Raw genomic sequence first — 143,198 nt, 5'->3', positions numbered from 1 at the left:
GCAGGGCTCTGATAATCGCCCCTACCTTGGGCCAGGGCAGCCCGATGGTGGTCACTACCTGCTTTGCCGCCTCATGCGTGAAAGAAGTGCACTGTTCCAAGGTCCACATTCGGTTTACCCACATGGGCCATCCCTCCTCCTGCTTCTTCCAAACTTTCTCTTTGCTGGACGTATCCCCCACTCCCCGGCCTCTGCCTGCCTCCGCTGGCCTTACCTTCCTAGCACCCGCGGCACCCGCCCCCGGCAAAAACTCTTCCTGTGCCTCTAAACTCCAGCAGTCCCTGTCCCACACCTCCGCGTCCCAGTCTGCCTTACTGAGCGCCGCCACCTTCCTCTGATCCAGACCCTTCCCCAGGGACAGCAAGGTGCCCAAGCACTGCACCTTCCTCCTCAGCCGGGCGTTCTCGGCCGCCTCAGCCCTCAGCTCTTCTCTCAGCTTGCGCAGCTGCTCAGCCTGCTCGTTCAGCAGCGAACCGTCGCACCGCAGCGCCAGGACTTCATTGCGAGCCACCTGCAGATTGCTTTGCAGGCTCTGGATACACTGATCCTTCTCCTCCACCGCCGCCTGCAAGACCCGGGCCAGATCGAACAGCAGCCACTGCAGAGCCGAGCACTTCTTCTCTCCCTTGGGATGGTAGATGGACACGTAATTCAGCCAGTGTCTTTCCGCAGCTTGCAGCGTGGGGTCCTGTTCAACCACTTTAAAGTCCCACGGGTCCCCACCGTGCTCTAGCATGGCCTGCATAAGCAGACCCCTCTCCTCCGGGCTCGAGGAGCTTTCCAGCTCTTTCTCCTTTGATTTCCCTCCTCTCGTTAGCCAGGACATCTTCACGCCAGCTAGCCTGCGGTCAGGATAACCTCGGCCAATCCCACACGTCCCGACCCGCCGAGGGTCTCTCTCTTCAGACTCGATGCCCGAGAAGCAGCTGAGGCAAACGGACCTTTTCCCGGACAGTGGTCGCGACTCCGGAAAACCGGCAAAGTAGCACCGCAGACGTCGCGCCCCTTCCCGCGTTGCCCCACGACCGGATGGCAGCTCCAGCCGGCTACCCGCCTCGACACCTCCGGGAAGGCTGAGGGCAACCCCCGGCCGGAGCCAGTTTTTGCATCAATGCTGTCTACTCCTCCCCGTACTCCCGGTGTCGGGCCCTCGGCTTGTGCCACTCCAGGACGGCCCGAGCCAAAGCCCCCCCAGGAGACAGGTCAGCTGCCGCCCCGCCCCTCAACGAGCGGCGGGCCGGGAGCCCAGGGGCGGTGCTAGGCGGCTGCTGCCCCGCCTCTCAGGCCGGCGGATGGCCGCGGCCCTGCGTAGTAGGTGCCGGTTCCCTTCCCTGCTGCTGCCGCCGGCGGTGACGGTGGCGGGCCCGGGTCGTCTCGAGGGTCTGGGTGCGGCCATGCGGCAGCCCGCCGCTCTCCCGGCGCGGCCAGACGGTGCCGAGGGCGGCGCGCAGGCGGGCGGCGGGGGCTGGCTGGACTCGCTGCGCTTCGACAACCTGGCGCTGCGCTCGCTGCCGGTGGACACCTCAGAGGACAGTGGGCCGCGGGCCGTACCCGGTGCCTGCTTCTCCCGGGTGCAGCCTAGTCCTCTGCAGAACCCTCGGCTGGTGGCCATGTCGCTGCCGGCGCTGGCGCTGCTGGGGCTGAAAGCGCCGGCGGACGATCAGGAGTCGGCGGAGGCCGAAGCGGCGCTGTACTTCAGCGGGAACCGATTGCTGGCGGGCTCGGAGCCGGCAGCCCACTGCTACTGCGGCCACCAATTCGGCAGCTTCGCGGGACAGCTGGGCGACGGCGCTGCCATGTACCTGGGTGAGGTGCTGAGCCCTCAGGGCGAGCGCTGGGAGATCCAGCTGAAGGGCGCCGGCCTCACTCCCTTCTCCCGGTAAGGCCTCGCGGGACGGCCTGGCCCGGCCCAGCCCGGGGCAGGAGGACGGGGCAGTGGGTTGGCGGAATAGCCCGGTGAAGCTAGCACGAAGCACCCTGCACGGCGAGCTCACCGTATAGGGGGGAGCGGGAACGGGGCCGGGCTTCTCTGCCCGCTAATTGCAATAGCAAGGAGCTTCCCCAGCTGATCCTGTGCAGTGGGTTATTCCCTGAGGCAGACCTCATCACTTAAACACTTGCGGGTTTGGAATCTCATTTTTTTTACCTTCGCTGCTGCAAGTGTAGTGCTTAAACGCCAAATGAGAAAGTGGCAACATTTTTCTCTGGAAGATAAGACTACGATTGCGGCTCCTTCTCCTTCAAGTAGAACATTACTTCAGTCCCTGGTTATACTCCTCTGAGGTTTTTTCTCCCCCTGTTAGGAGGATGCAAACTGTGATGAAAGTCGACACTGCAGTGTGTAGTAGCCAGTGGACTTGTTTGTATTGCTAATCCTTCTACCTGCTGCCAGCAGTGCCTTTCCTCCATCCTTCCCGACTGTAGGAGGGGATGGTGGAAAAGCCACAAGAATGGCATACCAGTCCCTGCAAGGGACGACTGTAATTGCTGGTCGGTTTAGCCTGCACTGCTTTAAATCTTTCAGGCTCCATTTTGCTTACATATTCGGTCTTTTTTCTGTTCCAGCTGTGCACAAGCTCAGTAGCACCTTATTTTCATATATGTGGTGCAATGAAGGCCTTCTTCAGGTCTTTGAAGGTTAAAGGAATCATAATGAAATTCTAGATACAGTGGCAGCATTATAGGCCAGGCCTGCACAGCTGTCCTGCTTGCCAGTGGCTTCTGAAGTATTGGGAGTGCCTGCTCCTTTTACTTAATATCTATTAAATAAGCTACTTTGCAATTTGCTGTTTGTTTTGGGTGGGTTTTTTGTTTGTTTGCTTTTATTGTTTTTTAAGAGCTCTGCCATGTATGACCATATATATTTAACACCTTATTTCTAGATTGCTTATTCAGAACGATCCAAAGTAACATTATTCTTTCCAGAAGTATAACACTAGCCATTTTATTAAGAGGAAATGAGTGACTTACTATAAAATAGATATATCTGTCAAAAAATAGACATATCTGTTAAAAAAACATTTGCAGTTTTTGAAAGAGACTCTTGTGTCAATAATAACAGCAGAGTTAATGATTAGAAGGGATATGTGTAACTAGGAGGTTTGTTTTCTTCCATGATGTGATCCTTGAAAGTGTGTTTTGTCCACCTAATTAATCAAGCTTTAACAAGTTTGAAGGTCCTTCTTTTTTCTCAGATCTGCCACTACTTTGTTTTGTGACTGTGGACAGAGCATGTCACTTCTAGGCTTTTTTTTTCCCCTCCATGCAGGAGAGTTCCCACCTTTATAGCCTTAAAACTGTGTCTTCTTGTTACAGACAAGCTGATGGTCGGAAGGTCCTGCGCTCGAGCATTCGGGAGTTCCTGTGCAGTGAGGCTATGTTTCACCTAGGAATACCGACAACGAGGGCTGGAACATGTGTCACGTCTGACTCAAAAGTTGTCCGTGACATATTTTACGATGGGAATCCAAAAAATGAAAGGTGTACAGTTGTTCTGAGAATAGCATCTACGTTCATAAGGTAAAAGCCTACTTTAGTGGAGGTGGTGTTTGTTTGTTGGTTTTTTTTAAACCAAGCACAGCAGTCATTTAAAATACCATTTTAAGTGTATTTCTGTAAGAGTGCCATTTGTGTGTTTCTTGGTCTGGAGGCTTGCAGCTCTTTTGCTGGCCTGTAGGAAGCTGCTGTTCTTGTCCAGGAGATGGGAACGAGCCATCGCCTTTACACACAGATTAACACTGAACATGCTAGCCTGGTAGAAAATAAGATCTAAGCTCTGCAGAAGAGATTTGTCATGTTTATACCTGCACAGAATACATGGGTTTTTTTTGTGTTGGTAGTAGCGGTGAATTAGAGCTCTCCCCTTATTCCAAAGCTATTCTAGTGTAGTACATGGGTTGTACTTTCCCTGCCAGAGGGGAAGTGTATGAGGTTCCTGCTCCAACTCAATAATGGTTTCAGGAAGTTGCATTGCTTCTTGTAAGGTAACAGAATAATAGAGGAAGGTGAGGCATAAGGTGTGCTTGCATTTACACATGTACATGTACATATGTACATATATATGTGTGTGTGTAAAAATCCTTAGTGTACAATCTAGTATTTTAAATAAGTCCTATTCCTGTATATTTGGTCAGGATAACAATTATTCTGTAAATGTGGTTGTAAGAAATTTTAACAAGCTGATCTTAAATACTGGATAAGATCTTGATCTGTCAGTTTAGTTACAGAGTTCCTTGAACTGAGTCAGTGAGCCTTGCTAGGTTCTATGTAGGGATCTTTGTGGATCTTTTCTGTCAGTCAGTTGAAGAACTTGTGTTCGACTCGAGCTGATGTGTTGCTGCAACAAAAGTAAATGTGTTTGACTACATGTAATTTCAAATGAATGGTACCAGATAATACTAAATCATGTTTTCATTATTTTAAACCAGATTTGGCTCCTTTGAAATTTTTAAACCTCCTGATGAATACACAGGACGCAAGGGTCCCAGTGTTAACCGAAATGATATTCGAATCCAGATGCTTGACTACGTGATTAGCACTTTCTATCCAGAAATCCAGGAGGCACATTCAGACAACAATATTCAGAGGAATGCTGCTTTTTTTAGAGAGGTAAGAAAGATCACATTCTCTTCATAAATCCATAGCTATCATCTTTAGAAACTTCATGTACATGCGCAGATGACTGGAGTCAGTTAATGCCTTTTACCATCTGACTGCCTCAACTATTATTTTCTTTGAAGAAAACACTCTTAATAGAACTGCTTATTGATGAAAGCAGAGTTGATATTGATCAAACCAATACAGGTGATTTAACCTTTTTAATAGTTAATAGTGAGTTCTCTGCTCTCGGAAAGCTTCCCAAGGCTTGTCTCTTTTTGCTTAGTCTGCAAGGATGAATTCTGGTCATGACTGTGAGATGGTGAGTTGACAGTGTGGAGACATCATTTGCAAGACATCATCTTGCAAAATACTAAGAATGTTGAGTTGCTTCCTGTCTCTCATTTTTCACATTAAAAACAGGAATGTTGACTGCAAATCACTTTAACTGTAGGCTGTAGAATTGAAATGTTTAACAGCAGTCAAGCACTGCAAGGGCTTGCCAGAAGAAGCTGCAAACCCTCCAGCTCGGAAGTGGTAAGATAAGGTGAGATAAACATGCCTTAGATGTGGTGTAGTGTTAGGTCATTCTGCAGTGGTGTGGAGGAGAGGCTGTATGTCTTCTCAGAGACTGATTTTGAACCTGTCTTCAGTTACTGTGTAAATTTAAAAAATACTGGAGATGCATAATAAAAATTGGAACTCTAACATTAGTAAATGTAGAATTGCTGTATTTCTCTCTGAAGTAGAACATAACTAAATTAATTTGTATCTGCACTTTATCTACTGAATATACCTTTTGCCTCCTTGTTGATACTGTGTTGCTGTTCTTAACACTAAATTTCTATTACTGTATGCATTTGTTTTGGTGAGCAAAGAAAGAATTTGGGGGATAAGGTGCTTCTGTTCATGTTTTAGTGCTCAGTATATAGTAACACTACCCTTGCAGAAGGGATGCAGTTTGAAATTAATGGAGAACTGTAATAAAGGCTCCAATTCAGAGTATTTAAGTTCAATTAATGTTACAGTTTTAATAAGAATGTGATAACTACCCTGTTAAAATAATGATTAAAAAACACCACAGTTTAATACATTTGACTAGCCTATGTAAAAGAAGTCATGGTGTTTTGAAATCTGAAGTGACCTGGTAGGAACTGGCTGCAACATGATGCATGTTAGCAATAGACCAATAAGAAGTCAAAATGCAGGCTTGACTAAAATGTGACATTCTCTTAATTTTGTGGAGTTTGTTTTGGTTTGGGGTTTTGGGGTTTGTTTCTTTGGAGGGGTTTGAGGTTGGATTTCTGTGGTTTTTTTGGTGGTGGTTTGGGATTTTTGCTCTAACACAACCTGTGCTAACTTGCGTTGGTTCTTCAAAAGCAAGCTGTGGCTTGGTCCACCACTGGATGCCAAAGAGTTTATTGTTAGTAGACAGGCCTCTTGTATTTAAAAGTCTGGAGTCTATGAGGAGAACTATGCTTGTCACCCTCTGTGTCTAGCTCTGTAGCTGATGGAATACTTTCTGATGGGTTTCCTCACTCCCATCCTGGTATCCTTTCTTTCTTGCTCCTTGCTCCATTTGGTTTTTAGTGTTTTGTTGTGCTTCTCCTGCCTGTGGCTGTCTGTCCTAGCATTAATTTTCCATGTTTTCTCTTCTTAGTGGAGGCTGTGGTACATTTTTCCACCTGAAAAGCACTCTAGTCCCTTACTTAGACAAACACATCTGTCTGTTTCAATGTCAGCTCAGCTCAAACATGTTTTACCTTTTGGTTTGCACTGAAAGAAAAATTCAAGTGATTGCCTTTGGCAGCACTGTCTGGAAAGCAAGAACCATTGTCTTCACTACTCAGATAATGTGTAGGTGTTGTTTAAATGGGTCTGTCCTTGAGATAGTGCTCTTATATATGCGTCAGACTTGTTTTCTAGTATGACTTAGCAGTAGAAAAATGCGATCAAAAAGCATAAAGGTCAAAATGAATGCAAAGCCATCTCTTTCTAATCCATATACCCATCTTCATGTGGTTCCCAAGCTTTATCTGCTTTCAGATGCTCCCATCACTGGAATTTCTTCTTTACCAGAGCATTGCCAGTGTATCCACACAGAAACATACAGCAGTCATGAACTGCCTTACCCCCTGGATACTTTCATGCAAACCTGGCACACAGGATTTTTAAAGTTATTTTTAAGTTTTACCGTCTTCCTGGCACAAAGCCATTGTGTGCCAGGGTGTGCCTCCCTTACTTGTTTACCATGTGCCAGTAATCAGGTTTGGACATATGGAGCTGTTTGCTGACTGGCCCATGAAGCAGCAAAAATGCATAAAGTACCTAACACAAGAATGTTGTAAAATGTTAGAAGCATGGAGTCTCAAAGTGAAGTAAAAGCTTCTGTTCCAAGCGTCATTTGTGGTTTTTACTGTGTGTCGCACTATCTCAGGACAAGATTTTTCATCTTAACCCGACTGCATATTTTTAAGAAAAGGAAAATGGAAACATTCTGGGTTTGAAGACAGAGGCATAAAACTGTTTCCTCTATTAACTAGATAATTTATTAAACCTTAATAAAACATGCTTACACTACAGGCTGGAGATTTTTAACTTAAAACATTAATTTAATTGCTTTACATTCCTGTACTTTGATAGCAGTTTGAGAAGGTGAGTGATTTTGACTGTGAAAATAGTTGAGATTTAAAAGTTTCAGGTAATGGCTACTGATGTTTGTTTTTTTAATTCTGTTTTTTTTAACAGCAATTCAGTGAAGTACTTGGAAATAGCAGGGTTTTTTTTAAAAAGCCAGGTTATCTTCCTGAGTTTCAGGTTTCATAGGTCATATCTAGTTGTAGTTGACAGATGGTCTACTTTAAGTACCTAAAACTTTAAAAATATTACTCTACTTACTTGAACAGTGAGGCACGTACAGTGCTTGCAGTCAAGAGTTGCATAGCAATAACTTTCAGTTAAGCAACAGAAAAACTGGTGAAGCTTCCATTCAGTGAAGAACTGCATTTAAATGAAATTGTCATTCTTAGAATATTTTTGCTTAACCTCACAGCTTTTTCCTGCTCTCCAGAAATTGAGGGAAACTCTTATCAGTGCTGCAACTTGTCAGTAAGGAAACCTAACTTTCCTGTAAATCACTGTAAGAGACGAACTTTGCACTGAGATTTGTTGCATATGGTTAATTTTATTTCTTAGTCTTTTTGTATATTTTCTTCTGCCTGTAGTTAAAGAGTCTTTAAAATCTTAGTAGCAAGTAAAAGAGTATATTTGTATGATGTAGAATAGTATGCAAGTCTGGTGTCAAACAGTTTACCCTATTTCAGCATTCTGTCTCCAGGATGTTTCAAAGCTGTCCAGCTGACTTGCAGTCAAGCATGGAAGGAAAGAAGGAGAGGCAAACAGAAATGGGAGATTGAGAAACAGGGCCGTTAGTAACAGGAAAAGAGGAGAAAGTTGTCCTTAAGATTCATAAGATCTGTGGGTATGGCATACTGCCAGAATCTGCTTCTGCCTGAGCTGCAGAAATAGCAGTTCAGGCTGGGAAATGTTTGTGAGCACATTTGTGTATTGGCAATGCATTGTGTTGAAAAATGGAAAAACCCTTCTCTTTCAGATAACAAAACGGACAGCGAGGTTGGTTGCTGAGTGGCAGTGTGTTGGGTTTTGCCATGGCGTGCTGAATACAGATAACATGAGCATAGTTGGGCTGACCATCGACTATGGCCCTTTTGGATTTATGGACAGGTCAGTGTGGCATAGATTTGAAATGTGCATATGTGTTTGCTTTGCAGGAGCGTCCAGATGTTTGTAGTTGCTTTAATATTTTAACTCTAAACTACATTTATGAATCTTTTTTCTGGCAAAGTGGATTCAGTTCTGGTTGTCCTGTAATTCTTCTTTCCAACTTCTCTATATAACTATTCACAACACCTCTAACTGTTACACTCTTCTTGTAGCCTGTGGGGTTTCTCAGTATTGGAGGGGACAGGAAAATATCTAATGAGATAACTTTGGGAAGGACATCAAGGAGTGTTCTTTTGATATTTTGGTCTGCTTGGTTTTGGTTTCCTAGAGGAGACTAAGATAATAAACATAATACTTCTCACAATATTGGTGTCTAGATAACTAGAAGCATGATGTTTCTTCCTTTGTAGATATGACCCTGAGCACATCTGCAATGGGTCTGATAACACAGGACGCTATGCTTACAACAAGCAGCCAGAGATTTGCAAGTGGAACCTGGGGAAGCTTGCTGAAGCTCTAGTTCCAGAGCTGCCCTTGGAAATAAGTGAACTCATTCTGGAAGAGGAGTATGATGCAGAATTTGAGAAACATTATTTGCAGAAGATGAGGAAAAAATTAGGCCTAATCCAGCTGGAATTAGAAGAAGATAGTAAGCTGGTGTCTGAACTCCTCGAAACCATGCATCGCACAGGTTGGTGAAGAGCACAATCTATAATCAACCCAAAATTTAGTTTATGCCTTGACCTTACAAGCTGCCTTGTGCAACTACATTGTCATCTGAGAAAGGAACAAAAGACAGAAAAAAATTACTTGCTTGTGAACTGTGGGACAGTTGGTTTTTTTACAGGACTTCTTCAGTCTCACACTGAGGGTGCAGTTTATTTGCCTCTTCAGAGTGGTGACCTGTACTGCTGTGAGGGGATTTAGAAGGAAGGTGTGGGACTTGTTTTTCTGCTGATTTATTAGTTGCCTTACTCATATAATTCACTTTTTCAGGTGGAGATTTCACAAATATTTTCTGCTTGCTGAGTTCATTCTCAGTAGACCCTGATCCTTCAAACTTGGAAGATTTCTTAGAAAAGCTTACAAATCAATGTGCTTCTGTGGAAGAACTAAAAGTTGCTTTTAAGCCACAGATGGATCCAAGGTAATACTGTCTTTTATCTAAATGTTTTTGGATTGTACTTTTAGTTTCATTATAACCAACTCTGTATGCTATGTAGTATTTGATTAATGTTACATTTGGAAATGCCATTGTTAAGTAGATGTGTCACTGTCCACAGCAGTGCAAAATGTTGAGCTTTATGAATGTGCAGCAGTGACTTGCAGCATTTGGCTCTTGGAACAAAGTCTGACTTTTTGTTCAGTCTTTATTTTTCTTTCTCTCCCCACTGTCTGTGCAGACTAAGGCAGCATGTGCCAGATAATAATGTGATACAGAAAAATGTTCTAGAAGAAATGAATATGAACAATAGTGCTACTGTGTTCTGTCAATATACTGTTAGCAAACAGTCGCTTTCAGCGACCAACATTCTGGGCTAAGTATAACCTAAATGCACACTTCAGGCTCTGAAAACTGTGTGGTGCTGTCAGTGTCTCATTTGATGGGCCATATTCTGTAGTTATAGCTACTCTTAGCATGAAAAAGTAGTAGGTTTTGTTCAACTGCTGCTTATAACAGTGACTGCAGCCATTTTTCAGTTTTTGGAGCAGTGGAAGGCAGGGAATGAGTGTGACCTGTTTCTTTGTTGGGTGTTTTTTTTTTTTTTGGTGGGGGGGGGTGGGTAGATTTTTGTTTGTTTGTTTTCCTAGTGTATTCCCAATGGGCTGTTCTGGGTGTGTTTCTAACTCTCTGTAAATGTATTACATGAAGGTAACCAACTTACCAAATCTTTAGCTTTTTCTACAAGTGAATATCACAGTTAACTTGTGAAAGCAGGATGTTGAGAAAATGGACTGGTGGGAAAATTGTTCGTTCAAGTTCAATGTTAAACCAAGATGGTTGGCTATAGCCATTTGTTATTATGGAGTCATTACTGGTTATTTAAGTTTTTGTGGTGATATACTAAAATGAAAGGTGAATAAATTAAGTTGGTGGATACTGCTGTATTAATTATGTTTCAGTTATACTTTAATATTGTAAGCAGATATGCAATATGAAGGTAGCTCGTATGATAGACATGAGACAGCATTTTTTTAAACACTGCATTCAGGCTTAGAAGAACGTGAAAAGTAGATCTAAATCATCATGATAAGGATATAAAGCTTTGGAGAGGAGTGGTACAGTGTTAAAGTGAGTGCAAAACTGGCTTTCTTATCACAGCACTTGGGTATCCTGGAGCTAGGCATGTCAGATACATAAATCAGATTAGGACGAAAGTTAGAAATCAAAGCACCTAAGTTATCTGTGCTTAATAAAAGTAGGAAAATACAAGCTGATACCAGAGTTCTCGGTTTTGAGGCCAGGGAATAAAGTTTCTCTTCTCTTTCATAAATGTTTCTTCTGTTTATAAATGCATTCACAGAAGGAAATAAAATTATGTACTCATTTTTTATATACAGCACCTTACACTCTGGGGTTTTTTGTTTTACTTTGTGCTGTTGGGCAGTTACTGATCATGGAAACATAAAAGCTAGCTAACACGGAGTAAAAAAAAGGTGAAGTTATTGTACAGCACCAGCTAACACAGCCTAATGTAAAAAGATACAGTCCTAGTCAAACTTGCAGCAAACTAGCCTGAATATTGCTAGGAATTTATTTCCACAACACAGATCTCATTCTGGGATTTAGAATGGCTAACCAAAAAACGATAAACAGTTGTCTCATATGATCTAAATGAGGTATCTTTTCCCCTGTAATCGGGGAGGGTTTATTAGTACTGATAAAATTAGTAGGTATTAGATCCTTATTCTGCATGCTGATACAGAATTAATGTTAGGAAAAGAAACGGGGAAAAAACCCCAAACACCTATGGATTCTGTATTGTGATACCTAAGTTAGGTCCTTACTCTGAATTAATTTCCAAGTTCCCAGGGTATTGTGATGAGTTACACATCTAAACCCAACTGGTAATTCTGAAAACCTATTGTCTGTGCGTCATGTACCACAGGAATGTGAATTAAATACATCAAAGAGAGAACAAGGAAATTATCATAATTTATAATAAATAAAAAAAGTTCTGCTAATTATGAAGTACCTCTCTAGTTATTTAACCTTTCTAGTGAAATCCTAGGTTATTGTGAATGTTATCACATCTACTTTATAGTTGCAAAAAGATAGTGCTTGACAGGTGGCTCAACTTCAACATCAAATGTGTTTTGTTCCTAGGCAACTATCAATGATGCTAATGCTGGCTCAGTCTAATCCCCAGCTGTTTGCATTAATTGGAACAAAAGCCAATATAAATAAAGAATTAGAGCGGATTGAGCAATTCTCTAAACTGCAGCAGTTAACTGCAGCTGATTTGCTCAGCAGAAATAAAAGGCACTGGAAAGAATGGCTGGAAAAATACAGGTAAGGTTTCTCAGCCTTCATAGCAGTGTGTTTTATTTGAGGTCAGTATCTGTGTTGCTGTGAAAGTTCAAGAGCATCTTTGTATTTTGTTTCCTAGCTTTTGGGAAGGGGTAGGTGGTATAGAAATTACCTAGCATCAAATCTAGTCTTAAAAATGCTTTAAGAATATTGATGTTCATTATAGCAGAGACTCGCGTTGGTTGTGAGCCCAGTAACTACAACTGGCTGACTGCTAAGCATTTTATCCTTTAAAATAATTTTCTGAAAGAAAAATGGATGCCATGTCATAGAAAGTGAATTATAAGTATCCTTAATCATAGAGTAACTGTAAAAGGAAACGTGGCCAGGAAAAAATGTCCAGACTATTATAAAGACTATTATAATAGGCATAACTTAAAAGCTTTAAAATATAGGTGTTAACTGGAGATGTTTTCAAGAAACCCCCTTTACCAGAGCATTAGTTGCTTCTGCTGTGTGGATTGGGTCAGGACTCCTGCCCCGCACCTGGCTGCCTGTGATCTTGTTCTCCAGTGAGGCTGAGAGTTCTAGCAAATATTCCTAGTAAAAAGTAGGTCAAACTGCCTCGGCTGTACTGCATCCTTTTGTCAGAACATCAAAAGCTTTAAATAACAAACCAATGCACAAGTACTTAAAAGACAGGATCTGAAGGTGATGGCTTTTGCAGAGCAATGCAGAGCAGACTGTGGACCAGTGTCTGAAGCTGACTTTTCAGTGAATATGCAAGGTGTGCTGCTGATGGTCTGTAATGCTGCTTTTTAAATGAAAGGGCATTTTGTGTTTGCTTGTTTTGTTGTTGTACTGCATTTCAAAACTGGGAGGATTGTAGGTTATGTAATACTTGTTAAGAACTGCAGAATAAGGATCCCAAGGCAAGGAAATGTCAGCTTTTATCATGTGATTATTAATTCAAACCAGTTTCACTTGCTTAATTTTAGAGTCCGTTTGCAAAAAGAAATAGAAAGTGTTAATGATGCTGATGCCTGGAACACTGATCATGTGAAAGTCATGAATTCAAACAATCCAAAATACATCTTGAGAAATTACATTGCCCAGAACGCCATAGAAGCAGCTGAAAATGGGGATTTCTCAGAGGTATGCTATTACTACTTAACATGTCTCTAGGTTTGCCTGGGTGTCTAGTGGTGCTGTTGATGACTAACATTGGGCTAGGTGAGGTTCATTCTGGCATCTTGGATGGTAAGGGGACTAGGAATTTAATTTTCAGAAGATCTGTATTATTTTTGAGGGAGATGTAATTTTTAATGACTGCAGAACAAAGAAAGGAATTGAAAATCCGAATCTGAACATCACCACCTTTTGTAGGCTGATCCTAGGACAAGATACTTGTCTATGCTTTTCTTGTCTTCAGAATAGTGTTTGCTTTGAGAGGCAGTTGGGGATTGATTTATACTTGTTCCTTGCTGTGCTGAGTGTTATCTTCTAAAACTTAATGTCTTTCACCTGTGGAGTTCAGCATATCGATTATTCAGCATGTGTGTGACATGCAGAGTATGGGAAAATTAAATAATTTTGATAAATGACCTAAGAACTGTTATTTGAGACTTGTGTTTTGAGTTTCTTGAGCTTGAGTGCCATACAAATACAAGCTCAGCTAGTTACAATTTTACAGCTTTCATCTTATTTGATACACATAGTTAGTCCTCTTATTAATGTTTGGGTTCTCGGGAGTTTGTGTATTAAATACAGTATCCTCTATCGTTAGTTGGTGCAAAGTTCTTCTCTACATCTTTTTGTCTTTACTTTCTAAGTTCTCGTAACCATGCTGTTCTCTTTCTAGGTAAGAAATGTCCTGAAACTCTTGGAGAATCCATTCCAAGAAGCAGAAGATTTTGAGGAGATAAAAGAAGGTGCAGAAGAGGAAGGAGCAAGTGCTGCAGCAGCTGCTTGTGCTCAAGAGACCAGAAGCAGACTACCATACTGCAGTAAACCTCCTCTCTGGGCTTCAGAGCTCTGTGTTACATGATCTTCATAACTGCCTTGTTTTGTTTTTCGCTGTAAACTGAAGATTCTGATCCTTCTTCAGCAGTGAAGAATTCAGCAAGGCAAACTAAGTGCTATTAAGTTATTGAAACAACCCTACATTTGGATGCATCTGCCACAGTCTTAAAATCTGCTTAATTTGAAGCAGTCATGGGTCATTGGAACAAACCAATGACAACCAACAGTCCATATGTGTCACTAATTTACACGTTCTGAGACTGAAAGTATTTCCTTTAATTGTTCCACACTGCAAGCAGAAAGCAATATTTATGTTGAGGCAGGCTGAATTTCAAACATCCAAATGGAGTTGTTGTGTGAAGACAAAACCAGCAAGTCAGGAATCTGATCTGGTTTTGTCTGATGTCTTAACTAATAGTACTTCTAACATTTATTTACTGCTTTTTCTATGCAGGGACTTTTTGTCCTCTTTAATGGAGGAATAGATTCAGTATTGCTTGTTTAAAGCTATGTTTCATTTAATTAAGTAGTACGTTTCTTGTGAACCTTCAGATTGATATTTAATCATTAACTATTTTCAGAGAACTAGTACAGGCCAGGGTTTGGGGGGGAGCAATTGAATTATTTTCTTTTTTTAATATATTAAAAGCAGAATGAAGGGAGACTATACATTTGTGCTTGAAAATCTTGGTGACTTTTATTCAGGTTCAGTATGGTTGCATACCACATGTGTAAATATATACTAAAATCATGACTGCAGTTTGTAAGCCAATTGACAGGCAAGGCTAGTTTGCCAGACTAGTGTGAACCTTAAACCTACCCCCAGTACACAAATTCCAGTTCATTGTCTGTTTATTTCTGTGCTTCTCACAGAGACTCCTTGTATGAGAAGCCTGCAGGTGTGGGGTACCTGTTCGTTGTCAGTGGAATTTTTTCATTCCCATGGTCTTGCACCACTGACTTTGCTTTCATGGTCTTCCAGAACCTGTGTGCTACAAGCTGCTGTTCAGGAATGCCCTCTTTGAGCTTACAAGAGGCAGTCCAGGCAAGGCAGAAGCAAAAGAGAGCAAATGGCTGCAGTGTCTTCCTGTTTACAGGCTTGCTGGGCAGCCCCCTGCAGGGAGGACAAAGCCCTCCCTCCCCGTCACCCCGGCTTCCAGGATGGGCATTAACCCATCACAGGTGTGTAGCAACTGGACAGGTTAAATTAATGGTCAGGAACAATCCATTACACACTGATGCGATAGGTCTTTCCACTGGCATCCAGTGCTTCCCATGTGTGTAACTCTCAGTGTTTGGCCAATGTCATGGGCACTGTACCAATTGATGGCAACCTCACTATTGCAGGTTGGCCCACTTATCGTTGTAGAAATGACTGCGTTGCTTTCCCCTCTGGCCCACCTATTTCAGAACCCCGATAGTCTGGACCTCTGTGGCACTACTGGTGGCTGTGGCCATGGTTAAGCCAGATACTGCTTTTATACCAACCAGTATGTATTTCTTCACATGTGGTGGTTTGAGGGGACCGACATAATCAGTCTGTCAGGTACTCCATAGAGTTTTATCCTGACTAATATGTTGGGCTAGTGCTAGGTTTGTGTGATTGGCCTTGCCTGAGTGACCCCTTTTGATGCGAAGCCACTCAGCCAACCTTCCCCACTCTTTCCCCTCGCTACTCACTGCATGGGTGTGTGCCAGGTCATCCACCTGTTGGTTCCACTTCACAGCAAGGGTGTCTTGCTTGGAGTATCCTTTGATGCGACAGCGAACTGGACCTTGTCCTCTTCTCACAGTTGGACCATGAAATACATGTCCTTGATGTCCACTGTGGCCATCCAGGTGTGGGATGCAGCTTGAATTGCTGTTACCATGGAAGTCGGGCTTGGGACTGCTGCAGTGAGAGAGGCTGTATTCTTGTTCCATTGTCAGTAGTCAGTTGGTAGCTGCCACTGTCCCTCAGGCTTCCACGCTGGCCAAATTGGAGAATTGTAGGAAGAATGTGTCCTGCAGATGATCTGCCTCTGCTCCAGCTCTGCAATTATTTCTGAGATGCCTTGTCTGACTGCCACTGGTAATGGATACTGGCTAATGAAGGTGATGGCAGACTGGGGTAAAGCAGGAGCAATTTGCAAAGTGTTAATACTTTGCTGCACCAATGACAGGTTGCCTCAGGCCAGCCATCAAAACTAATCCAGAAAAGAAACCTTGTAGGGTCATCGTTATAGGAGACACCCTACTGAAGGGAGCAGAGGGCCCAATATATAGACCAGACCCATTTCATAGAGAGGTCTGCTTCCTCCCTGGTGCCCAAGTAAAGGACATTGTAGGTAAAATTCCCAAACTCATGTGTCCTTCAGACTACTACCCACTTCTGGTCTTTCAGGTGGGTAGTGACAGTGCAACAATGAGGCTCACAATCAATTAAAAGATATTTCAGAACCTTAGGGCAACTGCTGAAGGGATCAGGAGCTCAGGTTGTGTTCTCTGCTATCCCTCTAATGTCAGTGATGGATGAGGGAACACTGAGGAAGGGCCGACAGGTCAATTCATGGCACCGGGGCTGGTGCCATCGACAGGGCTTTGGGCTCTACAATCATGGCTCGGTTTTCAAGGCACCAGAGCTGAGAACAACTTATGGGACACACTTGTCCCAGAGGGGGAAAAGGATCCTGGGGCAGGAATTGGCAGGGCTCATTGATAGGGCTTTAAACTAGATTTGAAGGGGGAAGGGGTTAATAGTCTCCTGCTGGCCTGTGACAAACAGAGGGGCAGCTCACCAGAGACAGAGGGGTGGAGAGCTAGTAAGGGCTCTCAACTTACTGCCCTGAGGCAAGCCACGAATGGTGCACCAGGGGAACTGGCACAAGAGGAGGACAGGGCCAGCCCAGCTGAAGTGCTTCTAGGCGAATGCACGCAGCTTGGGCAACAAACAGGATGAGTTAAGGATCACTGTGCTGATGAGATGCCACAACATAGTGGCTGTTACTGAAACTTGGTGGGATGATTCCCATGACTGGAATGTAGGGATAGATGGGTATAAGCTCTTTAGGAAGGCTAGGCAGGGAAGGAGAGGAGGTGTTGCCCTCTATGTCAATAACTGGCTGGAATCAGTGGAGCTTCACCTGGGGAGGGATGATGAGCTGGTTGAGAGTGTATGGGTTAAAATTAAAGGCAAGGCGGGGAAGGAGATGCTACTGTGGGGGTCTCCTACAGGCCACCTGACCAGCAGAACCAAGCAGATGAGGCCCTCCACAGGCAAATAGAAGCGGCTTCCAGGTCACAAGCCCTGGTCCTCATGGGTGATTTCAACCACCCTGACGTCTGCTGGATGGACAACACAGCAAGGCACCAGCAATCCAGGATGTTCCTGGACTGCATAGAAGACAGCTTCCTCCTCCAAATGGTAGAGGAACCAACAAGAAAAGGTGCTATGCTGGACCTTGTTCTCACCAACAGGGAAGGGCTCAGAGACAGCCTTGGCTGCAGTGACCATGAAGCAGTTGAATTTAATATCCTCAGGGCAATCAGGAGGAAGTATTCCAAGCTCACAACCCTAGACTTTAGGTGTGCAGACTTTGATCGCTTCAGGGATCTGCTAGCCAAAGTGTTGTGGGACAAAGCCCTGGAGGGAAGAGGGACCCAGGACAGCTGGTCAGTATTCAAGGACCACCTCCTCTGTGTCCAGGAGCTCTGTATACCAACAAAGAGGAAAAATAGGAAAGAATGCTAGGAGGCCTGCCTGGATGAGCAAGGAGCTGCTGGACACACTATTACTTAAAAAGAAACTCTGCAGGCAGTGGAGAGAAGGACAGGTAGAACAGGGGGAATATAAGGAAGCTGCCCGAGCAGCAAGAGTCCTGGTTAGGAAAGCCAAAGCAGAGTTTGAATTGAATCTAGCCAGGGAGGTTAAAGGGAACACTAAGAACTTCTACAGGTATATTAATGGGAAGAAGACGACTAGGGAAGGTGTGGGCCCCCTCAGAAAGGAAACTGGTGAAATGGTCACAAGTGATGAGGAAAAGGCTGAGGTACTTAATAACTTCTTTACCTCAGTCTTCACTGCAAGGGCCTCTAGCCACACTCCTGATGTTATGGAAGACAATGCCAGGGACGGGGAGGAAGAACTGCCCATTGTAAGTGCAGATCAGTTCATGATCACCTGAAGAACCTGAAAATGTTCAAGTCCATGGGACCCGACAGGATACACCCATGGGTACTGAGAGAACTGGCAGCCAGTCTCACCTCTGTGCCTGGAAAGATCATGGAGCAGATCCTTCTGGAGGCTCTACTGACTCAGAAGAATAGTGAAGAGGTGATTGGGAACAGTCAGCATGGCTTTGCCAAGGGCAAATCCTGCCTGACCAACCTGGTTGCCTTCTATGAACAAGTGATGAAATTAATAGATGAGGGGCGAGCAACTGATGTCATTTACCTGGACCTGAGCAAAGCCTTCGACACTGTCCCGCACCACATCCTGGTCTCCAAACTGGTGACACATGGGTTTGATGGGTGGACCACTAGATGGATAAGGAACTGGCTTGATGGCCGCACCCAAAGAGTGGCTGTCAATGGCTCCATGTCCCAGTGGAGGCCAGTGACAAGCGGAGTCCCTCAGGGATCAGTCCTGGGACCTGTCTTGTTCAACATCTTTGTGGGTGCCATGGACAGTGGCATTGAGTGCACCCTCAGCAAGTTTGCTGATGACACCAAGCTGTGTGGTGCAGCGGACACACTGGAGGGAAGGGATGCCATCCAGAGGGACCTTGACCTTGGCACAAGCCAACCTCATGAGGTTCAACAAGACCAAGTGCAGGCTTCTGCATCTGGGTTGAGGCTGGGCAGTGACTGGCTGGAAAGCAGCCCTGAGGAGAGAGACTTGGGGGTGCTGGTGGACAAAAAGCTCAACATGAGCTCTCAGTGTGCACTTGCAGCCCGCAAAGCCAATCAGATCCTGGGCTGCATCAGAAGAAGTGTGGCTAGCAGGTCGAGGGAGGTGATTCTCCCCCTCTACTCAGCCCTGGTGAGACCCCACCTGGAGTACTGCATCCAGTTCTGGAGCCCCTATTACAAGAGGGATATGGACGTGCTGGAACATGTCCAGAGAAGGGCCACAAGGATGGTCAGAGGGCTGGAGCACTTCTCCTATGAGGACAGACTGAAGGAGTTGGGGCTGTTCAGTCTGCAGAAGAGAAGGCTCCAAGGTGACCTAATTGTGGCCTTCCAGTATCTGAAGGGGGCCTACAAGAAGGCTGGGGAGGGACTTCTCAGGATCTCAGGTAGTGATAGGACTAGGGGGAATGGCATGAAGCTGGAGGTGGGGAGATTCAGGCTAGATGTGAGGAGGAGGTTCTTCACCATGAGAGTGGTGAAGCCCTGGAATGGGTTGTCCAGGGAGGTGGTCAGGGCCCCGTCCCTGGAGGTGTTTTAAGAGCAGGCTGGATGAAGCTCTGGCCAGGCTGATCTAGTGTGGGGTGTCCCTGCCCATGGCAGGAGGGTTGGAACTAGATGATCCTTGTGGTCCCTTCCAACCCTGACTGATACTATGATACTATAATACGAGCAGTCTTTGCCCCCTTTGCCCCCGTGCCATAGAAACCAAAAGACCACAGGGAACCATCAGGGAGATACCATCTTTTGCCAGCTAGAACATCAAATCCTAAGATGTTCCCAGGGTAAGGGCTTAAGGCAACCTCTACCAAGGTGCTACACTTGTCACCTGGGAGCCATATCCTTGCCTTAGCCAAATGGCAAATAGTGGGTGTGCCTGTGACACCACTAATTTTAATTCTTCTATGGGATGGCTGCATTCCCAGTCTCTTTGCCTGCTGCACATGGGTGATTTGTGCACCAGTAACAATGAGGAATTTAATGGCAGTTTGGGTTGGTCCTGTTGAAATTAAAACAAAAGGTTCCAAACTACCAGACTATTGCAAGGCATACACCATGAGAGAGGCCTGTGACAATCATCACAGCTTTTTGGCACCTCCTTGGAGCCTTGGTAATGAGGCATGAATGGGTTATTCCCAATAGCAGGAGAATCTGCAGTGGAGGAACTGCTACTATTACTCTGGCTACCACTGCTGCCACTATGGCTTTGCTTCCATTTACCAGTTCTGTTCAAAGTCTTAAGGACGATTGACTTAATTGTGCCCCATGGTCAGGCTCTCAGGTATCCCTAAGGAAACAGCTTGCTGAAACCAGTCTCTGGTCAATGAAGCTTGTTTCTGGCTGAAGTGGCATCCTTGGGTTTTCCTGGGGTGATATCTGGGCTGTTTTGGGCTGCTGTTTGTACTTGGGTGGGGAACTGCCTGTGTTTGGCGCACTTCTCGTATTTTACTATGAGGTGACACTCTGTGGCTGACTTTGTGGGTGCCAGCACAGTATCTCTTCCCAGAGGGTGCATGAACTGGATAACCAACAAGATCCCCATAATCTGCCAAGTCCCTTAACAGTTCTTTCCAGGTTGGGATGTGCTCGCAGGAATCATCAGAGCACTTATTCCTTTTAACTGCCTGTTTAATCTGCTCCATTTGGTCAATTACATGTCCCTTAAAGGCGTCGGGCGCTCCCCAAATGAGAGGTTTAAGCCTCTCGGGGTTAATGGGTGACCCCGGCGATCCCACGGCACTCGTCGAGGACCAGCATAGCCATTTTCTCATGTGCCTGCTGCTCGTGATCGTTACATCACCAGCAGCAAATTTAAAAAGCCATCAGGGGCATGCAGGGGCCTGCATTTCAGCAGGCAGCTCTCTCGTGCCCTCACACGGCTGCAGCCAGCCGCATGCACCGCCGCACTTTTTCTGATTTATTGTCCAGTAGGTCACGTGGCCAGGGAGAGGGATGGTTGTGACTTGTAGCAATAGTTCCTTCAAAAAATCAGTGTCGACACAGACTGGGGTGGAACATAAGCAGCTAAGTGTCCAGGTAGCTGGCTGCAGAGAGTGCTGGAGCCTGGCACTTGAGATGCAGGGTAGTGGGGACAATTCCTGCATTAGGTGTGAGCAGATCTGCTTAACCTGGTGGCCGAACTGAAGGATGAGGTTGCTAAACTTAGAGCTGTCAGGTTGCTCTCACAGGACACAAAGTAAAACCTCCTTGCCTCCCCTCACCTTCCCCACTGCCCATGGAAAACATGTATGAGGCACTGGAGGTCGAGGGTGAGGTGATTCTGATGCCGGAGGACACACAATCTGAGGATTTCCCTAAGGCAAAACATCCTAAGGTTAAACAGCCTTCCCCTGGCATCAGGACTTGTTCCCTCAAAAAAAGGAGGAGGGTAATTTTTACTGGTGATTCCCTCCTGAGGGGAACAGAGGGCCACATAGGCTGGCCAGACCCTTCTCAAAGGGAAGTTTCCTGCCTCCCAGGAGTTCAAGTTAGAGATGTTACCAGAAGGCTGCCTAGTCTGGTGCAGCCTTCTGATTACTATCCCTTAATAGTTATGCAGTTAGGGAATGATGATGTTGCAACCAGAACTCCCAGGGCTATCAAAAATGACTTCAAGGCCCTGGGAGACCTGGTTGAGGGGGCTGGAGGTTAGGAAGAAATTCTACACAGAGAGAGTGATTGCCCAGTGGAATGAGCTGCCCAGGGAGGTGGTGGAGTCACTATCATTGGAGGTGTTTAGGAGGAGACTTGATAGGGTGCTTGGTTGCATGGTTTAGTTGATTAGGTGGGTTGGATAATAGGTTGGATGCGATGATCTTGAAGGTCTCTTCCAACCTGGTCTGTTCTAGTCTAGTCTAGTCTATTTTCTACAGGCAACTACAGGCTGTCTCAAGATCATGAGATCTTGTCCCTATGGGTGACTTTAATCTGTCAGACATACACTGGGAACTTAATTCAACAGAGAGGAGGCAGTCCAGAAAATTCCTAGAGCATATGGAGGACAGCTACCTGATGCATCTGTTAAGTGAGCCTACCGGGGTCAGTCTCTGCTTCACCTGCTGTTCTCCAATAGAGAAGGGCTGGTGGGAGAGGTGATCATGGGAGGCTGCCTAGCGTGCAGTGACCACAAGTTAGTGAAGTTTTCAATATGCTGGGAAATAAGGAGGAGCAGTAACAGAACCCTAACTTTGGACCATTTTGGTTTGAGAGCCGATCGGGACCGCCACTTCGGGACCGCTCCGCTTGAATCGTGAGCTTTCTGTTTGGATTTTCACCTTCCTTTTGGGGTTTTGCGGGTCAAGAGGACTCCTGGTAGGCAAGGGGGTCCGGCAGGAACATGCTCTTGTGAGCCTGCGTGGGAATGGGGAAGGAGAGAACACCTGTGTCAGGTGTGACCAGGAGAACTTTCTCCTCAGCCTGGTGGCAGAGCTAAAGGACGAAGTGGCTGAGGTGAAGGAGGAGGTAGCTAGGCTAAGGACAATAAGGGAAAGTGAAAGGGAGTTAAATTTGTGGGAGAAGGCTCTGCAGATCTCCCCTGCTGAGGGAAGAGTCCCTGGAAACGAAGAGGTATGGATACAGGTCCCTGCCAGGGGTGGCAAGAGAAATCCACCCCGACCCTCTCCTCCTCCTCCTCCGCTGCCCTTGCATAATAAGTATGAGGCCCTGCAGGCTGAGGGCAGTGGGGGGTGAGCGGGCTGAGGCTGAGAAGCAGGCATCCAGAGGGGAGCCTAAGGCCAAGCAGTCCCCACCAGCTATAACGACCAGCTCCGGAGACGAGCCTAAGCCCAAGCGGTCCCCACCAACTATAATGACCAGCTCCACAAAGAAAAGGAGAAGGGTTATAGTTGTTGGGGACTCTCTCCTGGGGGATACTGAGGGACCCATATGTCGTCCCGACCCATCCTACAGGGAGGTCTGCTCCCTACCAGGGGCACGGGTTAGGGACATTGCAAGGAGACTCCCTAAATTAATCCAGCCCACTGACTATTACCCTCTGCTGGTAATACAGGCTGGGAGTGATGAGATTGACAAGAAGGGCACCAGGGCGATTAAAAAGGAGTTCAAGGTCCTTGGACAATTGATTGATGAGGCAGGAGCTCAAGTAGTGTTCTGCTCAGTTCCCTCAGTGGCAGGGCTGTACACTGAGAGGAATGGGAGAACCCACACCATCAACAATTGGCTCAAGGGATGCATGTACACCAATGCACGCAGCATGGACAATAAGCAAGAGGAGCTGGAAGTCCTGGTCCACCGTGGTGCCTATGATGTAGTCGCCATCTCAGAAACATGGTGGGACAACATGCACGATTTGAGCGCTGCACTGGGGGTTTACAGGCTCTTTAGGAGAGACAGGCGAGGGAGAAGAGGAGGAGGGGTGGCTCTGTATATTAGGGAGTCACTCTCTGCCACGAAACTTGAGGTGGAGAAAGAAGGGATTGAGAGCCTGTGGGTTAAAATCAGAGGGCAGCCAAACAAATCTGACATCCTGGTTGGAGTCTGTTATAGACCACCCAACCAGGATGAGGAGGCTGACAAATTATTCTATAAGCAACTGGAGGCTGTCTCAAGATCATCAGATCTTGGGTTTGCTGGGCTCGCGGGGCTCTGTTCGTCAGGCAGCCCGTATTCTCTTGTACTCTCTTGTGATCTCACGCGCTGCCGCACTTTTTCTAAATTTTGGTTTGGTTTGTTTTGGTTTTTTTTGTGCAGTAGGTGCTGTGGCCAGGGACAGGCATGGTTGTAACTCGCAGCAAAATCTGCCTAAAAAAAATCAGTGTCGACCCAGACTGAGGTAGAACACAAGCAGGTAGCTGTCCAGGTATCTGGCTGTAGAGAGTGCTGGAGCCTGGCTCTTGAGAAGCAGGGTAGTGGGGGCAACTCTTGCATAAGGTGTGAGCAGATTGACTATCTGCTTAATCTGGTGGCCAGACTGAAGGATGTGGTTGCTAGCCTTAGAAATGTAAGGGAATGTAGGAAAGAGATGAACCAGAGGAGGAATGAGCTGAATCAGAGTAAGCAGGCTCTGCAGGCTCCCCCATCAGAGCCTGGTTATCCAAAAATCAGAGGGGAATGGACGCAGGTTCCTCTCAAAAGACACAAACTAAAACCTCCTTGCCTCCCCTCACCTTCCCCGCTGCTCTTGGGAAACAGGTATGGGGCACTGGAGATGGAGGGTGAAGTGATCCTGAGGCCGGAGGACACACCATCTGGGGTTCTCCCTGAGGTTAAACAGCCTAAGGTTAATCAGCCTTCCCCTGGCATCAAGACCTGTTCCCTCAAAAAAAAGAGGAGGGTAATTGTTATTGGTGATTCCCTTCTGAGGGGAACAGAGGGCCTCATATGTCGGCCTGACCATCTCATAGGGAACTCTGTTGTCTGCAAGGAGCCCAAGTTAATGATGTTACCCAAAGGCTGCCTAGCCTGGTGCAGCCCTCTGACTACTATCCTTTACTAGTTATGCAGTTAGGGAATGATGATGTTGCAACCAGAACTCCCAGGGCTATCAAAGATGACTTCAGGGCCCTGGGAGACCTGGTTGAGGGGTCAGGTGCACAAATAATTTTTTCATCAATACCCTTAGTTTGGTTCGCTAGCCGATCGGGACCGCTCGTTCGGAACCTCTCCGCTTGAACTGTGAGTTTCTCTCGGGGTTCTTTTGCCTTCCTTTCGGGGTTTCGCGGGTCGGGAGGACTCCTGGTAGGGGGAGGAGCCGGCAGGATCGTGCTTACACGAGCCTGCACGGGTACGGGAGCCTGATGTCAGCCGCAGCACTTTTAAATCCCGCCCGGGCTGTGTGCACGGCACCATTTTGGTTCGCTAGCTAGCCTAGCGGCTGGTTGACAAAAACAACAACAAAAAAAAAAACAACAAACACCAAAAAAACCCAAAAACCTCAAATGTTGCACCATGGTTGTCACTCGGATGAAGCGTAGAAAAGCAGCATCTGCCCAGACAGAGCTGTTTTACCAGCATGCTGGAGTCCAGGCTGCCAGCTGCAGAGAGCACTTCAGCCTGGCACTTGGAATAGAGGGGGAGGGAGAGGACACCTGTGTCAGGTGTGACCAGGTGAATTTTCTCCTCAGCCTGGTGGCAGAGCTAAAGGACGAAGTGGCTGAGGTGAAGGAGGAGGTAGCTAGGCTAAGGACAATAAGGGAAAGTGAAAGGGAGTTAAATTTGTGGGGGAAGGCTCTGCAGATCTCTCCTGCTGAGGGAAGAGTCCCTGGAAACGAAGAGGTATGGATACAGGTCCCTGCCAGGGGTGGCAAGAGAAATCCACCCCGACCCTCTCCTCCTCCTCCGCTGCCCTTGCATAATAAGTATGAGGCCCTGCAGGCTGAGGGCAGTGGGGGGTGAGCGGGCTGAGGCTGAGAAGCAGACATCCAGAGGGGAGCCTAAGGCCAAGCAGTCCCCACCAGCTATAACGACCAGCTCCGGAGACGAGCCTAAGCCCAAGCGGTCCCCACCAACTATAATGACCAGCTCCACAAAGAAAAGGAGAAGGGTTATAGTTGTTGGGGACTCTTTCCTGGGGGATACTGAGGGACCCATATGTCGTCCCGACCCATCCCACAGGGAGGTCTGCTCCCTACCAGGGGCACGGGTTAGGGACATTGCAAGGAGACTCCCTAAATTAATCCAGCCCACTGACTATTACCCTCTGCTGGTAATACAGGCTGGGAGTGATGAGATTGACAAGAAGGGCACCAGGGCGATTAAAAAGGAGTTCAAGGTCCTTGGACAATTGATTGATGAGGCAGGAGCTCAAGTGGTGTTCTGCTCAGTTCCCTCAGTGGCAGGGCTGTACACTGAGAGGAATGGGAGAACCCACACCATCAACAATTGGCTCAGGGGATGGTGCCAGCGGCAGAACTTTGGGTTCTTTGACCATGGGACAACTTTCACCGCACCTGACCTGCTGGGTCCCGATGGGGTGCATCTATCTAGAAGGGGTAAGAGAGTCCTGGCACTGGAGTTGGCAGGGCTCATTAGGAGGGCTTTAAACTAGGTCTGAAGGGCGTGGGTGAGGCAATCAGTCCCTCTGCAGAGGAAAGAATAGGGCACAAGGTAGAGTCAGTTGAGAAGTCAGGAACCCAGCTGCGATGCATGTACACCAATGCACGCAGCATGGGCAATAAGCAAGAGGAGTTGGAGGTTCTGATCCACCAGGGCGACTATGATATAGTCACCATGTCAGAAACTTGGTGGGACAACACGCATGACTGGAGTGCTACACTGGGGGGCTACAGGCTCTTTAGGAGAGACAGGCGAGGGAGAAGAGGAGGAGGGGTGGCTTTGTATATTAGGGAGTCACTCTCTGCCACGCAACTTGAGGTGGAAGATGAGGGAGTTGAGAGCCTGTGGGTTAAAATCAGAGGGCAGCCAAACAAATCTGACATCCTGGTTGGAGTCTGTTACAGACCACCCAACCAGGATGAGGAGGCTGATGAATTGTTCTACAAGCAATTGGAGGCTGTCTCAAGATCATCAGATCTTGTCCTTGTTGGCGACTTCAACCTGCCAGATATTTGCTGGGAACTTAATTCAGTAGAGGAGGCAGTCCAGAAGATTCCTGGAGTGCATGGAGGACTGCTTCCTGACACAGCTGTTAAGCGAGCCTACCAGGGGACAGGCTCTGCTTGACCTGCTGTTCTCCAATAGGGAAGGGCTGGTGGGAGATGTGATTGTGGGAGGCTGCCTAGCGTGCAGTGACCACGAGATTGTGAAGAGCAGAAAATTGACAATTCCCATAATGTAATCTCTTCTAAACCAGAACAAGGGGTAACACTTAGAGGAACAGGGAGTTTGATACCTTCCCAGAAGCAAGATTCTCAACCTCCCTGTAGTAACCCCCATGAGCGGGGCCAATGGGAACAGGTCTCTGCCCGACGGAAGAAATGCAAACGAAGGAAGTCTGCTCCTGTGAGCAGCACGCTGCCTCCAGTGCAGTTACAGAACAGGTATGAGGCTCTGCAGGAGGAACAGGTCATTGGTAAGGTTGAGGACCCAAGAAGGTCAGAAGCTGCACCAGTGACAGGTTGCCTCAGGCCAGCCATCAAAACTTACCCAGAAAAGAAACCTTGCAGGGTCATCGTCATAGGAGACTCCCTACTGAGGGGAACAGAGGGCCCAATATGCAGACCAGACCAATTTCATAGAGCGGTCAGCTGCCTCCCTGGTGCCCAAGTAAAAGACGTTGTAGAGAGAATTCCCAACCTCGTGAGTCCTTCGGACTACTACCCACTGCTGGTCTTTCAGGTGGGCAGTGACGATGTAACAATGAGAGGCTCACAATCTATTAAAAAAGACTTCAGAATCTTAGGGCAAATGCTAAAGGGATCAGGGGCTCAAGTCGTGTTCTCTGCCATCCCTCTAACGTCAGCAATGGATGAGGACACACTGAGGAAGGGCCGACAGATCAATTCATGGCTTAGGGGCTGGTGCCATCGACAGGGCTTTGGGTTCCACAATCATGGATTGGTTTTCAAGGCACCTGAGCTGAAAACAACTCATGGGACACACTTGTCCCAGAGTGGGATAAGAATCCTGGGGCAGGAATTGGCAGGGCTCATTGATAGGGCTTTAAACTAGATTTGAAGGGGGAAGGGGTTAATAGTCTCCTGCTGGCTGGTGACAAACAGAGGGGCAGCTCACCAGCAGTAGAGAGAAGGAGAGCTGGTAAGGGCTCTCAACTTGCTGCCCTGAGGCAAGCCACGAATGATCCACCAGGACATTCTGTGGAAACCGAGGGGATTTGGCACAAGAGGAGGGCAGGGCCAGCCCAGCTGAAGTGCTTCTATGCGAATGCGCGCAGCTTGGGCAACAAACAGGATGAGTTAAGTGCCACTGTGCTGCTGGGATGCCACGACATAGTGGCTGTTACTGAAACTTGGTGGGATGAATCCCATGACTGGGATGTAGGCATAGATGGGTATAAACTCTTTAGGAAGGATAGGCAGGGAAGGAGAGGAGGAGGTGTTGCCCTTTATGTCAATAGCCAGTTGGAATCAGTGGAGCTCCAACTGGGGAGGGATGATAAGCTAGTTGAGAGTGTATGGGTCAAAATTAAAGGCAGGACAGGGGAAGAAGATATTACTGTGGGGGTCTCCTACAGGCCACCTGACCAGCAGATCCAAGCAGATGAGGCCCTCCATAGGCAAATAGAAGCGGCTTCCAGGTCACAAGCCCTGGTCCTCATGGGTGATTTCAACCACCCGGATATCTGCTGGAGGGACAACACAGCAAGGCACCAGCAATCCAGGATGTTCCTGGACTGCATAGAAGACAACTTCCTCCTCCAAATGGTGGAGGAACCAACAAGAAATGGTGCTATGCTGGACCTTGTTCTCACCAACAGGGAAGGGCTGGTAAGCAATGTGAGGCTCATAGACGGCCTTGGCTGCAGTGACCATGAAGCAGTTGAATTTAACATCCTCAGGGCAATCAGGAGGAAGTATTCCAAGCTCACGACCCTAGACTTTAGGCATGCAGATTTTGATCGCTTCAGGGATCTGCTAGCCAAAGTGTCGTGGGACAAAGCCCTGGAGGGAAGAGGGACCCAGGACAGCTGGTCAGTATTCAAGGACCACCTCCTCTGTGTCCAGGAGCTCTGTGTACCAACAAAGAGAAAAGCAGGTAAGAATGCTAGGAGGCCTGCCTGGATGGGCAAGGAGCTACTGGACACACTATTACTTAAAAGGAAACTCTATAGGAAATGGAGGGAAGGACAGGTAGAACAGGGGGAATACAAGGAAGCTGCCCGAGCAGCAAGAGTCCTGGTTAGGAAAGCCAAAGCAGAGTTTGAGTTGAATCTAGCCAGGGAGATTAAAGGGAATACTAAGAACTTTTACAGATATATTAATGGGAAGAAGAAGACTAGGGAAGGTGTGGGCCCCCTCAGAAAGGAAAATGGTGACATGGTCACATGTGATGAGGAAAAGGCCGAGGTACTTAATAACTTCTTTACCTCAGTCTTCACTGCAAGGGCCTCTAGCCACACTCCTGATGTTATGGAAGTCAAAGCCAGGGACGGGGAGGAAGAACTGCCCATTGTAAGTGCAGATCAGGTTCGTGATCATCTGAAGAACCTGAAAGTGTTCAAGTCCATGGGACCCGACGGGTTACACCCACGGGTACTGAGAGAACTGGCAGATGAGGTTGCTAAACCCCTCTCTATTATATTTCAAAAGTCCTGGCAGTCTGGTGAAGTCCCCACAGACTGGAAAAGGGGAAACATTGCCCCCATCTTCAAAAAGGGCAAGAAGGAGGAACCAGGGAACTACAGGCCAGTCAGTCTCACCTCTGTGCCTGGAAAGATCATGGAACAGATCCTCCTGGAGTCACTACTCGCTCAAAAGAATAGTGAAGAGGTGATTGGGAACAGTCAGCATGGCTTTGCCAAGGGCAAATCCTGCCTGACCAACCTGGTGGCCTTCTATGAGCAGGTGACAAAATTAATAGATGAGGGGAGAGCAACTGATGTCGTTTACCTGGACCTGAGCAAAGCCTTCAACACTGTCCCACACCACATCCTGGTCTCCAAACTGGTGACACATGGGTTTGATGGGTGGACCACTAGATGGATAAGGAACTGGCTTGATGGCCGCACCCAAAGAGTGGCTGTCAATGGGTCCATGTCCCAGTGGAGGCCAGTGACAAGTGGAGTCCCTCAGGGATCAGTCCTGGGACCTGTCTTATTCAACATCTTTGTGGGTGCCATGGACAGTGGCATTGAGTGCACCCTCAGCAAGTTTGCTGATGACACCAAGCTGTGTGGTGCAGCAGACACGCTGGACGGAAGGGAGGCCATTCAGAGGGACCTTGACAGGCTGGAGAGGTGGGCACAGGCCAACCTCATGAAGTTCAATAAGAGCAAGTGCAGGGTCCTGCATCTGGGTCGAGGCAATCCCAGGCACAAATACAGGCTGGGCAGTGACTGGCTGGAGGGTAGCCCTGAGGAGAGAGACGAGGGGGTGCTGGTGGACAAAAAGCTCAACATGAGCTCTCAGTGTGCACTTGCAGCCCGCAAAGCCAATCAGATCCTGGGCTGCATCAGGAGAAGTGTGGCTAGCAGGTCGAGGGAGGTGATCCTCCCCCTCTACTCAGCCCTGGTGAGACCCCACCTGGAGTACTGTGTCCAGTTCTGGAGCCCCTATTACAAGAGGGATGTGGAGGTGCTGGAACGTGTCCAGAGAAGGGCCACGAGGATGATCAGAGGGCTGGAGCACCTCTCCTGTGAGGACAGACTGAAGGAGTTGGGGCTGTACAGTCTGCAGAAGAGAAGGCTCCGAGGAGACCTAATTGTCGCCTTCCAGTATCTGAAGGGGGCCTACAGGAAGGCTGGGGAAGGACTTCTCAGGATCTCAGGTAGTGATAGGACTTGGGGGAATGGAATGAAGCTGGAGGTGGGGAGATTCAGGCTGGATGTGAGGAGGAGGTTCTTCACCATGAGAGTGGTGAAACCCTGGAATGGGTTGTCCAGGGAGGTGGTCGAGGCCCCATCCCTGGGGGTGTTTAAGAGCAGGCTGGATGAGGCTCTGTCCAGGCTGATCTAGTGTGGGGTGTCCCTGCCCATGGCAGGGGGGTTGGAACTAGATGATCCTTGTGGTCCCTTCCAACCCTGAATGAAACTATGAAACTATGAAACTATGAAACTAAGTTTTCAATATGCAGGGAGATAGGGAGGAGCACCAACAGAACCTTCACTTTGGACCTCCGAAGGGCGAACTTCAGCCTATTTAAGAAACTTATTTGTAAAATCCCCTGAGTACCAATCCTCATGAACCAAGGGGTTCAGGAGGGTTGGACCTTCTTCAAAGAGGAGCTCTTGAAGGCACAGGAACTGGCAGTTCCCACGAGCCGAAAGGCAAGCCGTCGGGGAAGGTGACCAGCCTGGATGAGCAAGCAGCTCCTGGAGGATTTAAGGGGGAAGAAGAGGCTGTATCACCTTTGGAAGGAGGGGAAGGCTTCTCGAGGTATGTTCAAGGAAGCTGTTAGATTATGCAGGAATAAAATTAGGGAGGCAAAGGCCCAGTTGGAACTGAAGCTGGCCACCTCTGTGGAAGATAATAAAAAGCATTTTTATAAATATATTAACAATAAGAAGAAGGGCAGGAAGAACCTGCACTCCTTATTGGACCTGGAGGGGAACACTGTGACTGAAGACTAGGAAAAGGCTGAGGTCCTGAACGCCTTCTTTGCCTCAATGTTTAACAGCAAGGCAGGAGGAGTTCAGGACGAGTGGCCTCCGGAGCTGGTCGATGGGGTCAGGGAGCAGTGTAATGCCCTGGAAATCCATGAGGAATTAGTTTGGGATCTGCTGAGCCACTTGGATACCCACAAGTCCATGGGGCCGGATGGGATCCATCCTAGGGTGCTGAGAGAGCTGGCAGATGAGCTGGCCAAGCTGCTCTCCATCATTTTCCTCCAGTCCTGGCTCACAGGTGAGGTCCCAGATGACTGGAAACTGGCCAACGTGGTCCCCATCCATAAGAAATGTCGGATGGAGGAACCTGGAAACTACAGGCCAGTCAGCCTGACCTCAGTGCCAGGGAAAGCGATGGAGCAGATTATCCTGGCAGCAATAACTGTGCACCTGAAGGATGGCCAAGGGCTCAGGTCCAGCCAGCATGGATTTAGGAGGGGCAGGTCCTGCCTCTCCAACCTGATCTCTTTCTATGATCAGGTGACCCGTCTGGTGGACGTGGGGAGGCCTGTGGATGTGGTCTACCTGGACTTCAGCAAGGCCTTTGACACCGTCCCCCACAGCAAACTGCTGGCTAAGCTGTCAGCTCGTGGCTTGGATCTCTACACTCTGTGCTGGGTTAGGAACTGGCTGGAGGGCCGAGCCCAGAGAGTGGTGGTGAATGGTGCCACATCCAGCTGACAGCCAGTCACCAGTGGCATCCCCCAGGGATCAGTGCTGGGCCCCGTCCTCTTCAACATCTTCATTGATGATCTGGATGAGGGGGTAGAGTCAGTCATCAGCAAGTTTGCAGATGACACCAAGTTAGGAGCAGATGTTAGTCAGTTAGAGGGTAGAAAGGCTCTGCAGAGGGACCTCGACCGACTGGACAGATGGGCAGAGTCCAATGGGATGGCATTTAACAAGTCCAAGTGCCGAGTGCTGCACTTTGGCCATGGCAATCCCATGCAGAGTTACAGGCTGGGGTTGGAGTGGCTGGAGAGCTCCCAGACAGAGAGGGACCTGGGGGTGCTGATTGACAGCCACCTGAATATGAGCCAGCAGTGTGCCCAGGTGGCCAAGAGGGCCAATGGCATCCTGGCCTGCATTAGGAATAGTGTGGCCAGCAGGAGCAGAGAAGTCATTGTGCCCCTGTACTCTGCTTTGGTTTGGCTGCACCTTGAGTACTGTGTCCAGTTCTGGGCCCCTCAGTTTAAGAAGGACATCGAAACACTTGAACGTGTCCAGAGAAGGGCAACAAGGCTGGTGAGAGGCCTTGAACACAAGCCCTATGAGGAGAGGCTGAGGGAACTGGGGTTGTTTAGCCTGGAGGAGAGGAGGCTCAGGGGTGACCTCATTGCCCTCTACAACTACCTGAGGGGTGGTTGTGGCTGGGAAGGGGTTGGTCTCTTCTCCCAGGCAACCAGCACCAGAACAAGGGGACACAGTCTCAAGCTGCACCAGGGGAGGTTTAGACTTGAGGTGAGGAGGAAGTTCTTCACTGAGCGAGTCATTCGTCATTGGAACGGGTTGCCCAGGGAGGTGGTTGAGTCACCATCCCTGGAGGCATTCAAGAGGAGATTGGACGTGGCACTTGGTGCCATGGTCTAGTCATGGGGTCTGTGTTGATAGGTTGGACTCAATGATCCTCGAGGTCCTTTCCAACCTAAGTTATACTGTGATACTGTGATAGTTGCAGGAGGGAAAATCATAAGAAACAGGTCAGCAGCTATAGTTAACAAGTGGCTTAGAGGCTGGTGCAGTCAAAAGAATTTTGGGTTTTTTGATCTTGGGAAACTTTCTACTGCACCAGGCCAGCTGGCAACAGATGGAGTACATTTGTCCCAGAGGAGGGGAAAGGTCGCAGTATATGAGAACGGCCTGTCCCCCAAAGGTAAAAAGATCCTGGGAAGGGAATTGGCAGGTCTCATCGACAGGGCTTTAAACTAGTTTCGAAGGGGGAAGGGGCTAAAACTAGTCCCCTCAGGTAGGAGTCTGGGGGTGATAAGATAGAGTCAGAGGTGAAACCAGCAGCCCAGCTGAAGTGCATGTACACTAGTGCACGAAGCACGGGTAACAAACAAGAGGAGACGGAAGCCTTGTTGCAGCAGGAAAGTTATGATGTAGTTGCCATCACAGAGATGTGGTGGGATGACTCACATGACTGGAGCGCTGCAATTGATGGTTACAAGCTCTTCAGGAGAGACAGGCAAGGAAGAAGGGGTGGAGGGGTGGCCCTGTACATCAGGGAGGCACTAGATGCCATTGAGATGGAGATTAGGGATGATCAGGTTGAATGCTTGTGGGTAAGAATTAGAGGGAAGACTGGCAGGGCAGACATCCTGGTTGGAGTCTGTTATAGACCACCCAACCAGGAAGAAGATGTTGATGAATTATTCTATAGGCAGCTTAAGGCTGTCTCAAGATCTCCGGACCTTGTTCTCATGGGTGACTTCAACCTGCCTGACATCTGCTGGGATCTCAACACAGCAGAGAGGAGGCAGTCTAGGAGGTTCTTAGAATGCATGGAGGACAGCTTCTTATCCCAGGTTCTGCAAGAGCCTACCAGGGGTAAGGCTATGCTTGACCTCCTCTTCACCAATAGGGAAGGGCTGGTGGGTGATGTAGTGGCTGGAGGGTGTTTAGGGGCCAGTGACCATGAGATAATTAGATTTTCAGTGTTTGGTCAAGCTAAGAGGGGCAGCAAGAAGACCTCCACTCTGGACTTCCGGAGGGCAGACTTCAGGTTATTCAAGGAACTAATTCAGAGGGTTCCTTGGGATAAAGCCCTTAATAATAAAGGGGTCCAGGAGAGCTGGACCTACTTCAAAGAAGAACTCTTGAAGGCACAGGAACAGGCTGTGCCAATGTGCCGGAAGATGAGCTGCTGGGGCAGACAGCCAGCCTGGATGGGTAATGAACTTTAATAGAGCTAAGGGAAAAAAAGAGGGTGTATCATCTTTGGAAGAAAGGTGAGGCAACCCACGGAATGTTTAAGGATGTTGCCAAATCATGTAGGAAGAAAACGGAGGCAAAAGCACATTTGGAATTTAAACTGGTCTCTACTGTGAAGGATAACAAAAAGTCCTTCTATAAATATATTAATAGCAAGAGGAAGGGCAAGGACAACCTCCACTCCTTGGTTGACATGGAGGGAAATGTTGTATCAAAGGATGAGGAAAAGGCAGAGGTACTTAACACCTTCTTTGCCTCAAATTTTGCTAGAAAGACAGAATGTCTTCCTGACAGCTGGCCTGTAGAGCTGGCAGAAGGAGCCAGGGAGCTGCACAGTTTCCCTATGTTCCATGAGGAGGTGATTGGAACTCTCCTCAGGAGCTTGGATCCCCACAAGTCCATGGGACCAGATAGGATCCATCCTAGGGTGCTGAGAGAGCTGGCAGATGAGTTAGCCAAGCCACTATCCATCATTTTCCAGCAGTCCTGGCTCACTGGAGAGGTCCCAGAAGACTGGAAGCTGGCCAACATTGTGCCCATCCACAAGAAGGGCCGGTTGGATGAGCCAGGGAATTATAGGCCTGTCAGCCTGACCTCAGTGCCAGGCAAGATTATGGAACAGGTCATCCTGAGTGCAGTCACACAGCACTTAGAGGATGGCCAAGGGATCAGGCCTAGCCAGCATGGATTTAGGAAGGGCAGGTCCTGCCTGAGCAATCTGATCTCCTTCTATGATTAGGTGACCCACCTGGTGGATGTGGGGAGGTCTGTGGATGTGGTCTACCTGGACCTCAGCAAGGCCTTTGACACCGTCTCCCATAGTAAACTCCTGGCCAAGCTGTCAGCCCATGGCTTGGACGGGAGCACACTGCACTGGGTTAGGAACTGGCTGGAGGGCCGAGCCCAGAGAGTGGTGGTGAATGGTGCCACATCCAGGTGGCAGCCAGTCACTAGTGATGTGCCCCAGGGATCAGTGCTGGGCCCCATCCTCTTTAATATCTTTATTGATGATCTGGATGAGGGCATTGAGTCCATCATCAGTAGATTTGCTGACGACACCAAGCTGGGGGCAGGAGTTGATCTGCTGGAGGGTAGAGAGGCTTTGCAGAGAGACCTCGACAGGCTGGACAGATGGGCAGAGTCCAGCAGCATGAGATTGAACACATCCAAGTGCCGGGTTCTGCACATTGGCCACAACAACCCCATGCAGAGCTACAGGCTGGGTTCAGAGTGGCTGGAGAGCAGCCAGGTAGAGAGGGACCTGGGGGTGCTGGTCAATGTTAGGGTGAACATGAGCCTGCAGTGTGCCCAGGCAGCCAAGAGGGCCAATGGCATCCTGGCCTGCATCAGGAACAGTGTGGCCAGCAGGAGCAGGGAGGTCATTCTGCCCCTGTACACTGCACTGGTTAGGCCGCACCTCGAGTCCTGTGTCCAGTTCTGGGCCCCTCAGTTTAGGAAGGATGTTGACTTGCTGGAGCATGTCCAGAGAGGGCAATAAAATTGGTGTGGGGTTTGGAACACAAGCCCTATGAGGAGAGACTGAGGGAGCTGGGGTTGCTTAGCCTGGAGAGGAGAAGACTCAGGGGTGACCTTATTGCTCTCTACAACTACCTGAATGGAGGTTGTAGACAGTCGGATGTTGGTCTCTTCTCCCAGGCAGCCACTACCAGAACAAGAGGACACAGTCTCAGGTTGCGCCAGGGGAGGTTTAGGTTGGATGTTAGGAAGAAGTTCTGTACAGAGATACAGTGATTGCCCATTGGAATGGGCTGCCCAAGGAGGTGGTGGAGTCGCCGTCATTGGAGGTGTTCAGGAGGAGACTTGATAGGGTGCTTGGTGCCATGGTTTAGTTGTTGAGGTGGGTTGGATTGGTTGATGGGTTGGACATGATGATCTTGAAGGTCTCTTCCAGACTAGCTTGGTTTATTCTAAATAATAGTTTATTCTAAATCTTGTCCTTGTGGGTGACTTCAACCTGCCAGATATCTGCTGGAAACTTAATTCAGCAGAGAGGAGGCTGTCCAGAAGATTCCTGGAGCGAATGGAGGACAGCTTCCTGATGTAGCTGTTAAGTGAGCCTACCAGGGGACAGGCTCTGCTTGACCTGCTGTTCTCCAATAGAGAAGGGCTGGTGGGAGATGTGATTGTGGGAGGCTGCCTAGGGTGCAGTGACCACGAGATAGTGACGTTTTCAATATGCAGGGAGATAGGGAGGAGTACCAACGACAGAACCTTCACCTTGGACTTCCATTTTGGTTCGGGAGGCGATCGGACCCAGTGCTCGGGACCGCTACGCTTGAATTGTGAGTTTTCTGCTCGGCTTTTCGCCTTCGTTTTGGGGTTTCGTGGGTTGAGAGGACTCCTGGTAGAGGGGGTCCAGCAGGATCGTGCTCTCGCGTGTCTGTGCAGGAACGGGAGCTTGATGTCAGCCACGGGAGGTTTAAATCCCACCTGGGCTGTACGCGCGGCGCCATTTTGGTTTGGGAGCCTTTCTGCTGGTTGTGTAAAAAACAAAACAACCAAAAAAAACCAAAACCAAAAAACACAACCAAACTTTGAGCTATGGTGGTCACTCGGACAAAGGGTAGAAAAACAGCATCTACCCAGACAGAGCTGCTTCATCAGCATGCTGGAGTCCAGGCTACCAGCTGCAGAGAGTGCTTCAGCCTAGCACTTGGAATAGAAGAAGGAGAGAACACCTGTGTCCGGTGTGACCAGGTGAACTTTCTCCTCAGCCTGGTGGCAGAGCTGAATGATGAAGTGGCCAACCTGAAAGAGGAGGTGACTAGGATGAGGTCAATAAGGGAAAGTGAAAGGGAGTTAGATTTGTGAGAGAAGGCTCTGCAGATCTCCCCTGCTGAGGGAAGGGTCCCTGGAAATGAAGAGGGATGGATACAGGTCCCTGCCAGGGGTGGCAAGAGAAATCCACCCCAACCCTCTCCTTCTCCTCTGCTGCCCTTGCATAATAAGTATGAGGCCCTACAGGCTGAGGGCAGTGGGAATGAGAGGGCTGAGGCTGAGAAGCAGGCATCCAGAGGGAGCCTAAGCCCAAGCGGTCCCCACCAACTATAATGACCAGCTCCACAAAGAAAAGGAGAAGGGTTATAGTTGTTGGGGACTCTCGCCTGGGGGATACTGAGGGACCCATATGTCGTCCCGACCCATCCCACAGGGAGGTCTGCTCCCTACCCGGGGCACGGGTTAGGGACATTGCAAGGAGACTCCCTAAATTAATCCAACCCACTGACTATTACCCTCTGCTGGTAATACAGGCTGGGAGTGATGAGATTGACAGGAAGGGCACCAGGGCGATTAAGAAGGAATTCAGGGCCCTTGGACAATTGACTGATGGGGCAGGAGCTCAAGTGGTGTTCTGCTCAGTTCCCTCAGTGGCAGGGCTGTACACTGAGAGGAATGGGAGAACCCACACCATCAACAATTGGCTCAGGGGATGATGCCAGCAGCGGAATTTTGGTTTCTTCAATCATGGGGCAACTTTTACTGCACCTGACCTGCTGGGTCCTGATGGGGTGCATTTATCTAGAAAGGGTAAGAGAGTCCTAGCACTGGAGTTGGCAGGGCTCATTAGGAGGGCTTTAAACTAGGTCTGAAGGGGGTGGGTAAGGAAATCGGTCCCTCTGCAGAGGAAAGAGTAGGGCACAAATTAGAGGCAACTGAGAAGTCGGGAGCCCAGCTGAAGTGCATGTACACCAATGCACGCAGCCTGGGCAATAAGCAAGAGGAGCTGGAAGTCCTGGTCCACCGTGGTGCCTATGATGTAGTCGCCATCTCAGAAACATGGTGGGACAACATGCACGATTGGAGTGCTACACTGGGGGGATACAGGCTCTTTAGGAGAGACAGGTGAGGGAGAAGAGGAGGAGGGGTGGCTCTGTATATTAGGGAGTCACTCTCTGCCACAGAACTTGAGGTGGAGAAAGAAGGGATTGAGAGCCTGTGGGTTAAAATCAGAGGGCAGCCAAACAAATCTGACATCCTGGTTGGAGTCTGTTACAGACCACCCAACCAGGATGAGGAGGCTGATGAATTATTCTACAAGCAATTGGAGGCTGTCTCAAGATCATCAGGTCTTGTCCTTGTGGGTGACTTCAACCTGCCAGATATCTGCTGGAAACTTAATTCAGCAGAGAGGAGGCAGTCCAGAAGATTCCTGGAGCGAATGGAGGACTGCTTCCTGACACAGCTGTTAAGCGAGCCTACCAGGGGACAGGCTCTGCTTGACCTGCTGTTCTCCAATAGGGAAGGGCTGGTGGGAGATGTGATTGTGGGAGGCTGCCTAGGGTGCAGTGACCACGAGATAGGGAAGTTTTCAATATGCAGGGAGATAGGGAGGAGCACCAACAGAACCTTCACCTTGGACTTCTGGAGGGCAAACTTCAGCCTGTTTAAGAAACTTATTTGTAAAATTCCCTGGGTAGCAGCCCTCAAGAACTGAGGGGTCCAGGATGGTTGAACCTACTTCAAAGAGGAGCTCTTGAAGGCACAGGAACTGGCAGTTCCCACGTGCCGAAAGATGAGCTGGTGGGGAAGGCGACTGGCCTGGATGAGCAAGCAGCTCCTGGAGGATTTAAGAGGAAAAAAGAGGCTGTATCACCTTTGGAAGGAGGGGAAGGCTTCTCGAGGTATGTTTAAGGAAGCTCTTAGATTATGTAGGAAAAAAATTAGGGAGGCAAAGGCCCAGTTGGAACTGAAGCTGGCCACGTCTGTGAAAGATAATAAAAAGCATTTTTACAAATACATTAACACTAAAAAGAAGGGCAAGAAGAACCTGCACTCCTTATTGGACCTGGAGGGGAACATTGTAAGTAAAGAGGAGGAAAAGGCTGAGGTTCTAAATACCTTCTTTACCTCAATTTTTGACAATAAGGCAGGAGGACTCCAGGATAACTGGCCTCCTGAACTGGTTGACAGGGTCAGGGAGCAGTGTAGTACCCATGAAATCCATGAGGAAGCAGTTCAAGACTTGCTGAGCCACTTGGATACTCACAAGTCTATGGGACCTGATGCGATCCATCCTAGGGTGCTGAGAGAGCTGGCAGATGAGCTGGCCAAGCCTCTCTCCATCATTTTCCACCTGTCCTGGCTCACCGGTGAGGTCCCAGATGACTGGAAACTGGCCAGTGTGGTCCCCATCCACAAGAAGGGCTGGATGGATGAACCTGCAAACTACAGGCCTGTCAGCCTGACTTTAGTGCCAGGGAAAATGATGGAGCAGATCATCTTGGGGGCAATCACTGCGTACTGGAAGAATGGCCAAGGGCTCAGGTCCAGCCAACATGGATTTAGGAAGGGCAGATGCTGCCTCTCCAACCTGATCTTCTATGATCAGGTGACCCACCTGGTGGATATGGGGAAGGCTGTGGATGTAGTCTACCTGAAGGGGGGTTGTAGACAGGCGGGTGTTGGTGTCTTCACCCAGGCAACCAGTACCAGAACAAGAGGACACAGTCTCAGGCTGCACCAGGGGAGGTTTAGGTTGGATGTTAGGAAGAAATCCTTCACAGAGAGAGTGATTGCCCATTGGAATGGGCTGCCTGGGGAGGTGGTGGAGTCACCATCATTGGAGGTGTTCAGGAGACTTGATGGGGTCCTTGGTTGCATGGTTTAGTTGATTAGGTGGTGTTGGATGATAGGTTGGACACGATGATCTTGAAGGTCTCTTCCAACCTGGTTTATTCTATTCTATTCTGGTAAAGTAGTTTGAGATCTGACATGCATTACAAAATAAGGGTGTTTCCTTCAATCTAGGAAAAAGACCAGCTTCTGTAGCAGGTTAAACAATTGAGAATTATTCACTTCCTTCAATACTGCAGCTTCAGCTTCATTAGACAATGATTAAGGAAGTGCAACCTCTTCCTTACATGGAGAGACTGAGGGAGCTGAGCCTATTTAGCTTGGAGAAGAGGAGAATAAGGGGTGACCTTATTCATGTTTGTAAGTATGTGAAGGGTGAGTGCCAAGTGTATGGAGTCAGGTTCTTCTCAGTGATGCCCAGTGACAGGACAAGGGGCAATGAGTGGAAGTTGAGGCATAGGAGGTTCCATGTTAACATGAAGAAGAAATATTTCACTGTGAGGGCAATAGAACACTGGAATAAGCTGCCCAGGGGGGTTGTGGAGTCTCCCTCTCTGGAGATACTGAAAACGCACCTGGATGCATTCCTGTGTCATCTGGTATAGGTGATCCTGCTCTGGCAGGGGGGGTTCGACTAGATGATCTCTAGGTCCCTTCCAGCCCCTAGTATTCTGTGATTCTGTGGAAGTCATCTGTGTAATACATGCCTTGTGCTCACTGAAGGGATACGAAGGCGGCATTCACACAAGTCTAACTGTGCTGACACTCAGCTGCTTGGTTTCTCAGTGCATGCAGTAACATTGGTGCTTTGTATTTGAGGCAGGGTGATGATAAGAGGCCAAGTGGAATGCTTGTGCCCTTCCAGCACTCCCATTTCAAAAGGAGAGTAGTAGTTTCATCTCTGATGTGTTTCTTCTGTTCTTGTTCCTGAAGCACTGTGGACAATTAGGAGAAAAAAATAATTGGACAATTAGGCCAAATTTTCTCTGGTTAAGAACTTTATCTCTTAGCTTAGCTCTTCAGAGAGAAGGGAGTACACCTTATAACATCTGAGAATCTGAATACTTGAATCATAAATTCCTTCTTGATTTTTTACAGCTTGTATTTGCAATAGGTAAGCCTGAAAATAATATTTCTTATTGGTCAAATATTCTGCTTGTTTAAAAGCCATGGACTTGTGCTCAAAATGGATTGGTGACTTTTCACATCAACAGCTTTCTGTGAAAAAACTTTGATTAGACTTAGTGTGGCTGTACAGCCTGAACTGCCCTTGCATAAACGCAATTGGTATCGAGATTACAAAACATAAATGAGAAGCTCTTGGAGACGTGTCACGTGGTGGGGGAACTCCTCATGACTTCCTGAGAGTTCACCACACCTCTGCTTCGTGAGCTTGTAAATGTGCAGTTGCCGAATGTTTCACTGACAGCTCTCACTCCGAAATGGTTTGTGGGTGGTGGGGTTTTTTGTTTGTTTTGCTTTGTTGTTTTTTACCCCCAAAACAAGTGCTATGGCTTTCCTTGACTGTCTTGATGAAAACAAGCAAACAAAAAAATAAAATGCAGTTTTAATGTTGTTGTTCACATCTGTTTCCTGAAAGAGTTTTGTCATTAACCGTTCTGTTTGCAGACTTCACTTCCTTCTAAGTATTTGCTCTGTTAACATCAGATGTTCAGGTGGGATCACAGAAACCTCACTTTGTATTTTTGCAGTGTTTTTGGAGAAGTGAATTACCACAGGTACCTGTCTCCTGCCTTGCCAGCAGTTTTGGTTATATACTTGGAGTAAGGCAACAGCCTTACCATTCCCAAAGAGGAACCTCTCTCAGTTACTTGGCCGTAAGACCTATGACATCTCTTTCATTCCAGTGATGGAACAAAGACTAAAACCCACTATCTGATGTCAATTAATTGGTGAGGATCATTTTCAACTTACTCCACAACTAGTTATTGGTAGAACCATTGGGTACTTCCATGCTTAGCTTTAAGCTGAAATCTCATTAATGCTGCATCAGCTGTTCTAACAAATTATTTGGCTTGTTCATGGCTTCCTTGAGCAAAGCTTGTGCCATTTTCTTGGTGGTGTTGATGGGGAGGTGTAGTGGGTTGAAAATTCCCAATATAAAATTGCCAGACCAGCTCACTTGGAAGCAAATGAAGCTGTATTTACAAGCAAAACTATAATCTAAAATGAAATGCAATTAATATTTACAAAATATACAATATTTACAGGTATTTACAATTTACAAACAGCACAAGAACCCCCCCAGACAAACCAGGGGAGCTATTAATAGCTTCCCCTTCCCTGCTCCCTACCCCCCTGTACACCATGGAGGAGAGAAAAGAGCAGAGAGTTGTTTGTTACTCAGCCATAATGAAGCAATGCTGCCAAGGTCAGCTAAAACCAATAGAAGCACCAGCCAGAGTGGAGGAAGTAAAAAGAGTAAAAGTTAGTTTGCATTACTAGCTTATGTTTATTATGTGGTCCAACAGGATAATTTAGACTTTATCATTATTTTCCTTTTCACAGCAGTAGTGATTTATTTACATTCTACTACTTTCTATTCAAGATCTGTGGAAAATTTTCCAGGCACAGCCTGAAGCTACCACAGGAGGGAACACAGGAGAGTTGTGGGTTTAAAAGGGAGAAGTAGTTGAATGATAGTGTGTACTTATTCTGAGTCTTAGTGGTTGTAGGCAGGGTGGCACAGACAGCCTATGGTGTGCATAGGAGAGGTGAGAAGTGGGTTCCTTAGCTTTAATGTGGAGAATATAGAGGCAGTCTCATGAGAAGAAAGCACAGTAATAGGAAGAGAGGCACTGAACAGAATTGCAATGTGGGAAACTGAGTAGATACAAGGATACTTTTCCCCTACCATAAGGGCAGCCAATCTTTGAAGCAAATTGCTCAGAGGTGGTAGCATTCCAATCCTTTGCCTTCCTCAAAATGTCACTAGACAGGCTGCTCCTGGTCTTATCCAGCTGAACCTATATTAAGCAGGGATTGGACTAGATGACTTCAGAATGTCCTAACCAACCTGCTACTCTGAATGTTCTGGGGCTGACTGGTGTAGTGCAGTCAGTGCAGGGGTTCTTGCCTTTTGGAAGATCTCACCTGGGGACGCTAGCAGCAGCTAAATGTCCTCTGGGGCTTTTAATGCTGCATCAGGTTCAAAGGACTTAGTAAGCTGGAAATTTGCATGGCTTATCATCTGTATTGTGTTTGGCCACCCAGATCCTCATGCAGTGGGATTTGCTTGCAAGCTTGGTAATTCAGAGAGGGGAGACTTTATAGTGGTCTGCAAGTAAATTGGAGAAGAGAATGGAAAAGCTTTTTTTAGATGACACTGAAAGTAATGAGCAATTTGTTCAGATGATCAACTGGGAGTGTTGAGAAATATGTTGAGGTAGTGCTGGAGTGTTGCCCAACTCTGATGTAGCTTGCTTTCACACCTGAATACTCACGTGGCTCCTCAGAGTGCACCAGATGGGGTAAACTGCTGCACTCCCAAGTATCTGTAGAACAGGTTTGTTTCTGGTATTTGATATACAATTTATTTGCCTGTGATGGAAGTGGGTTTTAGGACAAACTTGCTGCTTGTCCCTTTGGCTGGAGTACATCCAAGTTAAAGGGCTGAGACAACCCTCAGCGTCCAATGAAAGAGCAAATTCAGGCTTTGACTATCCGGCATTTACTCACACATTTGAGTATCTCCTTCATTAGATCTCACACACCACCACATGCTCAGTCTGCACAACTATGCTAGGCCATGTTCAAGCAGCCACACCTTTTCTTAGCAGAGACCCTTCAGCTCTTGTTACATGGGTGGATGGGACTCAGTTTTACCTCTGACCAGAATCAGTATGAGGCAGTAACCTGCACTTACTCCTCCCGGACCAGGTGATGCTTAAGGGTAGTGGATGTAAAGCCAATAGGAAGGTCTCACCATGATGCCACAAAGAATATCAGATCAGTCCACTGAAGCTATGTTCTAACTAACTAGTGGAACCAATAACAGTGTTAGAGCTTCATTTGGCTTTATGCCTCAAACGGTCACACTTACACATTTACAGTGGGAGGTTTTGTGTGCAGTGGCCGTTCTCACTTGCTCTGAAATGTATGAAAATGTTGCACCTGTTTATCCCCCCTTCTACCCCACCCCCCCTCCAGACATACAACTGATGGATGCAACTGCCCTGTGATACGGGACAGGGACTGTGGCATAGAAATCAAAGGATATGAGGGGACATGATAAACTTCTAGACCTGAGTGTAGGCTGCTGTCTCTTCTGTGCATAATAATCTTGAAGTTTTTACACCAAATGATCAGGGAAGCAGAATCCCAAGGGAAGAAGTCATACTTACCTGTCTCTGTAGCCTGAAGCTCTGTACTGTTCCTTCCCCCCTTGCTGCCAGTTTGGCTGAGCAAGGACACTGCTGCAGCACTGCAGAGTTCTTGTGCATCCCCCAGGTAAACCCAGAGGTGACACTCAGTCATGCTTTGTGCAAGTATAAGCAGAAACATCTTTAGCAGGCTAAGTTGCCTAGAAAGCTGATTTCATGTGTTTTCTATTCTGTAGTTGATTAAAAAGGAAAAAACCCAACAAGCTGGATTTTTCATGCAGTAGAACAATAGATAGTTACATTGGTATTTAAATAACATTTGCTTCCTTAAAAAAGGGAAAAAAATGAAAGGTTGCACAAATAAAGATGCCATTTTTCAAGTGGAGACTCTAAAGCAGTAAGAGATTACATGATATTACTGATGATGGCAAAGCTCTGGCTGGTGACTCAGCAGGTTTCCCATCCCCTAGGCAGCAAACTGTTGTGCTCATTGAGCTCTGCAATGGATATGAAAAGGATCCTGGTCTGATGTGGCAGTGGTGGAGGTCAATCATATGCAGCTTCTAGCTTCTCAGCCATGGTGACCAAGCAGCTGCCCAGGGATACTGGCTGGCTGTGTGGGTGCTTTCTCCAGTCTTTTGCCTTCCCTGGCTGGCTGTCAGACAGTAAAGCTTTGTTGGAAGTGCTCTTGTGACTTAACCACTGGCACTACAGCACTCCTGTTTTGTACACTGCCTTCTCCACTCTTCTATCTCCAGCCACAGCCAAAAATCCAAAGGTGATCCATCCACCTGTAATTCTTCTCCGGAAGTGGAGGTAGGAGATCCCTTTCAATAGATAGGAAACCTGGGCAAAAGTGACCTCTCAGAAGCCCCATACACTGGAGCTGAGCTGAGCTGGCCGTGGGTCCTTTACCCTCTAATCAGAAGTTACCAGTGCCAGGGTATGGATCAAAATCTTGGACTTGTGTATGTTTCTGGATGGCTTAATCCACTGCACTCTTAAGTTTCACTGTGCAGAAAAGCACATCTACTGCAACCATTTCATCTGAAGTGCTTATGTAACACCACAAAACTGAAAATGCACATTAATTTTTCTAGTTTGAGGTCATTCCTGGTATCTCCTAACTGTCCTTACTAAACATGCAGTGTTTTCCAAGTCAAAATTAATTTTACTTTGTGCAGTGTCTGGACAGGATGGAGTTAACCTTCTTCACAGCAGTCTGTGTGGGGCTGCATTTTGGATGGGCAGCTCAAGCAACACTGGTATCACAGCAGTGTTTGTGGCTGTTGCTGAACAGTGCTTTGCCATGTCAAGGCTGTCTTGTCCTCTTACTCTGCCTTGGAGATATGAGAGAAGTTAGAAGGGGATGCAGCTAATCTGAACTAGCCAAAGGGCTATCCTATGCCATAATAGCATCATGTTCAGCAGTAAAAGGGGGACGTGAGAGGTGGATAGTTTCATCATTTCCGTACTTTCATTTTTTCCTTAAGACTTTTGTCTAATAAAGCAGGTCATCATTGCAAGACTGCACTAAAGTCCTAATTTTGTTGCTAGATTTTTCACTAAGTGCATCTAAAAGGATGATTTAGTAACCAGCATTAGAGAGGTCAGTGTGAGTATAGGGAGTGTGGTGCAAATTCAAACAGCAGCACTTAAGCTGAAGCAACAAGATCACAGGACAGTTGTGCTTGGAACAGATCTCTGAAGATGGCCTAACCCCATCCCACCCAAAAAAAATCACTATCTTTTATAAATGTTTGAAAATTAGAAGTGTAAGAATGGCAACAGGAGATTAAGAAAAAAAAATAATGTCTAAAGATAAATGTAAGTATTTGTTCCATGTCAGTTTAGCGTGTCCATCACAGGGATGTGGGGAGGGGTATGCCACAGATGTAGCAAAACTACTACAGCCCCAGAGAAGGGAATCTTGCATTAGCAAACGGTGGAAGGATTAGTACAGTGGAAGGATGACATGCAGTACTCATCTTACATGTGATAAGTCCCTCATTTTTAGTTATTGCAAATTCATCTTGCTTTTCTTTCCCTTCATCATAGAAGACTCCTTTAGGGAGTCCTCAAGGGAGAGCAGGCTGCCTCTCTTGCATAATGGTACCCAAAGTTTAATTGTGTTTTGCTTTAGCTTTCTCTTTTCCCTCTTTTCATGGCAAAGCTAAAACTTTGTACAGTTACACTGTAGTGCCAAGCTCCAAGGTCCCAAACATCAGCCACTTGCTCCCAGCAGAAGCTGTGCGGCTGCTCTCTAGTAGGGAGTCAGGCATCAGGACAATGCATCCAGCAAGCCTGCATGTGCACACCTGGTCTTTATAAGTTCCTGAAAAGCAAGTCAGGTAGACAAACAGCTTTCCACCTGCCCAAGCAACAAAATAGCTCAATCTGCAAGCCACTTGACCTTTCAGCCTCCTGTTCTGTAGAGCAGAAGCAAAGTAGTCCATTAAACGCAGCAGAGATAAAGAGACAAAAGAGAAGATGCATGTTACAATTGTGCATTACCACATTTTTATATGTACTTTGGTACTACAGCAGGAGCAGAAACACTCAGGTCAGCTTTACAGTTGGTAGAGGCAGTCTGGTTCTAAGGCTTAATTGCTATTTCTGGAAAAGAAAAATCATAGAACTATCTACACATCATTAGAAAATAACCATATTGAGTATTCCATAGTACTGGTAACATGCCAGCTATGTCTGTACTTTTAAATAAGTGGTGATTTCTTAGCAAGACAAAGAGCTGCTGATTAACATATCCACATTTTAAAGAACTGTGACTCCAGGATCTCAAAATCAACACTTTTCAAAGCAGACTGCCTCTCTGCAGCAGTCTCATAGCATGACAACTTAAGTTCAATTGTCTCTTTTCACAATATAAAACAAAAAACCAAAAACCCAGCAACTAGGGAAAAGGAAAATTATTAGGAAACTGAAACTGGGATTCTGCAGTTGAAAGCAGTTGGAATGTACTGGGAAGTGGAGCTTTGTTTCACTTTAGTGATTCTGAATTTCTGCTGCAGATGTTTTACATAATCACCACAAAGCTGTATAGCTTAAATCAGGGAAAAGAAAACTAACTTTGGCACAAGTGAAACAACAGTTACCATGTGCTTGAACAGTCCAATCCTGTATCCCCTAGCAGGCCTGCTTACCACCAGGTGTTTTTGTCATGCCTTCTTCCACTGCAGCAAACAGATAATTTTTAAAGAAATCAGATTGAGAATTAGTATCAGTTTGAAAATAAAACATATCAAGTAGGTACTTAGATCTCTCTGAACACTTGTATGTGATACTCTCAGCAGTTTTAGAAAGCATCTGTTGATTTATTTCACATACGTGTATTTACATTGGAGGAAATTCCCAACACTAAAATACAACATTTACACATTCACAGATATACAGTTTTGCACTCTCACCCCCGCTAAGGGCAGGCACTCAGCTCTTCTTTCTGCAGTAATGACAGCATCACTTCTCAGGCAGGTGTGGTGGATTTTAAGAAGCATCACTCTGCACGTGGTGGTTATATTCTTCAAGCTATTAGATGGTGGGTGATTTCACTGAAGAAAAATGCTTCTTCTATGGCATTTACCTAAGCTTCTATAATCGCAAGCATATACATGTATCTGTTTCTGCTTTACCATGCTATCAGTGACCCTTACTCTACAAAGTTCAGTTATCCTTGTAGTAGTTATTGAAGTTGATGCGCAGTAGAAAGTCCTCCAGGTGTGGCTGGTATCCTCTATTTACAAGCTTTGTTACCACTGGAACAAAAAGTAAAATAAACTTCAACTAAGATTAATATTCTGAAGTCAGCCTTGGCACAGCATCTCTGCATTTTAATTTAACAACAACAACAACAAGCCTAATGCAGCAATCTGAAGACAGCAGAAACAAACATGTATTTTTTGCATAAGAAAGGTGCAGTATCTCTTTCCAGAATTAGAAAGTACTTCAAGTAAGATGCAAAAATAAGATTACACAACAGGTCTAAGTGAAAATGCGTTCTTCTAATAAGGAAATCCTTCCCCAAGGTATTTTCACTATAAGCTTATGTGTTCATTCTTATCATTAGTTCAACTGACCAGAGAGCATGTTTAGGTCCTCTTGTGACCTCTGTGAAAGAAGTTCTGCTGAAGTTTTCTTGAGCAAAGTCCATTGTGAGAATGAAGATCAAAGAGAAGTTCCTGGGACAAACCCTTCAACCTGAAGGGTGGTTGTAGCCAGGAGGGAGTTGGCCTCTTCTCCCAGGCAACCAGCACCAGAACAAGGGGACACAGTCTCAAGCTGCGCCAGGGGAGGTTTAGACTCGAGGTGAGGAGGAAGTTCTTCACCGAGCGAGTCATTCGGCATTGGAATGGGTTGCCCAGGGAGGTGGTTGAGTCATCGACCCTGGAGGCGTTCAAGGGGAGATTGGACGTGGCACTTGGTGCCATGGTCTAGTCATGGGGTCTGTGGTGTCAGGTTGGACTCGATGATCCTCGAGGTCCTTTCCAACCTAAGTGATACTGTGATACTGTGATACCTCTATGAATGAACAACTGACTGCTCTAAACATCCTTAAATGACACAGGAAAAAAGGCAGTAAAAACTCCCTAAGCTCATAAGCATCCCATGCACTCGTACAAAGGGAAGCAGCAAGCAGCAGTAACATGCAAGGAAGAAGGGCAAGTGTATAGTTAGAAATGAGGGCCTCAGCCAAAGCCATTGAAAGTCCAGACTACTTTGCATTGGCTTTCAATGGATTCTGGATCACCCCTCGTGAAAGAGAGCGTTTTACAATGCACAGTGACTGAAGGTACAAGTGTAGAGGAACAAGCACAGGTTTGTTTTGTAGTGCTTTATAAAGAGGGTGTAAAGAACTAGGTCACTCAGCAAATTTCCTTACGGAATGGTCTATTAATCTCTGTCCGTGAAGCAACCATAGATCTCGTAGTATGAACTTAGGTGGCTCCCAGAGGTGTTCTGCCTTCCTGTAGGATCTGGAAGCAGCCATTCTAACTCATCCTGAAATACCTGTCTTTGGTCCTTTGACACCACTTTTGGACACCCTTAAAGAATAAAAAGGGCAGCTCATTTCCTGAAGACTACAGTCTGACTAGAAAATATTCTAGAAAAACAGGTCTGAGGAAAACAGTTGCACTTCCTTTAGGAATTAAAGAGTTTTCTCAACAACAAAAAACCCCAAACCCATGAACCACCTTTGTACTCATGGGAAGGATAAATAACTTGTACTAAAAACCACAAGCAAGAACTGAAAGAGAAATGGAGAGGAAAGACAGATAACTATTTCTTCACATTATAGACTAAGCTGAAAGCAAGAAGAAATCACATTAAAGGAAAGAACATTTAGCAAATAATCTATATGGCTGAGAAACACGTGCCTGGAGCACTGGATATAAACTCCAAAGAGTGCTAGGAGGCTCTCTGAGCTTTAGACCAGCATGGGAATTGGTGCTATGAAATCTCTTAATGCTAGTGCTCATTTTGCAAAAGAGCAAAAAATTATGGTCAGTTTTGGGGTATCTGTTAAGATTCCTTGTGTGGGCATTTTAATTGATGGGTACACCTATCTGTGCAAGCAATAACAAGGCAGTTTTGGTTTGGGAACTCCCTTTTCTAACACAGGGTAAGTACACACATCTTCCTACTTTTACACTGTATTTCCAAAGCCTCTTCATCATTTTATCAGTTGTCAGTTGACTTTTTTTAATTTAGAATTTATGCAATTTCTTACCTTTGAATAAGAAGTGGGAGTAATACTTGAAGGTATTGTATGACTGCTGCATCAGTCCAAAGTTGGGATGAACAGCCATCTGCTTGCCTGCATCAAAGCTCCATGACTGAGAGATCAGCTGGCTGCGGAACTTCAAGATAAGGCTGAAGATGCTATGTATAATGTTCATCACAGGGGCTGCCTTCTCTGTCAACAGACCCCTAGGGGAGCAAAAACAAATTTAGAAAGATAGTTGACACAATTTATTGGTTGCAGGATGAAAAATACAAACGGGTGACAATCCTTCAGGGTGTACCTCCCTCTTGAGTTCCTTAAAAAAAATAAACTTCCACCTGACTGCAGCCAGCTGTAGTGCTGATTTTTAAAAAAGGGCCTAAAGCTACCACAGTGTGCTTGCTCTTCTGTGGACCTCCTGTTTGTACTGGTGTATCCAATTTCTAGAATGACACCTGAATTTGCCACAGAGATGATATTTAAAATATTGCTCTGAGTCTCATCCCATCACCTGGTATCCAAACAGCAGCTTTGGGCAAGTTGTATCTAATTAAAACTGAAAAAGACAGACACGAAATGGCAGGTTTCTTTTTCTTGTTTATAATCTCTCTTCTTTATCATATCTTCTCCCTCCACCTCCCCAGTTTATCACTCCCGTGTATACTCTTTAAGTAGAAATCAAATAAACCCCAGCTCTTCTTCTCTTATTCACACCCCTCTTCTGCCTCATACAGTAAGCAAAGGGTAAAAAGCTTGTGATTCCTAAAAGACACTGCTCATAAATCTGGCCAGAAGCATCAGGCCACATCTGTTCTTTCAAAGACCAGTCCTGGTAATTGCCATGTATACAAGGCATAAACAAGGTACAGAAGAAGCATTTCACAATCTTTCAGCCAGTTACTTGTGCACATTACTCAGGATGAATGAAACAGCATTCATTTACAAAGGCTAGGACAAGGATGGGATGAAAGGAAAATGCAACTGTGCCAAGTGTGCCCTTGGTCTTCAGGTTAGAGCTGTCCTGAGTAGACTTGAACCTTGCAGAGGCATGGAGAACAGCAGCTGGAGTCAACTCCAAGGAGTCTGGGGGAATGAGGAGGATGGGTAGCTGAAGAAAAGTATCAAAGTATGGGCCTCATAACATGCCATTAAGTTTGTTGCCCTCACAGAAGACTACTTTCATATATAAACACTACTTGGTGTACCAGAAGTCATTTTTGCACAAAGAGGTTAGGCTAGACTGGTCACTCCATTAACTTAAAGAGCTGAAGTAAAAATGAGTACGGTAGCTTGCCTGAAGATTGCTTTGTTGAGGTATTCAGCATGTGTTCTGTGAATTTCTTCCAGGTTGCCTACTGAAGACAGTTTGTTTCCAAATTCACACCATGTAACGTGAAGAATCTGATTAGCAATGTAACCTTGAATAACTTTGACGAAATGCTGCATTTCGTGTTTATACAGCTGGAGCTGTCGAAACTGAACGGAATTTGATGCATGACTCACTAAAGCTGAAAATAAAACCAGGAATATATTATTATCAGAACCCACAAAGACCATCTAAAATCAGAATTTTTAAAGGAATGACAGTTTCTTTTAGTAGAGCCTGTTTAAAATGCCAAGGAAGTTTCTTTTATAGTGGCTTTTGAAGCTTGACATGACTGTTTATAAGCAATTGTCCAGCACAGGGTGCTAAAAGCATTTTGAAGAGGACGCTCTAGTTCACTTGTTATACTTGCCAGTGCGTTTTAAGTGAAACCAAATATCCTTTAGAGTCCACACCATGTGCTTCAGCTGCAGCAAAAAGGAGAAGATCTTGTTATATTTATTCATGCAGCTCTCCGTAATGACAATGTTCAGAGGCCAGTCAACCTAAAAGAAATAACAGTGCTGATCAGACTACATTTTTGTGTTAGAAATTATGAGAATATTTAAGGTACTATTTCAGGGATGAACAAATTAAGATATATAAATACACACACACACACACACACACACACACATATATATATATATACATATATTTTAATGCTGTCATACAGAAGACTGAAGACAGAATTAACCAGGTTGGAGAAGACCTTTGAGATCATCCAGTCCAACCTATCACCCAACACCATCTAATCAACTAAACCATGGCACCAAGCACCCCATTCAGTCTCTTCCTAAACACCTCCAGTGATGGTGACTCCACCACCTCCCTGGGCAGCACATTCCAATGGCCAATCTCTCTTTCTGGGAAGAACTTCTTCCTAACATCCAGCCTCAACCTCCCCTGGTGCAGCTTGAGACTGTGTCCTCTTGTTCTGGTGCTGGTTGCTTGGCAGAAGAGACCAACCCCCACCTGGCTATAACCTCCCTTCAGGTAGTTGTAAATGATGGGGCAGGGCTCACTGCATGGACACAAAATGACCAAGTAAAGGTCTTTTGGCTAAATCTCCAGTGTGTGCACCCCACAGGAGCATTGGGTTGGCACTTCATAGCTGGATGGCTCTTGGTCATGACCTGTGCCCTGATTCACACAAACACCGGAAAGCATCCAGATGGGATGCTCTTGGGAAACGTGGTTTAGATGTGGTGCCTGGGGACATGGTTTAGGGCTGAGCTTTGCAGAGTAGGGTTAATGGTTGGACTTCATGATCCCAAGGGTCTTTTCCCACCTGAATGATTCTGTGAAACATCCTTTGCTCAGCTCTCTTTGGAAGTCAATAGCAGCATGCAGCAACTGGCCAGGCTAAGTAAATCCTGTCATTTCCATTACACAATTTTTTTACTCCATTCTTAAAGTTACTCCGGTGTTGAGAAGACATTTACTCCACCGCGGTATAATTGCAGTGTTCTACCTTTCTCCGTGATCTTTTACCTTGTACCTCAGCTCTAAGCAACTCAGAGCATCAGGTGCATTGGGCTGGAACACTTCTGGAAGAAACTTGAGGGCAAAAGAAAGATTGGAAGCAAGCTGGGTGTCACCATGAAGACTGTACTGCAATGCTTTATTTAGGATGGAATTAAGAACCAGTGGATTCAGCAGTTCACCAGGTGTCTGTCCTGATCCAAGCTAGGTATCAAAAAAAAGAAAAAAGGGAAAAAAAAAAAAAGTAATTACACAGTAGTAATAAAGTCTTGGCTCCTGAAGACAGCTGAATTAAAGCAGTATGGTAAAGAGGTGACTTTCCTGCCTTGCTTCACCATTCTGCTTGGACATATCTACTTATCAGCAGCATAGGAAACAGCTTCTGAACATTTTGCTGTTACCAGCATGAAGGTAGTCTCATACCTGTACTATTTGGACATGCGGGACTGCAGTTTGGTGCTGCTCAGGAGCTGCTACACATCCCTACTGCAGGGAATACAGCCATTAGGCCTTAGTGGGGCATAATGTCAGTAGCAGGACTGACACTAGCATCTGACTCCCATCTGCCTCTCATCAGCTCAGCACCCTCAGAGGTCTACAAATACAGCTAATGTATCTCCTAAATACATCTCCAAGTGCTTTCTCTAGTTGGTTTTAAAGCATTCAGACTTAGGGAAATGCAGTAACTATCCTACAGTCATGTATCTCCACTGGCAACCAGCTATATTAACTCAGGCTATCCCTCCAACCTTGTTCTCTTTCCCACAAACACTGGGGTCAATTATGAAAATACTGTCTCATCAGAGGGCTCAGCACTTTCTTCAGATGACCTCCCCTCCACAGGATATTTGAAGTAAGAGAAGGTGTCGTGCAACACAAGCCTTTCCATGGGATTTTATCAAATGTAAGAGGACAGAGCAGTAGAAAATATTTCTCTCTTCCTTGGGACTTCCTTAGGCACAAGACAGGACTCTAATTCACCCCATTCCCTCACTCACATGCAAATCAAGGCAGAGGTGTCAAGCTAAAGCAGACAACCCACAGCTAAGGTTTGAGACAACAGAGCAAATACCTTTTCAAATAGCAGGTCACTGAGCGACTGAGCGAACTCCCCATCTTCCATTAACAAAAAATGTCTCAGTGCTTCAAAATGCTTCTCTACATTCAGTTCCACGAAGTAGTAATCAACTATTGCTTTGTTCACAAGAGAAACACTAAGAATCAAAACACAGAAAAGGTATTATTCTTACAAGCATTTCATTCCTTACTGTTAACACTCAGCTGTGGTTACATCAGATTAATGCCCCAGTACTTAACTCAGATATCTAAACCAGGATGACATTCACATAAGAAAAAAAAAAGGGGGAGGGGACAAAAAAAAAAATCTCCATCCAGAATATAACCAGAATTAAAATCCTCCACTTTAGGTAACTGGGTTTTGAATAGCACTGGGGAAGTATTTTTTAAGACTGCCTGCATATAATGAATAGTCTTTAAAACATGCTGCTGGGCCTGAAGCAACATTTCATCAATACCCTTTGGTTTATCTCTGTCACCTAGACAAACAGATTAAGAAAGCCTATTAAATCCCTGAGAAGAGTATCCTAATTGATAAAGCTCTGACAGTACATATTGAGGGCAGGTCTATACTATAGTTTGCAGTAAGCTAGCTTTAAATAATTTAACTTGCCTATCAGGGATAGTCTAATTTTGCCAGCATATAACTTGGGCTCATTTACTTTGCTTTGCTGAATACCTGAATCTGTATACAGATCCTTCTGGTAGCCAGAATGGATGTTTAAAACTAAGGCTAATTACTTCTTTCTACATTGTGCCAAACTTTCCGTATAGCATACTCAGAGTTAGTAAATGGAAATCCAAGCTTACAAGAAAGTATAATCCATAACAGGAAGCATTTTGACACATCTGTTTTCATGACAGAAGTCAATCTTGTTCATAAGTAATGAAAACTTTTCTCTAAAATGCCATTAGATGTATTAATAAAATGTTCCAACATGGATGTGGTTCCCTTAAATATTTCAATAGTAACAAGAACAGCTTCTATTAAACTTATAGACAGCCTCGATGCTGGAGTTCCCATAGGAACATGAAGTATGTCCTGATTGATATGCACAAGCTGTTGCATAATCAAAATACTTTTCCTTCTCTTTTCTCCTTATCATTCACCTGCCAAATAAAAGCTAGAACAGACATTATAAATAACATTTCTTCTTTTTAAAAGAAAAAGGAAACCAATGGTATTAAAACCACTGCTGCATAATCCACAAGTCCAAGACCAATTTACAAAAGACCTTCAAAATGTTAATTTGCATATAAGAATATAAGCTCATGTTACTATTTTTAATGTAAATCTGAACTTTTTAGTTAGTAATGGACCATGCACTGAACCACTTCTAAACAGAAACAGAAAATATAAGAGAAGAGATCTCTGTACAACTCTTGTGTTAAAACAGAACTAAGAACACATTAATTGTTAAATTATCAAGTCCCTATTTCTAACAAACACTCACTGAGATACAAGTGGAGCAGTAATAGAACGTTTCATCAGCACTGGCAGAGACAAGAGCTCACTCAGCTGTACAGCTGTTTCATCTGTTGCTGATTGTACCACAGGATCCACGGGAAAAGTGTAAGATCTTGGTATCACATGATGCAAGAGATGAGAAACTGGTAGTTCTGCTAAATTAAGAAAAAAACCCCAACCACTGTAAGTTATTATGTTCAAGCAATTTGATAATCTCTTAATATTAAACTCTACAAAACCCCTCTAGTTAGAAAATCACAATGTGTCAAAATGTATGCCTCATCTTTACGCCTAGAAGTAACTTGTTTGGCTACTGCAGTTCCTAGTACTGGGAATTTACTGCTATTTTCAGGTATTGTTTTCTGCCACTCAGCCTTCTTGCTCAAGTTTACCACATCCTCTATTGATCAGTAGTTCCAATAGTTCTACTCACACATTAAATCATAACTATCTTGATATTTTTCAATACAGTACTGGTCCGACAAGGCTTTCAAATAAGCTTGTTCTTTCTTCCATGCATCCTCCTCTTCCCCTTCCTCCTCCTTAGCCTCGGGAGGCACAGGATCCACTGTAACTGTTTTTTCAGGTTCTTCCACCTAAAACAAAAAAGTGGACACATTTTAGGAGAGATGCTGCCTATGTACACTCACACTTTGTGTTCTTACAGGTAACTGGCTAGCTGCTCCAACTGAAAATGAGAGCTTACTCACCTGGCACATAAAAACAGTATTGATTCAGACAGAAACATTCCCTTAATTACCAGCATGTTTGATCCTTTGAAGGAAAAGGAAGCCTTTTCAACAAGTACTTTGTTTCTTACCTGTACGTTCTGTGAGGAATCTGGAGAAGGGTCCTTGTTGACCTCCTCTAAAATTACTGTAAAATTACAAATAAAGACAGCATTTACTTAGACCTGCTTGTAATACTTAGTTCATACTTCAGATCTGCTCCTGACGTTCTTCACAATTTCTCTACAAACTATCACAGAAACAGCCACTCCAGTAACAGCCCTTCCCCATAGGCCCACCCAGGCACTTCTATGTGTTTTTCAGTCGTGATCACACAAGATCCAGCTTCTTGAAGTTTAAGACTAGAATTCTTTTCATGCACTCCTTCATGTATACAGGAGAGAAGACTAAGCTCAAATTCTTTCCTCTGAACACTAACAGTGTCCAAAAAGTTATGCAAGGATTAAGTACTAAGTACCCATTTTGAGCACAAACATTTACAGTTACTGTCATGAGCCCTTAAATGCTGACTGAATACATTTATTTTACCTTCTTGCTTCTCTTCCATTGTATTTTCTTTTTTGTCATCTTTAATATTAGCATCAGTAAAGACTGGAACACTGTCAGATGATTCTGCCTGTGGTAAAGACTTTTCCTCAGCTTGTGAGGTTTTTGCTTCCTTTCTGCTCCCTTCAGCAGGAGATAACTCTTCACTGTATAGAAGTGTCTGAACTGTGGAGTCAGACGAAGGACCTGAAATGGTTCTACGATGAGGTATTGGATCATTCTCTGTTGATGGGGCCCACTCCCCTATTTGGATGCTTGACTGGGATGCATGACCAAATGGGCTCCAACGAGATTTCAAAGGCTCTGTCTCTGAAACTAGTTCTCCAATTTTGATGTGTGACTGTGAAGCATGTCCATGGATGTTCCAACGGGGTCTAGCTGACACCACCTCTGACACATTTTCACCAATCTTGATATTGGCATCAGATGCATGACCATGGATGTTCCATCGAGGCCTTGTAGGAGCTACATTTGACACATACTCTCCAATCTTAATGTTGGCTTCCGAAGCATGCCCATGAATGTTCCACCTAGGCCTTGAAGGCTCTACCTCTGAAGCATATTCCCCAATTTTAATATGACCTTCAGAAATATGCCCATGAATATTCCATCGGGGTCGGCTAGATTCAACTTCAGAAATATAGCTGCTGATTTCTATATGGGAGTCTGAAGAATGCCCATAAGGACTTGATCGTGGCTGGTAAGTGTCCACATGAGGTACATATTCTCCCACTCTAATGCTGGCATCAGATGCATGTCCATGAATATTCCACCGAGGCCTTCTGTATTCCACATCAAATATGTTTTCTCCAACTCTAACATGTCCCTGACAAGCTGCAGATGGTCTGAGAACTGTATTAAAATCATACTCATTTTGCTGATGCAATGGTGCACTGTCTTCTCCTTCCAGTGCTCTTCTCAAGACAGGCTGATTTTCACTTATTTGAGGAGTCTCAGAAAGATCTGAATTAATGCTTTGGAATGCTTCATCTAGTGATGATCCTTGTACACTGACAGCAACAGGCTGCTCATCTTGTGGCTTCAATAAGAAATCTTCTATATTAACACTGGACTCAGGCAAGGAATCAGCACTGCACAGAGGACTGCATGCTTTCTCAGAAATCTGGAGACTGCTTTCAGCTCCTGCTGCTTCAGGCTGAAAATGCTGATCAGCATTATTATTTGTTGGCCAGGGCATGGGCAGTGCTTTGTCAGCAGAAGCAGCATGTTGCAGTCCAGGCTCAGATTCTTTTCTGCCATCTGTCTCATAAGAATGCAGAGGTTTCACAGAAGACATCTAAAAAGGAAATAATGATTACACTGTATTCACATAATCAAGCCACTTACTAGGGTGCCACTTTATTACAAGTAAGATTTAAAATGTTCCAGATTTTCAGATGTACTACAAATAATGTGAGAACTACTCACCCTGCAGTTACAGTGAACCTTGTGTTTACTGAAATGAAACTAACCATGAAATTAACTCCCTTGAGGGAAACCTGGAAAGGCAGTTTTACAGAGAGAGAGTGACTGCCCATTGGAATGGGCTGCCTGGGGAGGCGGTGGAGTCACCATCATTGGAGGTGTTCAGGAGGAGACTTGATGGGGTCCTTGGTTGCATGGTTTAGTTGATTAGGTGGTGTTGGATGATAGGTTGGACACGATCTTGAAGGTCTCTTCTAGCCTGGCCTATTCTATTCTATTCTATTCTAAAATAAACTCACCTGTGAATGTGGCTCTTTCACAACTGGTTTTTCATCTAAAGCCAACTGGCACTCTTTATAAGGAATAATATCTAATTTTCTCCTGTAGTTTCCATCGGGAAGTTTTTCAAGCATTTCCTGTAAGTAAAAATGAGAAAAACCCAAAGCCTTTACATAGCAATTACCAAATTCCTAAATTACACTTCTCAACTCTCTTTCAGAAGATACCTCGATGCGTTTTTGATCTTCTAATAGAAACCTCAGACGAGCAGTTTCCAACTTGTGCCGCTGGATTTTCCATAACGCTCTTTGCTCCCTACGGGCTGCATCATCAGAAAGTTTGCTATAATGGTCAATTAATTCCTGCCTAAATGAAAGCAAAAAATAAAGGTAAGTTACAGATTTCTGCGTAATGATTTTCATCTTCCCTTCTAAAGAATAAGACCTTTTAGCACTTCAGAACTGAGAAGCAATTTTTAAGACGCAGAAGTCAAAGACTTAAATCATAGAGAACAGATGCAGAAAACAGGACTGAGTATTTCAGTAACTCTTTTTAGTAGGCCACTTGTTTATCTTAAGCATTTTTTGAATATAGCAAAGTGAAATCCAACTGCATGCACAACAGAGCAATTCAAATAACTATCAGTCTAACTTCTCTGCTTTTTACTTCTGCTTTGACATACAATTCACCATTTTTGCTGTGGGCTCAGATTTTAACTTCAAGACATAGGGATGTTTTTTTTACCACAATAAAAAACAGGTTAGATAGGGGTGGTGCAAATCAGAGGGTCCCCATTAACCATTCCTACATCAAAGAACTTCTCAGATTGCCAAAAATCCTTAGATCCATCTTTTATGTGCAAACATTACTTTTGTAAAGCAATGTTTAGGAACTGCTAGTACCATAAATTTTAAAACAAAATATTCTTTTCTTAGGTCTTTATGATGGTATTGGAGTATCTAAGCTTTGGGAGCCTATTCAGATACATTTACCTTGCCTTTTTTTCCAGTTCTTCTTCTAAAGCTTTCAGTCTTTTCTCTCTCTCTCTGAGCTCTCGAGCATAGCTGAAATCATCATCAATCTCCTCTTGCTTTATTGCAAGGCGACGCTGCATAAATATTTCACAGTTTAAAAAAAGCCACTCTCAGTATCGGCTGTAATGTTCTTAGTCATACCCCATGAGCTATTAATTCAACTCAGTACAATAAATCAAGACATCCATTCAACTACTTGCCTAAGAAATACAGTTTGCCTTTAGAAACACACTGAGAAATACCTCTTGGTCTTTTGCAAATTGCTCTTTCAGCTTCTGAAATTGTTCCCGTTTCTTTGCATCCAAAGCCATCCGTTCTGATACCTGTCGATCTGTGTTACAGTAAAGATACTGTCAGTTTACATTAACAAGACCCTAGAAAACACAGAGAACACCACTGCAACTCACCATTAATGGCTTTTAGTACTCTACTAGCGGTTTCTCGAGCATGAACAATTAATTCTTGTTTGGCTATTTCCATGCGCAAATCCTAAAAAAATAAAATCACAAGCAAACAAAAATACAGGTGGGAATTTTTCCCTCTGGTTTAGACTTGAAAATACTGTTGCAAAGACACTTTACAGTGCTTTTTTATGTATAATTGCAGGGCAGAAACATGAACAAAGCAATGAAATGTCTATAAACTAACACTGAAAGTTAATACTCCAAACCTTGCAACAAACAAAACCCATCTGATATATGCACTAAATTGAAGGCAACTGTAACAAAGAGTTCTGAAAAAAACCCAATTAGCTATACAAAGTATAAAAAGAATCTGTTTACTAATTAGCTTGCCACTTATAATCATAGAATGCTACTGGTTGGAAGAGACTTTCACGGATCATCAAGTGCAACCCCGCTGCAAAGCAGGACCACTTAGGGCAGGTCACACAGAAACACATCCAGGTGGGTTCTAAAGATCTCTAGAGAAGGACACTCCACAAACTCTCTGGGCAACAATCTTTTCAGTACTCTTCAATACAAAGGCAAATCTACTGCAGCAAACAGCTGAGATGGAAGTCCCAAACTCATGTAATGCATGAAAATGCCAACAAATGCCAACGCACCACCTACACTTTCAGAAGTTATATTAAGTAAACTTGTTTGCTGCGATAGCAATTCAAACAGCAATTGACCAATGAAAACAACCTGACCATGAATATAAATTCTTTCACAGTTACAACAAAAATTAAAAATGAGTATTTAAAAAAACAAGTCCCAAGAGCATGGTCTTCATTCTTCTATTCATTTACCTTTTCCTCCTTGCTTATGGAACTGTATCGGGCAATTCTCTCCATTCGACCTACATACACTGCACAATCTCTCTCTATTTCTTTGAGCTCCTCAATTGAAAAAATGACTGAAATCCGTGGAACAGGTATATCAGACCAACATATATAATGCTGAAAAAAGGAGACATTTCCTTTTAAATACATTTTTCAGGTTGCAAAATATTGCATTATGAACTCCCATTATATACTTTTTCAACTCTAGCAATGCTTCAAAATACTGAAACAAGCTGACAGACAGGATCAGCAGATGTAGTATTTATACCATTCAAAGGAGACAGAGGAATAATACTCTACAACTTGGATCACAGGCCAAATTATCAATATTCCCTCTTTCTCACTGCACTGGACAGTAATATAAAATCTGATACATACATTTATACTACTCATGTTCTAAATCCCTAGAATTTTGCTTTTGTGAGTATCCAAATTAACTGAGCCTGAGAAACTCAGCACTGAATGAATGTCTACTATCAAAAGTCAGATTCTGTTGACTTACAACTCCCATCCAGACCCCCAGTTACTAGGAACTGTCTGAAACGTAACTAACAGACCCACTGGCAAGAGCTTACACATGACGTAACTCTCAAAAATATGGCCAGTGCACATCACAGGGTACCTATTCTCTTAAGTATTTCTTCTCCACCGCAACCTGCCCAAATCTTAGAAGCTCTTCTACTAAGTTCAGAGGCGAAGTAAAGGAGTGAACTTGTTAAAAACCTATAAACTTGCTCTGAAGAGACATGATTTTCTCAATGTAATAGGAAGGAACCAAACCAAGACTTACCCTAGGACAGCACAATTTCAGTAAGTTTATGGTTTTCCCGCATATATAGACATCATTAGCAATATGTTTAAGGAATACGGGGACACAATCTTCTACTTCTTTTGAAATCAAAACATAACCATGGGTCCAGTAATGTTTATCTATGTATCAAATAAAAAGATGAAAGTATATATATTTTAGTTGTTTAATTAACAGTACAATTATATCCATTACAAATGCTCCCCATATATATATATACACACTGTACCTCTGAAACAAAGATAATCTTCATTCACTTGGATCATAAATTCTCCATAAACATCTCTGAACACACCACTGTATACCCAATCATAGATAAATCTGAAAAAAAAAAATAATAGTTGCATAATATTGAAGACCAATCCCCTTGGCTTCTCAATTTTATTACAACCAGACAGTAATTATATTCTTTAACAGATCAAAACGCACAAGGTATAGGCTGGACAAAACCCAACAATTAGGTACCATCACACCAACATTTAAAGATATACACACAGGATTGTGCCTCTTCATTTTTAAATCATGTTTATATAGAATATTTCATTGATAATTAGTTAAGATTAAAAGAATACTGCCTTAGTTAGCACAGTCTTTGTTTTTCTGTTAATTAATTTACTAAAAGTATATGAAAAATTACAGAAATCTTTGCAGCACGTGAAAACCACAGGGGGCAATCAGCAGGAAGGATTCATTTTGAAGAGAGGTAACTGTAGCAAGGAGAAACTGAAAGGTCATCGGAAAAGATGCAATACCAAGCACTTTTTTCCCAGACCTAGAGACATTTTTATGCACAATAACAAGAACTACTGTTTTGGAATATTTATTCATGCCTTTTCATATTTCCTATGTATGAAACCAAATTTTTGATGAAATTAAACAAAAAAAAAATATTAATCTAAAACTAGAGACAAAAAGGCTCAGAGAACCTTGAAGCTAATCTTTTCTTACTTGGGTCAACGCAACAAACACAAAGCATTCATCACAGGGACCACTGCTCAACGTTACTGCTCTCTACAACTACCTGAAGGGAGGTTGTAGACAGGCAGAGGTTGGTCTCTTCTCCCAGGCAAACAGCACCAGAACAAGAGGACACAGTCTCAGGCTGCACCAGGGGAGGTTTAGGCTGGAGGTTAGGAGGAAGTTTTACACATAGAGAGTGACTGCCCATTGGAATGGGCAGCCCAAGGAGGTGGTGGAGTCACCATCACTGGAGGTGTTCAGGAGGAGGCTTGATAGGGTGTTTGGTTGCATGGTTTAGTTGATTAGGTGGTGTCAGATGATAGGGTGGACATGATGATCTTGAAGGTCTCTTCCAACCTGGTTTATTCTATTCTATTGTTCTATTCTATGGTTCTGCGTAAAAAGTTAAGAACTTTCAAAGTCTTAAATCTGATGTTCCTATGACTTAAACTTGACCAACAACTCCTGTTATTTAGTTCCTTTCAGATTAATAGGAATAACACTTTCTGCAGACAATGGAGGCCTCCTTCAAAGGCAGCTCTCGTATATGATTGCTGTTTTGATAGAGATCTGCATACTTTCATATTTTTAGGATTCCTTGTGATGGCATGACATCCTGCCCATGGCATTTCAGAACTCTGACTGCCTTCTATAAATCACAAGGCAGGAGCTGTGAAGATATTTCAGTAAGTCTTCTGGTAAATCTGAAATTAATTTTTTCTGAAGAATATTCTATCTAGAAGAAAAAAAAATAGTAGTAGGAGGAATGGGTTTTAGGTTTTGCTTTATAGTCTCATTCCGTAAGTATCATAGTTTCATAGTTTCATTCAGGGTTGGAAGGGACCACAAGGATCATCTAGTTCCAACCCCCCTGCCATGGGCAGGGACACCCCACACTAGATCAGGCTGGACAGAGCCTCATCCAGCCTGCTCTTAAACACCCCCAGGGACGGGGCCTCGACCACCTCCCTGGACAACCCATTCCAGGGTTTCACCACTCTCATGGTGAAGAACCTCCTCCTCACATCCAGCCTGAATCTCCCCACCTCCAGCTTCATTCCATTCCCCCTAGTCCTATCACTACCTGAGATCCTGAGAAGTCCTTCCCCAGCCTTCCTGTAGGCCCCCTTCAGATACTGGAAGGCGACAATTAGGTCTCCTCGGAGCCTTCTCTTCTGCAGACTGAACAGCCCCAACTCCTTCAGTCTGTCCTCATAGGAGAGGTGCTCCAGCCCTCTGATCATCCTCGTGGCCCTTCTCTGGACACGTTCCAGCACCTCCACATCCCTCTTGTAATAGGGGCTCCAGAACTGGACACAGTACTCCAGGTGGGGTCTCACCAGGGCTGAGTAGAGGGGGAGGATCACCTCCCTCGACCTGCTAGCCACACTTCTCCTGATGCAGCCCAGGATCTGATTGGCTTTGCGGGCTGCAAGTGCACACTGAGAGCTCATGTTGAGCTTTTTGTCCACCAGCACCCCCAAGTCTCTCTCCTCAGGGCTACCCTCCAGCCAGTCACTGCCCAGCCTGTATTTGTGCCTGGGATTGCCTCGACCCAGATGCAGGACCCTGCACTGCAAACTGCACTGCAAACTGACGATGGACTACAACTATAATCCCTGTAAACCTTTCTAATATTCCTATAAAGAGCTATTTAAAAAAATTTAGTGCCTCTTCAGAAGTCTGTAAACTACCAGTTTCTAAATTGATGTGCTGTGCTTAACAAAACTGTTGCCATCCAAAACATCCTAATTCCTACTGTTAGTTACATCTACTAAAAAAACAACAGGGTTTTTTAATTATTTTTTTAACTTAATGAAAAAAACCACAAGAGAGGAGAAATAAACATGAGCACTGCCAGTTTCAGGATTTTACTGCAAGTATGAGAAATAAAAAAAAAAGAAGTTTAAAACAAGTCATATTCCAGTAAGAATTTCCAGGACCAGCAGCAAGAAAGAAGTCTTATTTACACAGATTGTTTACTAATCCAGTCACAAATAAAACCCTTCTGCTGTTACTGAGCTGGAAAAGAGGAGGACTCCACAAAATGAATTCATTTGAGTATGCAATTTGCAGATAGAGGTACATCTTACACTTTCTCTCAAAATGTCAAAAGCTAGGGTTAATTTAGCAGAGTTACTCACCAGATTAGCAATTCAGAACTGCTTTTAAATACAGCTATGCAGGGAACAGTATGGACGCACCTTGTGTATGGCTCACAGCTTGTCTTCAACAAAGACAGAAGAACTGGGTAATGCTCGTTGCTGCAGTTGTTGAGAGCCTCTTTGTACAGGTACGAAAGCAATTTAACACCCTAAGAAAAATTGAAATATATTCTAACATACAACTTCCATAAGCTTTAATTAAGAAAAGAATAATAAATACAAGCTTTACATATTTCACTAGACACAGAAGGCTCCCTTCCTCTAGGCATCTACAGTTAAAGTCACTTTATCTGAGCTACTTACCTCAAGCTCACTTTACAGTCAGTGGATAGAAACAGGTATGTTATGAATTCGTTTGACTTGCTACAAATATCTCCTTGATAATGAAATGAAATGCACTCTAGAAGTTTATTTTGAATCCTTTCTTTAATTCAGGAATTGCAAACACAGGACAAAATTCCAAAGAATCTGCAGAAAGGACCATTCCATTTTAACTGGAGGTCCAAGGTCATATCTTTCATAGCAGAAAGACCAAAACTAAATATTTTATGTAAAATTCTACCTAATTTTGAAGAATATCAGTATTGTGACCCAATCCAAACATAAAACCAGCAAATTAATTATTACTGTAGGAAATGCAGCACCAGCTCCACCGCTGATCCCCAGAGTTGTTGTTCCTATGCCACAAAGTTCAGCTAAATACCTAAAAAAGAGTATTAAAACATACGTAACTATTTCAACCAGAAGCTCTCAGATCATCGATGAACTTTGCTGACTATCATACAATGACCTTACTCTACTGAGTGAATACAAACACCTTACATGCTTGCCTCCAGAATCTTCTGGACTTAAAGAAAACTTTCTGTTAAATAGAGGAAAAATACTGACAGATTATATAAGTGCCTATGTAATATTGTCTCAGTGTATCTTAAGAAATAGACTGCACTTTTTTCTGATATGAAAAGCATAAATATTTAATATTATTCTCTTACCTCAACTGACGACCCAGTTTTCTGAAGAGAAAGCTGATTGTAAGAAGACTTAAAGTAGGAGGTGTTGACAAAACACAGGCTCGGTAATATTGAAGATACTTTCTCAGTCCACTTGTGAATGCCTGGTATCAACAGAAAATATTTAAAGTCTTGATGTTAAGAGTCTATCTATGTTTCACATCAACTGCACCAGCATGAAAACAAACCTTGTACTAAACAAGTTAGCATGTGCAGGTAAGAGGCACTTCTATACCAAAGTAAGGGGAAAGTCAAAGTCCATGAAATGGAGTCCATGCCATCTGATGACTTCTCTATACTCTTTGCATACCCAACACAAGGAGCCTATACTATACACTGTATAGTAAAGCATTTTAGTTGTTTAAATTTCCCTTTGAGGAGCTCCTCCTTCTATAACAGCTGTAGTATGAACCTAGGGCAACCTCTTGCCTTACATTCATGACTAAATAGGATACTGGAAAAAACTTGTCTAGGACTTTTTCTGTTAAGTCAAAGAGAGAGATCTTGTTATTCCTTTCCTACTAATACTGCTATAAATAAAATACTCAGAAGAAATACATTCTCATAACGAATCGTAACATAATTCTATGTATTACAGATTAATATCACCTGACATTACACAGTGTATGTACAGTGAAGCATAACATACAGAAGAGAGGGAAAATATGCTTTTGATTCAGAACAAAGTAGATTTTTAAAAAACTATGTCATATATGTATACTGCATTAAGAAAGTTCTTGTGTTTAAATTTCATACAACTTGATGTATTAAGACAAAATCCTTTAGAAACATCTAAGTATTATATTAGTCCTCAAGAGAACAACATGACAGAATAGATCACTCTTGGGGTAAGTAAAACCCTTTACCACGTGTTTCAGTGCAGGCAAGCCCCAAGCACACATTAAACACAGTGGCACTGTTCATTGCCAACCTGGCATGAGTATTAGCCTTAAAATGCTTTGCAGGTTTGCAGAATGAAACATTTCCAGTTTTACACAAAATCAAAGTTGCCTTCTCTAGCTAAGATAATTGGCTCACTAAATCTAGATGATTTAATACAATTGTTTTACCTGAAATACAAGTCCTTTGCTGTATGAAGAATCTATAACTGGCTGAAGGGAAAAACGACTTAGCCGTGTGTAATGGGTTCCATACTCTGCAACTTCTGAGAGCAGGTTGTGCATTGCCTCTGGTGAAGTCCCAGATACATATACCCCCTCCTTTATCACAAATGACTGAGCAGCCTAAAATGATATGGGGAGCAAAAAAAAGGGCAGACTCAAGTATTTCATAGCTGTATTCCAATGTAAAACAGCAGACATTTTATACAAAAACAATGAAAGACAAATTTTTCAGTTTAGATACTCTCGTGACTGTCTAGTTAGGATAGCATGATAAACATAATCAATTGAAGCAAAATATCAGAAGTTTGAATGGTATTTTCAAATATACAGAATAAGACTCCTCTACTCACTTAAAGAAAAGGAAATCTCCAAAGCTATTTACACATCTATTGTCATTATTCATAAACCTTTTTTAACTTAGGACACTACAAATACTCTCAGTTTATTGCAATAACATCATCATTGCACTATATAAATACTGCCTTTTAGCCATTAGGTCACACTCACCTTTTTGACAGTATCCACAACTGCAAGAAATAAATGTATTAGAGAGGAAACCTTTACAAAGGAAAAACCCAAAAGATGTGACTAAGCAGCACAGTTAAAAAATTCTCCATACCTGATTGAGTGAAAATGTAGTGGATACCACACCAATCAGGACATTCAAGACGTCCTTCACCAGTTCAGGTTCTTTCATCAGCACAAGCTGTGGAAGCTGAAGGACAGTGTCACTAACCAGCTGCAATTGCCCTTCTCGAAGACTGTAGAATTTGTCAAAAGCTTCTCTCCCAGCTTCAGTAAGGTATGGTTCCTCTTTCTTACCAGGTGGGCTGTGTCAGAGTAAACACATTACAACGTAATTATATGAAAAGAAGGAAATGAAAAAAAAAATAGCATTTCAGAATTTCACACAGCCAGTACGGATGAGAGAAGAAGCTACTAGCAATACAGAGCATTTGCAAGGGAATGCACAGTCAATGAAACTGACCCAAACTCCATACAATGAAGAAACAGGTAGATAATTTGAGCATCAGTTCAGGGACAGAAACCTTGACAGAGAATTACCAGCTTCTTTTGTTGCCTTTCCTGATGCAGCATTCACACTGGAAAAACTAGGAAATTTAGGAAAAAGATCACATTTCCAGAGTTCATGCAATGCTGACATTCAAATATGTTAAAGAGCAGTATGCTCAAAATGCTATAACGACTTGCATTAACACATTTGAGCTCTTCCTCGTGAGGATTACTATCCCCTCCAAAACAATTTCCCCTTCCAAGTCTTCCAAAAATTCTGAATTCTAGTAGCACATGAAAGCTGTCACCCATGTAGTCTGTATTCGACTTCTATGATCTTTACAGTTCAAATGGTAGCAAGAATGTCTGCACTAGGAACAAAGCTAGAGTGTGCTACAGAGTTATGAAAAAATCAGATCAGGGAACTTCTGAGTTTCTGAGTTTCTCAGGCTGAGCTGAAAAGAACACTGCGTAACACTGCCACAGACACAGCACTGGAATATTGATTAAAATTACAGAAAGCATATGAAGCAAGTTTCTCCAAGAATCAGGCATGTCATTGTCCAGGAAGAATGTAAAAAAAGATCTGTCATACCTGCCCCTTTTTTTTTGTCTTCTATTTTAGGGAACCTAGGAAGCTTTAATAGGACTATACAAAACTTCTCTTAGCAGATGCATCTTTGAATCAGCAGCTGAAAGAATGGCAAGTCTAACTACATCATCAAGAATACAATACTGTGCTGTACAACTGCTATGTTCTCTTTTGAAACTAAAAACATGGAATCATTTGAGACTAAAATAAATTGCACAGTGTGTGTCACATTAGTTAGAAAAATGTTACAAGTGCTCCCATAACCCCTTCAGTGCTTTTGACAAAGATAATTGTTTTATCTTTTCCTATGAAAAAGCTGCAATCTAGGAACCAAGTCTGTTGAAACTGTACGACCTTCATTCCTTTCTCAGTCGTTAAGAAGTCATCACTGACTTCTGTGAATGCATTCACTTCAGTGTTTATACCAAGGGAATTCAGAACTAAGAGGAAATGCACCTTCATACATTTGCATATGATGAATAGTAAGTTTGACAGTAATATCAGACACATACTATCCAATTCTTTCCCAACACCTCCGTTTGCTGGGTCCATATGTAAGCACTGCATCCCACAGGTCTATATCTGGAGTTATGCTTGGCTCTGACTGAGAATCAGGAGTCAGATTGGATGCTGACTGGAATCCCTCATCTTCTGACTGGTCTATACTTTGAGGAACCTGCCAAAGAGAATTCAAAGGTTATACATGAGGACATTTTACTGAATAAGCATGCTAATAAAGATGTGCCATTGTTCATGTACAAGTGACTCTATGTGACTCAGCCTGTAGATCCACTTTAAGTTTTTCCTGCAAGCGCTCTTCTCATTAAGTCTCTACAGGATGCCTGTTATAAAACAGCAATTGCCTTTGAAATAATTGCTAAGTTTGTTGGTGCTGCAGTTGAAACTTACTCCTTTGGTAAGCATATAGTTCTGTGATTTGAGAATCTGAGATCTAGATATTCAGTAGTATGTAATACTAAAAAATTCATACTGCTTAGTATTTGTTTTGAGCAAATGACCCAGGCCCTAGTTCTTCAAATTTGTAAACATTTTGTTAACTATGATTAACCTACTTTCTATTCATGTGCAAGAAATCTGCAAGTGTCTAAACTTAGTAGTGCTAAGACACGTGGTTAAGCACGAGACTTGGTAGTCAGATAATGGTTGGACTCGATGACCTTAAAGGTCTTTTCCAGCCAAAATGATTTTATGCTAGGTGTATGTGCAGAGGAGTACTAAGTGTTAGTAAAAAGACAATCACACCCACGTTAAAAGCAGCATGTTCTTCAAGAAACCGCAGATTTTCCAGTCTGATGGAAAGCATACAGCGCTTACTCAAAAAGGTTCTGCCTTCCCTCCGTTGCGACTTACATCCATACGTGCACACCAAAAGGCACAGGGGTTTTCTTTTTTAATGTATCTGCCTTCAAGTGTCAGTTAAGACTCTAGTTAAAGAAGCTGCCAGAGGTATCCATATGTTAAGTAGAGGGAACAACAAACACATGGGTTAGAAACACAGAAGTATAGACCCCCAAACCTCTACACTCTAAAAATTAGAAGAAATAAAAATACCCAAGTTTACCTAGTACCTCTATGAGAATAAAATACACCAAAAATAAACAGAATATAAACCAAAAGGAGAAAAAAAAAGATACAGCAGAAATTATACACTGAAACAGTGAAAGGACAGCAGGAAGCAGGAGGTTTGATGAAATATAATAACCAAATTAAAATGTTTTCAGATACAAGCAGCCAAGAAAATACAGGTAGTTAGGTAATGACATCTGAACAGCAAAATGCATACATTCAGACAAGAACACTTATGCAGTCAGGCTGAAGAGTAACAAGCAAGCAACAAAGGAGTTAGATATACAAAGCAAGCAAGAACACAAGAGATTACCAGGGGCAGCAATTACTAGAGGGGGGCATGAACAGATACAGCTGATGGCTTAACTTCATGATGGGGTTTTAGTTATAGGACAAGACCAAGGTTTTTGTTACCATATGACTTTGTATCCAAAAAGTTTATCTGATTGTCAGCAAAGAAACAGATCCCTGCTCCACCTTAAATTCCAACACTGAATGTTTCTATTACAAATGAAAATATTATCTACATTTCAAACTATAGTTTCAAAGTAGCATATTGAAAGCATGCATATACTCTTAAGTCCAAAACAAATTATACCATACTTTAATGGCAAGTCCAGACAAATCTGCATTGTCAGGCACCGGTGGTAAGTCCAACTTGATGTCCATATCATATGTACGGCTATGGACAAGAGCACCGAAGAGTGAGACCCGTGTTTCTCTCTCAAATTTGTCACCAGCAGGATAGCTCTGAGAGAACAACCCTATGGCAGGGAGTCCAGTGCCAGGTGCAGCCTCCATTATCTGCAGTGTCTTTTGAATTGTGTCATTGAACAGGCATTCTTCGTTTGTTATCAGAGATTGTATATCAGCTTCAAACACGCTTACATCGTAATAATCATAACCCTGATATTTGACGTTTCTTCCAACATATTTGTTGTTCAGAAAATAGTCCTTTTTCTGTGGTACAAGCTGAGGAGGACCTGTTCCAGCAAGCTGTACTAAGAGATCCAAGACAGAATTAACTTCAGTAAATGGTAAGCATTCAGCTGTTTCCAGTTCCTCCACGAGGTTCTCCAGTCTATCCGCTTGAGCACCTAGGCCACCCACTCTCAAATTGAAAGACAGCATCAAAATTTTGTTTTTCACTGGAAGCCTGGAAATGTTTGACTGCAGCTTACGAGCCTCATCTTGAAAAAGGTTTATAAATAAGGCATTATAAGCAACCTTTTTCAGATTTTGCTTAGCCATTCTCTTGCTGATCTTCTGCCTGCCTAGGTGAACCTTCCATGGCAAACCTGTTAAGTGAGCTTCACACAAATCATTGAACAACTGCGTGATACTCTCCATTTCAAATTAAATTGTCAGGTTACAGCAGTTACAGTCTGGGTCTCTGGTTTCATGAGAAGACCTGAAAAATACCAGGAAAAGGAAGTAACGTTCATTACATATGTATGAGAAATTGATGAGTATGCTTTAACTTAAACTGAGACAGTCCAAAATGAGAGAGAAGACAACTGACCTAGCATATATTTAGGACACGAGCTATAAAAATAACACCACAATTTTGATCACAAGCAAACCGATGGTGGTGCAAGCTTAATTCCAGACACCTGATTTTGCTGGCAGACTGAAATAGAAAAGACTGTCCTGATCTAACACAGGATTCATGCGGAAACACTTCCAAAAGCTTTACCACATTAGCTTTTCCCAGGAGACATCCGCCACCTCCCTTCTACCTGCGCAATGCCCGCAGCAGAAGCCACGCCGAGATGTGGATGCTCATGGTTGGTGCCAGGCAGCGCAGGGCTCGTCTCAACGACACCGATCATCCCCCTTGAGGCTCCTAAGTAGCCTCCGAAAAGGTGCAGGGGGTGCGAACACCTCTCCCGGCGGCGGGGGCTTAGTCTAAGGATCAATCTGGGCCCAGCCCTTCCACCGCCAAGCACGTCTGCCAGTCTGCCCCTCGCCCCCGCCAAGGTACGCGGGCAGCATAAGCACCAGTCCCCGCACCCTCCGGGGCTGCCCCGCCAACGCCAGCCTCTTCCACCCTTCTCCCGCCCAGGGAGAGGCCACAGTCCCTACCCTGACGCTCCCCACCGACCCTGCCGTACCTGACGTGGCTCCCCCGGGACCGGAGGGCACAGGGCGCCACAGACGCCGCCCGCCTTCAGCAGCGCCCGCCGCGCACCGCGCCGTTCACGTCACTCCAGCGCGACGGGGCCGCGGCGCTGGGAGAGGCAGTGGCGGGGACCGCCCCTCGTGTCACGGCAGCCCGGCCCTGCTGCCCGAGCCCGCCCTCACTGGAGAAGGCACCCACAGCAGGGCGGCCGTTGGCCCTAGCCTGTAGAACGCCGCGGGCCCACAGCGGGGCAGGAGGCGCTCAAGCAGGGGGGCCCGCGCAGCCCTACTTTGAGAACGCCTCGGCCACACCGCGTTGAAACACCGCTACAGCAGCTTCCGTTTAGGCAATTAACGATTGTTAAAGCATCCTTGGCGCTACTTAATTCTAACGCCGTCACTCAGTTGACAAGACGTAACACGCAAGTACCAGAAAGCAAAAGCCCATGCTTCTACTGTCAGTTTTCCGACACTGACTGCAAACAAGTTTTAATGAGTACACATTTTCTTAATTAATGCTTTAATAGTTTTGATTAAGATCTCAGAAAAATGTATTTCAAAATACAACTCTGGTACTACTTAAGCAGGCTGCAGAAATATATTTGAACAAAAGGAATGAGCAAAGAATTCTGAGGGGGGGAAAACCAACTTTCAAAGAAAATGGTGAATTGTCAAAAAAAATAATAAAAATAACATTGTGTTTTTCTTCAGAGGGAAGAGGGGAACAGAGATACCAATCCAGTATCTCCTGTTCCAGAAAGTTCTGATGCTGAATTGTGACCAGGGCACAGTTTCCAATTGAAAGTAAATTCAAACTCCAAAACAAGTATTTAAGTTTAAAGAAATTCAGTTTTCTTTGCCCTCTTCAACAACTTTTGTTTGTGAAAATGTTTGGCAGGGCCTTTCTTTTGAATATTTTGAAATTAAAATCTGTTTCAAGGACTAGGTATCACAGGTGTGATGTGGGAAATGCAGACACTGTTTGATGTTCAGCTGCTTTTATTTATTCTTGCAACTGACAGCTACTCATTAGAAAAATTAGAAGAACAGACCACAGAAGGTGAATTCTTTGAATCAGATTATGAAACAAAATGTCATTAATCTGAAGGACCTTTTAAGTTTAAAATCCAAAACAAGTGGTGGCAGTGGCAGCAGTGCAAGCACTTTTGTATTACACTGAGTATTAAAATGTTTTTGCTATTATGATTGCTCTGATGCCTGACTTTCAGGCTTCTTTAACATTGATGTAGTCAAGCCACTGCATATGTCTGACTATAATGCCACAGGCCCCAATGTGCAGCAATGAAGTACAGGAGTTGTTTTCAAGTTTCAGTCTTGCATAATTAATACAAGTAAAAAATGTGGAAGAACAATTCTCTAGCTGAAAATACAAATTTTAACTATTTTAAAAATGAGAAAAAAAATAGTAAATGGCTCTTATTTATAGGCTTGACCACCTCTTTTCCTGATGACTTAAGAGGCAACATGAACAGCAACACATTCTCTTTTTCTTCTGCTTTGTAAAATGATTCTGAAGTCAGTGTCTTGAAATCCCATCCTTCACTGAAAATTAGAGCAGTAAGAAAAAATAGTTAGCACAATTCCCCACTCCATAAGAACATTTTGATTGGAACCAGACCACTGCTCTTGGCTGATTCTTTCAGAGATGGATACCTTTATGATAGCTTTTTCTGTTGAAAATTAACTTAGTCAGTAAAGAAAGGCTTCTTTATGAGCATTCGCAAAACCACATAGGCCTACTTAACTTGATTCCTATACAAATGCAGTACCCAAGCCTCACCTATATGTGAATTATTTTAAGCATGAGAATCACTGTTAAGTGATTTCTGGACAAGCCAAATGCACCAAAAAAAATATCACCTCATTTTGTACTACATTCAGAAAACACGCTAGCATTCAGAGCCAGCGTACATCTCATCAACCATTCTTTAAGCACGTAATATTTAGAGTAGTATTTATTCAAAGCTCCCACAGGCACAGTTGTTATGCAGTGTAATTTGTGTTTTCTGGCTCCAGTGGCAAAATTAAAAGCATTCAGAATTTCATCCTTTTCACATTAGTTCAATGTGTACTCACTGAATTTAATATCCCACTAACTTACAGGGTCCAGTTACATTTTATCATCTTTTCAGAAAATGACATACATTAATAAGAACTAGAGACAGACCACTTACCTGAGCACTGAAGCATTTTCCACTCCTTCTGAAACTGGTCTCTCAATATTTTCATTTTATTTACTTTCTCTTGGGTAGGAGGTACGTAAACTCCAAAGTGAGGTGTAGAAGCACCAAGTAGTATTTTGGCTACACTTTGCATTAAATTTATATCTTTGTCCTATTTAAGAAGAAAAAAAAAGTACTACTAGAAACCAAATTTTATTTCTGTATTACATGAAGTAAATTTAAACAAGCTGTTGTAGTTCCTAGTATCAGTAGCAAGAAATAGCAACTTTGCATTTTCAAATGTGTCAAAATGAGGAAGGTTTTTTTCTGAAAAAGTTAAATTTTATCTCCTGTAAAACTTGTTTCTTGCAAACTGAGAAAGAATCTCAGTTTTCTGATTCTAGTTGAAATGAAATTATGCTGGGTTAGAGGTAGGAAATGTTAGGATGGATGGGGAGCTTGTTTATTTCATGGATCACGTACTTTCTATTGGCAGAAGAGAGTGATATATTTTGTGGTAGAAAACAGTGAAATATTTTGCTTCATCCAGAAGTGACCTTTTCTCAACTCCTGACAGCCTAAATCTATACCATTTGCTTGCAGAAATTATATTCTGTGTTGATAGTATATGAAGATGATTATCATTTGGAAGACTGTACCTCTGTTTTCAGAAACAGTTTTTTCAGTTATTCTAAAAAGCCACCCATGTATTAGAAAATCCCCACACATCACGTAATCCTGTTATGGAGCTACCTGCAGAGTACCAGTAAAGAAGTATCAGTAGTTTTTTGGTTTTGAAGCTGCATGACTAAATTCCTTTTTATTTCTCAGTTTAAGAATTTTATACTCCTAATTAGTAATGTGCAAATACACTATTCCTGTATACTGTATATCATGTACAAATTATTTTATCTTGGACAATTTATGTACCAGTAAAACAAAATACATTTGAGAAGATGACAGCATAAAGTATGTTAAAACTTACTTAATTGTCAGCCTAATTAATAGTATGGCTTTAACTGGATACTTGCAGAATAAAATTGGACTTGTGAACATTTGTTGTTTCTCATTAAAGAAGAGCTAAAAGCACAAAACCAATCAAGAGTTACTGGTTTTACAGCACACAGCAAAATTGTGATACTCACAGCCACAGGAAGCTGCAGAGGGCAAGAGTGTTGAGTTCTTTAAGAGATTAGACAAAGTAATGGAAGGTATGCTCGCTGTCACTTATCACACACTGGTCTGGATACAACCTCCAACTTCCTAAATGCAGAAATCCTTAATGTGGTAGTATATGGAAACACTGGACTAGGGGAAAGATCCACATATTCTTTATTTCCTTTCCCATGTTCTTTACCAGAAACACAAAGCTCAAGTAGATCAGTCTTCAGTTATGTATTATGGCAACTCAGATCCCTTAAAGGGTACATGCTATTTTGATTTATTTGCTGAAAGAAGGAAGTTGTGTGTGATAAAGTACAGCATGGGGAGGAGAAAATTTAGTGGTTTAAAAGAAATATAACAGTGGGCTGCTTTGAATCACCTTTGATGGAAAGAGGCCATATAATTAACAGAGAGTAAGCCTCCCTTTTGAGAGGACAGCTCTGAGCTGTGCCGAGTGCTGCACTTTGGCTACAGCAATCCCATGCAGAGCTATAGGCTGGGGTCGGAGTGGCTGGAGAGCTCCGACAGAGAGGGACCTGGGGGTGCTGATCGACAGCCACCTGAATATGAGCCAGCAGTGTGCTCAGGTGGCCAGGAGGGCCAATAGCATTCTGGCCTGCATTAGGAATAGTGTGGCCAGCAGGAGCAGGGAGGTCATAGTGCCCCTGTACTCTGCTCTGGTTAGGCCGCACCTTGAGTACTGTGTCCAGTTCTGGGCTCCTCAGTTTAAGAAGGACATTGAGACACTTGAGCGTGTCCAGAGAAGGGCAACAAGGCTGGGGAGAGGCCTTGAACACAAGCCCTATGAGGAGAGGCTGAGGGAGCTGGGATTGTTTAGCCTGGAGAAGAGGAGGCTCAGGGGTGACCTTATTGCCCTCTACAACTACCTGAAGGGTGGTTGTAGCCAGGAGGGAGTTGGCCTCTTCTCCCAGGCAACCAGCACCAGAACAAGGGGACACAGTCTCAAGCTGCGCCTGGGGAGGTTCAGACTCGAGGTGAGGAGGAAGTTCTTCACCGAGCGAGTCATTCGGCATTGGAATGGGTTGCCCAGGGAGGTGGTTGAGTCATCGACCCTGGAGGCGTTCAAGGGGAGATTGGACGTGGCACTTGGTGCCATGGTCTAGTCATGGGGTCTGTGGTGTCAGGTTGGACTCGATGATCCTCGAGGTCCTTTCCAACCTAAGTGATACTGTGATACTGTGATACTGAGCTGTGAATCCCAGGTGAAAAGGGGAAGTTAAATCCTCGAACTGTGACAAACTACCAGAACATCTACTATCTATACACATAACCATGGGCTTGTATTCATGCCTCATCTTCTGTCATGCAGGCTGCCTACAACTCAGTATGTATCTGTGTCTTGTCGTCTTCTCAGGAAAGAAACAAACTTGGGCTATTTACATCATGAACTCAGGGGTAGCAAAGAGTATAGATAACAGCCAGTATTTTCTACCAGACAGCCTGAAGCAATTCATACTAAGCATGCTGCTGTCTGGTTTGAGTCCTGCCTAGGCACTCTGAAGTACCAGAGCTTAGCACCATTTCTTACCTCAATCACTGCAAAAATCCGAGACTCAGCTAATCCTTGTAGTAAAGCAAAAAGTAGAGATATCCCATTTATTCCAAGGCTCCTGTTTGGTCCAACAGCTATTACTGTCAAGTTCGGTTGGTAACTATATGCTACAGGAAGAATGAATCCAAGTACAGCAAAAAAGAAGTCATTTCCTTCGGCATCCTTTAATAATAAGGACAAACTTTAGTAAGAACGTAAAGCCCCAGATATGAAACAAAACAGTAAGGCAATTCTCAAAAAGCTCTTGATTGATCTGGCCAACAGGATACTGAGCTATTTTCACCAAAATTTTATATTGAACATGCAGATTATTCATTTTTTCCTTAGTGTCTTCATACTGTAACTTCTTGTGTCTTGTTGAAGATGAACTACAATAGCTACTGAAGATTTCCTCAAACCTATGCATTGTAATACACTCTACAGACCTGTAAAGGAGTAGTACCCTGGGCAAAGGCAAGAAAAGGAAATATTTTCAAAGGTCAAAACTGCAGTGAGGGGTGTTCACTATTGGAATGTGCTACCCAGGGAGGTGGTGGAGTCACCGTCCCTGGAGGTGTTCAAGAGGGGATTGGACATGGCACTTGGTGCCATGGTTTAGCCATGTGGTCTGTGGTGACAGTTGGACTTGATCTTTGAGGTCTCTTCCAACCTTGGTGATTCTGTGATTCTCAATGACATTTTATGAATCTATAAATATATGGTTTCTGTTAAAAGTTTTTCCAGAAAATAAACCTTACCTCTTTCCAGTTCAGAGAAATATAGTGTTTGGAGCTGCTCTTTCCAGTCTGTTCTTTCTCACAAATATGTATAGTTAGTATTTTTCTGTAAAAAAAATCCACATCTGAGTATTTAACCCACAACTTCAAATGAGATGAAATGTCCTTCTCTTACATCATTCTCTAAGTAATAGTTCGTAACGCAGTAGCAAGTAACTATTTTCATTACTAAATGCCATAATGTAAACACCAATTAAAACTTGTAAGGAAAAAAGGGAAGTGGCAAAAAAACTTACAGAAAAGATGACTTTCAATAAGGAACTCAGGATCAGTAGTATGTAATCCCTTTAATTACAGGAGACTACCCTATAACTAGTAATTTCTTTATTACTTTATATTTTCAATAACAATGTAGCATTCAATTAATATAGAAGGATCACACTTTATATCTCTATATAGAGAGAGATATATTTATATATTTATATATATACACCACTAAACTCATGAAGTGGCACTAGAAGATAGTGATTTGTCTTTTGAAATGTATTTGGTGATGTTTTGTATTTTGTCTCAAGCTAAACAATGAACATCAGCTCAGGGCTGATTCCTTAATGTAGATTTCACCATACATACGGACACTTATGAACGTTTTTTAAGCCTCCAGGATTTGCCTCTCTGAAGCAAAGGGAAATCTCACCTGTCTTCTGTGTTTGGTATGATTTGCATGTCTCCAACAAATATACAAAGCACTCTGCAGAAAACAAAAATATACATACAAGTAGGGTTTTTTTTTTTATTAGTGCAACTTGCTTAAAGAGTTTGCATGTAGATTAGATAAATAAAAAGAATGTGTATTGTTTCTGAATCTGGTCCATTGGGAGCATAAAGAAAACACATTTATGATAGCTCAAGGGAGCTCCTTTTCTCCCATCAAATACTGGAGAGAAAAAACACACTCCACAAACCCCAAACCAACCAAAACCAAAGAAAACGTCCTCTGGCCAAAACCAATTGCAATCTAGCAAAGAAAATGTAGGCTAGCACAGCAGTCATCCTCACAAATGTTTTGTCTTTGGGAAGGCAAAAGGGTTTTGCTGGCATGTACAATATTGTCTGTACTACATATTGAAAATGCTATGTGCACGGAGATGCTTTCTGGTTTAAAATGAAGGTTTCAAAAGCAATTTGTCATATTTCACACAATTTAATATTTTGACAAAGGGCCCCAAATGTAAAGGTACAAATTCACCTTTGAAATCCAAAACGAACAGAATGTCTTAGGGCAACAGCAGCAGAAACAGCAGCTGTGGGTGATTCTGTAATCCCATTGCATACCTGCAGAATATATTTTTCAAGATCATGTAATTTCTTATTTGTAACAAATGTATTTTTACTTGTTTTCATGTATCATTCCAAGAAAACTACAGCTGTATGAAAGATCTTAATGATCTAGTATCATAGGGTTAAGAAACTGTTCTTTATTTTCTACAGAAAGGTCATATTTTATTATTATGCCAGGAGCTGTTCTATTACATCTAAAGTATGGTTCTGTGCTGAAAGGCAACTGTAAAGATAGATTTTGCAGGGGAAGGTCATCTTTACCGGTTCTCTTGATCATTGCAGATTGGATACATTCAGTGTGCCAGTAGGCAAACTGCACCAGAAAAATGTATCCTATGAAAAAGGAGGTTGCCCCTGAATTATGATTCTGACTCTTCTTTTAGCCTAGGTGAGCTATTCCTTTCTGGAAAATACGACAACAGTATTACTCAGTCAGTGCTTCCGTAGTCATTTGTGTTGTGCAGTGCTTTGAACTCAACATGAAAGCTAACCAAAAAGATAACATATGCTCCACTTCCTCACTCCTCTTTGTATTTGCCAATTAAAAAAAAAAAAGGCTCAAAGGCTCAGCTTAGCATCTGCAACTCATGAAAGGTTTTGAGTTTTATCCAGCTACCTATTTTTTCCCTAATCTATTTATAGGTTGTCCTAGAGGGATGTACAGCCTAAAACGTTAGAAAAGAGTATCTGAGATCTACATATGTGATTTCCAACAGCAAGAAAATGGCTTAGAAGAAAAAGGCCATTCTGGCAGTTACTCTTCCTTGCAGGCCTGGTACTCCAAGAGAGCTTTTCACTCAGAGGGAGAAAACTATTTATTATGAAGTAATATGCTTCATTTGTTTGCAGATTCTCCTCTTTGCTTCTCCAAGCTTTTATACATAAACACGTACATGCACCCTATAAGCCTGTTCCTGACCCTGCAAGAATCAAAATGCTGAACTGGAATCCCAGCATGCAGCTCCACTAAAGCGAGGAGGGGGACAGGGTGTGCAATGTGCTTGCGCGGTGTGTTTGTAAAAATCAAAATCTACTCTTGAGTAGACTGCTGTACAAATAACAGCAAGTGGATGCAGCTGCAGATAGCATACCATCTCATAATGCATAGCAATGCAGAAGTAAACTACCCTAAGGACAAAAGGTAATATTGTGCAGCAAGCAGGAAATTTTTTTGACGTTTCCTGTTCAGATATCTTATTGCTGCTCACTGATGCTTGACTGGAAGAGTGAACGCCTGGCTCACCTGTATGTCTGAGAGTGATGAGAAGGTTCCCACTTTCTCATAGACTGTAACTGCAGAAAATCAGGACAGTATCTTGCCCAAAGATCATTATAAAGATGCCTCAGGGTTAATGAAGATCCCTCACTGGTTGTTTTCTCACCCTGCATACTCACTTGTAGCTAATCACATTCTAGCTGAGATTAGTGGGGCCGTGAACTACACAGTAACTAATACCTGGATGACAATAAAGTAGAAGCAGAAGAAATCAGAAGAATCCGACTCTCTCCCCACTCCCCAAGATTATAGCAGTTTATTACCTCCTTCTTAAGTATTTTATCTAGGACTGCCAACATACTGCCAAGAGAGAGCAAAGTTTTGTCCTCTTTCACAAGGTCTGCATAAAAAGCACTGTAAAATAAATTATATGAAGAAAAACTAGGTCATAAGCAATAATGCTTTCACTGGGGACACTGATAATGCTACTTTGAAGTGATCATTGACAAATTACATTTTGTATAGCTGCTACAGATTGATTCTCAAAATCTTATTTCTAACATGAAGATTACAATGCTGCTGCCTGACAGTCTTGAGCTCTCTAAGCATGCCTCCATTCTGCACTGGAAAGAAAACAAAAATGTCTGACAATACCTTGGGAATAGAGTTCTGTCAAAATTAGACTCAGACAAAAAGCTGATTTTCTGAAATTGGACCAGTTTGGGTTGTGGCTTTTTTTTCCCCCCAGCTAAAAGTGAATGCTGAGTTTTAAGGCAGTTTCTAGCAAAATCTCTCTTTAAATGAATACGTTTGCACTATTTGATCTACCTCCACTGAAATTCTTTTCTCTGGAAGTATTCTTATTAGTTCTTTAAAGGACTTCAAGGCATGAAGGACAGCCAACACCAATGTCTTCATTTTTCAAAGGAAGAAACTCTGGCTATAATTGAGTAGACTAAAGCCAAAAAGATGACCATTGCAGAGACAAAGCTAGATAAGGGTCTGTATAGAGACCTCTTATCTTCATAATTATGTGGAAAATTAGATAGGACCAACCTGACAAGAGCTTTCAGTTCAGTTTTGTCCATTTCCTTCACCAAATGGACAGAGTGTAAATATGTTGAACCTTTAGAGTCAGTTGTTGCCGTTTTGATAGGAGGCACTGGAAACAGAACATTTGTCATGTGCCTTTCCAAAAACCTTTCTACTCGGGCAGTTTCACTGATGTTAGTTATCTGAGATTCATGTTCTGTGGAGGAACTTGGATTAGCCTTCTTCAGTAGGTGGGATTTGGTACTCAAGTTTTGCAAAAACGATGTATCTAGAAAAAAAAGAGGGGGTTCCTATGTATTAATTTGTGAGCAGTGTGTTAATATTTGGTTACCTTTATTAACAAACCAGACTACATTGTATTCATAGTATGCATATTTATTTCCATGCACTAGGTACATTTTTTCCTGCCGTGGGTGTTTTTTCAGTGTTGCCACATTTGTTCTGAACTAGAGAAAGGTCATTATGATAATAAATCTTAGGCCTGTATTTTTGACACAAAACCCTCAAAGTGCTATTTTTTGGCACGATGTTTACTAGCTGCAGAAGTTCTTTTCAGACCAGCCGAAGACATGGCCTTGAATGAAGCCTTACAATGCTTCATCAGTTACTTGATTAATAACTGGTAGTTGTTATTTTAATCCATTGGTGTTAATAATTTTGAATTGCCATATTAATCCATTTATCAATCACATTTGCTTGAAGAAAAAGAAGAGTAATTACCTTCATACATCAACCATTTCCAGTATGGTTTATGTGCTGCTCTCACATTCTGAATAGATTCAACAGCACTACAAAAGAAACAGGATTAACAGTATCAGCACTGCTGAAAAATACAGGAAACATAACTTACCTCAATGAAAAAGCAAAACCAAAACACCCAATTGAACATTAACAAGAATGCAGAAAGATGAGAGTCAATAAGCAAATTGCTTGGAAGGACTAGGTTCAAGAATAAGAAAAAAGAGAAGTGGTGAACACGTGGTATGCACATGTTTACATACATTGAGTGATATCTCAGTTCTGCTGTTGGAGGAAGCACATCTGCCCCTGACTTCAGGAAAAGCATGGTTTCACTGTCTTTCTGTGCTCCAACAGATTTTATTTACACAATATAAAGATGCATTCTTCCTGGTATTTGGTAAATGGTCCTATTAAATTAGCTATCATAAAAATGTAACTCAAATCATGTTAATACCGGACAAATCACCTTTGAGATTTCAAGAGTTGGGCTGATACAATGAACGAATATGCAATCAGCTCTCTATTGCCTAGGATGATAGCAAACAGATATTATCCTGAGTCTGTGGAAAAGAAAAAGTTGGGGGTGGAAGGGTATGGGATTTATAGAATCACAGAATGGGCTGGGTTGGAAGGGACCTCCAAAGGTTATCTAGTCCAACCCCCCTCCTCTGCAGAAAGCAGCAAAATGTTCAAAGTGCTTATATTTTTAGTCTGACAGATACCTGGGTTGTTCTAGAATTCTTCATATGCTTACCTTAGGCAAGGTGCCATTTCTCCAGTTATTTGAGGTATAGGATCTCCAAGCAAAGTTTTTACAGTCATGCATACTGATTCAGACAATGACTTTAAGTGGTATCCACCCTAGAAAAAAAAGTATTGTGTGTGACCTGAGGAAGGCTTTTTCCCCCAAAAATATATTTGGATTTACAGGGTATGCAAGTACACACAAGTCAAGGATCTTTTATCTGAAAACAGGCTACTTGCTGAACTTCACTGGCATCCTATGAGTCAACTCACTTCATCATCATTTGATTAATTTCAGAAATTACTCATGACCTTGCCATGAAAACCCTGGAAACAAATGCCTTCTCCATTCCTCTCCATAACATGCCATCTTTTGTGTGGAAGATTCTTTAGAAGGCACGTACTATCACTGTACTCTAAAATGTCTGTAGAAGGCAAAACTCCTATGGCCTGACCCTTCTGAAATACTGTTTTCCAAATGGTTTGGCAGAATTTGGAGAACAACTGAAAATATATTTAAGACTGCTAGACTGCAGATGACAGATTGCTTCCTGCATACCACCTGTGGAGCAGTCACAACATCTGTGTTATGAAAGCATGCTTATTTGCACTTCATCTAGTGGACAGAAATAACTGTAATAACCTGCTGGAAAGAAGGATGATGGAATAAAAGTCAGCAAAACAGAAGTCAAGTGAATCAATTAACAGTTCATTCTTGGAGATCTTGTTGGCAGTAATTATTTCCATGCACTTATTTATCTGAAAAGCCACCATCTTTCTAACATGCTGCAGAAACAGGGAGTTGGAACCTGGATTTAAAAAAAATGGGGGAAACAACTTTTTAATTTAAAAAAAAAAAAAAAGTAAAAATTAAAAGCAGCTCTTAAAAAGAAGAGCTTGCACAGAGGCTTAAATAAAAAAAAAAGAGGGAAGTCAGGAAGAGCTCCATTATTCAGAGCATGTTTAAATTAAAGGTCTTTTTTTATATTCTCCTGGAGTAAGATATACTTGTAAAAACAGTGGTAATGCAGCTTACTAGCCAAATATATTTTAATGAGGTTGGGACTGTCCAGAGCAGTGGACTAGTCACTGTGCATAAGAACTCAATGTATCTGTGGACAACATCTTGTTTTTAAGAATGAGCATATGACTTCTCTGTTTAAAAAGAAAAAAAAAATCATCAGTTTTTAGGACATGTTTCTTGCAGTGTACAAGAACACTGTCAAATCTTTCCCCATTTTTGCATTCCTGAATCTCGAAAGAAAATATTCTTTTATTAAGAAGTTTCACTTCCTCGCTCATAGCTTGCCCCGTATGGCTTCAAAACAAAGATCCTACCCTTGGAAGTAAATTTCTGTAGTCTTTACCTCTAGGATGACACACAGCTTTCCATTAGCTAACTGCTTCAGGAAATAGGTAAGATGGGCAAAAACCTCAGGAGTGGCATTCATTTGACCCTAAATGAAAGGGGGAAAAAAAAGTGTAAGAGATGAAATCCTGTATCAAAAACACTGGTAACAAAATCGCAAACATGTAAGTCTGAAATACAAGAGTCCCAGCTAGAATACTGTAATGCTTGCCTCTTGCTATATCTAACAAAATTCTGAAACAACTGGTTTAAAGGAAGATGCAAAAAACAACACCACAGGAATTACACCTATGGGATAATCTGTCTTTACATGTCATCTTGTAGTATTTAGTGAGTTGGAGTCAGCTTATGTTTTTAGCTTGGTCAAAGTGCATTTCACCTAGCAGTCACAAGACATTCAGGAGACAGGGATATTTTGTGAAAAGACTCATGACTAAGAACACAAAGGCACAAGCTACTTACTTCAGGGTCTCCAATTCCAGAATCATATCCAGAGGAGACAAGAACCAGTTGGGGATCAAACTGTTAGAAAACAGAGGGAGTTGTAGCGTATTCTTATGTCCCATTTTCAATGTTGTGCTAGATTTCAACTGTAATAACTAATTATTTCAACTAGCACAAATGAAGACTCTCCTTGAATAAAAACTAAGACTATCCTTTCACACTATTTTAAGTTCTGCTGGAGCAGTTGCAGACCATTGTATTCAATATTTAAAAGCTAATATTTCATAAATATTATTCACTTGATCAGAAGAAATAATGTGTTAACTATGCTACTGGCAAGTATTGCATCTCTACAAAAATATTCAATGGTATCCGCTTAAGAAGTACTTAAGAAAGAGTCTTTGGTTTTGCTATTCAAATAGCAGAGCAGTAGAAAAATTACCTCAAAAGCCATGGGAAGCAGTACATGAAAAAATGCAGCAAGATAATCTGAATTTTCCATCCCAATCTGCAGAATATGAGAAATATAGGTTGTACTTTCCTGTTGGAATAAATTTTCTAAGATTTTTCAAGACTTTAGGGAAATACAGTATAAAAAGTTAAAGACAAGGCAATCTTATGAGGTCAAGTAAAACAAATTCCATGTAAGTAAAATGAATAAATATCCACCATTTTCAATCTTAAGAATAAGGTTCACTTTTCTGTTGAACAAGGATGGATGTAATCATCTCCTGAAATACCTTCTAATTTGATAGGAAGGCAAGAGAAAAAACACATTTGGTTTTTTCTCCCTCTTTTCTCATTTTTATTTAGACATTGTCACATTCTGAATCACTTTTTTTTAGCAGACATTCCGCTGACACGAAGGAGGTACACTGTGCTAAGACACCTGCCAAATAGGTAAAGCAGTGCACTTCTCAAAGTGTTACATAAAGCATGAGATACTAAGCTGTTGCACTTGCTTTGTTGTGCTGTAAAAACATTTACCTTATTCCAAGGCAAATTTATGTTAAAACCTGTTCCTTTTCCCAGACCCACAGCATGATAATCAGATTCTTTGAGTGATGGCCAGAATTCCTGATGTTCATAGCGATGCCAGGAAAAATACAAAACACTAAAAGATACAAAAACCAAATTCAACTTGACAAAAAGACTCTGGAATTAATTTTGTATTTGCAAAAAAGAATGGTCCTTTCTCCTTAGTTCCCTTAATGGACATGGACTGTGAAACTTGGTACATTAGGCCTGATGTCAAAATTAACCTACATGCATGCACTCTCTTCAGATCAAAGACAGGGCATTTTCAGGAGAGCAGACTTGTTTCTAGAATCTGTTTCCATGACTCTTCCAAAACCAGTATGAAGCCCAGGAATTTTATGCAATTACTACCTGAATACTTCAACTGAGAGATTCCCAAAATCAGAGGATATAAGTATTGCCTGAATACTGGCATGAAGACATCTCACTACCAGTAAGCCAATACAATCATATTGTTCATCTTGTGGTTTTCTATTGTTGTTGCTTTTAAAATTTTCCCTCTATTTTATGACAAGTCAAAGACAGTGACTAAAAAAAGCAAGAAGAGTGTTTTGTAAGATTCTAGGATTAAACGCTTTAAAATATTATTCTCTACAGAGGCAAACAATCTTTAACCATCTAACATTTAAAAAAAAATAAAATAACATATCCTTCAAACCTTGGATCCTCTTCAAAGATATACTGAGTTCCTTGCCCATGGTGCACATCCCAGTCAACAACTAGGATTCTGCGTAGAACAGTAGAAGAAAACATTCAGTGGAAGAACTACAGTATCTTGAGCTAAAGGAGGTACAGAAGAATAATGTTTTTCTGACCCAAAAGGTACATGACACCCAGAATGTTCCAGATATTAAAATACGTTACAACATAAACTGTTATCAAAATGCACTTACCTCTGTAGACCATATTTCAGTTTGGCATATTCTGCTGCAATAGCAACATTGTTGAACAAACAGAACCCATTAGCTGCATTTCTCTGACTGTGGTGACCTGGAGGTCTAAACCAAAGTTTTATATGGTTACTCACAACAAAAGAAATATTGGGAAGAAGTGAAAACTCTCACATGTATTCTTACCTCACTAATGCCATTCCATTACACACTTTTCCTGACATCACAGCATCCACCAGCTGCAAAGTTGCTCCTACTGCTAGCCTGGCACAGTGGTAAGTGTTCTGGAAAAGAAATGCACAGCTGTCATCACTCACTCACTCAGCTTGTTTCAAACTAACCATGTATGATGTGTTTTTGCACCCCAACAGTAACCTGCCTCAACATAATTCTACTTGGCTGAGGATGTATGCATAGTTGAAGGCAGAATTTTACAATGCAGATTCCAGTGTGCTTTCTACTAGGTTTACCTGTGATCACCATATCCTTTATAAGGATGGTCTCTCTGGAGCAGTTAAGAAACAGGAGATGGACATATTGACCTGACTAGTAGAATAACATAGCACCTTTGAAAATAAGGAATGAAACCTTAGAGAAACAAAACAAGAAAGGCTTTAGCTGGCATAAAATGCAAGAGCAGTGGTTATCAAAATATGATTTGCAGGTCACTAATGGTCTACAGTGACAGTAAGTGACAAACACAGGGCTATACTGGCACAATATAATTGCAGAATAGATGACAGGACACTCAACCAATTTAAATTACGGCATTACACTAAACTTGAAACAGGCAACAATAATAGAATAAATAAGTCTACTTAAATAGCAAAAAAAAAAAAAGTATCAGCAATTTTCCCCTACTTAGAAACATGCCACTCAAATGTAATAACAGAAATACCAGTAACTCCCAACAGAGGAAGCAGTTTAACTTACACACCGGATGGAAGAAAAAGGCATCATAATTTCCAGAGACTCTTTTCAGTTCCTCTTCATTCATTGTCTGGGTGCTTTTAGCCACTTCCAAGTGTTCAGAACTGCAGAGGAGAGAGAGATTAACACAACACTCAACTAGAAAGTTTGCTTAAACGTGAAGTCTAAGGAAAAGTAACAGAATGTATGTTAAAAGGGACTTTCTGCAAGACTTCACAAGTCTAATATGTACTCTGGAACGTTAGTTGCAGGATACAGTGGTGGGGGTGTGCGCAGGGAAAGAGTGCTATGAAAGCAATGGTTCTTGGATGTCTTGGGAATTTTACATTCTTCTCACTCTTGCAGTGGTGACAGTAAGTTGTCTTGCTTTCCAAAAAGGTTCTTCACCATGCATCAATCTATTTTTCAATCCACATTACGTATAGATAGTACCCCAACAAGAACTGAACTAGGAGTCTGACAGTCATCAGTGTGAATTGTAACAGAGAATGTGCATCTAGTCCTCCCTTGTTCTATGGAAAACGAGTACTTGAAGTAATCCTTTATCAGATGTGTATTAACTCCATCTATGACTGGTTCAAGAGTGTAATAAGTACTAACACACTAGCATCAATGTCCCCCATTTCTGTGTAACTGCTCTCCTGCCCTTGTGTAGTGAGCTGGAAATGGAGGCTGCTCTCCCATCTATGTCCTAATTTAGGATACAGTGACCATATATGTGCACCTCTAGGTGGACAGTGCCAAAGTAACTAGAATTTCACAACAAAATAAGACACATTAGTGCTAATGAAAATAAATGATGGCTTCAAAATGAAGGTATTAGCAAGAATTTAAAGACCATACGAGCCTTGTGCCTAACTGTGCCCACAAACAGAACATTTACATCAAAGTGTTTTAGAAAGAAAAGACTTCTTTTATTTCTAGCTTCCCTATGGGAACCAAGACAAGACTTGGCAATTTGTCCCCAGTCATCTAGCAGGATCAACTCAAGTGGTAGTAGCAACCAAGGCTCTTCCATACCCAGTCAGCAACGTATTTAGTAAGTGTGGGATAAGGGCCTAGTTTACTGTGGCACAGGAATGCAAGTTAATTTAGTGTGCTTCGGGACCAAGGTCATTTACAGGCAAGAGATGCTTACTGTAAATGAAGATCCAAGAATGCAGCCTGCAAAAGTGACTGAAAGAGGGAGTCTTGTGAAGGCAACATGGCCCTATTTTGGCTAAAGTAAGAAACACCCAACTTCAAAACAGATTCTGAAGGCCAGAGTGCCTAAATGAAGACCTCTGCCAGATTAACTACAATTTTAATAATAAAGCTGACACCCCTCAGTATGATAACGAACCACACTAAATACATGATGAACATTCAACTATGTTAATCAACTCTCCACCCAAATCACACTAAATGACACCTAGAAGGCACAGACAACCAGGACTAGAGTATAAAACCCATGAGAAGAACATCTCTCTGGGGACAACAGAAGTGCAGTTGGGGCAGCAGCCAAGAGGTGCAGCAGTGGGTGAAGAAGCAGGAACAGTTGAGACGGAAAGACTGAGATGAAGACAGTCAGTGAGCTGTGCTCCTTTTCTTCCAGGGACATCCTTATTGGTAAGAAATGCAACTTCAATATATGGCTTAACTTTTACTGCATTTCTATTCTATAGAGCTACAGCAAAGGTTTGCTTATCTGATGGTGCTGAATGTTACCCAGGATTTATTGCCTTGAGATCATCTTACAGTCAGTAAATTTAGCACTGGCAATTCTGAGTCCGTTTTATCTGTCACCTTAATAAATTAAACCATTTGATTAGCTTTGTAAACTTATACAGAGCAAGTCCTTACCAGGACACTGGAAAAAAGACACAAATATTAATTTTGTCATATAGTTCCAGTCCTAGGCTCTGAGACAGGCAGACATCAGGATCTTACCTGCATCATGACATTATGAAAATAAACTATGCTGGTACACAGAAATAATTGCATTCTAAAAATCAAATATGTTCTTAGGAAAAAATAGGTTCAGCAATCTGAAAACTTAAGCATGCCCTGGGATCAAGCTATGTTCCTCATGTCAGGGCCCTGGATGCATCCCTTCCCTCCTAGGGTTGCTGGGTTCAGAAACGGCAGAGGTAGTAATACAGTGGTCACCTTGAAACAGAGAGCTAAGAGCCTCAGTGGAGGCTTATTCCAAACAGCTCTGCTAAGAGGTCTCCCTCTACTTCCCTTGGTACTTGCTTTGAAGACAAGTGTCTCACCCTTGACTACGCTGTTGTTGTGTTGTGCAGCCCTGTCTGCGTCTGGCCATGAACACTAGTAATCTGGACCTGTGGACTGACTCTCCACCTTGACCTCAGACCTGCCATGACACTACAGATTTGTTGAGCAATCTAAACTCATGGCTGACTCTGGTTACCTTCAGCAGACCTGTGCTGCTTATCTTGCTTGGTTATTGTGTGATTGTGCCCTTGTACGTGAAGCCTCTGCCTCCGGCTGCTCTGTCATCGTGCTATGCTCTTGACTCCCCTTGCCACTGGCTGACAAGGGCAAAAAAGCACACAAGCAACACACAGAATCAATCACCTGCAGCTGGTTGCAGAATCATCACATCGAGGTGACAAATGCCAGGCAGACTTCATTGCTGTGACTTCAGAGCAGGCATGTTGCTGCTCCTCTGAACTCTCCCCATTTAGAATTGGCTGCCAAGTTTTCTGTTTACTTTGCTCTATCTCTAAGATACTTGGGAGAAAGAGGAAGTTATCCTTCTAAATAAATACCCTTTTTTCTATACTTTTAGAAGTCTCGTCCCAATTTTTACTCTGTTTACTTTTAATCCTTTGTATTCATTGCTTAAGTGTATTCATTGCAAAAGTGAGAATGGGGATTCATACTTCAGCACCTACACCACACTCAACGTTATTTCTCTATCTTTAAGCAGGACATATTTTTCATTGAGATTACTAGAACTCACTGTGACTTCGAGCAGACTTTTTAAAACAAAATAATGTATGACCTGGAGGTATGAGATCGGTTATTTCATTGAATTAATCTGAATGGTGATGAAAGTAAATTTCAGACCTGTGAACCAACAGGATCTCTTCCTCACTTCCTTCTCTGGCAGGCACATGGACACATCTTTCCACGAGATGGTAACGTTTAAGCTGCTCATAGGAGGATGACAGTCTTTCTGGCACTTCAATATCACACACAGGACTAAAACCGAGCAATAATCACATTACTATAATACCATACCAGCACAGCTAACAAATGCACTTTCTAATGTCTTCTAATGTGAGAAGAGTCAGTACACTCACAGGGGACATATGAGAATAATAGAATACCAAAATCTTTAAATGTTTTGTTGGTTTGGAATTGAGCCAAAAATTGGTTCTAAAATATGAAAATAGAAAATTAAATATTTAACAAACAAACACAAAAAAAAGAGAAACACAATACCATGATCGTTTCATGTCTCACCACTGAAAGTAGCAATGCTTAACTACAAAACCACGGATGCTGAAGAGCTGTAGATTACAATGAAGGTGAAGGGAGGTGCAGGTTTGGGAGAGAGCACAACACAGGACTGTTACCATGAACACTGCAAAGGTACTGGTCTTATTTCTGTCAATTTAAGCAAGTGATACATACCAATTTCTAAATGAATTTAACTGACAGGTTTCAGCTGAGTAAGTATAGCTATGTATTTTTCACAAGATCAATGATTCTTTAGGGTTTATAAACAATTTAATTAGTTTAAAATAGGGGGCTAATACTTCTTGTTAAGGCCTGCCAGACTAGAGGCCTACAAGTTCTCAAACCCAGCTTCAGCTCAACATTATGGCATTTGGATACAAATTGAAGTAAAATTCTTAAAAATTCTCCAAAAGGAAAAACTTCCTGTGTACTAGGAAAGCAACAGGGTATCTATCACCAGGTATTTCCTATTATGCTTATAAAAACTGTATTCACTCAGTACTTCTCTCAGAAATCCAAATAAGAAGCTGTTCATAAAAAGGACAGCAGTGACTTACTCACTCCAAAGTAGTTTATGGGTGGTCATTTCCTCATCATAAACCAGTGCTGTTCCTGAAGCCATTGCTACAGACAGAACAAACCAAAAAATCCAGATGTATAAATCAGCCAGTAAATAAATATATCTTAAACCAAACTTGTATTAGCTAGTGAGAAAATACATACACAGGGTATCTGCTTGCATGACAATTTTGCACTTTGGACTTTGTACTTGTAGAGCAACATTCAAGAAAATCATTCAGGCTTCCTCCCAACGAGACCGCAATGAGAGGCAGCAGTGTGAAGGTAAGGGCAGAGAACTTGAAAATGGATGCACACTGGCAGGATCCACTGTCCTTACCTGAATTCTCAAAACCTCGACACAGGCATTTCTAGCACAGGTGGCTGGGCTAACCCAGCTCCCCATTCCTCTCTAGCCCATGCTCGGGGCCTTGGAAAGACTGTTAAGGATCTGTGCACTGGCTTCTTTCCTCTGCAATTACACACTCATAACTCAATTTTCACGACTGGTGAGAAAGGAAGCAGCTACTTGTGAGAGCTTGTTATAAAGCCACGAAGTATGAAAGACAGGATTACAATACACCACGGATAAAACAGTCAGACGGACCCCTCGTGTTTAAAACTTGATCGTTCTTGCAAAACCCAAGACAGACATTTGAGACACACGGATGCGAGTCAAGAGGATTACAGCGCGCAGCCGGCCGCCGCGCCGCCTCACCGAAGCCGCCGGAGGTCGCGTTACCGCCAGGCGGGGAAGCTGGACAGCCCCAGAGGCCCTCACACGGCGTGGCCGAGTCCCCGGAGAGAGCCGATGCCAGCGTCCCGACCTTCGGAGCAGGTCCGCGACCAGGCCCCGGCGGCGAGCGCGGGAGGCCTGCACACCACAGCTACACAGCCCTGCGCACCGCAGCTGCACAGCCCCACGCACAGCCCCACCTAAAGCCCCTCCCGCAGCTTCCGCGGCGGCGCCGGCACTGCCGAGCGCAGTCTCCGCCCTGCGGCCCGCGGGAGTTTAAACGCCTGCTTTTAATTTTCGCCGGCAGTGGTGTCACTGTGCCTTTCACTGGTGTATAACCGGCCTTAACGTGTATACCAAGACAAAGTTTTACCTTGCTAGAGCTCTCTGTAGTAGGCCTGACCGTTTGAATTATGTCTTCATGTCAAGGAAAGTTCAACCATGGGTATTGGTTCAGTATGTAACAAATCCCAGAGCAAACAAACCTCACAACCCTGGACTGTATGGTATCCTCTAATATAAAGAGAAGTAAATAATAATTTGAACGAATATGATTGCTCCCTCATTTTTGCAGAGTAACAAGGACCTCCTTCTCAGCAGATAACATCAGACACCTCCTCCCTCCACACCAAGCTCAGGTGTGGACACTTTTCCTGCAGCTCCTAAGTGGGTCACTGGCTGCAGGGCTGCCTATGGCCCTGGGAGAGCCTCCTTCAAAGCCTTCCTGGGGCAGCTAGCATGAATAAAATTATGACAGACTTATCCTGCAGGGACCTGCACAGACTCGGACAATTGATGGGGCAGGAGCTCAAGTGGTGTTCTGCTCAGTTCCCTCAGGGGTGTATACTGAAAGGAACAGGAGAACCCACGCCATCAACAAATGGCTCAAGGGATGGTGCCAGCAGTGGAATTTTGGGTTCTTTGATCAAGGGGCAACTTTTACCCCACCTGATCTGCTGGACCTAGATGGGGTGAATCTATCTAGGAAGGGCAAGAGAGCTCTAGCACTAGAGTTGGCAGGCCTCATCGGGAGGGCTTTAAACTAGGTCTGAAGGGGGTGGGTGATGAAACCAGTCTCGCCAGAGGGAAGAGAAAGGGACATAAACTAGAGTTAGTTGAGAAAGCAGCAGCCCAGCTGAAGTTCATGTACACCAATGCACACAGTATGGGTAACAAACAAGAAGAACTGGAAGTCCTGGTCCACCAGGAGGACTAAGTGCTAAGTCCAAGTGCCAGGTGCTGCGCTTTGGCCACAACAACCCCATGCAACCCCAACTACCTGAAGGGAGGTTGTAGACAGGCGGATGTTGGTCTCTTCTCCCAGGCAGGCAGTACCAGAACAAGAGGACACAGTCTCAGGCTGTGCCAGGGGAGGTTCAGGTTGGATGTTAGGAAGAAGTTCTATACAGAGAGAGTGATTGCCCATTGGAATGGACTGCCCAAGGAGGTGGTGGAGTCGCCGTCATTGGAGGTGTTCAGGAGGAGACTTGATGGGGTGCTTGGTGCCATGGGTTAGCTGTTTGGGTGGGTTGGATTGGTTGATGGGTTGGACGCGATGATCTTGAAGGTCTCTTCCAACCTGGTTTGGTTTATTCTAAATAAAGGTTTATTCTAAGTGCAGCACTATAGGCTGGGGTTGGAGTGGCTGGAGAGCAGCCAGGCTGAAAGGGACATGGGGGTACTAGTGGGCAGCCAGCTGAACATGAGCTAGAAGTGTGCCCAGGTGTCCAAGAAGGCCAAGGGCATCCTGGCCTGCAAGAGGAATAGTGTGGCCATCAGGAGCAGGGAAATCATTCTGCCCCTGTACTCAGCACTGTTTAGGCCACACCTTGAGTACTGTGTCCAGTTCTGGGCTCCTCAATTTAAGAAGGACATTGAGATACTTGAACATGTCCAGAGAAGGGCAACAATGTTGGTGAGAGGCCTCATAAGCCCTATGAGGAGAGGTTGAGGGAGCTGGGGTTGTTTAGCCTGAAGAAGAGGAGGCTCAGGGGAGACCTTATTGCTCTCCACAGGTACCTGAAAGGAGGCTGTAACTAGGTGGGGGTTGGTCTTTTCTCCCAGGCAACCAGTGCCAGAACAAGAGGACAGTCTCAGGCTTCACCAGGGGAAGTTTAGGCTCGAGGTGAGGAGAAAATTCTTCAGAGAGAGTAACTGGCCATTTGAATGGGCTGCCCAGGGAGGTGGTGGAGTCACCATCCCTGGAGGTGTTCAAAAAAGGATTGGATGGGGCTCTTGAAGCTGTGGTTTAGTTAATCATGAGGTGTTGGGTGATAGGTTGTACTTGATGATCTCTGATATCTTTTCCAACCTTGTTGATTCTGTGATTCTGTGACTCAGCAAGATCGAAAGAACTGACTTTCTGAACAGCCTATGTTTTCCTGAGCAGTGATTTTATTACACAATATACACTCAATACTCAATTCCACACCCCCCACTCCCCACCCCTCCCAGCTTCTGCTGGTCTTCCAGTTCAAGTTAGGAAGTGATGGAGCAGGTGTCATCAGGAGCATGCATACAAACCTGCACTTCAGGGGAACATAGTGAGAACCCAGACCATTACAGCAGCATTTTAGAATGCTGCTGACCATAAACTTTTCCTATTCTTGTTTCAAGAAAATATGACCATAATAGACATTGTATTACTGAAGTAGCTTCAAATTTATGTATTATAAATTAATTTTTGTTGTGTCTATTATACATGTTTATAAAACTAAAGTCAATTTCTGTCCATCTTCATGAGATCTTAAGTGTCAATATATCACACAGCGAGGATGATGATCATGTGGCCACAGTAATATTGCACATTTCTGTAATATTATCACTCCATTAGCTCCATGCAGACCACCTAGACAACTGGTAACATTTATACTTTGACTTTTGTAATGTCTCTGGAAATTAAAAAGAATCTTTCAGTAGTAGGAACCTGATTTAGATTCCAGTTGAATCATATTATGTATGGTCATGCAAGAATAAAAAGTTTTTTAAATTGCCTTTAGCCTATGCTCTCAGTTGTTACACTGAGATCTTGTAGCTGGTGCAAATCATATCATGCCTACAGTTACTTATTTATATTTATGACACTGTGATGCTGGCAAAAGTGACCAGCAGAGGGCTGCCTTCTTTCAAAGTACCCTAATAGGAGAAAATGAGACAGATTAATGAATCATTAAGCAAGGGAAATTTTAGGTAATGGCAGGGTGGATAGTATAGAGAAATAAATTAAAAGTAGTCAGCCAGCTTAACACTGTTTTATGCCAGCTTTTGCACACACTAGAAATGTCAGGGTTTTTTCAGTAACTCAAAGAAACATTTATACATGGTCGGCCAAGTTCAAACTTGATCTGAATAGCTGTAACACTGCAGAGGGGAGGCCTGTGGTTTAAGTTCAGCTTATAATACAATTTAAAAGGAAATTAAGACTTTACATTCCACTTATAATACATTGTTATTTACAACATAGATTGGGCCTAAGAAGTATAATAATCTTTTTACAAGTAATATGATAAATAGTTACAAACATTTATGATATCTCCACTTCTGAGTGGCCAAAGTCAGCTGAGAGTCCTTCCTCTGCCAACGGTAAACCTGGTTTACTAAAATGATGCCTTCTTCAATATTGCCCACAAGGAGGTACACCATGGGACGATGGGTTGGAGTCATCCTCTGTGTACAGTTTTCATTGACAAGCAGCCACTGTTGTATCATACTCTGAGTTTCATGAGGCAAGAGTGACCCCTGGGTAATGAATTCTACTTGACATTCAATGTTATACTCTTGCTCACCAAATGCTGTTCTTTTCTTGGACAGCTTTACTTTCACTGCTAAGGGGGAAAAAGGGGGAAAGATATAAGTTACTCCATCTACCTAAATGCAGAAAGAAACATTACCAATAAAAGCAGGATGATTCCTTTAAAATGCTGTCATAATTTATGTTAATAGAGTCCATGTTAGGAACTTCTCAGAAGAAATAGCCAGTAATACTTGAAGACCACCCTTTTAGATACTCCCTTTTCATTATAGGCATCTACCTACCCCACTTGACTCCACCAACATTCTTTTAGCAAGAAATTTTCTATACCATTTGATTTAAAGCCAGCCAAAATTACTGAGAGCTCTGCACTGACAGCAAAGGTTTTTACAGGACATTTCTAGGACAAATTTTAAAGTATTTCCTGTCACTCCAATAAGACAACAGAAGGTAAGAATTTATTTAACTGATAAAATTTTCTGAGTCTCCTTTTCAGTAAGTTGTATAGCACAAACCCTCATGCATGCAAGTAACAAGGATATGCTGTTCACTGGTAAAACACCAAAAACTTACTTTGGGTTTAACCACTAATAAAAGGCAAACCTGCTTATTTGGCTGCTTTTGCCAGAAGTATTTTCTTTAAAACATGTTGTACTACAATGTAGCAAACTATAAAAGAGCAATCCTTTCCTGCAAAATAAATCCTCCTTATATTTTGGTTAGAGAGAATATATTCTGCAAAACAACCAAAAGTTATCAGCAGCCAAACTCCTAATCCTCTGAAATCCCATCAGAAACTGTCACTCATTGTAATCCCAATTTTAAAGCATTTTAGAAGAAGAGCTGTTAGTCTCTTTAATGGCAGCTGTATTAGCAAGAACTTACCAAAGTTACTGTCACAGAAAACTTCTAGAATTCTTTTGTGCGGAGGGAATTCCTCCACTGCTGGGCAGGCCTGGCAAGCAGGTTTTGGCAGGACTGGTAAGAAATTACAAAACCTCATCATTATCATTTAGAATCTTTTGGGTTTGGGTTTCTGCTGTCAAAGCTGAGAACCCACTGTTTAACCACAGAGATGACAGAAAACACACAATTGGGCAGTGATAATGTAGAAAGCCTACACACACCTCTGAAAACATGGCTAGGTAGTTTTAATGTTGAGGGGCAGGGGGGCTGTAGGGAGGGAAATTTCAACCCACCACAGTACAGGAGTGTCATTTTCTCTGAGCATTCAGTTCTTGTTCAGACTGACAAATGCAATTATCTTCATCAAATACAGTATTATTTTTCACATAGATATGATGGGTGGGAAAGAGGTTAGGTGGCCAATTCTGTCAGTGACTCTGGCTGAAGCTGTGCTAGGACTGTGAACACATGAATTTGAGTATGCTAGAAGCAACTGATCCCTACTTTTTTTCTGCAGAAGTTAATAAACCTGAGTGCATTTGAGGATTTGAACATTAATGTCATGATAACTTGTGCTTCACTAAGGAAAATCAGGTAATAAGTTGTCCCAACTTTTCTAAGCTGATCTGAGAACCAATTCATTGTATACACATTTATCCATGATAAGGTCCATTGATATGCCCATAAAGAGACCTCAAAATAGACCAACCACAGTGTACTGTTGTGGGTATGATACTATCCATAGCTGTGCAGGGTGATAAAGGGTGATAATCACTTTTTTTTTTTTTAAGTGATACTGCTTTAAAGTAGTTAATACCTGCTGCATTTTACACTGCAAGTATTATCACTTTCCCCTGCCATCTGCACAAACAGGGTGAAGCAGTACAGACAGATATGACTCCATTTATGCAAACTGGCTGGAAACTTCCTTGTATCTCCTTGATTCCCAGGAACACAGAGTACGACCACCCTCCCTTCTGCCATTTTCCAGCTACCTTTGTGCAAGTATTTATATTCCTCTGTAAGAGATGCCAGGCACATGTCCTCATCTGCAGGGAATCGATTGCAGTCCAGACCATCAGGCCAGGAGTGTCCATGGCAGGCGAGCATGGGAGCGCAGCTGTCACGGACAGCAACACACATGCTCCTACAGGGATGGATAAACCTGTTGCCAGAGGAAATACCAGACTGAACCAGTTAAACTCAGTGATAACAGAAACTCTCGCAACTGTGATTTCTCTGCAAAGCATGCCATCTTCACTGATATTTAACATCCTTCAATAATAATATAATTCCAGAAGTGGCAGCTGTCCAAACGATGCAAGTGGTCCACATATGGACTGGGACTAGTTTACAAAATTAAGTGACAATTTTTTAAATGCTTTTTTTACAACCTGAGAAAAATTTCAGCATCAGCCTGATCCTACTCACAATAGGTGATCCCACCATAAATTAAAGAGCATTAAATTTCAATTGTAACAAAATAAAACCTGATATGTTTCGACAGCAGCATTCATTTTCCCAAAGTAAAATAAAGTTTACATTTTCAGTATCTCTCTTTCTCATAAGTACCAAAAAAGTTAACAATTATTTCAGAAAAAGTGGAGATCACCTTTAGATTGCAATAAACATGCCATTTATTTGATCCCTATTCTGCCAAATAAAGGCTGGAGGTCATGCCAACCTGTGGTACTTACGTATCTAAACAGATGGGTGCAAACAAGGAGCACAAGAATGTCCTCACATGGGGGTGACAGTCTGTGTGCACAAGGCGCTGCCAGGTGGTGGATTTTAGGATAACCTCTGCCATGCTTGTGTGTCCCATCAGGTTGGGAAGTCTCATTTCAGAGTATCCAATCTTGTGGCACATGTCCATCTCCTTGGGTATCACCACACATTTAGTGGATAATCCGATGTCAAAGCCTATTGCCACTCTCAGGAAACCACTCACAGCAAAACAAAGAATTTTTGCAGTCAAGAACATCTTCCAGTGACTCATGGGCTGCTGAGCTGGGATCTGTAAAATCCTCTGACTACAGAGGCATGCTCAAAACCTTGTGGCTTATATATCCCAAGAGCTTAATGAACTGTTGGTTATCAACTGCTTATCAAATCACTTGAGACAAGACCAGGTCTTATTGCCTATTCAAGGGATTGTTGTGATAACCAAGGGGGTGGATACAAAGCATAGAAGTATGTTCCCTAAAGACACCAATGTGGTATAGCCTTTCACATGACCCAGGGTGTCAGTTGCTGCAGCATGCTATGTGGCATATTAAATTTTGACACCTAGAAGGTTTGTTATGTGCTTTCTAAAACAAATTAAGAGATCGCCCAGAAAAACGGCTGGGCAGACAAGCTGTCTCCTGGGACTGCTGTGTCTCCTTTGTTTTCAGACACTGCTGACAGGGCAGAAAAAACAGCCCAGATTGACTTATCAAGTGAAAATGTTTTGCTTGTGCTAATTGCCTGTCTCTTCCACTGTTTTACAATGTAGAAGAGCTACTTTCTTTGTTCAAGAGCTATAAAACTGACAGCCTCCTACTATTAACCAAGTATTTTGTCTGGAAATTTAGAAGCCTATGCTGTGACATGCTAGAGGTCCTAACTGCTATTAGTTTTAATAGGTACCTGAAAATACAGAATAGTTTTCCTGATTGGATTATGTTCATCTCAGATGGCTACAGAACTTGCATCTTTCATTTATTCAAGTTCAGTGGTGGATTTAATATTGTAGGACTGGTTTTGGCTATCAGTATTTATTCAGAGCGAAAAGGCAGTTACACATCTGAAGAAACATTTTTATTATTTCAAATCAACTGGGCTACATTTAAGATTGCTCAAACAATGCAGTGTTTCACCTATTTATTAATAAATTGTAATTACATTAGTATAACATTTCTTAAGATAACAGCATTACTGAGTACATTATTAGTATAGTCCTGATGAACAGCTCTTCGCTATAGAGAAGTCAAGGAATCAGTTAAGGTCACAGAGGGTCTGTGTAGCTTACCTATTAAGAATAGGAAAAGTCAGATTATTACTTAATTTGTGGAAATTTCTGGTTTGATTAAAACATTTTTCCAAATAGTTATAGGTGTTGGGCTTTTTTCCTCCCCAGTTCATATTACATTTTGTACTAGCAGAAATGTTTAGATCTTAATAATAAGTAGGTGAAGTAGGTGTAAAATATCTGTCTCGATTCTAGGCTAAAATGACCATGTTCATAATAGTGCATCATCAAGCATTACTGATGCTCGATTGAACTATATTTTTCAGAAACAGAAGGTTTTCATGCTTTTACCTGGATGCAGCACACTTAGGCAAAGTGCTACATATGATTTATTTGTTTATTCCTAAATGTTAGATTATTACTCCTAGTGTCTTGAAACCAATGACAAACTCCCATTGATTCCTCACCTGTCTTCTTTACTTCAAGTGACTGGGAAAATTACAGTATCTGTTTAAGCAACTCAGAAAAGAATGACATCATGCGTGGTTCCAGGAACTAGAGACATTTTCCTGGGTTTTTGCCAGCTCTATGTTTTTTCCAATAAATATGGGTTCTCTGTATCTGTTACATCACATTAAAGCAGAAAAATGAATACCCAGCCAGGCTGATTAAGGCCTGATGGTAGTCTCCCTTTGCCAGGTGGTCCGTGTATTCCATAAGAAGTTGAAGAGCCTTATTAAAACTCAGTAAAAGTCCCATTCTTGGTAAATTTATGCAGGTATCCCTGGTGGGGCCACACTTCACATACCTGCTGTTGCTACTGTTTTGCAACAGCATAATAGCACAAAGTTACTCAGCACAGGGAGAGGACAAACCCTCACACCAAACCCAACTACACAGCCTCTCTGAATGGCTTCCAAGTATCACCAGGCTCTTGTGCACTCTCACAGATTGCATGGGCACAGTATTTCTAATTGTAGTGATATATATGTGTGTAGGGGTTGCTTGAAAAAAGACAGTCTAAAATGAAAAAAAAATTAATTTAGCAAACTATCATAGGAATGGCAGTGTCTACAAATATTTTGAGCAGGCAGGATAAATTGTAAGAACTGAGGTTTTAGAGACATTTCTGTCTTGAAATCTGAAGTCCAGCTCTTTGAGACTTCTGAAGAAAGCTGTGTGGTTGTTCCCTTAGCCATGGTCTGTATTTATGGTTCCTGGATATGAGTAACAGCCACCTGCTGATGGATCCTGATAACAGGAACAGCGGCTGGAGGCTCCCTGCCTGCCCACCTCTGTGTCGTCTCCTCTGTTAACCAGGGAGACAGACAGAGATTAACGAGGACCCACCCATCAGACCCAGTAAGAAATGGGAGTGAATTTTTCATCAAAGAAAGTAGGGGTTTGAGAACAAGCTAGCAGATGTAGGGATTTGGGAGTTTAATCTAAACATTTGTTGCAATATTTGTCTGGAGTCATTTTTATCTGGAGTCAAATTGCAGAGACGCAAGCCTCACAGACAAGGATCAAAGCTTGTAACTGTGTCTCCTGAGTTGCCAAAGAAGGCTGTGGTCCTCATTCTGATGACAGCTTTGCTGGACCAATGTCCTCACTCTGTGGGGCAGGGTTTATTTCATAACATTTCCTTTGCTTTATGAAAAACAAACAAAAAAATAGGCCACATATGCTATCTGTAATACAACTGAGGAAGAGTCATAGATGGTTTTGAAAAGGCTCATTAATTTGTCTGTCACAATGGCTTTAGCACTGCTTTAATTTTTTAGGAATAGAAATACTGTATTTCTTTTAAAAAATCTGTAATGCAAATTGTTAAAGGCTCACTGCCCTGGCATGCTTGAGCTCTGTCCTTATTACTGTCACTTGATTAAATGAGAGGAAAGTTGTTTTTTATTAGTAAAAGATGATCTTTTAATTGTCCCAAACTTAGTTTCTGACTGCTGAAGATTTAATCTCCCTGTGTGGTTCTCTTGCACGTTGACTGTCCTGTTTAACGGTACTGGGAGGCAGGGATGTTGGAAGTTAAAAAGGTTTGAATATGAAACATTCAGATACTACAACGGTGGGAGTAGGCATGTAAATACCTACACAGATGACAACAGTATCACCTAAGGGCACAATTACTGTATGAGAACATAGCATTTCCTAAGTAGAGCAGCTAAGTCAAGGATGGGAAAAACACATATGATTATGTAACCTACTAACCAGCTACTGGCTAATAACTCTGAGCTTTGCAGTTAGAATATTCATTGACCTATTTGGATTTGGGGTCTGCTGCGCAGCAGTATTTTGTTCACTGAGGAGCAGGACAAGCCACATGAAGAGATGTTAGGGGAAGACCTGAAATCTTGTGTTAACTTACTAGCAGCAGACTCTCAAAACTTCATTTAGGCCATACCCCATGGCAGGCCCTTTTAGTGAACACTATACTGATTAAATGCTGTGTGAAGTAGTTTGCTTTCAATGTAGCTGGAACGAGAAGAGCAGTACTGGAATGATTATCGCTAAGGAAGTGGAATTTTGCTTTTCAGTCCTAAGCAGCACAGCAGGCTTGGTTTTGCTCTGTGGGTAAGCAAATACTGAATGACAGCTTTCAAATCTGAGCTAAACACAGTCTGTCTGAATACAGCTTTTAACACTATTCATCATGTACCAGATAAGCACCTTCTACAGAAAGCCAGTAGTTGTAGCCTGGTTTTCCCTAGGTAAAAACAAAATTAAACTTCTTAGTTGGTTGTTTTGTTGTTTGGGGTTTTTTTAAGGTTTGTATTGGTTAGCTGGTTTGACTAATCCTGCTTATTTTGCTTTTTAGTTTTTAGTCAGTTTCACTGGGTTTCAATTTAGTTTTGCTCTGGTTTGATTTTGTGGAACAAGGGCCATTTGACAAATGGTTCTTTTAGACTTAAACAGTTTTTGCAGTCTTTTGGCAGCTGGGCAGATGCTGGTTTTCCTTCTATCAAACTTCTATTGTATCTGAGTCCACTCTTACGCATTTGTGCAAGCAATTGCAAGTAAAATAAAAGCAAGGAGAAGCAGAGAGTGCCACAAATTGTTTCCAAACCCCTTTGTGAACAAGCAAGAGTAAAAATCATCTCAAGACTGTTTCATAGGAAGGCAGAACAACAGCTGTTTGGGCTACAAGTAAACAGCAAGCACATACCAACTATTTTTAGTCCATTGAGAAAGTAAACAGGGTCATCTTGTCAATTCTTTGTCTGTGGCCTGTAGCCAGCTCCTGATCATCAAGATAAGAGAGAAACATTAAGTCTTCAAAATTATGTCTGGCTTCTGGCTGTCACTGGAGATAGCTCTATCAGTTAAGCAAGTAAAACTGTGGGTGAGCGCTCCACTGACTCCAGCATGCCTGGAGTCCATCCCTTTTAAGTCCCTTGATGGCATTTTGCATCTAATTCTATGTCCCCTAGCTAGTCAGAGGAAGGGCCCTCAGCATCTGATCCTGTAACAGCCAAGGCAGGCCAGGCACACTTTCCTTTAACACTGCAGGAGTCAGTGAACCTGAAGCATCTGTTTGAAAGTCAAACTTCAGCCTAAATGCCTTGCTGAATAAGCAAAATTAAATAGTGTCTGTAAGGCTTCACAAATAAATAAAATGTGATTCAAATATCTGAATCAGATGTTATGGGCAAATATTCTCTAAGCAAATACATCTCAAGCAAAATTCCCTGTGGCATTAGCATACTCCTTCCTTGAGTAATGATGGTAAAATGTGATCTCTTTCCAGGCATTGCAAATGTATTTAAACGTAGATAATGAAAAAAGTGTTCCTGTTGCAAATATGTTTGTAAACAAAGATTTGTCAAAAAATAGTCAGAGATACATCCTAGACAGGAAATTCAGTTTCTGGTCATGTTTGGGGTTTTTGTTTGCTTTGTTTCATTTGTTTGTTTTTGTTGTTGTCATAAATTTCTCTCCAAGCTGTGGCTCAGTGTTGGTTTTAAAATTTCAAAAAGAAAAATATTTTCTGGACAAATCCTAGTCTTTATTTTTGTATGTCAGAATATTTTTAGAAATACATTGATTTTTTTCCTAAAAACATTTACAAATGCTTTCATTCAAGGGCATATGTGCATACTAAAACTGGTGTGGTTTAACTAAAACAAAGAGCTGTGTCCTAAACTCAGGTGTGTGTGTATGGACAGAGTTAATATTCAAAATACTGCTTTGGAACTCACAGAAAAGAGCAAATGTTTTTAATTGTGGCAATTACAAATCACTTAAGAGAGTGACTGCTTCACAAATATATGTTCCCATTCATAGGTGCATGGTATATAAATGTTGAGTGCTGTGTAAGTAGTTGTCTCTTCTGTTACTTGCCCTCTGTGATCAAAGCAGGGGAGATACTTGCTGAAAGTCTGAACAGTCTCTACTTATTTTCTCTCTCCCCATTTTAGGTATTTCCTTACACATACCTGAAGAAGGTTTACCACAAAAGACAGCCCTTTAGAGCCTTTAATTCACCTTCCTACTCTACCAAAAGACACATTTGCTATGACAGCTGTCACTGACCTACTTTCTGCTTTTAGAATCAAACCTTGTTGTCCTATAGTGTGGTACCACTGTAAATAGTAAGTCTACTTGTCCATCCCAGAAGATATCTAGTAAAACAACTATGTAAAAGTAAGTAGTTTTGGCATCTTATGCATTGACTAAAGCCTTTTATATAAGTCCTAGTGGGGTTACATAGTGTCTTCTCACAACACTGTGATGCCAGGCCCTTCAAATCTGCAAAGGCTCAGCAACTGTTCCTATCAAGAGTACTCATACTGTCATAGCAATTCCCACAGCAGGCCCAAGTCAATTCAGCTGCTGCATCCTCACTCCTCTGTTTTGCAGGACAGCCCCACTGGTATTCACGACAGATTTTCAATCCCTTGCTAATGGAAGGAATTCATAGGTGCATAGAATCATTTGGGTGGAAAGAGACCTCAAAGAGCCTAGACCTCTAGTTCCAACCTCCATGGCCATGGGCAGGGACACCTTCCACTAGACTAGGTTGCTCAAGGCCCCATCCAATCTGGCCTTGAATACCCCAAGGGAGGGGGCATCCACAACCTCCCTGGCCAACCTGCTCCATTATCTCACCACCGTTATTGTAAAGCATTTCTAATGCCTAGTCTAAATCTACCCTCTTCAAGCTTCAATCCATTCCCTCTCATCCTATCACAACAAGCTCTTGCAAAAACTCCCTCTACAGCTTTCTTGTAGGCCACTTTCAGGAACTGTAAGGCCTCCCCATAGCTTTCTTTTGTCCAGGCTGAACAGCCACAGCTCTTCTATCCCTTACCATAGGGCAGGTCCTCCAGCCCTCTGATCATCTTCATGACCCCCCCACTGGACCCACTCCAGCAATTTGATGTCCTTCTTATGGTGGGGGCATCAGAACTGGACACAGTACTCCACGTGGGGTCTCATGAGAACAGAGTAGAGGGGGAGAATCACCTCCCTTGTCCTGCTGGTCACACTTCTTTTGAGGCAGCCCAGGACACCGTTAGCCTTCTGGGCTGCAAGCACACATTTCTGGCTCATGTTGAGTTTTTCATTAGCTGACACCCCCATGTCCTTCCCCTTGAGACTGCTCTCAATTCACTCCTCACCCAGCCTGTACTAGTGCTTCAATTGTAATTCATTTGCAATTCAATTGTAATTCAGTTAAACAAAACAAACCCAAAACAGTCTTTGAACAGATAGCATAGATGCAATATGCTTTAAAAGTGATGGAGAAGAAAGTACATTTTTTCTTTCTTTGGATCTTCATACTCTCAAAGTTCAGATAGCAGGTTCCTTCCTTTTCACTGTGGCTTGTGTCACACATTGCCTTTATTTAGATCAAAGACATTCGGTTTCTATTACCCTATCTTGAGGAAAAGTTCACTGATAAAGAAGTCTCCACCCTAATTATTAAACTCTATTTGGATTTAAATACCTGAGCAGAGGCCTTCAGCCTGCAGGCCATGATTAGAGGATCTCTGACTCCAGCACCAATTTGTTAATCTGGATGCAGACCATGCATGGCCTGCTTGTGAAATGTTACGTCGTTTGGCTTTCACAACCTTTACCTTCATCCCAGGGCAATCTTTTTCTTCCAGGGGTGCTAACAGGACATGAAATGGAGATAAATGCATCCTAAATAGCTATATGACAGCAGGAGCTGAATAAATAGCAAAAAAATTATAGGGCAATCCTTTAGAAATGTCTCCAAATAAATCAGTACCTAAATGATCTTGAAAACTGTGGTTTACTACTAATTTGTTTATGAAGCTCAGGCAGGCAGAACCACAGAGATAATTAAATTTAAGGTTAACCAGGTGAGGCTGATTTTTTTTGTGTCTTAGGAACCATTTTCATTCTCTAAATAGCATTGAAGTTTTCATGCTGGTTGCAGTGACCAAAGATTGATAACTGTATCCACAGGAGACTCTTTTCATTTTGGAAACCATAAAGGAGCAAATAGTTTAGAGGGGAAGGTATTTTGAAATAAGACTATGGAGCATCCAGAGACAAAAGGTTTGTGATTGCAGCTCTAGTTCCAGACCTTAAAAGGAGCATATTTCCTGACAGCTTAAAAAAAGCTTCTTAGCTTTTGTCTGCTGGTAAAGTCTGTCTGATAAAAGCTATCACCACTCCCTATAAACCTGGTTGTGTTAAATCTGCATCTCTACTACAGCATTACTGCTGTTAAATGTCCTAGGACAGGAGATATTTTTTATTTGCTGAGAAAGAAAAATATTTTTAGAAAATGCATCCAGAGAGTGTAACCTGAGTACCTGGCTGTGTAAGTAAATACTCTGTATTTATTCCTTTCTTCTTGCCTTTTTTATCTCTTTTTTAAATTGTAACAATTGGCTCCCATCCACACTTATGCTGAGTATCATAGTATCAGTCAGGGTTGGAAGGGACCACAAGGATCATCTAGTTCCTACCCCCCTGCCATGGGCAGGGACACCCCACACTAGATAAGGATGGCCAGAGCCTCATCTGCCTGTCTACAACCTCCCTTCAGGTAGTTGTAGAGAGCAATAAGGTCACCCCTGAGACTCCTCTTCTCCAGGCTAAGCAACCCCAGCTCCCTCAGTCTCTCCTCACAGGGCTTGTGTTCCAAACCCCTCACCAACTTTGTTGTCCTTCTCTGGACTCGTTCCAGCAAGTCAACATCCTTCCTAAACTAAGGGGCCCAGAACTGGACACAGGACTCAAGGTGCGACCTAACCAGTGCAGTGTACAGGGGCAGAATGACCTCCCTGCTCCTGCTGGCCACACTGTTCTTGATGCAGGCCAGGATGCCATTGGCCCTCTTGGCTGCCTGGGCACACTGCAGGCTCATGTTCAGCCTACCATCAACCAGCACCCCCAGGTCCCTCTATACCTGGCCACTCTCCAGCCACTCTGACCCCAGCCTGTAGCTCTGCATGGGGTTGTTGTGGCCAATGTGCAGAATCTGGCACCTGGATGTGTTCAATCTCATGCCGTTGGACTCTGCCCATCTGTCCAGCCTGTCAAGGTCCCTATTTTCTGAAAGCAAAGATTCTGCCTGTTTTGCTTATGCTGAGTGCTATAAAGCATCCTATTGATGTCAGTGCAGTTCTCATGGCATGTGTAAGAAAGACTGACAACAGTGGCCAGGAAAAACAGGCCATCCATTTCCACTCCTTTTGGTAAATTACTCTCAGTAGATTATATAAAAATGCTTGGTTTGAGATCATGATACTAAAAAAGGATTTGTTATGGAAGGTACTGTGCCCTGCCCAGCTGACTGGCCCCAGAAAGTGATGCTGCAGGTGCATATGCTTAGCTTTAAAGAGAACAACCTCTATCCCTGTGCTTACTCAAGTCCTTACACACACACACTCCATTGCCTGCACTCCAGTGAGAGAAGCTAGCTTGGATCTGTGCCCACAGGCATGAAAACATTCACTTAGTTACTTTTTTAATTTTAGGACTAGTGACATTTGATTTATTTGGTAAGAGCATTTCTTGAGTAGATAAAGCTAATACAGAAAAATGAGGGAATTACTGCTTTAGATTCTGCCTACTTCAAAATCTTCATTTTTCACCTTTCCAAGAGGAATGGACCGTTTCTGTTTCAGGCTCTTCATAACCAGCTTTACTGACATGCCCAGATCTTCTTTAACCTACTAACTGATCATTAAGGATGCATGGACCAGCTGGTGATGCCAAATCACCATATTAGAGAAGAATTCATTAATCCGAAGGGAGCCCTCAGGCATCCTCTGGTATATTCTTTGCCATGTTAAGGCAAGTCAATCTCTGCAGCATAGTAGCGCTCTCTGCTTGGCCCTTCAGCCTTTCCTGAGCATGTTCTCACAGGACGTCTTGCTTATCCACTGCTTAGATTTGAGGTTACAGAGCAAAGTGAGTTTTCTCTTTACATAAATTATTTGTATCCTAAAGTACTTTAATGGTGCCAAAGAGTAGCTGTAGAAAGCAATTCAAAAGTTGGAAGACATGCAGTAAGTTTATAACAATGATCTTATCCAGGTGATCAAATCCACTAATCCAGTCATAAAGCACAAAAGGCTTTAAAATCCATTGAGAAATCAAAGAAAGAGTATGTAGGGACTGTTTTAGGGACTTAAAATGTCAATACTGAGTAGCTATAGTAATTATAATTATAGTGAACTTGTTTTAGAGTCTCCAGACAGTAACTTGTTTACATCTGGTCATAATTTCACAGCCATTCTAATAATTTGGCAACCTGAATGTAAAGTGTTAATGGAGTGTTTAGAAGCTGTTAAGGGAAGTCATGTTTAAAGTCTGACATGAGACTGGGAGTATATTTGGATCCTTGATGTCTTAGTCCTCCTGCTCTGCCAGCAGGGAGGACTCAGCCTCAGCATCCACATTGTTCTTACTCTGTTGTTTTACCTTTCTTTAATATAATATTTAAGATATTAGTAACACCTTCAAAAATCCTTCTATGTTGTCTTTTATTTCTTAGAAGGAAATCTGTGGTGTTTTGCAGGTATTTTCCTTTGTATCACATCACTACCTTTTGCACAAACACATCACGTGTGAAAAACTTCAGTAGGTCAAATGATGTTGTCATGACATTTACTTGGTCAAAATTCTGTTAATAACAAATGGGAGACTCTCAGCAACTTATAGAATTGCCAAAGAGCAGGGAAAATACATATTGTTTCCATTTTATTTTGAGCACTGCCAATAAATCTTTTCAACTGGACCCTAATTTAATATAAACCATTTCTAGGTCATGGCAAAAGGAAAAGGCAACTGGGAACAGCCCCAGCCTTGCATGTGGGGCACCTTTCTGGGGATGGGTACAGGCCAAGCTGGGAGATGAGCCCATGGCTGGTGGTGGCTCCATGTGACCCATGACTGGGCACAAAGCTTGGGGGCGGTAGTGAGCTGCAGCTCAGGCAGTGACAAGGTGAGAGCCTCACCTGGAAGCAGTTCCCAGGCCAGGGGTTGGCCCTGCAGTGTCTGGGAGCATCTCCCCAGGGTCATCACAGGGAAAGGGCTGCCCTTGGCTGCACTGGCTGAGTTGGTGCCTAACCCTGTCAGCCAAACCTCTGGGATCCCCCAGGGATAGCATCATAGTATCAGTCAGGGTTGGAAGGGACCACAAGGATCATCTAGTTGCAACCCCCCTGCCATGGGCAGGGACACCCCACACTAGATCAGGCTGGCCAATGCCTCATCCAGCCTGGTCTTAAACACCTCCAGGGATGGCACCCCAACCACCTCCCTGGACAACCCATTCCAGGTCTTCACCACTCTCACTGTGAAGAACTTCTTCCTCACATCCAGCCTGAATCTCCCCACCTCCAGCTTCATTCCATTCCCCCTAGTCCTATCACTACCTGAGATCCTGAGAAGTCCCTATATTCTCACAACCTTCACAGCAAAGCTCACCATCATGCTCTCCTAAACTAATCCTTCACAAGGCTGATTTTTATTATTTTATGGCTGGAGGACAAGAGCACAAAGAGATTGTGGTTGTATGCACCCATCAGTTAGGGGGTGAGTACCATTTTCCAGGCACTCTTGGCTCTGTGGCCATGTCTGTGCTACTAAATTAACCATGCCTGGAGCAGTTTGCTGGGCATTAAGTTCAGTATTCCTAGAGAAGATTTAGTTTCTGCCCTCAATGAAGGTGATACTACATGAAGAAAAAGAACATAAATGTATGTGATAGGACATAATAGATAAAGAACTCTGAATCACCAAGGTAAACTGTATTGATGGTATTCATGATATGGGCAGATGGAGACTGTTTGGACTATGATGAATCTTCCCATTGCTACATTTTTGCCTGTAAATCCAGAAGTAAGAACACTAGCTAACATACTTACTGAAGATGCCTTATATTCAATGTAATCATTGAAATAACATCAAACATTTGCCTGATTTGGTCATCTTTTTCTAGCAAAATAGAGCAACATACTTTTTTCTACGTGAACCTGCATTTCTGAAGGATGCTCTTTCAGTGTTGTGCTTCCCTCATCAATATACAAATATATTCTTAAAAAGTTGCCCTGCTTCATGACTAGCTGACCTTTTCTGTGCATCAGTCATCCTTCCATTTGTGACTCTTAAAAGTTCAAATTCTAACAAAAAAATCCTTGCTTATTCCAATCAGGGTTCAAGAGTTTTCCTAAGTAGAAATTCTGATTCCTTGTAACTGACCTTTATTTTATAATGTAGTCTAGACCTTGAGAGATGTTTGCTTTAGAGAAAACTTCAGTTGTTTCTCTCATTACCCTTCTTAGCTGTCTATATCTCTCTCCTTACAGTAGCACACTATAGATTTTTAAGAAAAAGGAAATGAAAACTTAACTGAAACCCCGAAACACAGGGAGTTTCCTAGGAACAGCACAATGGCTGGACACATGCCAAGGTGGTACTACTTGGGGGCACAAGCATGGCATATACAAACAGGGCTTAAAAATCCCCCACTTCCTTGGCCCAGGCCCTCACTGAACAAAATGGTTTTCCAAGCAGTATAATTTTAGTTATAACCTGTGATAATATTACTGTTATAGCAATAATTAATTTCCCATTAAGATCAAACTGAATTGGATCACGTGTCAGTCTTTAGTTGCATTGGTATCACAAATGTCACTCAGGTGAGAGCCTCGCTGCTGCAGGCACCATGCAAACACAGCAAGACATTTCCTTCTACAGACTAGAACCTGCCCCCAGGATACTGCATGGCAAAACTGAAAGCATTCTCAAACGAGACCGGAGCAATTTTTCACTACACTGATGCTTCGCTGGTTGCCTTATTTTGTCTCTTTCGCCTCTCAAAAACAACAGCATGCTAAAAATACTTCAGTGAAAGCCCAAAGAGTTGCATGCCAGCACCACTCAGACTCGGGTGGAAAATGCACTCATGAAGCAGATCCTGGGGAGAACTGGAAAGCTTTAGCATGGAAATGTAATGAAATTATGCATAAAGAAGCAATGTTTGCAGAGCAGGGGAGCATCAGACATACATAATGAATCCCTGAGTTTCCGTCCTTTTCCAAACATACTTCTTTGCAGAGGGATGATGTTCCTGGTAGCTAGAAGGCATGCATCATTAGCATGCCTGAGTGCTGCACGTGGCTGCTAGGTGGCAGTGCAGTTTTTAGATCAATATGATGTAACACCAGAGGGATGCAAATAAGTTCATGTATGAGAGCTCCTCATTAACTGGTAGTCTGTGAAGTTTTAAAGAGTGTCTGTATGACAAAAGTCCTCCTCCACTGGTCTTTCTCCAGCCCATATTTCAGATTCTTAAAAATACTTTGGAGATTTTGAGTGCTTTAGTCCATGAAACTGCTTCTGGTTTTATTTGACTTACACAACCAGTTGCCCTACAGTGTGCAGGAGAATTAAGCAGCAGAGACAACAGGTGTTATGAACCCCTATTCTTTCTCTGGTACTTGCAGGGACCATCTAAACCCCTACATGAGTATTTCATACAAAGATCCAGTGAATGACATAAATGCTTCATTCCCTGACAACTTTAGCTAAAGCAGACCAGAAGCATCTGGTATTTGTATCTGAACAGCAGATCAGAATCCCACCCAACTCATACGCCTGGTAGTTTCAAATCAAGTAGACCTTCTGGTCACATATTATTACTCATCTCGGTGATATCCTGTAACAAAAAAAACCAAAGAAACAGGAAATACTAAGTGAAATTGTGAGCCACGTCTGGCCCACACCACCACATCATCACAGTTCAAAAGGAACAGCAAGTCTTCAATGCAATGAGGAATATTTAAGGAGAGAATCTTGCTCTAAACCAGTCAGGGGGACACATGGGTTTTTCAGTGCCAAGGTCCCATATATCTCATAACTTTCTTAACTCAAAATTCCCTAACTCAAAAATGTATGTGCTTGATGACTGCCAGCCTCATTTTGGCTTTTAAAACCAGGCTAAGGAATACAACTGCATTTAAGGACTGCAATTTTGTCCTTCAGAACAAAGCTGAGATGTCTCGTGAAACCCAAAGCTGTAGTAACCCAAAATGCTGAAATAATGAGGTGTCAGTGGAACAATCAGATCAGCCTAAGGCTGACTTGAAGTTTGGAAAAGAGGAAAAATGTTAGCATCTATCATCTGACAGACTTGCAAAGTAACTGCATTGGCAGCTTATATTACATGAAATCTACCTTCAATATTAAGTTTCATACAATTCCTTTATTCCAAAAATACTATTTTCAAGAGTGATTATGTATTTGGGAATACATATGGGGAAAATAAGACCATTATTGTCTAAAAAACAAGCCTAAAACTTTATTTGTCACAATACATTTCAAGTACATGCAGAATGTATTTACATTTTTCTGTAAGGCAAACAGAAATTGGGTTCTTAATCCTGAGTTGCTTAGCACCAGTAGAAAATAGCAATTAAAACTTCTCTCCCTTTGAAGCAGAAGCTGCCTCCCATGCAAAATATTCCTGACTTCTTTTATTTAACCATTTATACTAATTATTGCTGTTTGGAGCCATTGCTGCAGGTTTCAAACTCTTTGCAGCAACATCATGCCAAGATGTGACAAACTTTCCACATTATTTTACCTTATGAACTGTTTGCTGACTCAACAGCACAGCAGTGCCTCTGTCTTTGATGGCACCTGCACCAAGGTCTTCTCTTCTGTTTTAAGAGTTCTGTATTCTTACAGCTTCTAGAAACACTAAGATTTTGTTCATAAGTTATCCTCTTGTGAGCTAGTTGCTTCTCCTATACCAAGTTAAGAGAGGGAAAAGTTCACCTCAGATATTGTAGGGGTCTAGGTCTTGATTTCCTCATAGCTAAAAGAGGGGAAAGTGAAAACGCCCATTGGAGTATTGGCATGTATGAAAAAGATGCAAAGCAGTCTTTCAATGAAAAAAAAGTTCCCTCAAAGTGTGACTATACTTTTGAGCCACCTGCATGATCTCAATATAGATACTGGGCTGTCAACATTCCATTCAAAATATGGAAGGAGCATCTTCAAAGACACTTTTGACATTTTCCATTTCCCATTGACTGGTTTTATCAAGCCCACTAATTTCAACAGACACTTTTCTTCCATGACTTTTAAGAGGAACACAAAGCATGATCTCAAGGAAAAGCAAGTACTCTGTAAAACACTTAATTCCTTTTTAACATAAAAGTGTAGTCCAAGCAGAAAGTCAGTTGTGCAAAATGTAATATGACTCTTAAGTGTGCCTTCCTCAGTGATCTGTAGTGTGGAAAAATGTTTTGTTTCAAATTACAATCTTCACATTCCTAAAATTGTAGTTTTTAATGACTCATCACATAATTCAAGGTTTCTGTTACCATTTAGTCCCTCTAGATGCTTGTCTCAGCTAATCAATGCTCATCACAGACAATTTTAAAACCATTCCTAAGATCCACAGGTTCTTAACTTAAACAATAATTCAAAGAAACAGAACAACTGTGCCTTGACTTTACTTCTGGTTCAAATTGGTAATTAAAGTGAAAAAAAAAACCAGAATTAATTTCTTACTTCTTTTCCAGTTATTCCCTGCCATGACCAAATGTCTTCCTTCAAAACTGTTCCATTTGGTAGCAACATACAACAGCATATTGCATTGGGAATAATCTGCATTCAAATAGTCAATTGCAAATACATTACCTTTAACAAGGACAATCCATCTCACAAAGAAATACTGCATCAAAGGTTCTCCCAGTTCTTTTTACTACTTCTGAAAGATTATTGTCAACTAAGCACCTAGGAAAATACAGTAAGAATACAATAAGGAGAACTCATTAAGTGTCAAACCAATTTATCCCATCAGGAAGCTTCTGGTAAGGCATCTCTCAACAGAATGTCTGAGCATTTTTCCAAGTAAGACAAGTTGAAAAGGCTAAAAAAGGAAATGGTTGTTATTCTGCACCTGGCAACACCTCTGCACACTGTGAGCAAAACAGCTTGCTGCAGGTATTCCCAACAAGCAGCTGCAGCATAACATTTTAATCATTTTGTTTTCTATAATGTGACAGGCGTGCAGTTTTATTTCTAAAGTCAGCACTGCTGATTCTCTAACCAGTAGGTCTTCCACGAAGTAGTACTTTCTAAGCGATCATTGCAATGCTAAGATGCTAGAGAGCTTGCAAAACTTTAGAAAGGCTTAAGAATTTCTCCCTGTAAGTCCTTGATTCTTAGTTTATTATACAAAAAGACTTCACTGTATTTAGAGGAAAATATTGTATTCTCTGACAGTGATTGCTTATCCAGTGACTGTTCACCGAGTGCATTTGTGAAGTCTTGCCCTGCTACACTGGTTACCCTGAAAAAGAAACGTCTTAGGACACTGACACTCTGCTTCTTGCCTCTTGCCCAGATCTGTGAGAACTGGATGGAGCTCAGTTTCTCCTCCATTCACATGGGACAGGGGACACAGACATTCATTTGGGCTGTGTCTCTGCTATCTGCCACAAGCAGCAGCAGTTGATTGCCCTCCCCTGGCATCTTACTGAGATGAAATATTCCATGCAAGTCACATGAATACTTCTTGCATTCAACGTAGTTCAGTGGCCTTGAAGAGCAGAATCACACAGAATCAACCAGGTTGGAAGAGACCTCCAAGATCATCAAGTCCAACCAATCACCCAACCCTAACTAATCAACTACACCATGGTACTAAGTGCCTCACACAGTCTTTTCTTTAATACCTCCAGGGATGCTGACCCCACCACCTCACTGGGCAGCCCATTCCAATGGGCAATCACTCTTTCCATGAAGAACTTCCCCCCACACAGCTTGAGACTGTGTCCTCTTGTTCTGTTGCTGGTTGCCACAGTCACAGCACATTCTGATGTACTCTGCATCTCAGCTTGCATGGGGTGGTAACTTGCATGCTTCTGATCTCTGAGCGGAAGAATTAGTTCTACCTGCTCTTTTGAGGATGGCACCATGATAACAGTCTGAATCCTTCTGTAGAAGTTGTAGGCAGGAATAAGTTTCTGGATAGTTTGTAAATGGTACTCCCAAAGGCATCGACTTCCACATGCAGAGTAAAAGACATTGCTTTTTCTTACAGTGCAGGTGAAACGGATCACATCCAGTTTATTTACAAATGTTTTATACACCTGAAATGTCAGAAACGTTTACAACTTTCCTGCTTTCTTCCAAGTTCTGAAAAGACAGGGTCATACAATTACACCTCAGTCTCCTTCGACTCTGATGTCTGTGGGGGCTTGAAGTTCAGTATCTCTTTATATGTAATGCCTGGAAAGCAACAGAATAAACAGCGTTGCTGGTCTAATCAGAAAAGGCACTGCACAGACATGGCCAAGGCGCAACCCCCAGCACTGCTAGGCTCTGACCTAGGTCAGGAAGAGAGATGCAATCCCCAACACCATTAGGTTCTGCTCTGGGTCAGGAAGAGAGAGACCTCTTCAGGCAAAAAATAGAAAGAGCAAAAAAGTAAGGGAATCAAGGATCTTTTTCTCACCATTTGAGGCTTGAACAAGAAGCTCAATATTGAAATATAGGTGCTTTCAAAGGAATGCAAACATTAACTTCACAATATAGTAGGCAGTATCCTCAGAAAGAGCTACTGAGCAAATCATCTTTAAAAGCCAAGTCCTCACTTAAAAGCCAAAATACAAACCTCTGACATTAGATAAAAACTAGATTCCCACATAAATCTCTGATGAGATAGATGAGTTTTTTCTCCCTGTGAGAACCTATCTTAAGGCCAGTGACCACTGCAGTCCTATGGAGTCAACCATTAAGGAATTTGTTCACCTGTCCTCACCACTGGAATGAACATGTTACAGAAAGGGTTTCTTTCCTGTGCTGCAGGAGATGGGAGGACAGACACATGGAGGAGGAGGAGAAAGAGGAGGAGATCCTATGTTAGAAGTCAGAGAAGAAACCTTTGGAGATCATTCTCCAAAGTCCTTTGGAGGACTAAACATGAGGAACATTGGCTTATCAATAGTGTTTATCTCAATGCTGTTTGTTTATTCCATCAAAAGAGAGAAGGTAATTCTTAAAGGGGAATATTTCTATTTCTGATGGCCTTTCTGTCTGGTTAGTCTTGAGTACATCACAAAACTAAACTCACACTTCCACTCATCTAGAGGAAGAACCATGTTATCAAATGTGTCATCATATTTCTCTGCTTCAATTTCTTCCTCAGGATCGTGAATTGGTTCAAAGTAAGGATGCATCAAAGCCTCAGCGGCTGTGACTCGCTTCTCTGCATCCAGCACCAGCATCTTCTCCAAAAGGTTTACAGCTATTGAGCAGAAAACAAACAGTGTTTTCAAATCACAGCAGCAATTCAAGCTTCTACACAGTAATTTTGCCCGGGAGATATTTCAAATAAATACAGAGTCATAAAACAGAATCACTGGATCTTCACTCTATAGCCAGTGGGGCCCATCTGCATGAGAAAACAGCGTTGTGAGCAAGATGGGAGATGTACAAAGCCTGATGCTCACAGAGGTACTCCTGTGCTTCTCTATGCAGCATAGCCACATCTCCTCAGCTAAGGATCTCTCAGCCCCTGGCTCCAGGACATTGTGCTTGAGGATTTCCTACGTGTCTTACATCATTGCCACCATGTTATGGTTCTAAGGTACCCCACATACAACCTGAGAGAAGCAGAATGAAGAGGTGGCTGTAGAGCTAATAAGAATTGCTCTGTATGTCACCAAATCCAAACTGAGGCACACACTGAAGTTTGCTGACAAGGCAAGTTGTTCATGCTCTGAATCTCAGTGCTGAGATTATCTGCTCTGTGGTTTTAACCTCAACCAAAATATTCCATGAAAATCCTGTATGTTTGGATTAGATCTTGGATCAGATCCATTAAGTGACTGTCAAAATGCTTAGTGTAAACGCATATCTATCCTGAAAAAACGTTCCTGGGTTGGGTGGAGCAGCTGATAGGAAAAGAGACAGCAGTGTAGTACAGGATACTGCGACTCCTGCTTGCCAACCTTCTCTCCCAGACCATGAGCAATTGTTTTCTATATATGGAGCACTCAGATGGCCACAGAGGTGATAGGTAGAAATATCCTAAAAACCAAATGGAAATGTGTAGCTTGCTGTAGCTGAAAATGTCATAGAGCTAACTGTGCGGTCAAGGTAAGAGCTGATTGTTACTCATATTTATTTCTACTGCATATGAGGATATAATTTTAAATTGAGAAGATTCAATTATCCTAATTTATATTCCAACAAAACTGGCTTGGTGAGTGTTCAGGTCATTGGGGAATGGATAAGGTTTGAGCAGAGCCATTGCAGAGCTCTAGTTGCCTCAGGCTGTGTCACGGTTATGCACACTTGGTATGTTCTTCTGGCTGCTTATATCTACCAAATCCAAGCCAATGTTTCTCAGGAATGCACAGATGTTTCTCAGGAAATATTAATTCCACGACTAAAATGTCAGCTTTCTATTTGCTTGCATTTCTACTGTGTATTAGATTGAGCTTTCAAAATAATTTCCAATAAAACACAGAGAAAAATTTAGCACATATATTTGATCTCCCAGGGCTCTTAAGGAAGCTGCTCTAGTAACACCAGACGCTGGATTGAAGCCTAAACCACAAATTCCTTCTTTTTTTAACGCTTCTAAGAAACAACTGATCCTGGCAGTATCTAAACTGGGCAAAGTTCAGCCAATACAATCAAAGCAAGAGATAGAAAAGAATGAGAATGAGAACCATCACATAACTTATCACATGACTGACAGTACTGCTGCCTCCAACGCAAACACAAGACGATGACAAATTGCCACCACACACAACACAAACTGTCTTACCCAAAGGATTCGCATACTTCAAGATGGATGCAAAATCTTTTTTCTGGACTTTTGGGAGGCTTTTGATATAGTTTTTTGCCTTAAAAGAAACATGGATATTATAATAGATTTTTGCCACCTTTGTAATGTGACAACATTAACTATATGCCTAACAGGTAACTTGGCGCTTTGACAGCAAATTGAACAAATGAATTAGTTTTGGGGTCATAAAGCTGCATTATATTCTCCTTGCTGAAAGAAACTTTTTTCTTTTCTTTTCTTTTTTTAAATAAAGCCTTAAAACTGTAATTAAGATGTGGTAATGGAAAGCTTTAATTATTGTCACTTTATATTTAATATATTTATTAGAATAAATACCTACGCATTGGAAAAATTACAGAGTTTACAGAAATCTCTGCAAGTGAACTTTCTACAGTAATTCATTAGTATTTAAATTGTACAGTTAGTCCAACGAGCAATTTTAGGTTCTTTATAGTAAGGGTTAAGGAGTCTAGAGGGCCATCAATGTAAGAATAGGAAAGACAGACCTCTGCAGACAGCTGCGTTTTCTGAACAGGTTTACATTTGTTTCCAATAAAAGTATTAGTGCATTAGCTTAACTGTTTCTATGGTACACACTGGAAACACTGAAGTATTTAAATATAAAGATTTTTCAAGTGTTCTGATAATTTTCTGTCCCACTCTCCTTACTCTCCAGTAGTTATTCTGGGTGTGCAAAGCACTTCAAGGCAGAGACATACTATCAGACATCATTTCAGTAGTCAATAAATACGATCTCAGCCAGTCCAAGAACTGGAAGTGGCTTAAGTAAAATTAAGACATACAAAACCCACTGACAAAGCAGAATACTCACATCTTGACTGTGCAGTTTTTGAACAAAATCTTGAGTTGGTGTGCCTGTTATTTTCATTATTTCTGTGAGTTGGTCCAGATCTGAATACCAGAAATAAGGAACAAAGTCTTTCACCATAAAAAAAACCTAAGCACCCTGAAAAAAATGTGCTTTACATGGCTATTGTAGAATAAAGTAACAATTATAATGCAGTGACTGAAGATTTATAATACATGAGATGAAAGCTTTCCCCTTTTCTTGCACAAGTCTTGCAAAAGAGCTGAAATAAAATATCCTACAAATTTGGAACACAAAATTGAATCATCTGCAAAGTCCTCTAATATAACCAGGCCTCTTTGGTACTTTTGGTCAAAATCAGTTCAAACCTACCAGAGAACAAACAACACTTGTAATACATGCATTGCCCTGGTCTATCCAATATTTAGGTGATAACCAGCCTGTGTCAGGTCTTCTCCACACTAAAGAAATTCAAGAGGAAAGAAATTAAACCATCTCCCCCTCACCTCCTGCAAGCATAGCTTGATTCCAGATGCTGAGATGCTGGAGACATTGAGGCAAGGCATCAGAACACTCCTTTATCTTCTATGTCCTAAACCAGCACAGATTAATCAGCAACAATATTAGCTGTTTCTAAGAAGGAACACCTTATTTACTGGAGGCTAATGCTGCAGAGAACAGCCTTATGACTCTTACACTACTCTGGTAAGAGCAGCAGATGAGAAGCTAGATCAGAACTCAGGACACATGATAATTCCACCAGCCTCTTCTTGTGGCAAGAAGGCAAGAGTGCTGATGAAACACATACACAAAATCCCATATCAAGTTTGCAGGATAACGTGTTCCTAATACAAAATCAAAAATCCCTTAAGTTAGCTGTTTTGTTATTCACCTGTCACAGCTGAACCCATGGCTATATGTCTCTGATGACAGGTAATAGTGATTCATATACTCAAAGGCCAGCAAAGACTATTATGCAGGAGTAACTTCCTTCCTCACACAGGACATAGAACTTTGGCCAATAGTTCAAAATCTCAAAACACCAGTATGACAACACACTTACAGCGTACCTTGAAAATTATGACTCATTAGAATAAACCTTTATTTAGAATAAACCAAACCAGGTTGGAAGAGACCTTTAAGATCATCACGTCCAACCCATCCACCAATCCAACCCACCTAAACAACTAACCCATGGCACCAAGCACCCCACCAAGTCTCCTCCTGAACACCTCCAATGAAGGCGACTCCACCACCTCCTTGGGCAGTCCATTCCAATGGGCAATCACTCTCTCTGTATAGAACTTCTTCCTAACATCCAACCTAAACCTCCCCTGGCGCAGCCTGAGACTGTGTCCTCTTGTTCTGGTACTGGCTGCCTGGGAGAAGAGACCAACATCCGCCTGTCTACAACCTCCCTTCAGGTAGTTGTAGAAAGCAATAAGGTCACCCCTGAGTCTCCTCTTCTCCAGGCTAAGCAACCCCAGCTCCCTCAGTCTTTCCTCATAGGGCTTGTGTTCCAGACCCCTCACCAACTTCATTGCCCTTCTCTGGACTCGTTCCAGCAAGTCAACGTCTTTCCTAAACTGAGGGGCCCAGAACTGGACACAGTACTCGAGGTGTGGCCTAACCACTGCAGTGTACAGGGGCAGAATGACCTCCCTGCTCCTGCTGGCCACACTGTTCCTGATGCAGACCAGGATGCCATTGACCCTCTTGGCTGCCTGGGCACACTGCAGGCTCATGTTCAGCCTACCATCAACCAGTACCCCCAGGTCCCTCTCTGCCTGGCTGCTCTCCAGCCACTCTGACCCCAGCCTGTAGCACTGCATGGGGTTGTTGTGGCCAATGTGCAGAACCCGGCACTTGGATGTGTTCAATCTCATGCCGTTGGATTCTGCCCATCTGTCCAGCCTGTCGAGGTCCCTCTGCAGAGCCTCTCTACCCTCTAGCAGATCAACACCTGCCCCCAGCTTGGTGTCATCAGCAAATCTACTGATGATAGACTCAATGCCCTCATCCAGATCATCAATACAGATGTTAAAGAGCACGGGGCCCAGCACTGATCCTTGGGGCACACCACTAGTGACTGGCTGCCAGCTGGATGTGGCACCATTCACCACCACTCTCTGGGCTCGGCCCTCCAGCCAGTTCCTAACCCAGTGCAGTGTGCTCCCGTCCAAGCCATGAGCTGACAGCTTGGCCAGGAGTTTGCTATGGGGGACGGTGTCAAAGGCCTTAATTTTCTTATCTATGTACCAGGATGCATAAAGTAGCATTACTTGAGAAATGCTGTCTGCTAGTTAACAGCTGCTCTTTTGCAGGCATTTTAATATTTTCTGGTTAGGAGCTAATGTGTACTTAAATCTGTACAGCTGAAGTAATTTGATGTATTGTACTTTTTCATAGTGCCTGTCTTTTTTAGTTTTGTGTGTGTGAATGAAATATTCCTCTTTTCAGTTTTTCCTCACAAAATGAGAATAATATGATCCATGCAACCAAGTCCTAATCTTATATGTAAGGACTTAAATACAAATATCACAGAATCAATCAGGTTGGAAAAGACCTCAGAAATCATCAAGTCCAACCTATTACCTAACAACTCATGACAACTAAACCACGGCTTCAAGTGCCACATCCAGTCCTTTTTTTGAACACCTCCAGGGAGGGTGACTCCCACCACCTCCCTGGGCAGCACATTCCAATGGCCAATTACTCTTTCTGTGAAGAACTTTCTCCTCACCTCGAGCCTAAACTTCCCCTGGCACAGCTTGAGAGACTGTCCTTTTGTTCTGCCACTGGTTGCCTGGGAGAAAAGACCAACTCCCACCTGGCTACAACCTCCCTTCAGGTAGTTGTAAAGAGCAATAAGGCCTCCCCTGAGTCTCCTCTTCTCCAGGCTAAACAATCCCAGCTCCCTCAGCCTCTCTTCATAGGGCTTGTGCATGAGACCTCTCACCAGCCTCATTGCCCTTCTCCGGACACGTTCAAGTGTTTCGATGTCCTTCTTAAACTGAGGGGCCCAGAACTGGACACAGCACTCAAGATGTGGCCTAACCAGTGCTGAGTACAGGGGCAGAATGACCTCCCAGCTCCTGCTGGCCACACTATTCCTCTTGCAGGCCAGGATGCCCTTGGCCTTCTTGGCCACCTGGGCACACTACTGGCTCATGTTCAGCTGGCTGCCAACCCGTACCCCCATGTCCCTTTCTGCCTGGCTGCTCTCCAGCCACTTCGACCCCAGCCTGTAGCACTGCATGGGGTTGTTGTGGCCAAAGTGCAGCACCCAGCACTTGGACTTGTTAAATGACATCATGTTGGACTCTGCCCATCCCTCCAGCCTTTCCAGGTCCCTCTACAGAGTCTACCCTCCTACCCTCTAACAGATCAACACCTGCCCCCAGGAAAGAAACAAACAAGTAAAAAGGTCTATTAAATCATCCTGTATTAATTATCACTACTGCTACTGCCAATGAAGTACTACCTGAATATCAGCATTGAATTATGGCCCTGAATCTTCATCAGTGAAATGACAGGACTGGATGTCTTCTATAAATCTGAAGTATTTTACTAGACATTACTTAACAGGTTTTGATAAAAGTCTCAAAGACATGATGTGCACACAAGTCTGAATAACAGAGCAGAATCTTCTGTGCTTGTTCTGGAATTATGGAATCTGTTACTAACAAAACATAGCAAAAGATGCCTTTTCTATTGTCACACAACCTTCTACCTGATGATTTGAGATGTGAGTCAAAAATCCCCTATCTTTCTCTATTGAAAAAGTTCAGTAATACAAGTTTTAATTGGCAGATGTGCAAAAGTGCTGCAGATAATCAAATAGCCAATTTATGAGAAGGGTGCAAGCCATTTTACATTCAATTTATCCTTTACAGGTTTTGAATGGACCTACTGTATCACATAAGGACTTCTCGTCATTTTCTTACATTAGTATCGTGAATTCACTGAAGGATACGATCATTTCCTTTGAACAGAGGCCTCCCTGTTATCATCTCAGCCATTATGCAGCCCACAGACCAGATGTCAACTGAAAAAAATACCAATAGTCACATTAAATTGCTGAATAGTTGCCCATTTAAATGTACATAAAGTTTAATTTAAGACATATGTTTTAAAAGTGTAAAATTTACCTTAATAGCCTGTTACAAAATAAGTTAGTACCTTGCCAATTATGATGAACAGAACAGGTAAATCTACCAGGCCAATTAGCAAACTGGACATAGTCAGCAGAATCAGAAGCAAGCAGGTGCACATGGGAAGCAAATTATCACCCTTTCAAAAATTCCATGCCATAGTTATCCCTCCTTCTGTAACTTTGCCTTGTTTGCTCAAGTTAAAATCAGCCGATCTTTTCAGGAAGATGACGGTCAGTGCAGAACACGACAACACAGAATAGACTGTCACATCTGTATACATTTATATCACTTTTTTCCAACCACTTTGGCACTTTCTGTTACTCCCAGAAAAGACACAAAAAGACCCCCCCCAACTCACAACCACTAAATAATTACATGCTATTTACCTACAAGGAAGTTTTGCATAATTATATTATTTCCACCTCCAATTTCTCATTCACTTCAGAAACAAAGATTTGTTTATGTATTGCTTGATTCAATGAATGCTTTAGCTCTGTTAAGACTTTTCTGAAGAGATGATGACCTGTTTGTGTATAATGCATCCAGTTAAGTATGACCTCTGGCGCTCTGTACCACCTTGTAACCACGTAACCAGTCATCTCACTGTCTGTATGCCTCGCCAATCCAAAATCCAGAATCTGTAGTGGAAGCACAAAGAACATCCTGATCAGACAGCTCCTTATCTATTTCATACAGACCTCTTAAATGTGGAATATAAAAAAAAAATTGGAGCAATGTGCCGAAACTGGTTTATTTTAGCATCTTTCTCTAACCAAATTATCTTGTTCATGCTTCTAACAAGAAGCAGGGGGCTTGGGTAAGTAAAAATCTGTTCAAGATAAATCATTGTCATCCACAGATATTTGAATATGTAGCTCTGCATGAACAGCCACTAGTTTCCATGTGTATCTGGCTTCCTATATATATTGTCAGGGCAGAAGTTTTCACTACGAGCATCTGCACATTACTATACCAGAGTGATGTTTTTGTAATGCACTCCATAATTCCACATTTGAAAACACTGCAGGAGGGTTTCATCATTCAGTGGCAAACATTTTAAAGTATTTCAGGAAAGTTTCATCATTCCTTGGCACTAACAGAAACAAAAATTGTATTTTCATTCATAGATCAAGAGCATAAAATGTCATGGTTTATCTTTATTGCCATATTTGAAACATCATTTCCACATTTCCCCCATAACTGGTGATTACCTACCAATTTAAAACCAGAAATGGGATGCAAAGGGCGATACTTTTATTCTTACAGAAAAAATGCACTTGATTACAGCCAATTCTTTCCATACTAAAGATTTAATGGATTGAAAATACTTGCAATAGGAAAATACACTCTTACAGACAACTTCCAAATTTATTCTTTCCATAAAGCACACACTGTGTTTTCCCAGTAGACAGGAAGAGGGGTGGAATCTAAACGGAAATTTTACAGAATAGGTCAAAACCCACAGGGTTGTCACAATGTTTTAGGCATTTTGGATATTGAAACTTGTGACACTTGGAGATAGAAATGGCTAAGTTATAAATTGGAAGTTTATTTTTGTAAAAGCAAAAAAACAAGAGTGAGAACTTTTGTGTGCTGTATTAACTTCAGTATTTTTCATTCACATACTCATTAGACTCAGGACCAAGTGTATCATGTTAGTACTTAATACTAAAGTGCCACCACCTCAATAACAATCTTCACATGATACTATTATTTTCATACCCTAATCCTCAACTTTTCAGCTTGCAAACTAATTTTCAGATGAAGTTTGGAAATCTTTTTTACAATGTAGGAAGCATGAGAGAGAGAGCAGATTCCCCTTAAGAATAAGCTCCTCTGCTGCTCAGCAAACTTAACCTTCCTGTCTTGCTTCACTGCCACTTTTCTGATTACTATGTAGCAGCTGAGTGCATAAGAAAAGGGATTCAGAAAGCTTATGGAGAAAGATAAAATTGAATGCTTATTAATGAATTACCAGTTCAAGGAACTCTCAACTTCTCTACTGCCACATCACAACTGGAGCCGATGGTAAAGGGCACAGACATGGGGGGAAAAGAGTTGGACTACACCTGGCAGAACCATCCTGTGTCCACATAAAGCGTCTTTGAAAACATGCTCTCTCAGGGCAGAGTGATGTCCTGCCTATTACACTTGAACTCATGCACATTAAGGAAGTCAGTTTAACTCCTTCACTGTAAGCAGATCCCAGGAAAATCCTTGCCTTGATATTATTTATGCATTTGCATTCTGATTATAGTCTGGAGCTGCCTTTTGACAACCAGTATTTCCTCTTTGCTCTTTCCTTCTGCATGTGATACCAGAGCTTATTGCACAACCAAGGACATAATAATTTTACTCTGACAGTCAAAAGAAAGCTTAATGCTATCTTTTCTCCTTGTCATTTCACAAAATGGTGTTCTGATACACAATTATTTGCTTCAGTTTATCTAAAAGTTTTAAAATGCACAAGGTAACAGAACTGTAAGATGTGTTAAATGAGGAGACATAGCGATCTTATCATGGAATAATGTCTTAGACCTGGGCCACAACTCAAAATAGAATTGCACAGCTGGGGAGGTAGCAAAGAGAAATATGTACAATTACTTTTTCTATATTTCCGCCCTCCCATCACCCTGGAACCCACTCACCAGCTGGCCACCTACAAAACAGGAGAAGTGAATGACTTTTTGTCTCCAAACAATGATAAAAAAATTGTATTACAACAGCTATATGAAAGAACAGAGCCTGTATGTTGTATGCTAATACACGTGTTTTGCAACATCGCATCAACCTTTTATTTTATTTAATTAAGGGAGTGATTCACATCCGTTGATCTTCTTCTGTATTTCCCAGTTTGCAGAGTTAGATTTTTTATTTTTTATTTTTTTAATTCAAGGCTGGAATTCTGACATAACTGAACTACTCCCATAAAGTTGTATCTCTTTTAGGGAGGAAACCTTGGCCATAAGATCTAAAGGTACTTAGACAGCAAGATATAAAAGCTCCCACTTACATTTACTATTACTTTGTGAGGATGTATAGGCCAGTCATGATTCAAGCACAGGATTGAAGATGGAGCTTAATTTTGCAATTAACTGAAAAGCACGGACTAGCCTTTCAGATTGCTAGAGCTAGTATTATTGCTAGTATTAATATTATCCACTCTAAAAGGCTTTGGAAGATTTCAAAACATATAAGAAACTGCAATCAGAACTTGTCAGATTCAGTATTTCAGTTCAATTTAGGAGGAGGCTTGAGATGACAAATGTTGTGCAGAGGAACTTCTACTCAGATGGACTCCACTGAGAACATTCCTGAGGAAATAGCAACAGCTATACTTCGGAACAGGTAAGGAGCAATTTCTTGTAATATTGTTCAGGACTGATAATACTGCCCATCTGATCCCCTTCTCTTTAGTCTTCCAGTGTTCTATTTCTCTATGGTTCTTCAAAGCCCCTGGGCTGAAAGCTTGGCCCATAACTACAATCTGCACATCTACAGCTGTTGCACCTGCTGTCTTCTGTGGTGCATTTCTAATGCACCTGACTGATTTCAAATAAACACATCCTACCTTCAGTTCACAGTCTTCATTAACTGCCAAGTTTCCAGGCTTTAGATCCTGCAATCAAATTTGAAATGGATGCTATTTACTTACTTTACAACAAGCACAATAGAACACACTTTCTTTCTTGCATTTAGGTTTAGTGGGTTTCATGTAATTACTTAAGACAGCAACAGGTAAAACAACACCATAAATCTAAATCTGAAATTCAAATAGAATAAATAATAGACACAAAGGCAAAAACTTGCATATGTTTGGCTTTTATCCAGTACATTTTCCACCCAGTGAAATTTTTTTCAGTTAGAAGCCAGGAAAATACTGTGACTGAGGTTTGGGCATAAATTTGTTGCATTTAATACTAACACCAGAAAGTTAAGGTTACACACATATACTTCTGGATTGTACACATTGCATACCAAAATATACTTTAACAAAGGTTCTGTACCCTGACAGACTTAAAAGGATTGCTGAAGGAATCAAACAAGATTTTACTTAAAAGCCTACGCTCTCTTCTGTGGGAAAATCAATTTCCTAATGAAGTCACTTAAATGGAGACTGCAACGTGAAAAAAAATAAATTCCCTTAAGCCTCTTTAGCTACTGATCTAATGATCTCCAAAAGTATTTCTAAGTTAAGCAGCATAGGGAAATGTACTGGCAATGACTAAGAAAATTTGCCAAAGCCAGTGACTCTTAGGCATTCACAGTTATAAAGAGAAAGAAAGAAAAAAAAAAAACCAAAAAAAAACAGAAAGAAAATTTCCATCAGCTTTTTCAAACCTTTGTTTGACACACTTTAGCACAAGACATTACAAGAATCTTTTCTCTGAACATTTTAACAGACATCAGCCTGTTTTATATACAGATAATTTAAGATCAGAGGATTCTGGCTGAGAAAGAAGTTGGTGCAAAAGACCATAATAATCCCAAGAAGCTCAAAAGCCATCAAGAAGGAGCTTGGAAAAAGTCTAAGCAATTGTAAATTTGGACCATGATCACAGCAGTTTTAGAAATAAAAATATCAATTTACTATATTGTTTTGGTATTTGTATAGTTCATACATCCAGCTTAAAGCTACTATACAGTGTGCACTTTGTGTGGTGCTCCTGATATTTTCTAACAGCCAATTTCTTGTGTTCTGTTACAGTTTTAGCAGACGTTATGCTGCTTGGTACTGCAAGGGCATCATTCAGAACTCCACAGTGCAAAGGTATTTCAAGTGGACTTTAGATGCAGCAGGGATTCAGAAAGAACCAGATGCTTAATTTCTCTCAGAAGATTAAATAAAATAATTAAAAAATTAATAAATGTTTTCAAGGCTCTAAAATTTCAGACTTTCAGTTTTTTGTTTTCCCTCCCCCCAACTTTGAACACTAACTAATGATATTTAAACAACATTTAAACATTATTCTTAGAGGATTAATCTTTTTTAAAAAGTCAGAAATGTAGATGCCATTTGTTCTTGTGGGGACTTAACAACTCAGATTCGAAGTAATTTAAGAAATCCAAATCTAAGCCATATTTAGTGCAACCTGAATGCCTAGCTTACACTGAGGTAGCCATACCATGTTCTGTTCCTAGTGAAAAAGAAACCCAAGGCATCATCAAACTAAGACACCATAATCAGAATTCCATGCTATTTATGAGCATGTTTATACACAAACACCTTTCACTTATCAAAATATAAGCATCTTTTCTATTGTTTCCACTTACCCTGTGAATTATGCCAGATGAATGAATATACTGTAAAAAACGAGAAAGTAGCTTTTAGTTAATGAGCTCTTGACTTAGAAGTTGCTTGAGGCCAGTGTGAAAGTACTTTTTCATGGTATTAAAGTTATCTGAAATTAGAAAACATTTATTTGTTGCATAGAGTATTTTTCTAGCTAGGTTTTCAACATTCAGATAATTAAACTAGCATTCTTCCCTTCCCCAACGATGGGAAAAACTAAATCAGTTTGAGTACTGCACAAAGGTTTTTTTCTAATCCTTCCCATACATAAAACCCTCATTTCCAATTAATGTTTGCATTGGTAGGTATATACATATATCAAAACAGATCCTTCTATTTTATACATCAGAAATGCTCTCCTGCAATAGTCTTTTCTGGTATGACACACAGTTTAGATTCATATGCTCCAGCAGCACTGAGTTTTAAGAGATCATGTAAGAGCAGAATGAAGGCTAGTCAAGCTCTTAGCATCTATGACTGTCACCAAATGCTTTCCACTGAGGTACACAGTTCCTCTCACCAGCTGAATGGTGCCCTAGAAGAGACTGTTTCCATTGTCAATAATAAAGGGAGCCTCTTGTAACTACTTCATAAGTATATCTTTTACAAGGAAACGCAGACAGTTGTCCTGAACTGAGGACGTGCTTTCCAAGAGTTGACTGGGACGTGCTCGTATTATTTACTTCAGGTGTATGGAACTGAACTGAAAGCCCCAAAGACCATACTACTAATGGCAGCCCATATTACTGAAACTGAGAAACCCAAGAACAGTAAAGGCTTTTGAAAAAGGCCTCAGAAAAGATGGATGAGATGTGAATCCAACCAGAATCACTTGGAGAGTTTTCACAGTCTCACAGTATACTAGAAGTGGGAAGGGACCTTGAGACATCATCGGGTCCAACTCCCCTGCCAAAGCAGGATCACTTATGGTAGTCTGCACAGGAATGCATCCAGGATGAATTAATTTTATTCCACCTAGAAGAATGGGACAATAACTGGGAAAAGTTACAAGTTCTCAGAGCTAGGAAATACCAACAGGGGCCAGTTATGACAGCATCGCAGAGATGTAAAGAACTGCACTTTGAAGGGTAACTGCCAGCCCACCACATCCCCAGCAACCACTGTCTTCTTTCTCAGCAACCACAAAGCTGTACAATTAACTGTGAAATTACAATAGTCCCTCTGTAAAGGGATCATCATAGTCCACCTGGTGAAGGGAAAGGAAAAAGAAAGCAAAGCTTCAAACAGGTCCAATGTACATTTCAGACTTAGTTTTCTGAACTTGAACAAAAGCCGTACAAGCTAAGCACAAATCTGGATTTATGGCACCAAGTTTTTAAAGCAGTGATTAAACAGAAATAAAACCTCTGACATTTACTTTTACTCTCTTGCATCTGACATGATACTCCAAATAAACTCTTGTAGGTTCTGCAAAGGAGTGGGGGAATAAAAAATTCACTTTCCTTAACCTTGTGCCTGCAACTTTATACTAATCTAGTCCAGATTGTGGTAGGGTTCTGCTGTTGCGTGGGTTCATTGCTGACTGCCATAAGAGTAAATGTAGGTCTTGGCTTTTGCAGTAGACCAGTTCCTGATGCGTATGACTTGCAGATTAGGCAAGGCTTAACACCACTCATAGGAAATACCAAAGTGCTTCACAGGACTTCCTGTGAAGGCACAAGGGCCTATGGGTGCAGGACTGTACCCCAGAATGTCAGCTGTAAAACTGTTACAGCAATCTAAGAACTACAAAATGCTGTTTCTGTCATGGGTGTGCACGAATTGAATCAGGAGGGAAGGAACCAGACACAGAAAGAGGAAGTCATCATTTGTATGTGGAGTCCAGAGAGGATGTATATGCACATCTTTCTTTTTAATATATGCCCAAGTAGTTAGACTCCCAACAAATGAAGAAAAAGATATCTTCTGCCAATAGTCAAGGACTGATCAAGGATATCACAATGACTGTTTGAATTCTAAATAATGCCAGTATCTTCTCGAAGCTTTCTGGTATTTCCAGAGCGGATGGTTAAAAGATTCTGTAGCCTATTTTTGCTGTATACAGTAAAGAAATAACTGGCACCCCCCAGGAATTTCTGCACCTAAGAATGTGGCACATAGAAACAGGAATTAAAAGGACTGCAACCTTCAGAGTTTTAGTGAAAATAATTCTCACCTGTGTGGTAGGAAAAGATGCATTTGCTGATGTTCTCACCCCACTGAAGGTTTTATGAGTGTTCACAGCACAAAAAACATGTCAACACTTTGGGGAGAACTCTTGTATTTTCTAAACACTCCTCTTAGTACAAAACTACTGAAATTACATGAAACAGCACTTATTCCTGGTGCTAACGTACATATCAGCTTTCCTGTAAACTGAAATACTGGTGGTGTGTTGCAATGTTTCTTTAACAGTAGCGGTAAACTTCCCTTTATTATCTCCTGGCAGGTAGCAGCACTGGAACTACACCAGTTTTCCTTCAGAAAACTTTTCATTTCAGTTCAATAACCTTATGAAATAGGATCCTATTCTTACCTATTCTCCTCATTATATTATCATCATAATATTGACACATTTTTCACTCAACAGAGCAAAAACATCTGAAGCAGAGCAGATATATCCTTCACAAAGTTATCACCACTTTGCCTCAACAATATCTCATTCAAGACCCAGTCAACATGAGCAAAGTGCCTGGAAGAACAGGAGCTCTGTGCATAATCCTAAAGAGTTTTTGGTAGCATGCATAAATCAGATTGCTTGGAATTTAGACAACTTCCTAGCGCATTCTTGTCTGTACAGGCAAACTCTACCCAAAATAAAAAGCTAATCAAAAGGGAATCAGAAAAGACTCAGGAGAAAGTATTCTAGGCAGCATGCAAAATGAAAATGAAGAGTGACTTGGCGAGGAAGGAAAAACTGAAGAGGAAATGAGTGAGAGGGGGAAGGGAAAGCAGGGAAGCAGAAATAATGATGAACATGAACAAAAGGCAGTAAACAGAAACAACAGGAGAGAAGTAGAGCAGTTAAATACTACCTCGAGTATGGCAAAAAAAAGCTTAAACAGTTGTTTGGAACAGACAGAGAAAATACTTCCTAAATGTCTTTCATGAAATAAGAAATAACAAAACTAATATTAGACTTCATTAACTTAGTAATGTCTAATTTTCTGCTGATAACTTTGAGGTAAGCAGAGTTGTGCCCTTCAAAAATGTGGTGGAAGAGACAAAATATTCACGTGAACACTTATAGATCTGACACACTTAGACCAGAGAGACCAATTTACTACAAATATCTCATCCCTGCTGGTTGCCTTGTACCTGTAATGAAAACTGCCCTGATTTGTATAAGATCCTGGTAATAGCTTACATCAAGAACTTCCTGCTCTTTCCCCCTGTGGTGGGCTGACCGTGGCTGACCATGGCTGACCACTTGGTGCTCACTGAGCTGCTCTCATTCCCTTTCCTTAGCAGGGCACGCAAGAGAAAATACAATGGAAAAGCTCATGGGTTGAGACAAGGACAACTACCAGTTACCATCATGGGCAAAACAGATTTGACTTGGGGAAGATTAACTTACTTTATTGTCAATTAGTAACAGAACAAGATAGTTTAAAACTAAAAGATAAAACTAAAACCACTCTCCCTTCCTTCCAGGTTCAACTTCACACTCGACTTCTCCAGTTTGTTCCCAGAGTGGTGTAGAGGGATGGGGAATGGCAACTGTGGTCAGTTCATTAAGCGTCATCTCTGGTGTTCCTTCCTCTTCACACTCTTTCCCTGCTCAGTTGTGGGAGCACAGGAGACAATCCTTCACAAACTGTTCCAGTGTGGATCCTTTCCATGGGACGTAGACCTTCATGAGCAGACTGCTTCTGTGTGGGTCCCCTGTGGGATGCAGGTCTTGCTAAAAAACCTGCCAGAAGCCCACTTCAGCACATTCTCTCCATGGGCTGCAGCCTCCTTCAGGGCACAACCATGGGCTTCAGCAAGAGGTCCTCCCCGGGCTACAGTGTGGATACCTGCTCTGATGTGGTCCTCCATGGGATATGCAGAAGAAACCTGCATCACCCTGGCTTTCTCCATGGGCTGCAAAAGAATCTCTCTTCCAGTGCCACTCTGTTGGTCTCTGTGACATAATCTAGGCCAATAGGATGTTTCTAGGTCACTTCACCAGAATTCAATTCATTATTCATCCTTTCCACTACATTCAACTCAAGCTAATTTTTTACAGTGCATATATTCTTTGCCTGTAACATTAGCCCAGATGATGTTTTTCATCTCTGGTGGATAGCATGCCTCTGTTGGAAATCTGTTTCTTAGAGAGTTGCCTGCAAAAAACCAGACAACTCCACTTATATGGTCCTTGACAAAACAGACTAACAGGAACTCAAAGTTCAACAAAATCCTGTGCCTGGGAAGGAATAATCCCATGCACTCATACAGGGTGGGCAGGTGACTGGCCTGGCAGAAAAGGACCTGGAAGTCCCAGTGAACAAGTTCAATGTGAGCAACATGCCTTTGTAGCAAAGACAACCAAAAATCTCCTGCATGAGGCAGAAGACTGCCAACAACTTGAGGGAGGTGATCCTTTCCCTCTTCTGAGCTCTGGTGAAACAGACCTGGAATGCTGTGTCGACCTTCTAGCTGGGCTTCCCAGTTAAAGAGGCACACTAAAGCAAACCTAGTGAAGCTCCATGAAGGTGATCATGGGACTGGAGCATCTGATAAAAAAGGAGAAACTGAAACAGCAAGGATTGCTTAGCTGTGCACAAGACTTAACAAAGGCAATACAGAAGACAGAACCAGATACTTCAAAGTATCTGCTCAGTTGAAGGACAAGAGGCAATGGGCAAACCCCAAAACATAGGAATTTACATTTAAATACAAGAAAATAATTTCACTGTAAGGGAGACAGAACCTTGGAACAGGTTGCCTAGAGAGGACATGGAGTCTCCATCCTTGGAAATGCTTAAAACCCAACTGCACAAGCTCCTGAGCAGCGTGCTTAGTTTGTCCCTGATTTGTGCATGAAGGTTCCAGAGGTCCATTTCAATCTCAGCAAGTCTGTTAGAATGCATTAAAAAATTATTTTCTTTCAGTGGACTCCCCTCTGACATCTTTTACAACTCTTCAAAACAGGTGCATAATAGTTTAGGCTTGTTAAGTGATTTATCTGTCCTCCTCTTAGCCACCTACCACTCAGATTTGTCACTAAAATTTCAGAGATTCTTTGATTTTACATACATGTTAAGCAAAGGACACTTTCCAGTTTCACAGAAAACATTCAGACATCTGGGTCAGAAAGATATTTGGATATAGAAACCCCAATGATTTACCTAAATTTAGCAATGAGTTTTAGAATGCTGTAGAACTGCCCTTTTAACACACAGGGACCAAAGTGGCACTTGCTGTGGTGTTTGAACACTTAACAAAACCAGCATGGGCACTAGGATTTAACAGGGCTCATCATCCCTCTCAGGACCAGAAATTCACCCCACAATACCACACCTACAGGTTGTTAACTGTGTATGGCACATACATGTGTGTATTGATAGATATTACAGTACATATATGCTACAAATACAGGAATAGTATAAATACACATACTCACACAAACATCCACTCCCCCATCCCATATATGTATATATACAACTATATATCTCAATTCTCCTCAGAAGAGCACAGAAAGATACTACACTTACAGCAAGTTTGGTGCAGAGTGTCATAGCAACAGTGTGTCAGACCAGTATTGGTAAGCCACAGAAATATTTTCAATTGAGGAAACTGGAAGCTGATGATTGATATAGCTGAGGTGTCAAGTCAAGGTGACTTGAACAGTCAAGTCAACAATGGTTTCATCCTGTCTCTATGCCAGATAGACACAGCAAGAGGTATATGGCCCAGAAGCACCACAAGAAACTACTGGGGAAGAAGGAGACTAAAAATCACAACAGGGAAATTTTAGTGTACTCAAATAAGAAACCCAAGGCAATACTGGATCAATGTACTATATAGATCATCAATCACTATCTTTTCTTTATCCTTGAAAAAAGCCATTGACAAAACCACCATGCAAACAAACAAACAAACACACACCCCACAACCCCTCAGATAACATTTATCATCACAAAACAGCTGCTATGCAGAATGTCATTAGTTTTACTATACAAGGCATGATAAATTTTATCCTGCTATGTCAATTTTTCATAACCCTCCATAATAGTTTACTAGGAAAAAAAAGATTGTGAAATTAAAATAATAGTAAAATTAGTAAACCTTCAATCCTTTCAACATCTGATACACCAGGAACTGGATTCGGTCTTCAGTTAGTTTCTCATGCTTCATTATCTTACTCAAGTCTGTTCCCATAAACGGCATGACAAGGTAGCTTAAAAACAAACCAAATCAAACAAACAAATAAAAGGAATGAAAAAAGAATAACCTAAATTTGTCAAAGAAATTGAAACATAAATGTATGTCATCATTCAGTGACAATAATAAATTACAGATCATTCCATTTACCAAAAATTTCCATCATCATCCCCCTGCCCTCCAAGTTTTTTATCTATTTTGATTGTCATGAAGAGGTACACTCATTATGGAAAATTGCTGGTTATCAGAAGAGTGCAGATTCTGAACCAACTAAAAAGAGTATGACCAAGAGCCATGTGATACTTCAGAGACCCATAGAGAAAACTAAGGCAATTATGCAATGCTGCGTATCTCACCATTGCAACCACTGTGATGAATTAGCGGAGACCAACTGCCTAGATTCAAATAGACAAGGTCACACATAGCACAAATAAAGATGATCAAGTTAGGAGGCTAAATAACTTCCATTAATTTTCATCTGGGGTCTTTGATCTTAGTACCGGTAAAGGACATCCGTCAGCAATAGAAAGCTTGAGAATGTCAAGTTGGTACTTCAAGGCTAATCTTCACTTAAGATCAAAAACCGTTCTGTTGAATATAAAGTGCAATGGGGTGCTGACTTAGTCCCTGGGAATTACAGGTAATATTTGTAACATTTCATAGGTACTAAACATTTTCCCCTATGACTTTAGGGGATCAGGACTCAGGCTCCCAGTCCCAGCATTTACAAATTTGCTATCTTCTGGATACAAAAGATGAGCAATTTTATTCTGCAGCTATATAAGGACAGAGCAAGTATGGAGAAGAAAATAACATTTCTTATCTCTCCCCCACTACGACACAAAAAATGTTTGCTATCAATAGACAAGTGAGTTAGAAAATATTTTAATGTCTTTGTTGATGCTCCCGACTGTTGAAAACACATTAAGTTCTTTTCCAACTCAGACTTATTTAATTAATTTTCCAAAAGGTCATGAACATTCGGAATGAGTCATTCAGAAAGCAGTCAGGGAGTACAACAGACCACAACCCAGATAACCACTAAAAAAAATTCAGCAGCATCGAGTTTTGAATTAATCTTTAAATTAGGATGGATCGCACCAGAGATGTCTCATGTAGCAGCCATCATTTTCAGCCTACTTCTTTGGGTTAAGAATCATCCTGTCATTTGGGCAACCTGGGCCTTAGAGGAAGGAATCAGTGCTTAAAAGGTGTATTAAGGAATCTGCCAAACTGCCGTTTACCACAGGTTGAAACAAGTACACTCTTTATAAGACAGGTAACTGGTTCTAACATCAATCTGAAAACCTCAGCCTACGAATTTTGAAGCTGCACATAAAAGTTACATTAAGATCACACTCAGAAAACAATAGGAAATCCAGGAAGCAACAATTTTAATAACTGTCCCTCCTACAAAAGTATTGATGCCCTGCTCCCAAACACAAACAATTCAGAACTTACAAATCATTAAACTTCTCCAGAGTTACATCTGGTGTGAACACATCCAATATTCCAATGACCTAAAAAGAAGAGTGGGGAAAGAAAAAACATTATTAATACTGATGTAACATTAAAAAAACCTAACCTGCCTAAGCAGTGAAAAAATACAATCAAAAACATTACTATAGTGAGACGTCAGATGCAGGCATAAAGAATACCTACAGGCAGTGCCTAGTAACACCAGGATTTGTTATGTGTAAATTTTATAACACTGTGGGTTGTTTGACACTGATTTACAAAACAAACCCAACCCACAAAACCACCACAACAAAATAAAGAAACAAACAAACCAGTCCTAACTTGAATAAATAGTTCAGAGGCCAACAGTTTTATTTAAGACGAGAGCACCTTGTAACTGAAATGTTGAACACACACTAAATGCAATTATTTTTTTAATGACAGTTTTATATAAGATTTTCCTTTTCTATGTGGAAGCAGAGAAAGGGACAAGAGAGGAATTAGGAAGACACATGTGACAACAATGGAGCTCTACAGGCATTTCCTAAGGTAGCAAGTGTGCACATACATAACAGAGCATACACAGCCAGAAAAGTTGCGTGCTCTCCAAGTATTTCTGTATTAAAAACAAGGAAGATGATGTTTTAACAGTAAACTTTTTCAGTATTCACTTATTTCACTATTAAGCCACACTTTTTCATAAGTCCTGCTTGTTCTCCTTAAGGTAATTTTTCCATGCCTTCATTTCCCTAAGCAAGAAATGGATTGTTTATGCCCTGCAGTGCCATCTGTCCAGTTGATGTCGGGGTGATAAAAGTCGCCCACGAAGACCAGGGCTTGTGAACGAGCAGCGACTCCTCTCTGTCTACAAAGGGCTTCACCCACTTGGTCTTCTCGGTTAGTTGATCTGTAGCAGATCCCCACTGTAACGTCCCCTACCCTTCCTTTCATCCTGACCCATAGGCACTTAGTCTTCTCTTCATCGCTCACCAGGTGGAGCTCTATGGTCACTGACGCAGAGGTCAACCCCCTCCTGTCTCCCTGCCTGTCCTTCCCGAAGAGGTCGTACCTTTCTGGCCCAACACGCCAATCGTAGGTTTCATTCCACCATGTCTCTATGATACCCATCAGATCATAGCACTGCAGCTCCTCCTGTTTATTGCCCATGATGCGTGCACTCACATCAAAGCATTTGACCTGGGCCCCTATATATATATACACACACACACACACACATACATATTTATTTTACTTCTGTGGTAATGTTGCAAACTCATGGAGACAAGCTTACCATTGCTCCAAAACCTCTGCAGTGAAGAACACCAAGACCAACACTCAGCTCTCATTGCAGAGAATTTTAAATTACAAACCAGAAGGCTCCTTTGGTATGTCAAAAGTTTTACAATACTTCTTTTCTTGGTTTACAAAGCAAGCTTTCTAAAACTCCTGAAATCCACTTTAGTGTCCAAAAATGGAAAGAGATACTAATAGTTAATCAATTTAAAAATAAAAACAAGAGACCCATTTCCTTTTCCTCTGTGATCTTTATTTAATAGCTGTGCTTTGGGATGATTTTCCTGTGCTGGAACAGAGTCATGAGTATTTCCATTTAGGTCACAGCTTTCTGCAGATATGTAAGGCACAAGGAGGTACAGGATAAAATAAATCCTGAGCAAGATACAATTCCAGCTGCTTCTTCAGGAAAAGGAAAAGAACTGGACAAAGTGTAGGAAACTCCCTCCTCCATAGTATTATGGAAAATCCTGTGTCTAAGACACTCTCAATTAAATACAGTATTGTAAAGAATAAAGAATTTTTTTTTTTTTTTTTTAATCTTATGGTACTTAAAGATAGTGTCCCAGCACAAAAAGTAAGCCAGTGTAAAACAATTACATGAATGATCTATTTTTCGTATGTGGCCTATAGGAAATGCAACACATGTACCTATGACATGGAAATATGCTATAGTTCTATTTTTAGTGTTAATTCACCACACTAACTGATACTAACAGAGATGGAAACACAGCCAAGGAACAAACCCAGTGCACTCTGTGATGGCAATGAAAAACACCTATGGCAGCCAGCAGCAGCACAGGGCCACATTTTCTTTCCCCATTAACTATGTCAGAAGGCAATTTCTTAAATGAATTAGTCCACAAAGGATGCACCTTCTTTCCTACCACCCATCTGACTGAAAACCAACTGTGATGTCTAGATTCTCCAATGAAGTACCTTCTTTGCAAGTCTCTCTCATCTTCCTGAAAAGCAAAATCACCTATCTACAGATCTAACTTCTTTCCCCCACAGGTAGGGTTTTTTTTCAGTATACTTACTGTGTTGACAGTCTCTCTTCCTTGTGAAGCCAGTAGCAGGTAAATGGCAGTGTCTCCAGCCTTTCCTAGTCCCACAACCCACTCCCCTTCTCCCAAGACATTTATACTGACCACTCTGACCAATTTTAATACTGCCAACAAATAAATAATAGCTTTGCACTGGTAAGGTGATTTCTGTCCTTCCCTTCTCAGCTGCCTCCTTTTCCAAACATTATTCCAGCAGTAGAGCACAACAGCAAGTTGCCTCTCTTCTCTACTCTCCTCTGCACTTTCATATCTTAGATTACTTTTATTCAAGGACTATTCCACTGAATTTTTGTAAAGGAAAGTTTCTGATGTAAACAGCACATAAGTGAAAGTGTATAAATTAATTAGTAATGTAGGTTATGTCTTCTATACAATAAGTGCTGCTTTCTTTTGCAGATGTTACGCATGAAAACACAGCTTTGGCACTTGGGCTACAAATGCAAGTACATTTTTTAAGAGAGATCTCTGCTGGGGTGCACTGAACTACATGTTACAGTGCATTAAATTTTCTGCAGAACTAGCTTCAACTTCATGTTCTTGCACTATTCCACATCACAGGACACCTGCATCCTCTTACCACACTAAGTAGTCTCCATCTTTTAAAAATGTTAACTATCCACACACAAGGCTTGCACCTCAGTCACCTTTCTTCCTCACTGATTACCGTTCCATGACACCAGGGATGCCTGCTGATGGAATGACAGCTTCTTTCCTTTTCTCCTGCCAATCTGCACATCAGCAAGCACCAGCTGCACACATGAGCACTATCACACTCTTTCTTTCAAAGGACTCATTACACAACATTGGACAAAACCAAATCCTGCAGAGAAACACATCTTCATCTCTGGACTGGATGGCAATCCAAAGAGAAGATCTGGGTTTCAGTGCTGTTTTCATTTACTAGACTAAGCTAGTAAATCTACATTATTAGTACCCAAGGCTGGGGCATGAAAAAATGGCTGTCAGCTAAAGCTCAGCCTAGGTAAAGTGCCAACTGGCACATTTGTGAAAATAAGCAGAAGTGACTATTTATTGGCTTTTGAGTACCAAACCAAGTTATTCTGGTGTCCTACTAGTTCAGAGCAATGAATGAGAGCATAATAGAGTACCTTTAAACAAACATTGCAGTTGCCTCTTACATACAGAGTTTCCAGGAAGAGAAAACATCTGTAGAATATTAACCAACCCAAGAAACATTTAATAGGCATTTGTCAAAATTTTTATGCCAGAAATGGGTTCAGAATTTAAGTTAGTAGAACTACTTTAGAATTCCTGTGAGTGCTTATATGTAGGTATACAAATATGTACAAGATACACAAATGTGCCACACTTTGATAAAACTCTCACTATGTTCTGACACAAGATATTAGCAGGAGCCACTGTCACACACCACGTCCTCTATGTATTTAGATTATCAACATCCAGCACAAAGATAACAGCAGCACTGTTATTTTATTGTGGTCTCTGAGACATTTACTTCAGTTTTATTAATTTTTAATAGCAGCTGTGTTTATAGTACAGCCAGAAAGAGAGGTAACTGCTATTTTATAGAAGTATACTGTGAGGCGTGAGGCTGGGATGGTGGGTGGAGATTAACTTGATGGGCTCATGGCAGACCTGTGGAATAATGACCTTCTGCCTCTACAGTGCCTACAAATCCCTGCAGAATCATTTAATCAGTCATTGTTCTCTAACAAGTAGATGCCTTAGCATGCAGTAAAACTTTTCCTGAAGAGGTAGACCAGCTGCTTCTTTCTGTGGCCCAAACTGTTTCCCAAGACTGTAAATTATTCCCTTCCTTCACCTATACTGATTTGTAACTCTTACAGATTGTGCTCATGTTGCCCAGTGAGCATTTTCTTTAGACTCTTTAATTATCATATGAGGGGTTCCAGAGTATTATCCTGAAGGGCATCACCACATTATAACCTTCAGGAGTGGAAAATGCTACCCAACAGATTATTCTGGGAAACGGAAGAAAAATAATCCCAAATTCTTGACACAGTTGGGACCTTGGCAATTGCATGAGCTGCTCTGCTCCCAAATGTTCAGTGAAGAAAATGCTGAGAACGTTAAAGCCCATGCATGACACACAAGTTCCCTGCAAATGTTAACTCTTTAACACATACAGCAGTGGCTATGAAGCAGTTACTTAAATGGAATCCTCAAGTCAAATGATCAAATGTAGTAAAAGATTCAGATTAAAATGTTAACAAGCACACTGTTTCTTATGACTACCAAAAAAGTCTGTTTTTTTCTGGACAGTCAGGACATTCCACAGATTATCCTTAAAAACAAACCTAAAGCTAGCACTCACAATGTTAATATTAGAATGTTAAATGGCAATGATTGGCTCTTGTTATTACCAGTTTCTCTTGTCCTCACTTTCAATCCCTTAGCCTTCAAGGAAAGCTATGTCAATGGAGCTATGCTCTACTCTTCCACATCATTAATGTTTTAAACTACAATCTTAGCCATCTTTTTAACAACTTCCCCCAAATTCTCTCTTCCCCTGGTGGCCCCAGCTTCCTCATTGAAAACCACTACCATCATTCCCCAAGACTACCCTAGGACAATTCTAACCTGGAGTCCATGCTTCAATTCCACAATAATTGTTTTCACACAAATCCTTCCTCCTCTACTTTTTACTTAAGCCATTAAGCACTATTGGGACTAATAACACTTTTCTTCTACAGCTGCTCTTTCACACGATGGAGGAATCTTTGCAGAGCTCTCTATCCTATTCTCTGTATCCTACTAAAATAAATTATTTAGTCACCCATGACCTTTCTTGTTTCACGTTAGTACGAGACCAAAACCCTCAAATGCTTCATGAATGATAAAAAAGGAAAACCTTACCCCCTCCCCAAAGATATGCATGTGTGCCATAGCCATCTTCATGGAGGAAGAGCAATGCTGGTATTTGAGACTCACAGGCACAGACCCATGCTCTATGCCCTCCGGCACCTCACAGACACAGTGACAGAGACTGTAATTTCTGTTCCTTAATCTGTCTCACTAGCTCTGAACACAAATTCCACTGTGGTCCTAACCTTCCCCACCCAACTTTTCCAACAAGGAAATGAAGTGTTTCCCACAAGATATTCTAGTTTGTACAAACCAATGTTTGTGGACAGACAAAAGACAGAAACACAGGTCTTAGGCTCCTGAACTCCATGCAGCCACACATCTGCCTTGTTCAACTATATATAATTTTCTCTTGGTTTTTAGGGTGTGCAAGCTGTACCCTTGGGGGCAGAAAATCTGCTAATGACCCAACTCACATTTTCATGCTTCATATGCTTCAGCAGGCGTAGCTCTCTGTAGGCTCGTTTGGCAAAGAGTTCAGACTGAAACGGGCGGTACAATTTCTTAATGGCCACTTTGGTACCACTTCTTCCATCGATGGCTGAGCTTTAAGGGAAAAGGGAGAGCTGGTGAGGGAGTCCTGAAGCGAGAGGCAAAGCCCACCAAGCATGGCTGCATCCTGCCCTGTGCTGCCCAGACTTCAACCTACGGCCTGCCAAGTGCCAAGTGAGGAGGCCACCTTCCCAAAAGTACCTTGTCTGCAGCATCCCACATCTAGTTCCATTCGTTTAATAGGCTTCCAGGCCCTGGGATGAAAAGTGGCTAATTTTCAAAAGCTTTAAAAAGAGGAACATCTGGCTAGGAAGGAGGAAAAAAAAAAAAAAAAAAAAGGAAAGAAAGAAGCAGACTTCCCCCAAAATCCCAACCCCCACCACCGACACAACCCAAACTAGGCGTCACGTCCCAAGGGCCAGCACCTCGGGTTCCGACGACGCTGCCATTCCGGGGACCGCACCCCGCGAGCCGGGCCCGGGCGCCGCAGGCAGGGCTCCTTGGGCAGGGCTGGGGCGGCGCCCCGGGCTCCGCTTGCTCCAGGGACGAAAACATGCGTGGGACGGGTATGAACGCTGTCCGCCTGCCGGCTGCGCCGCGAAGGGCCGGGCTTCCCCGGCGGCACACCCCGCCCCCGGCACCCGGCCAGGTGGGCAGCGGGGCCACCCGCCTCAGCTCCCGCAGGACCCAGCACCACCGGGCGAAGCCAGGCCGGGCCAGGCACAACAACCGGAAAAAGTTGGCAAGGAACACGGAGAGCGAGACCCGGGCGGGACAGTGTCCCCCCAGTCCGGAACAGGGGCCACCGTAGCGCCCCACCGCCCCCTCCCGGGGCGCCTCGCACGGCTCACCAGACGGCTCCGTAGGCACCGGACCCCACTGGCTGCAGATCCCGGTAGCGGTCCCGCACTTCCCAAAGGGTCTTGGTGATCTCCTGCCGGTAGAAGCCGTTCTTGGGGGAGGACATGGCGCTGCGACCCCCCGCCAGCAACCACCGACAAAGAGCCCGAGCAGGGGGGAGCGGGAGCAGCCACCACCACCGAGCAGGTTTGCGGCGAGGGGCCGGGCTTGGGCGAGCGGCGCCTCCCGCTCCACGCACACCCCCGCCCGCCCCACGCCTCCTCTGGCGGGGCCGGGGCCGGGCACGCCCGCCCCTCCGTGCTCGGGTTTCTGGGGCTGCGCCCCGTGGTAGTGGCAACTGGCGAGCCGCAGGGTGTCCCGGCGGTTCCTCGCGGCAGCGAACTACCCAGCCCGCCTGTGCCCGGCTGTACCGCGGGGCAGTGAGCTGCACGGCGCCTGTACCCGGCGATGGAGGAGCGTGAGCGGGCAGGGGAACAGGTGCCGAGGCTCTCATTGCCCGCACACGTGCTTGCCACGGAACCCAAAGCAAACTGTCTCCCTCCCACCACTTATCCTTTGTGTACGCGCCGTTTTGTGGCTTGCCACTCGGGTTTGTTTCGTGGTTGTGTTTTGGGAGTAGAAGAGGGAGCTTTCAAATGACCATTTCACGAAGACCTACAGCTGGGGGCTTCCCAGTGCATCTCGGAGTTAGACCTCAGGTTTCAACGGTATTTCATATATTTCGACAGAAACCAGCACACGCTTGATTCAGTGGCTCAGGGCAAGCGTCCGATGTGTGGTTGGTGCGA

At 42.7% G+C, this 143,198-nt stretch overlaps 5 protein-coding genes across 15 annotated transcripts; 1 reads left to right on the top strand and 4 right to left on the bottom strand.

Annotated features, from left to right (window-relative positions):
- Positions 1 to 1,285: 1,285 nt before the first annotated feature.
- Positions 1,286 to 14,588, top strand: SELENOO (selenoprotein O). Its single transcript, XM_068165887.1, has 9 exons — positions 1,286 to 1,879; positions 3,316 to 3,519; positions 4,428 to 4,608; positions 8,210 to 8,340; positions 8,751 to 9,031; positions 9,337 to 9,487; positions 11,669 to 11,854; positions 12,811 to 12,967; positions 13,674 to 14,588. Exons 1-9 carry the CDS (start codon positions 1,293 to 1,295, stop codon positions 13,866 to 13,868), a joined length of 2,073 nt encoding a protein of 690 aa, XP_068021988.1. The 5' UTR covers positions 1,286 to 1,292; the 3' UTR covers positions 13,869 to 14,588.
- A 31,700-nt stretch (positions 14,589 to 46,288) lies between these two features.
- On the bottom strand, positions 46,289 to 71,706 carry TUBGCP6 (tubulin gamma complex component 6). Of its 4 annotated transcripts, XM_068165857.1 has the most exons (28): positions 71,618 to 71,706; positions 70,107 to 70,914; positions 68,429 to 68,592; positions 66,930 to 67,140; positions 66,257 to 66,430; positions 65,169 to 65,290; positions 64,804 to 64,879; positions 64,216 to 64,325; positions 61,281 to 61,372; positions 61,034 to 61,173; positions 60,211 to 60,360; positions 59,366 to 59,447; positions 59,201 to 59,289; positions 58,917 to 59,032; positions 58,152 to 58,290; positions 57,945 to 58,061; positions 56,203 to 57,517; positions 55,746 to 55,801; positions 55,359 to 55,521; positions 54,912 to 55,080; positions 53,453 to 53,594; positions 52,390 to 52,584; positions 51,269 to 51,401; positions 50,827 to 51,040; positions 49,539 to 49,738; positions 48,690 to 48,852; positions 48,327 to 48,360; positions 47,572 to 48,007 (listed from the first exon to the last, which is right to left on the bottom strand). In XM_068165857.1, exons 2-26 carry the CDS (start codon positions 70,851 to 70,853, stop codon positions 48,701 to 48,703), a joined length of 5,268 nt encoding a protein of 1,755 aa, XP_068021958.1. In that variant the 5' UTR covers positions 70,854 to 70,914; positions 71,618 to 71,706; the 3' UTR covers positions 47,572 to 48,007; positions 48,327 to 48,360; positions 48,690 to 48,700. The 4 variants fall into 4 exon arrangements, with proteins under 4 accessions (XP_068021966.1, XP_068021951.1, XP_068021975.1 ...); XM_068165850.1 differs by lacking the exons at positions 47,572 to 48,007; positions 48,327 to 48,360 and adding an exon at positions 47,475 to 47,565; XM_068165865.1 differs by lacking the exons at positions 47,572 to 48,007; positions 48,327 to 48,360; positions 48,690 to 48,852 and adding an exon at positions 46,289 to 47,565.
- Positions 71,707 to 72,605: 899 nt separating this feature from the next.
- On the bottom strand, positions 72,606 to 91,983 carry HDAC10 (histone deacetylase 10). 7 transcript variants are annotated; one of them, XM_068165800.1, is made up of 21 exons: positions 91,396 to 91,981; positions 91,055 to 91,121; positions 90,102 to 90,236; positions 87,034 to 87,130; positions 86,283 to 86,380; positions 86,100 to 86,204; positions 85,865 to 85,933; positions 85,156 to 85,282; positions 84,611 to 84,676; positions 84,187 to 84,246; positions 83,723 to 83,812; positions 82,366 to 82,472; positions 81,591 to 81,658; positions 80,874 to 81,138; positions 80,141 to 80,231; positions 78,510 to 78,595; positions 77,958 to 78,011; positions 77,282 to 77,366; positions 76,521 to 76,706; positions 73,820 to 73,979; positions 72,606 to 73,187 (listed from the first exon to the last, which is right to left on the bottom strand). In XM_068165800.1, exons 2-21 carry the CDS (start codon positions 91,117 to 91,119, stop codon positions 73,162 to 73,164), a joined length of 2,040 nt encoding a protein of 679 aa, XP_068021901.1. In that variant the 5' UTR covers positions 91,120 to 91,121; positions 91,396 to 91,981; the 3' UTR covers positions 72,606 to 73,161. The 7 variants fall into 7 exon arrangements, 6 of the variants coding, with proteins under 6 accessions (XP_068021901.1, XP_068021892.1, XP_068021916.1 ...); XM_068165791.1 differs by having other exon boundaries at positions 91,774 to 91,981; XR_010990799.1 differs by lacking the exon at positions 72,606 to 73,187 and adding an exon at positions 74,953 to 75,070 and having other exon boundaries at positions 73,893 to 73,979; positions 91,774 to 91,983.
- A 2,275-nt stretch (positions 91,984 to 94,258) lies between these two features.
- On the bottom strand, positions 94,259 to 99,277 carry LOC137455189 (secreted frizzled-related protein 2-like). The gene is made up of 4 exons (XM_068165780.1): positions 98,146 to 99,277; positions 97,444 to 97,613; positions 96,428 to 96,520; positions 94,259 to 95,615 (listed from the first exon to the last, which is right to left on the bottom strand). Exons 1-4 carry the CDS (start codon positions 98,445 to 98,447, stop codon positions 95,305 to 95,307), a joined length of 876 nt encoding a protein of 291 aa, XP_068021881.1. The 5' UTR covers positions 98,448 to 99,277; the 3' UTR covers positions 94,259 to 95,304.
- A 12,359-nt stretch (positions 99,278 to 111,636) lies between these two features.
- On the bottom strand, positions 111,637 to 142,516 carry MAPK12 (mitogen-activated protein kinase 12). 2 transcript variants are annotated; one of them, XM_068165759.1, is made up of 12 exons: positions 142,401 to 142,516; positions 141,474 to 141,603; positions 135,833 to 135,891; positions 134,276 to 134,387; positions 127,981 to 128,010; positions 126,278 to 126,325; positions 123,230 to 123,344; positions 122,526 to 122,597; positions 118,553 to 118,632; positions 117,700 to 117,778; positions 115,996 to 116,169; positions 111,637 to 115,151 (listed from the first exon to the last, which is right to left on the bottom strand). In XM_068165759.1, the coding sequence occupies exons 1-12, from the start codon at positions 142,514 to 142,516 to the stop codon at positions 115,081 to 115,083; spliced, it is 1,086 nt and encodes a 361-aa protein (XP_068021860.1). In that variant the 3' UTR covers positions 111,637 to 115,080. The 2 variants fall into 2 exon arrangements, with proteins under 2 accessions (XP_068021860.1, XP_068021869.1); XM_068165768.1 differs by lacking the exon at positions 115,996 to 116,169.
- Between the last annotated feature and the right edge of the window lie 682 nt (positions 142,517 to 143,198).

The sequence above is a fragment of the Melanerpes formicivorus genome, unplaced genomic scaffold (genome assembly GCF_026170545.1).
Source record: "Melanerpes formicivorus ecotype bairdi unplaced genomic scaffold, bMelFor1.0.p_v2 SCAF_3, whole genome shotgun sequence".
Lineage (NCBI taxonomy): Eukaryota > Metazoa > Chordata > Aves > Piciformes > Picidae > Melanerpes > Melanerpes formicivorus.
This window is presented reverse-complemented; position numbering and strand designations above follow the sequence as displayed.

Excerpts from the sequence above, each read along its gene's own strand:
- TUBGCP6 (XM_068165850.1), bottom strand. The coding sequence starts at position 70,853 with ATGGAGAGTATCACGCAGTTGTTCAATGATTTGTGTGAAGCTCACTTA. Across the intron at positions 58,062-58,151 it reads AAGATCAAAAACGCATCGAG|GAAATGCTTGAAAAACTTCC; the intron begins GTATCTTCTGAA and ends TTTTACTTACAG. Across the intron at positions 53,595-54,911 it reads ACTGCTCCACTTGTATCTCA|TGTTTCTCTTGTGAACAAAG; the intron begins GTGAGTGTTTGT and ends TTTGATTCTTAG.
- LOC137455189 (XM_068165780.1), bottom strand. The coding sequence starts at position 98,447 with ATGAGTCACTGGAAGATGTTCTTGACTGCAAAAATTCTTTGTTTTGCT. Across the intron at positions 96,521-97,443 it reads ATATAAATACTTGCACAAAG|TCCTGCCAAAACCTGCTTGC; the intron begins GTAGCTGGAAAA and ends ATTTCTTACCAG. Across the intron at positions 95,616-96,427 it reads TTTCTGTGACAGTAACTTTG|CAGTGAAAGTAAAGCTGTCC; the intron begins GTAAGTTCTTGC and ends TTTCCCCCTTAG.
- HDAC10 (XM_068165800.1), bottom strand. The coding sequence starts at position 91,119 with ATGGCTTCAGGAACAGCACTGGTTTATGATGAGGAAATGACCACCCAT. Across the intron at positions 86,381-87,033 it reads ATGCCTTTTTCTTCCATCCG|AACACTTACCACTGTGCCAG; the intron begins GTGTGTAAGTTA and ends TTTCTTTTCCAG. Across the intron at positions 83,813-84,186 it reads CTGGAATTGGAGACCCTGAA|GGTCAAATGAATGCCACTCC; the intron begins GTAAGTAGCTTG and ends CCTTTCATTTAG.
- MAPK12 (XM_068165759.1), bottom strand. The coding sequence starts at position 142,516 with ATGTCCTCCCCCAAGAACGGCTTCTACCGGCAGGAGATCACCAAGACC. Across the intron at positions 128,011-134,275 it reads AGATGTTGAAAGGATTGAAG|TATATTCATTCATCTGGCAT; the intron begins GTTTACTAATTT and ends CGTTTTTTACAG. Across the intron at positions 117,779-118,552 it reads AAAAACTGCACAGTCAAGAT|GCAAAAAACTATATCAAAAG; the intron begins GTGAGTATTCTG and ends GTTTCTTTTAAG.